Below are 117,500 nucleotides of genomic sequence, written 5' to 3'. Positions count from 1 at the left end.
CCATCCCCTGAAATATCATAATTACCATGATTACTAAAATATTACATCTGCCAAAGGTTATGTTTTCACCCAGAAAACTGCTCAGTATTATTTGACGGCGGTATGCACTCTACACATTCTGTTATAGTCTAATCGAGTCGAGTAGAGTAGAGTAGAGTAGAGTAGAGTACAGTATTTATATTATCATATTATATTATGCAATGACAATGTAAAGGACAAAATGAGTTGGAAATACATTACTACTACAACTACAGAGGGAAATGACGGTGAGAGGAGAAAGAGTGTGACACATCACATTACAAGACACCACACCACACCACACCACACCACACCACACCACACCACACCACGCCACACCACACCTGACCACAACACACCACACCACACCACACCACACCACACCACAACACAACACAACACAACACAACACAACACAACACAACACAACACAACACACAACACAACACAACACAACACAACACACCACACCACACCACACCACACCACAACACAACACAACACAACACAACACAACACAACACAACACAACACAACACAATATACCAGATGATATCATTCACATAACTTTAGTTTTCCAAGTGATACAGTCCAGTTATGATCAATTGATATAAATAAGTAATCAGTATTAGTAACAGTCTTGGATACCTGGCCTGGTTGTGTGTGGACCACCTGTTCCTTGACATCTCTTCCGGACATTAATAGTTATGACATGATCAAAGCAAAATCAATATCACTTTACGGGAGATGAGTAAATAGTTGTGTCAATTCATGAATTACTTATTCAAATTTAAGTATTGTCAGAATAATAGTTTCATCACTTTGTTTGTAACTAAGTTCATCCGCTGTGTCTGTAAAATAATGGTTGCGTAATTTTGTCTGATTTTTTAATTTAATTAATTTTTATTAATGAATAAATATTTAGAGATGAATATATTTTTGTCGGAGAGATAGTTGTTCAAAATGATGTAAATGCGATAATCAACACATGGTATCACATACTTCCTACACACACTTTGTCTAAACGACAAAATAGCCAAGTGACATTACATTAATAGATAAGGCACGGTATCTGAAACAGCATAGATATGTATCGGAAAACATGATAGCGGAAATTCGATGCGACAGTCAACACATCGTTTCAGATACATTGTAATGGCATAACACTTTCTGACATTTTCCGTCGCTATCACTTCGTTGTGTTGTTTTTTTGTTTTGTTCACAGCCTCCAATGTCAGCAGTAAGAATCGACGCCGTGGATGCCGTGTTCCATAAGCTCGATCAGACCGGTGATGGCGTTATCACCATTGAAGATTTACGAAGGACTTACAACTTGAAATCTATTCTATCATCACATAGTACTAACCTGACAGAAGATGAAATCTTCCAACGATTCTTGGACAGTTTCGATACACCGAATGACAGGGACGGTCGGGTTAGTCATATACTGTATTACATAATTATCAATTACATGTACTTATAATTAGATATTACATCCCCAGAAAAATACGAGTGGCCAACAGGACCTTTTTGTCACTTCCATTCGAAGACGAGGTCATGACTATTAAGGTGTAAAATATGACGTAATCATACCTGTAAAAACAAACATATTATGCAAAAGCGGAAAGAGAAATGGCGACTTTCATGAACGTTTGACGCATGTTTCGAATACAGCTGAATCAGTGACGTAGTAACGCGCATTGTCGTAACGACCAGGGTATAAATCCCATTTTTTATCCGAACGCGTTCAACTTGGCTTGCGTGTGGTGAGGGGCTTTAGGTCATGAGTACTTTCCATCTTAATGGAGAAAAAAATATCTGGGAATGTCATATATCCTATTAAATTATACCTCCTCAAGATTAATTTATTTTTAAAACCGGGAAAATAATGTAACGTTTTGACTCAAGTCATATTTCGAGTACCACAGAACAAGTTAAACGTATGTAGACACGGGTTGAAATGTAGATATGGGTTGTTGTGACGTAGAACGACTGGGGTATATAATCCATATTTTATGTTCAACGACAATAACCTAATTAGCTTGTGCATAGTTTAGTAATTTGCCTGTGTATCTGAAACGTTTCTCACAGACATAGTAAGAAATTCATGTTCTATTTATACCATAAACAACGCAACTGGCTGTAGTTTCTTAGATAAAAAATACTGAGCATAAATTATCAACAGACAAAGTCTAACGCTTTCATCTCGCACGACTCGATTGTGACCTTTGTTTCAAATCATTGTATTGTTACCCTGATGTTATTTTTTGTTGTCTTTCCTTGAGAATAGGTTAGAGTTTTCTTAAAGTGGTACAAGCTGAGTTTATAAGTTTTTTACTGACGTGACAAAACTTACATAAAACCACATTCAAATATAATGTTATGACTTCTGAATTTTTAAAAAAAATACGTACTATCATAAATTACGTCATCGGATCGTTTATGGGATATATCTTAAAATGGCCATATGGATGAGAATTTGGTATTTATTTTGGATTTTTTTGATAAAACAGCTTCACCATGTTTTTCTACTTGAAAAAATAATGCAAAATAACATATACCAAGTCCATGTTCACATCTCAATAAACGGCAAAACATTAAACAATGTGTAAAATGTTTGTTATTGTACGTACAATACCAAACTTCTTACACTTTTTTTGCATCTTTTTGCAATGTATTGAGTTATGAACATGGACTTGGTATATGTTATTTTGCATTATTTTTTCAAGTAGAAAAACATGGTGAAGCTGTTTTATCAAATAAAAATCCAAAATAAATACCAAATTCTCATCCATATGGCCACTTTAATACCAGGTTTGAGTTCAGTCACAGACAAAGTAGAAACATGTTTCTTCCTTGTCTGTGATTCGGTCAATTGCAAGTGGTAGTTCGTATGCCACAGTAAGTACAATACTACGAATACGTTTTAAATATGTAGTAAAAACTACACCAAAATTCGTATAAACTCACTTTGTGCCCCTTTAAACAAAGTAAGAGCAAACTATTGATATTGTTACTTCCAAGGTGCACACTACGCTAAGACGAAACCATTATAAGAACATTGGCCATTTATGTCTGTACGTGGCTAGCACCATTTTCTCTGAACGCATGAACGGACAGAAAAAATGACATGTACTCAGATTCAGTTGATAAGACTGCACCAGCACTGCCTTAGAGAGTATAACCATCATTACAATTTCACCCACTAGTCTAATTCCTAATCATATTAATAGATAACAAGAGAGGAGTTCCTGAATTACTACAGTGGTGTGAGTGCATCTATCGACGACGATTCCTACTTTGTCCTAAAGATGAAAGGAGTTTGGAATCTGGATTGACACGTCATGTACAGTCCGGAGAAGCTCGGTGGCCTATATATTGTTTCACCCTCATTGAACACCTAACATATCATTTTTTCTAACTGTCGTCATTTTCCAATCCTGGTACATGGTTGAGAATATTGTATTTTTACCAATCCTATGAATTATTTGTAATAACTGGATAATATGAATTAGATTAGCTGAATATTTTGAGCAGAATATTTTGAGACCAAAGTCGTTCGCAAGAAGTTAAGAAAATATAACTTAAAGTAATACATACATTGTTTGATGATCTGCTGTGAAGTACATGTATGTATACCTACTAATGTAAAAGCACTCCTAGGTTGTGTAAGATAGGGCACTGTTTGTTAATTCGTTATTATCTGGTCACAAGGGCACTAGAAAACGTATATTATGTCGTTATTTATAACTTTTATTTTCCAAGGCTGAAAGCTTGATGTGGCTGCTGAAGGCAGACTCGGAAGCAGAAAGTTGCACGAGGGATCATATGTCATGTTATAGTGCTGCCCGAATACCTCATTGTTTTATCAAATAAGTGTAACATCACATTCCCAGGTACCTTGTACTTAAGATAATTGATCGTCTCTAGTCCAGTAGTCTGGATGCAAACTGTGATGCAGACTACTAGTCCAGAGCTCCTGCGTAGATATATTTTTGATGACTGAACAAAGATCTATGTCAGAAGTCTTATCGGTGGTGTCTGCGAGTGTTATAGCAAGGCTTACCACTTTCTTTACGAAAAGTTGAAAACACTCCTTTCGGAGAACCCAAGTACGTGTTTTGTTTCTATTGCTGCATCCTCGCCGTCATTATTTTTTAAAAGGTTATTCTCTTTGTGAGCGCAAAATCTTGCCATTTTATGTGGCAGCTCTGAGCAGACTACAGACTATATAGTAAATCAACATCGTGCTTCTCTGCTAGTGCCCTAGGGCCAATTGAAAACGACTCATGCTTCCTGTATGCAAGTTTAGATCAACATTTCAAAGTAGTCAATATCACGTTGCATGATCTAATATCAAGATCTACATAAGGCTGTTACACATGTACATGTCTTATGGTAAGTGATAGAATGACGGGCATTGGGGGGGGGGGGGGCAGAATGGACGGCACTTTCCTTTTTTTTCTGATAAGAAACGAGATGTTGTTTATTGTGTCCTCGAATATATGTCTTGTAAGAAAGCCAATTTGAATATCGTCATGTTGAATGAGGAATACATTGATTTATTTCACAACTACACAGCTCTAGCTTTCGGTATCTAAAGATCCCAATGGGTTACCATAGAGATAGGACACGAGACATTTCAAAGAGGTGTTACACAGAATGTATGCGATCTAATAAACGTCAAATTTCACACCACAGCGTCGATTGGTTGATTTTTTTTACACGGCGTTGTTCGTTTGTTCATAGAATTGCCACAATGGAAGTGAATTGGATTACGTATCTTTTGTAAATGGGAAATGAAGAGACGAGAATGGGGGTGCTCTAATTTCATCTTCACTTCCCCTCTCTCCTCGCCTCTCTATCGCCACCTCCTCCTTTCTCACTCTCGCTTCCTCATACTCCATCTCGCCTCCCTCTTGCGCGCGCTCCCTCTCTCTCTCTCTCTCTCTCTCTCTCTCTCTCTCTCTCTCTCTCTCTCTCTCTCTCTCTCTCTCTCTCTCTCTCTCTCTCTCTCTCTCTCTCTCTCTCTCTCTCTCTCTCTCTAGAATTCAGTCTCTCTCTAGAATTCAGTCTGACTGTCAACCCTACCGTCCCATATTAATGATCTGAATGTTTATTTGAGGTTTCTATTAATTTCAAATCATCGCAAACTGAATCCAAACTTTGACATATCAGATATGTGAAGTATGATTATTGTAATTGTAGGTACTACAATTCTATTGGATATGCAATATAAAACTGGTTAAGATATAGATGGTAAATCAACCTAAATATTTTAAACTAAGCCATATATCCTGATACAATTCAATTCTATCAGACAATATGCGATGAGACATGAGGCCTGGAAAGTTTGGATTTATCGACTGTATTGCAATCATTACGTCAACAATACAACGTTTTCAGGTAATGTTTAGAAATATGATTTACAGCTCAAATGTGTAATAAAGTGACTATGAGAAATGTTATAATAAGATATATTGTACTCAGAAATTGACCTTTTCTCATATTCAATTGCTTACAACCTATTTCCCGAGATATCAAGTTTATACTGCGTCTATCAACGATAGTTACATAGATGTATGCACAGATAGATAGATAGATAGATAGACATACAGACAGACAGACAGACAGACAGACAGACAGACAGACAGACATACATACATACATACATACATACATACATACATACATGTACATACATACATACATACATACATACATACATACATACATACATACATACATACATACATACAGACATACAGACAGACAGACAGACAGACAGACAGACACACGTACACACACATTCCTCATCAATAAAACCATCAATAAACCCATGTAGGAATATCATACAATCGAAATAAAAACAAAATCATCTACTTTCTGCCATGAAATGATACACCAAAGGCATCACCATAAAAGTAAATAAACTGTCACTACCTCTGTCGATGATAAGTTTGGAATGTCTAATATGTAGTCATAATAAATTTCTACATCAAGTGAAAGTATAGAACTTAAGATAATTATCATATATAATTATGGTATTAGCCATCAATCACCTTCTCTTTCTAATATCGTTATTTGTCATGATAAACCTACAGTGTCAATTATTACAAATAGAAGCAAACTAGGCGATAATGTGTAGTTCATACTGGCAAAGTGCAGATCGACGCAAGGTAACCATTGAGGAGGCACGCGGTGTACATGTACTGTGGCCGGTGAGGTCAGACTTTTGGTCACATTTTTTTACAGCGGGCATTATCGTATACAAGTGTTTGTGACAACTCGTGAGGTCAGCAGTCAACCCTGCACGTAATATGACTCATAACATCCTATGAAATACTTGGTGCTGAAACAAGTTGAACTGGGTACAGGCAGAGGACTAGTATAGTACCGAATAGTCAGACCTGTTAGAACAATCATTCTACCGTTTTCGTTTACACAAATTAAGGTAAGTTTTCCAATATCCTGTAAGTTCAAACTCATTTCGATGTTTACACGTGGTGCATATAAGGGAAGGGCTGTGTTGTGTATCTAATATATGTATTTTCTATCGTTTGCTTCCTGAAACGTTTGTCTGGTTCCTTTTAGGATCTGAAGTAATGACTGAACGATTACAGAGCTCAAATAATTTATCTTTATTGCGACCGATATTTCAACATGTGGTGATAACTGCATTTATGTATAATTTTAGCCATAATTTTGATCTACATCTGTAGGTACCTGCATGGGGTTACGGTACATAATATGTAATGTATGTACCTGCATGGGGTACATAATATGTAATGTAGGTACCTGCATGGAGTTACGGTACATAATATGTAATGTATGTACCTGCATGGGGTACATAATATGTAGACTTTTACCCAGTAACTTCCAAATATTCAAATAAGATTCAAGCCTCGTTTTTTTTTTCACTTTGTGTCCATCAGATTTTATATCTTGTTGAAAGAAAAACAATAATTCAAAATGGCAGATTCGGAGCTTATACCAACGCCACGATCACCATATATGTCCGTACATGTACAATAAATGCACGTTCATGCTCAGAGTTTAACTGAAAAAAGGACCTATAAATACATGATCTTATCAATCAATATGTTGCATGTCAGTTTTATAACAGAAACTGACACCGTAGGTCTTATCTAGCAATACATGATATAAAAAAGATTGCTGCAATGAACATTACTGTAGCTGGGGACTGTGGACTACAACACAACTATGCTGTTCAAAACTTCTCAAGCATCACAATTTTACTAGTTTTTGGTACATGAGTCTAGTCAACCCCGCATAATTATATATCAGGAAAATAGTGTATCGACATCGGTAACACATACACAATAACCACGCACAGAAATCTGATTGGTTCTCGCACTCAGATTTTGATACCGCACGCCATAAGGAAGCCTGTATGTGTGTTTTTAATAGATAGCTAGATTTCTTTTTAGTAACTAAATACAACCGAAACCTAAAAATTAATTATTGAAAGGATAGCGTTGCTATGCCAACTCGTGACCTGGAAGTTCAACACATAAAAAGACAAGCAACTATAAACCTTTGATCATGTTTATAGACAATTGTTACCTGTTGACCTTTTGAAGTTCCCCAAATAAAATGTTCAGTTAATTTGAATATGAGGGGTGTAAGGAGCTCATCAACCTCATTCCATCTGAGTTCATCTGTGCAGCTATCGATTTGTCTTTTCTCTATACTAGCATAGTGTTATTGAAACTAAAGGTCATACCTTTGGTGAGGTCACCAATATCCCTCGTGGTCATAGCAACTATGCCACACCTGTTGCAACTAACCGTCCTGAATTCAAAAAATAATCTGTTAGAACTGTTCATATAAATCCATCATTTACACAGATGGCGGTTATTGATAGTAACGCGATAACCACGAGTACAGTAGACTGTTAATCGTCCATTCCAGACTTTTAGACGAAATATTCAGTAAAGCAAATTTGAATCGCGTCAGACACACCGATGAGTAGCAGTTACACACCTGTAAAACCAGTGAACGTAGTTTCCGCTGAAAGTAACTCGAACAAACTCTCTGTCATTATTATATCACTCTTGCAGACTGTGACGATCCAAGATGTCTGACGCTAATCATGACAAAAATATTCAAATGGAGGCAAATAAGAAGTTGCATTCTACCACAGATCCAATAGAAAGACTTCGATATAAGTGTTTGACGCGTGGTTGCAGTGGAATCAAGGGATTAGGCAGGTATGTCGGTTTGTCGTCTGTACTGTGTAGTCTGTAGTTTGTTTGTTTGTTTGTTTGTTTGTTTTGTTTGTCGGTCTGTCTGTCTGTCTGTCTGTCTGTCTGTCTGTCTGTTTGAACTATGGGGTGATGAATTTAACAGACTGAGATATACAGGTGTGGATTTTTGCTGTCTCCGCAGAGTTTAATTTTGTATAAATAATGTAAAATTGTTCTCGGTGTTATATGGGTTTCAAAAGTGTACATACCCTTCAAACTATGATTTTCCAACCCACACTATCAATTAAAATTCATATTAAAAATTATTTAATATATGCATTCTTTTTTCTTTTCTTTTTTTATCAGAGCTTTTAAAATAATGGACGATGACGGCAACAAAAAAATAGACTATTCGGAATTCGAAAAGGGAATTAGTGATTTTGGTTTGTCGATGAAACCCGACGAAGTCCAAACAGTGTTCGCCGCTTTTGATCGAGATGGTAATGGAACTGTAGATTTTGATGAATTCCTAATCTCCCTTCGGGTAAGGAGAGAGAACTGTCGTATTATGTATGACAACTAATTCTCTATTTATAGCAAAGCTATTTTGACGACATCTGTTGAAATTAAATATCTTGATTCATTCTATTCAAAGGTTTCCTATTTTCCCGTCATTACTCTGCGGCTTTATTACAACCGCGTACCGACGAACAAGATGAAATAACTTAAAGATCGGGATAGGTGTACGTGTTCAATAAAACCGGGTGGACATAGTACGTACACGTTCTGTATTGTTTTATAATTAGCATGTCATTGTATGGTATATATAATTTATGGGGAAACAGACTTTCTTCCATCAAGCGTTAACGACACCATAATTGTAAAATATGAAAAGAATGAAAAAAAAAGGTTATTATAAATTATATCAAAAATATATAAAAAGTTTAAATCTAAAACATTGATCCCACCGATGAATACTAATTTTAATAGTAATGTATTTATGTTAATTCGGTCTTGAAACAACTGTTTGTGCATTTTCTCTACGATTTTGACGTCAGTGGCAATTTTTGGGTACACCCAAAAAATATGTCAACAGATCATTTATTTTTGCCACAAAATGCGTAACAGCAGATCTCATGATTACGAGTGATACCTGTTTCAGTAAGAACAATAACGTGCAATTCTCCACGTGGAACAAAAAAAAACGAATATTTTTTTCACAACTGGTCAATGTCTCTTTAATACAAAGGAATGGTAGTTATTAGATAGAGACTGTCGATCAGTAAACATATATACATCGGTATTTTAATAACATGTCCTTTGGGGTTGTGTTCGCATATGATATATTAGTCACCGCATTCCTGTCTTAATAACGTTTAAATCGATGAACTCAAATTATCTGTGAAGAAAATTTCCATGCAAATATTTCTTTTTCGATAATTCAGACCTAGCAGTCCATATATAGTAGTACGGTCATATCACAATTTAATGATAAACATGTTGGGATAATCTCAACACGTTTGTCATTAAAACGGTTACGTATTTGTTATGGTTGTCATGGAGACACATGTACACAAACGAAATCGTTGTAGGTGTGTGCCAACTGAGTCATGGCGCACCGATATTTACAACCATCTGTGTAGTTGCTATCTCGTGGGGAGCCATAAATATGATATTTATTAGTCACATTACTGCACACTCTTTCCAAAACACGGAATGTGTTTAAGAGGACGGCCGTTGTCAGATTCACGTGCCAAAAACAAATTAAATGAAATTAAACGATGAACAGCAGTAACGACGGTAGCTTACAGACGTCTCTGGTCTGTACTAGCATGAACTACAGTATATAAGGTTATACTTCCATGGTACTGTGACAATGGCCACGTCTATCGGCAATAACGACGCGACAACACTACATCACTAACAACATAATGTTACTTTACACCACCATTTCGCCTTCTTCAGCGTCACCGCCCCCTCTCCAACACACACCACCACCCACGCCACTACTCCGATCAAAATAATAACGGTAGAGAGCATACCATGTACCATTGGCTGTAGGTAGTTCTCCCGATAAGGCAGGTATAGTATTCAAAAATCTAAAGAAGTGCGCCTTCAAGTGTTTGAACACGGTGGCTGATGCTCGGTATGCTATGCATGGCATCGCCAAAGTCTTCATGAAATCCAGCTTTGGCATCTGACCTCCATCAAAATTTAAGTTATGGGTCATTGCCTCATTATAAACAATCTTTCGATAAAAGTTTCTTCAAAATCCATGCATAGTTATTTTTAGATATGCTGCTAACTAAGAGACAGACAGACAGACAGACAGACAGACAGACAGACAGACAGACAGACAGACAGACAGACAGACAGACGTCGACAAACAAACACACACACACACACACACACACACACACACATAACTACCGTCTCACTGTCATTGACGAAGATAATACATGTATCAATAAACAGGACATTAAACCACCGATAAGCAGACATTTTCGGTTTCATGTAGCTGAATTGATCAGAACGAAATTTAGGACGATTGTTTTGTCTAAAATATCATTTGTAAATGATTAACAGTGTCATAAATAAACCGCCCGTGCAGTCTTAGATCACGCCATAATTTGAAACCATTGAATTGCACTCTAGTTATGAATAAATAATGAGTTCAAAGTATTAGTATTATGTACCAGGATTACCTGCTGCCGTAAACGATTTTAGATTTAGTGTATATAATAAATAATACACGTACATTTTCTAACTGTCTCGTAAAATCTATACATGCAACGTTTGCTTTTAATATTTCGATTTTTATATGATTGTTGGGAAAAAACTCTTAAATTTAATACGTTGCTAATATTGTTATTTTTAAAAACTCCCAACTGATTCAATGTGGCTATGTTGATAAGGATTTGGTATTTATTTATGATTTTTAATTTATAAAAAAAATATTATCAAGACTTGTCTTCGTCAGTCAATGTAAAACAACTTGAATATAAGTTCTAATTTGCAATAAATGTATAAAATGTTTGTTATTGTACAAATGACAATTTTTTTACACTAATTTGTTTTTGTAGCCTTTTGCAATGTATTGAGACAAGCACATACTCATTGATTTTTCAAGTACTGAGAAGCCATGATAAAATTGTTTTATAATTTAAAAATCCAAAATAATTAAACCAAAAAGAACCGCGGCGGTCAAAATCGGATCGGATGTCATTTTAGAATCCAAAATGGCCGCTGAATGTAGTGTGTAAACTATACAGAATAAAGTAAAGGATTATCCGTTCCCCCGAAACCCCCCCCCCCCCAAATTTGGACTAAGGACCAGGAACAAGCTTTCATAGTTTAAGATGATTCAAATGGTCTAAGGTGATTTGAGCTTCTTCGATTTTCAAACAAATTTGTCCCCAATATTAACATTAGGCCGCCTTTGTAATAATGATACGACAGCCATATTCAAAAATAGCTATATAGCGTACTATGCATTTACTTACTATCTCCATAATGATTCTAAATTCTCGTGAGTGCCAAATTTTGAAGCTAGGATATTTGCCGAATAAAATGGTTAGATAACGCATCTCAGTTGTTTGTCCATTTGTAATCATATACTTTCAAAGAATTACAGTATAGGAAATCTTACCCGAAACCTTGGCATCAAGATATATTTTTTTTTATCAAAAAGTGCTCAAGATATAATATGTAATTGTGAGTAGGTACTAATTCCGAGAAGGACAGTGTGAGGATCAAAACTGCCACAGGGGAAAGTATACAATTGCTTGTACATAAATCGCCAGGGAATAATCGAAGTACTGAAACGAAGATCGAGGTAGTCAGACAGTCCCTGGATGATTCTGAGATGATAACACTATAATATTTACAAATCATTGGAAAATCCCTCTGGATGTACAGAATCCAATAAAGTATTGCATTTTATCTGCGTCACGTCTTCGCGTTGTACCGAAGATTCTTTTTTTTTCATAAAATATATCGAACTGTCATACCTCAACGTTTCTACACGACATTTAGAACACCGTACTTCCACTCTTCTCTAACATTGGGTATCGATCCAGGTCCGATCGACTGCATCGATCACGTCAGCAAAACCAACAAGCCAATACACGATTCAAAACAAACGCTTTATGGGTTTCAAACATTGATTTTCAAAAGGAAACGGTTTTTATTCATATATACTAAAGGCATGCAATTCGTTGATGAATAATCTTCTGAAGTCAAAGTTCAGAATCTGGCATTTCAGTGCTAATCTTAACGTCTAACAGACTTCGAAATATGAGATTATTTTACATCCTTAGGACGAGATGACAACGGTCACAATAGTACGCGTACTTCTGATTTAGTAAAGTCAGAAAATGAGTACAAACACCAGCTTAAATGTTTTAGTATTAAAATTCATCAACTATAGTTGGAATATTGCCAGATTTGATTTTAAAATACTGACTTTGTGTAATATATTTTTAAATTGTCAGCCACCTATGTCCCCCACCAGAGTGAAAATGATCGATGCGGCTTTCCATAAAATGGATAAAACAGGGGATGGAGTTATCACAATTGAAGATCTACGTGGCGTGTATGACGTCACCAAACACCCAAAGTATCTCAATGGTGAATGGAGTGAGGATCACATTTTCAGAAAGTTCCTAGACAGTTTTGATTCCCCCTATGACAAGGATGGTGAGGTAAGTCACGTCACGTGGTAATCACGTGAATAGGAATTCAGCTTTGAACTTCAAGAGTCTTTGAATGTTGGTAATATAATTCCTAGAAAGTAGATTTTGGATATCGTCGTAAAAATGCGTGCCTCTTAAAATTACGGCACTGTAAAAGACGCCATCTTGTATAGTCTCGGTTACCCAGACTCTTCTCGTTGGAGCTACATTCACCTTGCGAGAAGCTGGGGGCAGAGTCTGGGTAAACTGTCTAGTCAGTTTAATTGTTGTCAGTTTGCCATGGTTTGAGCGAATGATCTAGTAGAAGTACTTGTCGACAAACTTATCTCTACCCTTGAGATTCAATCCAGTATTACCAGGGAACGTGAGATGAAATTACTTAGAACTATAAGAGCAATTTGAATTTACTTGTCAATGACTTTCAGTTTTCTCTGAACGACATTCCGATAACTTGGACTATAGGGAATACATATTACGTTGGGAGAATGGACTTTTAAATTACTTTCTTCACTGCAATAATTTCATCAGTGATAAATCTGAACTATCCATTCTGTATTTTCTGGTTGGATTTACAGGTGACGAAGGACGAGTTTTTGAACTACTACAGTGGTGTTAGTGCTTCCATCGACCATGATTCGTATTTTGTTTTGATGATGAAGAATGCGTGGAAATTGTAGACATTATGTATACACTACTCCAGTTAATGCATTCCATTCAAAGTTTTCAAATGCATCTGTTTCTTTATTTTATTATTATTGAAATTTCACGTCAGGGCAAAATAAAACCTTCTGTGTGGTTCTGATATAAATATGCTATATTTAGGATAGGTATACTAAGTATATGGATAGTCTTTCTTCACGGGTGCTGCTGGTGGAGATTAGCGTGAGAAAATGACTAAAAAGGATCACATAAAAAATATTGATAATTTCAAATGCGAAAATGATGACTTGATTATTGTATACTGGGACAAAAAACGTGGAAAATGCCAAATACTGTCATATTGATGAATTGATATTTTACGCGTGTGAAAACGTGTGGGTTGAGTCAAGGATATGATGGACTTCAAAGACCGCAATTAGCTATTGGTTTGTCATGACATTTCAATTGTGCGAATTGTTGAAAGAGATTTCTTTTATAATTCATTGTATTTAGTTATCTGTTCACACACGCAAGCTTATCAGCTATATACTGTAGGCACGAGGCATTAACCACCCGTCAAGCACATATGGTTAACTAATTACAATAGTAAATCATCATTTTCACGTTCGAAATTCAATCTTTTTTGTTCTTTGTGATCATTATATTCTCACACCTATCTCCACCGATATTTTTGCAAAAATCATCCCGTTGGTAGATTAAATTAGTGATATTTTGCTTTAGTTAAAAACACACCAAATAACATCAGCAATTTATTTTATATCAATACACAGAAATTGTAACATTAGACAATTTTTCAATGGAGTGCATAATTTTGAAAAAAACCTCCCCATCATCAATATTAATATCACCCCCACCCCCACTCGCCAAATAATTAGCTATGCAAAGAGTAGGTTCTTATGGAAACTAACACTGGATTTAATTATTAGAATAACACATACATGGTCTATCCTTTGACCTTTGCACTCCTATTTCCATGAAAACACTAAGGTATAAACTGGATTATTCTGTGGTCATCGCCGGCCACGTTCAAATTTATGCAAAAACCTGACTTCCTAATGTTATTTGATTTTTTATATCTGTATTGTTTTTATGACCGTCATGTCAATAAATATGTTCATTACACAATTGCTATTCCGTGTTTTAAACCAACAAAAGGAGAAATAAACGTTCGAACACTTCATGGGTACGTCATCGTCGTAAACCATAGCCTCTTTTACGGCATTGCGACATCCAAGGCGAACCGCCAAGAGGCTCCAGTAGAATCTGGAAGTATGTGCTTTGGCCGGATATTCACGTGTGGTTCACAGTCACTTTAGATTTTCATTTTAGTCTGAGGCTATCCGAGTCCGTGGTTTCGAATCTCAATTCCATGCCACGGATAGCCTCTAGACTATTATATACAGTTACTTGTACTTGTGAGCTAATATAAAGAGTTAATTCGTGGACACCCTCGTACCAAATATAATTGCATCATTGGATTGCATTTTTTAGCATTCGTAAAACTAGTCTTGATTCCAACTGTGGTCTACTGTGGTAGTAGACCACAGTTGGAATCCAGACTGTCGTAAGTCGTCATACATATATAAACCCCAGAATACATAGGTAGAAGAGAAAGCAGAGAGACTCAGATGAATCAGAAGTACTTCTTCTGTGAGCAAATGGATGGAGTAGGTGTACTTATCTGCTTACATATATGGTTTGGGTTGGATGGGGGGGTGGGGGTGGAGGTGATAGAGCCATCATGTGCTTATAGCATAGGTTTAAAACTAAATTATGGTTTTGTATATTTACAATGATGATGGACAACATGTGGTGAAGATGGTCCACGTAGATGATCACGTACCATACATTGCTTTGGTGCCTCTCCTCGGTGAATACGCAATTTTCAGAAAGACAAAAGTTTGTATAGTTTGGCCACTGAGAGCGCTGTTCAGAAACAGCTTTCAGACCTGAAGCAAAGGCCATGATACATTGCTATAATCTCTTTTGGACAGTTTTGATAATTTCTCAATGTTCAACAAAGTTGGTGGCATTTTTCACCAGTTAAAACATTCTTCTAACCTTTTTCCTGACACATTATTTTTAGGAAGTTAATTACATTAGTTAGTTCTTTTAACCACATTTTGTTGATGGCTTTATGTACTTACTGCCACTGATTTGAGCCCTCATTTTTCCACATGTGGGGCACCCTCTTGTGGCCATTCTTTCAAAATTGACTGAAAAGTGTGAAGTGTAATTAAGTGAGACACGTCCTCTGCATACTTCATCAACGCTTCAAAGGTTCAATGGTAAGGACATTTGTGTGAATTAGCAGGCATATAATACACAATGTTGACACTATTTCTATACATTTAAATCTTTAACACACACACACACACACATTACTGTCAAATTGCAAATGATTTCATAACATAGACTCCATCATCAATGGTAGAATGTTTTTACACATAAATCCAGGACACGGTCAGGTGACAACCATCCCTTAAAGTAGACCATACAAAACCCCCTGGATGTCATACAGATAATGCATGGTGTTGTATAGGTGTTCACTGCAATTGGAACTGACATGTCCAAATGAATATATCCGTGTACATCTATTGGAAATCTTATTGTATGTGCATGAAGCTCACAGAAATACTATTACCTGGAAGTACATACTTCAGACTAATGCTAGCCCATAGTTTGGTAGAGTTTGATACCAGTTGCACACTTACATCAATAGGGAACTTGCAATCCAGACTGAGCATGCTCAGATACAAAGGACTATGGGATTATCTGTGGTTATCATAATATCTAATCTGGAGCTACCGATAAAATAAACCTCCCACAATTGTAAGGGTAACTATGAATTGATTATTTGTGGTTGCAAACAATGGAACATTATTGTTTACAATACTAATTGATTAGTATTTATTATCGCAATTCCCATGATGCAACATTCAACATGGCGGGTTTGCAAGTTCCCTATTCTGTGGACTTCACAGGTACTGCAAGGTTCACACATGCAATGGTGTCCGATGTGTGTTGAGTAGTGTAGAACTCACAATTTATAGTGTCATAAAATATACACAATCACAAATAGAAAATTTAAAATTTGAATTTTATTATTATGATCTGAAATCTGCTACCAATGCAATATCTTGGGTAATCACAAGACTGAAAATAAATTATGCCGCCTACTTGACTACTATATACAATATTGTCTCCATTTCTTTCTGATTGGCTGTGACTTTTATTTAAAACTTAAAATTTTACAATAATGTGATTCATTCTAAATTGAGATCACTGACAGTTAGGATGGTAAAAGATGTACAATGGCACAGCATACAGTAGGTGTATGATTCGAATTTAACAAATACTTTTAAAACCCACAGTTAAAACCATGTGTCAATGATGTTTGAAACTCTCTCTCTGTTGAAGGACATAACAACATGTACAGTGTGTGGTGCACCTCTCCATAGTTGCCAAGTACTACCCTGGTATATTCAAAGTGGCTGTAGTCTAAGTTTGGAGTTTGTCTGCCACTATTAAATGTGAGAGTTTGACTATGAAAAACTGTACAAGAGGGGCTGTTACCATTCATTATTTCCCATGTGTGCCATTGGTGAGAATTCTGTCCCCACCCCACCACGAACTGTGTTTCTGTACAAGCGCCCCTCTGCACAATATCAACAATTGTGTAAAAATTGTGAATAGTGGAACAAGAAACTCTTCTCACAATTATAAGTGTCGGAACAAATGTGACTCAATCAAAAAAAAAAAAAATCAGCATAAAAGTAATAATTGGCAATCTTTCATTTCTCTTCTTCATTTACAATCGATCACATATTTATATTACATCATGTCAATCAAGATATATGCATGGATATGTTTGTTAATTTCAATGATCAGGGTATTACATGTATGTATAAAGTTTTGGTAAAACTTTTTGAAAGTTAAACTCTATGTTAAAATAGACTACATAGATACCGACTCCTGTCTCAACTCAGAACATACCGAGTGAGTAAAACGGTAAGTCAGTATTTGAAACCTCCCCCCCCAAAAAAAAGTACTGAATTATATCTAGTCTACCTACCTTCACCTAAATTGATAGAACTAAGATTAGTCTAATAATTTGATATTATGGTCGAAATGGTGTTTCTATAGCAACCATATCAGTGGTAATTCAGTACAAAAATGATTTGAATCTTTTGACTAGTTTCGCACTTTAGCATTTTTTTCCTATAACAATCATATTACATCCCCAATCATAGTTTGCCCATACCTTCACATCATATTTTCCTCATACCTTCCCACCAACTTCAGTTCTAGTCCTCATAACTATACATTAGCCATTATTCAAATTATATTCATATTATGCATCACTTACGCCAACAATTCATGTTTAATCAGAATCAGACTAAAGACCATTCCATCATTTGACTTTGGCGAAGTACTTGAAGTTAAAATAAGTATTCAAAAGTTAAAAGATAAAAAAAAATTGTGTATTTGACAAACTACTGAATAAACATAATTACGGATTTCAATTAAAAAAAAATGAATATACAAGGTAGAGTTGACTCCTGGTTGGTGAGATATATAAGACATTCATTTCTTTGTCTTCTTTCTACCAGGGAGTACTTGCTTGTAGATAAAAGTACAAGTTGGGAAAAGTAGAGTCACAGGGATTGTGCCGATCAGAGATTTCTATTTTCTTTGATCAATATCTACGTTTAACTTACTTGATAGAAGAAAAAATACCTAAGATGGCAGAGTCACAAATTAAGCAACACCACTGTCTTAAATTGTAATCTGCCAAATAAATGTAGCACTAAAGAAACTATGTTTTGTACATGGGATCTGGTTTTTTTAAATACTGGAGTTGTAGTGTGTGGAATTGTGAATTCAATATAAGGGATATATATATGCCAAAAATTTGCTTAATTCTCTTACATTTGTACTCTTCATTGGTTGGAGAGGCACTTCATTACTTGTTATACCTCTCCAAGTAGGTTACTTCACAGCAAACATATGTACACAAAACAATACACAAAGCTATAGTTTATATGGTATGTATGTCTTTCAAAGGGTTCGTCTCCAAGACTTTCTATTCTGGATTTTAATGTACATATTACTGAGGGTTACCTCCAAGACTTCTTATTTCATACTGAATGCATGTAGTTAGTATAGAGTTTCAGCTATCCTTACTAAGTTTTTCTATCCCCTGTCAAGTTTACACATAACAGGAGCTTACCTCCAAGTTCTGATACATACCGTACACTATTGAAAGGCTGTTACCTGACATATACATCACTGAATCCTGCTTTACTCACACACACACATGACAGTACATATTTTAAGTAAAAAGAAAGACAAAGATTTTTTCAGTGAGTGAAATAGTCTTGTTCTGTGTTAAGCTACATGATTATGTCAAGGGAATACATATGATCAGACATATATAGATAGATCTAAAACTAAGTAGTTTGTTATTTTTTATATTTTACATCCTTCTGACTGTCTATGGTAGGTTCTCCATGACTACAGGTATCTAGCAAACTGATTTTATGTGACCTATGAACTTCTGTAGTCCAACCTTTGAACTTTCGTTGTCCTAATGCCGTACAAAGTTAGCACAAGATATGATAACATTGCATAAATCAAATACAAGCACTACACTCGTATCTATAGTAGCCTAGAATCCAGAATCTAGATTTTTTGTATTTTGATTTTCCCGTGATGGGGAAATAATGAATTCAAAAACGCCATTCGCATGAATTACTGGCTCGATACACAGTGGAAAGCTTTCTTTATGTGATCTTCCTTGTTGCAGAGAACATACAAATTTTTGCAAGATATATTCTGTTATTCACTCATGGCCAATGCAACTGCTCAACAGTATAAATTTGAGGGGTTTGTACTTCTAACTTTCTTGGTTGGCCAAATTGTTAAAGCTAGGATGTAAATCTCCAAAAATCATCTATGTTCACATGAGTGTTTTTCTCCCACGTAAATACCATAATTTATGTGGATGGAAATCATGAAAGCAATTTTTGGGGGGGCAAAATTTGTAACACTAGAGTTGTTCAGGATGAATTTCAACAATTTTTACCTGTAGATTAATACCCAAAAACAAGGAATGAAAATTAGATATGAATATACACTGTTATATTTTCAACTTGGGAATGAATGGAGAACCTACCTATAAATCTAAATCAAGGCAAGTGATATATATATCATACGTGGTGATAACATGTACAGTCATTTAAAATAAATTTACATTCCACTGTCATCATCATCATCATCATCATCATCAGAATAAAGATGTACTACAACTAACGAAGATAGTATTTAAATATTACAAAAAAAGACTAGAAAAATGTGTTTTTAAAGTAGTTAAAAAAAATGTGAATTCTTCAATCAAGTTTCCAAGCATTCTTCATCATGAGCACAAAGTATACATCTTTATCTATGGATGCACTCACACCACAGTAATAATTGATAAACTCTTCTTTCGTGACCTGTGAATAATTACAAAAAACTTCACATTAGAATCAAATATAAAATGAGAAATCCAACCCACTTTAAATCTTCACCCCTAGTATAAATATAGCAGTTTGATCAAAATCATTTGATTGGACAAATGTTACGGGTTAAACCATTTTTGACAGGAAACAGGGGTGAAGATCATTTATAGGTTGTCCAGGACCTGTTTTTTTTTTTAACTAAATAGCAAGACTGTTAGATATGTTTGCTACTGATGCACACCCCTCCACCCCTTTCAAATTGAGTCATATGATTTTACACATACAACCGTAACAGTATATGTAATAGTCAATTATGAATTTCAGCCATGCTGTTGAAAATTGATTGCATGATACTACAGACTTTGCTAAATATGATGAGACTACATGATAGGCAGCAATAAAGCAATGTATACCGGAGTATATAGATATGTGTGTATGTGTGAAACGTTTGCCATTTCTCAGGTATGGTTTCACCAGGCTTGTGACACCAGCTTCAATTGCTGACAAAGTACCCCTACTGTCAGCTGTGAAAATGATTGATATGTCACCAGATAGGAGTCCATGGTACACAGGAAAACATTCACAGAAATGCTGGTGGATGTCAAGACATTCACAGAAAAATGTTGGTGGTGTACGTCAAGACGTTCACAGAAATGTTGGTGTATGTCAAGACATTCCAAGAAATGATGGTGGATGTCAAGACATTCCAAGAAATGATGGTGGATGTTAAGACATTCACAGAAGTTATCGTGTTACATCAAGACATTCACAGAAACGTTGGTTTATGTCAAGACATTCCAAGAAATGTTGGTGTACATGTATATATACAGGATGACTTTGATTCACTGTCAACAACCACGTGGGCTTATAATGCATTGCAATGGACACATCCCATACTTCACGATAATCAATGAATTTACCTAACAATGTCTTTCATTTCTCTGTATGTAGAAAAAGATGACAACAGATTCTGAATTTATCATTGGTATGGCTGTGTTTATTAAATCTTCAACCTTCTCATGGTTTATTGATATTGAACCCATGTGTAGGCTGAACGAAATGAAGTATTATAAATCATAAAGTTTGATAATGGGTCATTATTGTAGTGTGAAATCTTTCACAGTATACATGTAAGCCCATATGTATTTGATGTCAGTGTGATGTAATGAGAAGTCAACCTTGTCTTTACTGGGGCTTCTTTGTTTGAGATAGCTCAAGTTAGCGGTGCAAAACTAGTCACTGGATGTTCACCTGAAGCCCAAGGAAGGAAACAGCTGGAACTTCTATCTAGAGACCTCGAACGAGGTATCCACATGTATATGTGTTTGAAAAATACATGTAAGTATGTATGTATGAGTGATGTGAAATGCAGGCAGGCAGGCAGTCAGCAGGTTGATTAGAGAGAAATTAGTTTACGTTAGATTCTGTTCAGTGGTGTTATCCTGTTATTACAGTTTCCATGCACTCTGCATCATAGTGACAAAGTAGGCGTCAGAGTCAATGGACGCACTAACTCCGCAATAGTAGTTTTCAAACTCTTCAAGAGTAACCTAGAAATTAGAAGAGTAGTAACTACCGCTTCAGATTACAAGATGTGGAAGCTAGAATAAAGGCCAGGAGATAGGATGTTGAGATCATGACCAGAATAATGTGTAGCTAAGCTGGAAAGGAATAAGTTAGAAAACAGAAGGTACATGTAGAATTAAAAGTAATACAGCCATTAAGAAAAAAGGTTACATCACTTTCAACTTTAATTAATACACAAGATGCTCCTCTCATGATTTACCATACTCATCAAATCACTACGAACTAGAAATCAGGTAGGTGTGACAAGTAACTCAGTAGAACACAGAGAAAATGAAAACCTAGTAGAAGAAGGTCCAAACAGAAGGACATAGGATGGTAATATGGCTTTAAAAATATACATAATTTGTCTACAGGTTAGTCAGTTTGTGTGTATGTCAACATAATTAGTATGCATCAGGAATATGTTTAAAAAAACAGTGTGTACACAATGGTAACAGCTTATATCAATAAAGTTATGTAACATGTCATGTGACAGTCTCTGTCGAAGAACATCGTAACGTAGCCTTGTACAGGGATTTAAACTGCAATAATACAGGACTTTATTGTACATGAGTACCTGAGGTCTGTTATTTGTACCTCTACTGTCATGTTACTTCAAGCAACCATCCTCATATGTACATATAAACTCAGCGATATTTGTACTTGATGTTGTACATGTCACTTACCACGCCATCTTTATCATCTGGTGAATCAAAACTATCAAGGAAAGATCTGAAAACTTGATCCTCTGTCCATTCACCATTCATATATTTAGGATGTTTATTAACTTGGTAGACACCTTTCAAGTCTTCAATTGTTATTACGCCATCTCCGGTCTTGTCTAGTTTTTGAAATGCTTTGTGGATTATATTAACCCTGGTACTTGACATCGGTGGCTAAGAAAGATACAAGTAAAGAACAGGTCCAGTTAGACTTATTTCTGCCTTTAGTACACTTGTATTGATTACTTCCATGATCAAATCAAAGGAAAGTCCAGTAAAACTTATTTCTGACACTTGTATAGTTGGAAAGGTCCAGACATTGGTCTGCTTACGTAATCACTCACTTCAAATTATTGAAAGCACATAAGTGGAAGGAATGTCTGGATTTTTTCAGACTATACACTTGTACTGATTACTTCTATCAGGAGAAGGCTAGTCAGGCTTACATTTGCCTGTGGTATGCATGCATGCATTGATTGATTACTTCTATCACTAACACACATGAATTAAATTTTGAGTGATAAAATAACACCTGGGTAACTTAAATTACTGTACTACATTTGACATATATTTCACCATTTGGGTTATTTCATACAAGGGTTTATGGGAAAACTTCTTGTGATGACATCACTACTAGGGTAGTCTACCCTAATCAAATACAAAGAATGAATGAGATTATGTGCATACATAGTCCTGTCACGTATTCCTTGATGTTTTTGAAGTCAGAATTTTTTCACTTACCCTTAGATTAACCAGGAATTCATCAAAATCAATGGTTCCACTGCCATCTTTGTCAAAAGCTGTGAACATTTCTTTCAACTCCTCGTTGGTAGTGATGACATTATAATCATGAATACCCTTCTTAAATTCTTTGAAGTCAAGTGACCTATTGCCATCATCATCCATGATTTTGAAAACTCTGTAATAAAGTAATAGAAAACATGATCAATCTTTATGTCAAGAGTAGTATGCCTATAAAATGTACATACGTACACTAGGTACATACATGTTGTTACCCCCCCCCCCCCCCCCAAAGTTATGGTACAAGTTACGGAAATCTATGTACGCTTCACCTGATTTCCGTACCAGTGTTTTTGATATTAAATGTGGTACTGTTAAGTTGATAAAATTTACCTGTGTTCAGGTTTTCTACAGAGGTTCTCACCAAAAGTAGGTAAGGTACAAGGCTTTGAAATACATGCAAGTTTTACTTGATGTACTAGCTGTTACCAGAGTTCCAAGACACTGGCAATAAATCTGGTATGGGATGACCCTCCATCTGCATGACTTTTCACTATGAGCTACAACTAACACCTGTCTTGTCATTACAGACAGTGACAGGGCAGTTGATCATTTACTGTACATGTACTATATAAATATACACATCATATTGTTATTTTCCATTTGTAATAGGATGTTCCCCACATCATTAACTAAAATTTGCGTGCCAGTGATATAATTGTGAGCAATATCCATGAATACAACCTCTATACATGTGTGTAAGGCATTACCTGAGCATGGCACCAAAAAATGGGCAATTTATCATATTGTAAATAACCCTAACATATTAACCTAAAGTAGCTAAATACACACATTTATATGTATTATTCATGACACCCACTATGCTTACTGCAATTTTAATGTTATAATTTACAAGAATGAAAGATGCTAGAAATACTACATCAACAAATTACAGTACGCCTTTTTGCACAGGAAACATGTACAAATATATATGGGTAGTTACAAGTTCAGTTTTTCTTCTTTAATTTTTCACCCCCCCCCCCCCCCCCCATGACAATGATGAAAATTTACAATGCATATATTAATTGCACATACACACACACACACACACACACACACACACATATATATATAGTTATACAAAATAACAGTAAAGCGCAGCGCTATATGTACATTGAGAAAACCTTCATCTTATATACCCTGGCAGCTATTTTTTATACCTTTTATGTAACAAATGAAGTAGTTTTAACTTAGTATGATTTTACACATACAACCTTAACAGTATATGTAATAGTCAATCATGAATTTCAGCCATGCTGTTGAAAATTGATTGCATGATACTACAGACTTTGCTAAATATGATGAGACTGCATGATAGGCAGCAATAAAGCAATGTATACCGGAGTATATAGAAATATGTGTATGTGTGAAACGTTTGCCATTTCTCAGGTATGGTTTCACCAGGCTTGTGACACCAGCTTCAATTGCTGACAAAGTACCCCTACTGTCAGCTGTGAAAATGATTGATATGTCACCAGATAGGAGTCCATGGTACAGAGAGGAAAACATTCACAGAAATGTTGGTGTACATCAAGACATTCACAGAAATGATGGTGTACATCAAGACATTCACAGAAAATGTTGGTCTATGTCAAGACATTCACAGAAACGATGGTGTATGTCAAGACATTCCAAGAAATGTTGGTGTACATGTATATATAATACAGGATGACTTTGATTCACTGTCAACATCCGAGTGGGCTTATAATGCATTGCAATGGACACATCCCATAATTTACCTAAGAACGTCTTTCATTTCTCTGTATGTAGAAAAAATGACAACAGATTCTGACTTAGTCATTGGAATCTTCAACCTTCTCATGGTTTATTGATATTGAACCCGTCCTAAAATAAGTGTAGACTGAATGAAATTATTATAAATTCTAAGTTTGATAATGGGTCATTGCAGTGTTAAATCTTTCACAGTATAAGCCCATATGTATTTGATGTCAGTGATGCAGTGTGATGTAATGAGAAGTCAAATGAGAAGTATGCTTGCTGCAATTTTAATGTTTTCATTTACAAGAATGAAAGATGCTAGAAATAGGTACATCAACAAATTACAGTATGCCTTTTTGCACAGGAAACGTGTACAAATTTCAATTTTTCTTCTTTAATTTTTCACCCCCCCCCCCACCCCCCAATGACAATGATGAAAATTTACAATGCATATATTAATTGCATGCACACACACACACACACACAGACACACATATATATATATATAGTTATACAAAATAACAGTAAAGCGCAGCGCTACATGTACATTGAGAAAACCTTCATCTTATATACCCTGGCAGCTATTTTTTATACCTTTTATGTAACAAATGAAGTAGTTTTATCTTAGTATTTCTTTCATTTTCAAGTGGGTGCTCAAAAAAGACACGAGAGGCTTTACAGTGTCCTTGTTTAGGGTGAAAACACTGTCAAGTATGTGCACATGACATGGAATGTACAAATGATGTAACAGTACATGTAACAACAGTGAGGACATCATTCTTACTAGTATGTCTGACTTCCATAGTGTGGTTATTTCTGGTGGCATATAACAGAATAGAAGGATTCCTTGTCAGACAATGCATGTAGCCTTATGATGGGGTGGTAGATTGTAATTTATGACAACGAGACTAGGGTGATAGTGTAACTCTGGTGTTTTCAACAGCGATGTGTGAGATCAATTCATTGTGTTCGTCCCAGAGAACGACCACAAAGCGTAAAAATAATTTGGAACTGCAATTAATCACCATGGTAACTTCAAAGTTACAATACCATTGTACTTTACAACTGTGTGTTTGATCAAAGAACTACTCAAGGTCATAACCTCATGACATCCCTGAACTGGCGAGGGTTGATGTGCACTGTAAAGAGTGGTCATACATGTCTACATGTACTTCACACCGGGAACTGAGGGTGCCCACCACAGCATATCTTACAGGCTACTAGTATCTGGTTATGTGATAACTTAGCTGCTGTAGAATAGTTGATAATTAGTAAATGGATTTATTTTACAGGAGAACTTGAATAACATTACAAACACTGTGCTACACAATGGATCTATCATTAAATCATTATTGAAATAACTAAAGTTATTAGCAGTGTCTGACCAGAAAATATGGGGAATCCAAAACTGCCACATAACAAAAAATATTACTCGTAGTAGGCAGCTGCCTTTTCTTTATATCCTTGACGTCACTTATACTAGTAGCATGTAAATGTAATTATGTTTCAAGTCTTAGAAGACCCCTTCCATCACAACAACACCATGCATGTGTAATAGAAATCATCAAATCCTGGTTTGTGCTAGTAGACAGTAAAACTGTTGTGTGATAATGTCCTTTCTAGATCTGTGGGGACTATCAGAGCTACATCCTAAATTATACTTTGCAGGCTAGGATCCATGTATGCATGATCATCAACAGAAAGAGGAAGATAGAGAGAAGTGGTGAGAGAGAAGAGGCAAGAAGAAGCTTTAATGAATCAAGTACTAGTCCTGCTTGCAAACGGTGTAAGTCGTTCCTTTCTGTTGAGTGAAACGTGTGCACCGTTTGCAAGCAGAACTAATCAACTACATGCTAAGTTCATATTATTTTTAATAGCACATGCATGGTATACACCTGCAAAGAACAAGAAAACAAGCAACTCTAGGCTTCCTTTGACTACTCTGTCTTCCAGCTGAACAAGTATTAACAGTGGTATACATGATAATCATATCCACAATCTAATATAAGTGGATGTTGCTTTAAACAGGATTACTTTATGATGCTGGTCTTAAAATACAATAGTCACCAGAGTAGAAATTTAATGACAGGCATACCCTTAATCCTCACTTGACTAGTTTAGTTGCTAGTGGTGAATAGTACAAAAATAGTGTATGTGGTGACAGTTGCTAGTGAATGGTTGACCCGCATTCATGTGCTAGTAGCTGATACCAAGATGTCAACATTACTACTAGTACTAGTAGGAAATATTTATCAATTAAAAAATACAAGCAAAGGGAAACTGTGAAAGAAATACTGAAATACAAAACCATGGCTATTTTCACATAATTATAACTACTTTTAATATGTAACTAGGGACATCATGGTGTCATGCAACCTCACCCGACCTTTCGTTTCGCAGTTTTCAGGTATTTGACCTAGGTATGAGATTGACTGTTGTCTTCAAAACAGAGTGTCGTAGTTGCATATGAGTCACGTTTGAAGCGACAAAACGTACCTGCCAAGTCCCTTGATACCACTAGAACCCCTCGACAAACATTGCAGCCGAAGTCTTTCCACAGGATCTTTAGTTTCACCCGACCGCAATTTCTTCTCTGCGTTCATCTTCATTTCTTTATCGTGCCTCGCTGTGCCAGCCATTGTCGAAAATTAGGTTACGACTTTACGTTCAATTGTCTAGCTTCTTGGTATTCACTCACGCAAACGTTGCTACAACAGAAACTAGCTACTGTGAGATACGTTGTGATCGTAATTTCACAATAACTACGTATGTTCAAATGCAAAGCAAAACGTTTATAAATGTATACACCAACAGACTAGACGTTCCCGATCTTTCTGTTTCAAAAATGGCTGCCAGTAGATGTGACGTCACACTGTTTTGATGTCATGGTAATCAGTGATGTTTACTGCTATTAGATCTCGGATGAATTGTAACGAGGTCTTAAAGACGTAACTAAAAGTACTAAAATTATCATAATACTATCTATTTTGATTCAAAATATAATTTATAGTTTAATATTGGCCTTTTAAAAAGTCATTTATATACTGCCGTCGATATACTGTCATGCATGTGATTACTTCTTTTTAAAATTGGCGTACGAGGTTGTTAGGGTATCTCGCCCTTTCTCTGGTTCTCAGCGCTAGAGGGCGGACTCATCTTCAACAGCAAAACGAGCAGCAAACGTGAAACGGCAACGGAACAGCTATGGCGTTTCAAAATACTAGACAACATTTTTAATAAAGTAAATTTTAAAGTTCGTTATTTATTCTGCCTTCAAACTCGGAGCAATAAAAATCTACTTCCGTCTGTGGAAAATGAGATGACATACCCACAGGCAGACTAATTAATTTTTCTGTCAAGAATTTTCCGAATTTTCGTAATTCTGTATATACTTTTTAAAAAAAATGATAGAACATGTTAGTTTTTTAACGCCACTTACAACATTAACATTATTCTGTAAAGTAATAAATAATTTTCCTATGCTTTCCTCTATTTTCATTTTTCATCTGTAAACTTGAAGTGAATACCTGTTGACGGCGTTGATGAATAAAGAAAATGTTGAAAGGCTCTATGTCTCTCCAGTTATTGGGATTCTGCAAGGTAAGGTGGTCGTCCGAGGTGGACACAAAAGAGAATGTGAAAAATAAGTATAGTAGACGTGATATATGGTAAATAAAGTCAATCGAACCCTCTTCCTGATCAGATATTAATGAGATGATTTGTTGTTGTTGTTGTTGTTGTTGTTGTTGGCATTGTCATTGTTGTTGTTGTTGTTGTTGTTGTTGTTGTTGACGTTTAGACACAAACAAAAGTGTATCACTAGGATTAGGGCAAGGATGATAAGTTTTCGAAACTGACTTGTGCGCCATTTCTGAACATTTCTTAAGAAGTTCAAAATTAGTTAATTTTTGAAATCAACTAATTTTGAACTTCTTAAGAAATGTTCAGAAATGGTGCACAAACAAGTTAGACCACAGTGGGCTAGAGCGAACTGAAACCAGCGGGCAAGTGCTAACAAAAACTGACAGAGAGGACAGACGAGGCCCGTCAACAACAAAATAATTCAATATCAAGTATCTGTTTTCAAAGGAACTAGAGGAACCAGTATGTTATAAACAAGGATACAAATAAAAAAAGAAGCAAATAAATAAAAATAGCATATAGACAAACAACAAGTGTGCATGTATAGATAGCGATTCATCTGTTTAAAATGGATTCATTCATTCATTCATTCATTCATTCATTCATTCCATCATGTGATGATTCTACATCAACGCCAAGAATATGTCCTTCTAAGTTGAAAGCACAGAAAACTATTGAATTTGAATTTAGAATTGGAAGTGAGTTGCTTTTTACAAATTGGTTGTCGGAGGAAAATCGAAAACAAATGACAAGATGCGAAGGAAATAGAGGTAGATAAAGCAATCGAGACATGATTCCCTCTGATTATTCCTATATCAAATCATGGAGGATCAGTCACTACGCCCAAACAGTATTACACCCGTTTCAAGTAACAGTCGTTGGTGGCGCACTCGGTTACACGTATTTGGGCGGTATTTGGGTTTCGAAACGAATATGAACTTTGAGGGCGTCAGCATATGCCGGTGCCGTGCCGATCTTATCCCTTGCCGATTTCGTCCCCGCACATGCGCAGACTATCCAACATGGTTTCTATTCATAAAACGGCCCACCGGACGTAGACTTCTCTAACCCCCGATTTCCAAGCCACTTTCTTCTATCATATGTCAGTCGTTTCGACTTTTTGTAGAGAAGCAATCTGATCGTAGCATGGCAAATCGTATACTTGTACCGAAATTCCTAAAGATTAAACAGCACCGGTCGATAATGAGGTGCATTTAGACAATAATGCACACCCTCTCTCTCTCTCTCTCTCTCTCTCTCTCTCTCTCTCTCTCTCTCTCTCTCAATACATTTTATACGAACTTAGACACTTTAACAGTGATCACCGGATAGATTATACGAAAGAAATTTTAGCATGAACTTGATTTTTGAGTCGAGGGTCGAAATCGGCAACGGAACCGAAATCGGCAGCTTTAGCTGCCGTTCTGATCCCGCGAAGCCCTGTTGGATAATATGCGCATGCGTGGGGGACGAAATCGGCAAGGGATAAGATCGGCACGGCACCGGAACACATGTGCAGCACCGCATGTGCAGAGAGCAGAAGAGTCACCGGAAGGTACATACAAGCCACTCTCAGCTCTCGATCACACAATTACGGAACGAACCAATCTATAGGGCATCGTATAAAATGGCCTCCAAAAAAGTGAAGGTAGGATGACATTAACGGCGCGAAAGATTACATCAACCGATTGTTAATAATGTCTTATGATTGATAAAGCAGTTCAATTTTATCGTAACAACATGTACAACGCCGACGATAAATGTGACTCTGAGTCTAACGCTAACCATGGATGTATTTGTCTAACCATGGTCTCAGACCCCCGGCTCAGACCACGGGTCTGAGCTGCAGCCCTTTGAGAGAGACTCTCGGTCCAGGCTACTGATACCTAATATTATTTATAGGAGCAATATCCCCGTCTACTACTCTGGCAATCGAGGTCTCGGTTAGATCATAGCCCCTCCATTCAGTAGCTTATTAAATCATGTTACAAGTTATACAACAGCAGTTTTAATTTGTCTTTATCTTAGTAAACCGAGACACCGACTGCCAGAGTAGTACTAGTAGTAGTAGTAGTAGTAGTAGTAGTAGTAGTACTAGTACTAGTACTAGTAGTGTGAGCTGCAGTGACATGGGATGAATTCACCCAATTACAACCTTCCCATACACATAACATGTTTTTTTACTGTACATATTGTACGTAGTCCTGCCTACAGACGGTGTAAATTTGGTCTTGATTGGGATATTCTCGTCTTCCTTCCCATACTTCGTCTTCAAGCAGACAGGAGTAGGTGGATCACACCACTGCAATACAGCATTGAACTGGATTTAAAAAAAAAATACTAGTCCTGTGTTAGTTTTCTTTCATCTCCTGTTTTCTTTCATATTCAATATTTGTTTTCACTTTAGAACATCTCCTGCGATCTTGGATCATAACCTTAGATTTCATACCCTCTCCCCCTCCCCTCCATAATTAAATCATGACATTTGTCATGTAAATTTTTACTCAGGTGATATGTGCTTTTTTAGCAGAAGAAAGTGTTATTTTTGGGGGGATTTGACCAGAGATGGACAACATGAATTCAATCATATCAATTTCACTAGATTTCCTGCTTCCTATACATAGATTCTGAGATCTTAGGTATAAAAAAAATCTTGTCATTTTTTCTCTGACTGATAACATTTGTCTGGATATCTTTCAGATTGGTATAATTGGAGGATCAGGTGTAGACAATCCAGATATTCTACATGAAAGACAGGAAAAGTTTGTTGAAACACCGTACGGCAAAGTAAGTACAATGTCTTGCTAAGGTCTAATGGAAAAAAATTGTGTGCTTCCAATTACACTCAATTTTAGAATAGGTGGGGTAGGTAGATTTTTTATTTTATTTTATTATCTTTTTTCTGTGTGAGTGTCTAGTTCAGGTTTTCCATTGTTTTCCAAATGGTTTCTGTGTTGTTGGTTTCTTCCCATCAGATGTATAGCCATTACAGATTAGAAGAACAGTTTTATTTTGTCTTTTTAAGTTGATGTCAGTTTCCACAACCTCTATTACTCATAAAACCACAATTTGCGATTTTTTTTTTCGAATACATAAAAAGAAGTTTGGTTTGGTAGTGAAAAGCAAGGTGGGGTCAGGTAACCGGAACCAAACAATAATTTTCTTTAGGTCCAATTAACCTTCCCGCCTGTCTCTAAATAATAAATATGGGTTTTATGGACTGTTAACAATTGCATACTAACCACACTCAAAATACTCAAGTTTAGCAATCTTCAAATTTAGAAATCCATTTTTGTTCGGTATGCTTTTATGTGAAACAAACATTTTTGCACCTCTCTCTGTGGTTCGTTTCTGATTGTTTAACAGTAATAATCTAACTATTGTATATATTAGCAAATATTTCAAGTGAGATTGGATGTCTCAGGTGAAGATAATCCAAGATGAAAAAGGGTTTTAAAAAAATTGATGCATATTTATAAACCGTGCTCTTACAAAAGAGGATATCTATCCCCGATTGCTTGAATTCAGACTCCATTCTGTGCTGGCATGTTTTAATATGTGTTTACAACAGTATGCTCTCTAATGATAGCCATATTTTGTTGTTGCGAGTCAAATTGATAAAAACTGACATTTTTAGGTGCGTCACTAGAAATTGTGTATGTCAGTAGCGCATCAAATTGGCTTAGAGGACACACTGGTGTACAACATAAGTCTGACCTTAGGTGGATCACAAAGATTCCAAAAATCCATATTCAAGTCATAATCTTGTGAAGGAAAGGTTATTGTCGTCAATAATTTTCTTTGTTTGGCGAAGGAATTTATGAGTGACCTCTTGGGGACCTTGTCACTGAGTCAGGAGGTGACTGACAAAACCCTTAGGTCACAAATAACTTCCGCTAAGTGAAGAAAATTATTTGGGAATACATTCATTTAATACAATTATACCAGTAACGTGCATAAGCATAATTTTTTTTGAAAAAAGGGAAGAGTTATGGCAATTTTGAATGTTTTGAGCCATGTACAATAAAAGACAATGGATGTATTATCCTGTTGTAGAACAGTCAAGGTATAATCTCATGTTTGTGTGTTTGAACGTGTTCAACTTGCTTTGCATTGGTATAATGTTGTATGTTATTTCTTTAGTAAACTTTTACAAGGAATAATTGCTGCTTTCATTTCTGAGGTGAAAAAGGGTCACTAAACTCACTATATGTAGGGTGTAGTAGTCTGTGAAAGTGGATTGAGATAATGAGAACAGGTCACCATAAATCATGTATCCCTCAGAATTTGGATGTCACATGATTGTGTAACCTTTGACCTTTTGTGGATTGAGATAATGAGAACAAACTCGCCATAAATCATGTATCCCTCAGAATTTGGATGTCACATGATTGTGTAACCTTTGACCCTTTGTGTCAATGGACAGTAGAAGTGATATACTGTATCTAGGTTTTGAACATTGCAAAAGTTTAAAGTGGTATGTAGGCATTTTGTAGGTAATTTGATAATAATAATAATAATGTTGGTTTCTTATATAGCGCTTTCCCACTCCGTGCTCAAAGCGCTTTACAATTATTACCCCTGGCTCGGATCAGAACAGCACAACGGCCCTTTAGTCTTCCTCAACTCCCCGGGGAGCATACAATCCATTGCAGCCATTTAAGCGCATAGGATTAAAGCCTTCACATTGCAACCTACATCCTACCAGGTGCCCAGTTATACAGCTGGGTTGACTGAGGCACAGTCGTGGTTCAAATCTTGCCCAAGGACTTTAGCCACTCAGAAACAAACAGCAGGCAGCGACGGGGCTCGAACCTGCAACCTGTAGATTTCAAGCCGGTCACGCTAACCATTCACCCATCATGACTCCACATGATAGTGGGTTGGCCGGGATATTTTCTGTGAAAGTAAAAATCTGTAGAGTTTAGTTTTGTTTAGTTTATCCAGGTTTCAGTATATGCATTTTACTTTCAAACTGATAATGTTTTTGCCATGGAACATACATAATGATTTATTGTATGTATATCAGGAAGTGTTTAAAATATTTAATTTTTGATAAAGTTGTTGTTACAGCATACAGTCTTATTCATATTATGCATACTTCTCTTTCCTTGCCAGCCATCAGATGCCTTAATTCTTGGCAAGATAGGAGATGTAGACTGTGTCCTATTGGCAAGGTAAATATTATCATTTTATCTTATAACATGCATATCATTAGTCTGTTAACTGGTATTAACATAGACTCACAGATTTGGTGTATTTGACACTCCTGTCTGCCATTAGCTATAGCCTATATTTATACTCATGAGGGACAGCTGATGTTGTTTCAGTGATCATAACTTACATTTTCAATTTTTTTGAATTGCACACACCATCCTCAAAGACTGTGAAGAGAGTAATGAGCATTCAGTATTCACATGAAATCCCTACTGAGGACCTGATTGGTCAAATACATAATTAGATAATTATACATTCAAATCTCAGTCAAGATGCATCATGAATATATAATTAGGTATTGTTGCCAAGGGACTCAGTGTTCTTCCCATGTTAGATTGCAAGGATGGTGGCTAATTTGCATAGTAATTTACATATAAATAACATTAATTTACATAATGATTGCATAATGATCAGCATTTTGCATGTTTTGAACATTGAAACATACTCTAACACTGTATATTTTAACACATTAACACATGGACATTGGGATCAGCCATTTCTCTTCATGTGAAAGTATTATAATAATGTTGTCATTCAAAGATTACTAAAGCTCAAGGAAGGTAGAACACTTTTGTAACAGGACAGAAACATGGCATGGTGGTCTGGATGGCAAGAATGGTGTTAGCACCATTGTTTCTCTATTGTGAGAAGAACACTGCTAGTATAGCACTTAGATGTTCCTCTATACAGACTTGTTAGTTGCTTGTCTAGGATTGTTCTAGGATTCATTCCAATGCTACAGACCTCACTTTTATCAGTGATTCACAAGATATAACCCCTACTGAGTGTTGTCAGGGACTTCCCACCCCAGCTTCCCACCCATTATGGTTAGCAAGTTATTGTGTCTTTTTTGTACTTTGTGTGGGGTTTCAACAAGTCATCGACCAGCATCTACATTGAAATGTACATCATGCTGACAGTTTCACCATTGAGGTCACTGAAGGTCACATAAACATACATGTTGCGTGTTAATTGAAGAATCCCCTGGAGTCGGGTATACATTTGATGAGGAGGTTTTATATGAATGGAAAAAGTCCTTGCATCTTGGCGGGAAGCGAGGGGATCAATAAGGAGAAAGGACAAGTTGGAAATCGTAACAAAAAAAACAAAATAGTGACAAAGACACAGATAAAATTCTCAGGTGAAAGATTGTGTTATAATGAATGCACATTTTTATCTAGTGGGTTCCCTCAATTGAAATAGCTCACATTCACCAAGTGGTGCACAATTATTACTGTATAGACATAGACTATAAGGAGAAGTAGAATAAGAGATTTGTTGTTGTAGGTAGGCTGCTTAAACTAAGTGACAGCAATTACTTGAGTCCCCACAATGACAAATCCTAAAGTCTATAATGGTACAAGTATTATAATACTTCAATACTTCTGGGAGCATCCATACAATCTATGCTACCACTAGGCAGGGCTCTAAGTTAACTTTTTTCTTTGGTCGTCCTAGTTGGCTACCAATTTCAGAAATTTCAGAAATTGGTAGCCCAAGGATTGTGACCTGTAGTCCCATATTCCTGAACTGAAAACTGATTTCCAGTATTGGAAATATGTGTATTATTAAAATACATTTATGTCCATAAATCTTCCATCTTCATCATATAATCAGTGGTAGCCTGAGTGGGCTACCAGCTACAAATTATGGTAGTAGCCCCATGACAAGAATTGGTAGTCTGTGGGCATGGGACTACTGTTAATTTGAAGCCCTGCTAGGTGCATGAGATTTGATCCTTCACTTAATGATCCCTGTCCTACAGGTCCCCATTTATACAGTAGACTGCAACACAGTGATGGCTCAAATCTTGAACAAAGACTGTATTAATTGAAATTATGATTTTTTTAGAAGGATATATTCAGACAACTATGTTTATTGTTTATGTCATTAATGTGTTTGTACGTGTTTTTTTCTATAGACATGGTCGCCATCATACCATCATGCCAACCAATATAAACTTCCGTGCTAATATCCATGCCTTAAAAGCTGAAGGTTGCACTCATCTCCTTGTAACCACAGCGTGTGGTTCACTCAGGGAAGAGATCAGACCAGGAGATGTTGTGGTCATTGATCAGTTTATTGACCGTACCACAAAACGACCTCAGACGTTCTATGATGGAGCATATAGTAGTCCAAGAGGAGTCTGTCATATTCCTATGCATACACCGTTTTGTGAAGATGCAAGACAGGTTAGTTGAGATGATATGATACAGATTTTGTAGGAAACAGATTCAGTCGGATTTCACATTGTTTTTGTTCTTTACTAGCTTTGTTGAGGTTGATTTTGAAAGAGTATTGCAACCCTGAATTCTCATTTACCAAACAAAACAAAAAATGAATTGTTTCTATTCAGTGCATGCATCATAGATACCCCTATGTTGATTTTTTTTACTTGTTTTTGTCCAGCTCATGCAGTCTGCAGATCCAAGGGAAAACACAGAAATAATCCTCCCTACATTAAGTGCTGTTTCAGTGAAGATAGCTACAGAGCTAATCCTGAACAAGCAAATTGCATCTGCCCTGACATGCACACTTGCTCTAAAGTACTTAATGAAAAGAACAGTAACTGCCATAAATGGTAGATTGAGTGACATTAAATAAATCTTCTTTTTTTTTTTAAATCACACCATCGCACCACTTTAGACAGAATGACCTGACCAGAAACAATTCTTCTGGGTTTTTTTTTTGCCTTATTAGGACAACAGTTTATCAGTGGAATGGCTAATTAGGCCACAAAATAATCCATTGTAATATTTGATACATTGTATTTACATGTGCTGCACACTGACAGACTTGGCAAGGGGTAATACATGTACAATGTATCTAGCGTAATCAAAAAAGTTTGGTTCACCTTTCATTCCCGAGTTGTTGATACACAAACTTTATGTCTAATAATTTGATGTTGTTTGTTGTCGTTGTTTTGTTTACTGTAGATGTTAATTGAATCTATAAAAGAGATTGGTATAAGACACCATCCTAAAGGTACAATTATTACTATTGAAGGACCAAGGTTCTCCACCAAAGCTGAGAGTCTCATGTTCCGTACGTGGGGTGCAGATCTCATCAATATGACAACTGTGCCAGAAGTAGCACTGGCCAAGGAAGCAGGACTTTGTTATGCCAGTATTGCCATGGCAACAGATTACGATTGCTGGAAAGACAATGGTGAAATGGTAAGGCTTTATCTTTAAAAGTATCTTCCACAGAGTTGTAACCATAGAGACAGTTATGTAAACAAGCTTAAAATGTTTAGGTATTTACCAAGAAATATCGTAAGGTAATTAATGGTAATGATACTGCTGTATACTCTAAGCAATTATTTTTATCGACCAAAAAGTGAAGCCTAGGTTTGTACAATTGTTCTTCTGCTATATTTTTTAGAGGAAAAATAAACATATTTACAGTATAAACTAAAATATGATATCACACGCCGGGCTAAACGTTATATCTATAGTGTTCACCCTTTTACAGCCATTGATTCGTAATAGGTTTACATGGATGTATCTTTCTACAGATTTATAACTCTAGGATGTATAAAAATAATCAAAGTATTCTAAAATTCAGCAAACAGGATATAACCCAAATGACAAAATTTTGTTTATGACGTATGAGAGCCATATCGTAAATATTATTTCACTGTACTGTGTTGTATTGTTTATTATGCTCTATTTCACAAAACTGTTATTTTGTTTATGGTTTATGGAGCCATATTGTGGCCGTTTGTCAAAATTATTCGGTCATATTGTGTCATATTATTTATTACTATCTGTTTGTATTGTGATTTATACAACAGGTCAGTGTTGAAGCTGTCTTGAAAACTTTTAAAGACAACGCAGAAAAAGCCAGGAAGATTCTACTGCATGTTATTCCCAAGGTTGGGAAGAAAGATTGGAGTGACATCATTCAAGCTCATAATGTAAGTAACTATGTACTGATTTGACGCTGGCTTAGATGCGGGCGCTTAACTTACTTTTTAGATGATATTATCCGATAAAAAGCAATCTTTGCTTGCAAAGTCTAATCGAGTCAAGATTTTAGTTTGATTTTATCTGATAAGAAGTACCTCTGTGGGTGCGTACAACATGCAACATCTAATATTAGAGTATAATATGAGACATTAGACAATATTATCAGATAACGCATATATGTGCAATGTCGTGCTGTCCTCGGTCAGTCAGAGCTTTCCATAACTACAGTAGCTATATATATTATCTTATTTTGATTATACTGTAGTCTGCTTTTTTTCATTCACCAGTGTTACCTGTATATATTGTACACTGACTGTAGTGACTTGTAAGCCCATTGGGCTGGGTAATTCCTTGTTTTGACTTGTTTTGTTACTATTATGTTATGTGATTACATGTCACTCAAATAAAGATACTGCTACCACTACCACTATACTCCCCATTGTCAAACTGTAGGTTATATTTTAATGAATACATTTGTATGCTGGTTGTTATATGTAACGATAACACGTGTCTACGACACTGGTTCTGCAGTGTTTGAAATATGAGTCAAAACAATCCAAATTGCCATTAGTTTTCCTGATTTTAGATAAATTATGCTTGAGAGGGTATAATGATATTATTCCCCAATATTTTTCTTCATTCTGCTGTAAAATACTCCTGACCAAACAAGGATTTTGTTGCTGCAAGTAGCTAGACAAGTGTTGACAAACCCTTAGGTCAGGAGTATTTTTTTTTGGCTGAACAAATGAAAGTATATACTGTGCTGTACTGTGCTGTGCTGTGCTGTCCTGTGCAGTGCTGTCCTGTGCTGTCCTGTGCAGTGCTGTGCTGTGTATTGCTGGGCTGGGCTGGGCAGGGCTGCACTGCTGGGCTGCACACTAAAATTGTAAAGTACGTCCTTTATGCCTTTATCACGAAATACAATGTGCCATAGAACATATGATACAAATTGATAATATTTAGGCAGTAGATTAGAGCTGGAATGGGGTCATTTGTGATGAGTTATAAATGGCTGCTAACTAGTTACCATGGTGACGGAATGGTTTATGGTGGTTGTAATTCTAAACAGAATGAAATGGCAGAATGAAATTATTTATGCATACACATGTTGTAATATAATGTAAATATGCTGTTTTGTTGTTTTGTTGCTAGGATACAGCCAAGGAGTCTGTCATGTTACCACCACCAAGTGTACAAGCAAATCAGTAGCTGGAGCAAGTTGCTATGGTAACCACCATCACCGTAAAACAAGAAGCATATGTGTAGTTGTTGAGAAAGCTGGATGGGAACAAAAGATTGATATGCACTGTAGTAATTTGTTAAACCATGGTTTGTCTTTCATGATAACACCATCAAATGCCTTCTTTTATCTTAGACCTGGTTTAAGCAAAGTAGCCATATTGGATTCCTAGGTCTTGCATTTCTGTTTTCTTTTTAGATGTACAAATCAACATTTGATTACAGTTTATGTCAAATATTCAGGACAGTGATATTTTTAGACTGGGTGCTGCCTGGTGAAATGTTTTGATGAAAGCGTCATGTACTTTAGTGAACACTTGTTTGGTACACTTAGAATAGTGTGAGGTTAAAACGAAGAATATTTTATACTCTAAACACAGACATCGATGTCAAGGGTCATGGAGGTCAAGGGTCATGAGTCATCAGAAAAAAGGGGTAGACCACAGTTTGTTTTCTTTTTAGTTTGCAGCCTGAAATTGTTTGAGGTTCACAATGGAATTGAATAATGAACAAATGTTATTGTATACATCGATAACCAGTGTGCCTTCAAGTCAGTTCTAAACATAGCACACCATTTGACACATCGCTATTTCCTGTGCCATACCAAAAAAAAGGGTAGGGTCCTGTCATAACAGTTACATACGTTGATACACATATAACCTTTTAAGGATAGCAACTCCTAATAACTGCTATTGTGTCTATTCATCCCTCTACATTTTATTTATACAACTTAAGGGAATATTTGTGTAGACATATTTGCATACAGAACAATACCACAATAGGAAGGATTCCATCATGATTCAATCAATTTCAAAGAAAATTTGAGAATGGATTGAGGCACATTGTAGTCAAAACAACGCCCTTAAACCATACAATGTATATAGTCAGTAATCATTGATACCAGTAAAACTTTATGAAAATTTGGCACTCAAAGTTACCGAAAAATGTACCACACTAAGACTAAACTACCGTAAACAAAAAAGTGCAAATGAATGGTGGTAATATATTTTATTGCAATTTTGGCTCTCAAGATTATACGAGAGTATAAAAGTGTATTTCACTAATTATACTAATTGTAATGACTAATTAACAAAGCATTAAAATGTCCAGACAGGGTAGTATGTATGTACTACTGTGAACAAAGCCAGTAAACCATGTTCTGGTTGTCAGAGAGATAAAAGATTTCATGGTTTGGCCACTAGGAGTGCTGTTCACTATCTGTTTGGGAGCAGGAAGTGAAGGCCTTTGTAGTTGAGCATTGTAGTGTGAAGACACTCATTTGTTGGTGTTGTTTTTGCTATCCTTTTTAATTAGTGACTATCAGTAATTAAAGTTTGCCTAACCACCACAGTTACGCTCCACACACACACACACACACACACACACACACACACACTCACACACACACACACACACACACACACACACACACACACACACAAACACACACATGCACACACACTTCTTTTGTGCATATTTTGTTCATGGCTTCATGCATGGATATGGCCATGGCCAAATTTTAACCCTCACTTTGCCAAATTTGGCATGTAGGCTGGCCAACTGTGATAACTTTTCCATGCATGAGTAAGCTTTTTAAAAACTTTTTTAAAGGCCAAGTTCTCAATCCCAGGTCAGCATTTGTTAGCAATGGAGCCACAAGGATTACATAGCTGCATTATTCTTTTGATAGGGACCAACTTTTTTCTGTCTGCTCCCCCAGACAACTGTTTTTCACTTGTAGATTTTAATTCTAAGCAGCTGAACGGGGGGTGGGGTGGGGTGGGTGTTAACCATACCGCAGGAAGATCCCTAAATGTAACAGTACATTGAAGTATCTATGAAACCCAATAATCACATAAAACACCCTCTAAGTAGAGTTTTCCCCCTTAAAGAATTTAGGGCATTCCCAACCATGTGGACCCTCTTCAGGAATTCATTCCCTAGATTTTCTCAGGAAACCAAGTTTAATAGTTATTTCTTCTTACATGGATAAATACATCTCAGAACTGCATACATTACATCATATCCAGTATAACAACTCGCTGATTCAGTAGAAACCTGACTAATGATTACTGCTATGTGGTTGCTATGGTTACAATATTGTATTATAATTTAGTCACGAGAAAAATAATATTTTAAAAATGTGTGAATTAAATGTATATTTGAGAACAATGTAACACATAGATCATAAGTGTAGAATTCGTTTTCTTTCTGGAATATATCAGCTTTCATTTGAATAGTTTTATGTAATTATTGTATGTGAAAATATCATGAATATAGATGAAGTATACTTTATGTGGGGAATAGCAGTCACTCTCGGAACAACAAATTTGAAAACGAAGGACAATATATCAAGAAAATAAGAGTTAGATAAAGCAATTGTGTCTATTCCTACATGAGATTTGAATCAGATTGTATAATTTACTTACTTTTATGATACGTCATATGAAACATGTATTTGTTGATTCAGTGGTTGCATCTTTGACAGGAAGGTTTGTCATTGAGGGCGCTCTTTATAACTACTAGTAAGTTGCTTATTGGGAGTGACTGGTTGCTATGGGGCACACAGAACAACAAACCTTTCAGTCTATCAATGCTTGTGTTCACCTCAGTTACTTTTTGATAGATGTGTGCTGTACATGTATTGGCATTTGGAATGTTACAATTACTCTTTTTCTCTGAAATATGCCTACTTTGTTATATAACTATGCCAGTAATAACTATGCCAGTATATAACTATGCCAGTTATGCACTGTCACTGCCTAACTCTAACTTGAGATGCTTCTCTATGTCCACAACAGTGGTTGGAGCATATATGCAGATCTTAAATCTTATGAACACTCATTCTTGAAGTCTAACGTTTTGTTATCCCTTAAAATTAAATTAATAACTTTTAGAATATGGTTTGTATTTTAGTACATTTCACATATAACCACAGGGGCAGCAATCATGTGGATGATTGATTGATTGATTGATTGAATGATTGATTGAATGATTGATTGATTGATTGATTGATTGATTGATTGATTGGTTGAATGATTGATTGAATGATTGATTGATTGATTGATTGATTGATTGATTACTTACTTGTGATTACAGCATATGAATAAATAAATGTTCATAACTGTTGTCCTCTTCCTGTCTTTTCTCATTTTGTATTGACTGAATAAAGACACCTTGTCTAATTCTTGTCATTATCGAAATGTAAACTTCTCTACTGTGGTATCAATTACACTGTATATTGGCTGAAAGCTTCTGGGGTTTATCTCGCTGAGTCAACACCCAATCACTACTGATAAGGTGGAAAGAGAATACTAGTATTCAGTGTAATTGACATTGTACTAGAGATGTTTACATTAGATAAGGATAAAAATTCTGTCTGTTATTCAGTTAATATACAAAGTCAGAAGAGATGGGATGAGAACAAAAGTTTATTTATATCTGTTTCAATCACATTCAGTCAGTTAATCAAATCAGTCAATACTTAAAGTTAAGGATTTGACAAGATGTCTTTATTTGTTGACACAAAATAAAAAGAGACAGGAAAAGAACAAAATTGTATTCTTTGTTTAAATCATAATCAATCAATCAATTATATGATCGCTGCCCCCTGACATTCCTAATTATGTGGTATACATGACAGTCACAAACCATTAGCGGTCCAAGTGCAACAAACCTGCGGGCTTGCCTGGCGAAAACGGGTGTCATAAAAGTTGTTTGCATCTCTAAAGCTGTTTGTAGCGTTACTTATAATAGCCTAATAAATTGATAACAACTGATATAAGGCGGAGATAAGGTTTGCCTCAATTGCAGTCCATGCAGACGGAAACAGAAAAATGTTTCTGGCCAAGATTTTTTACTCAAGACTTAGTTGAGCTGCCTTAGTGTCAACATATAACAGATATTACAGCCAATGACCATAAAGTTATACAGACTGTGCCCCCTCTAACCTGTGGTATGTAGTATAAAGAGTGATGAAATGTTTGTGTTTTTCAGGGTACTTATCTGTCTGCTGGATGTTATATACGTTAGTGTAGTCCTATACTTTACTCAGTTTTTACAATTCTAGCAGTGTTATAATGTATTTATCTTCTAGTTTTTTTCAAAATGTCTTTCAGCTTGGTTTCTGTATACTATAGAAAGTTTTGAATATCACGTATATGTATATTTGTTGCTGAAAAAGCTCTGAGATGGCTTAGTTGTTTGATATTTGTTTCCTCCTCATTATCACTATAGTGATACTTCATGTGTGTGTTCAGATACTGCTATCGTTGAAACTGTTAGGGTAAAAATGTTATCATTGTTGTATTTCAACCATGAAAGGAATATTTAGACTGTAAGATACGTTGTGTCGTTCCGACCTCCGCAGACTGATGTGTGAGAGCGCCCTGTCACAGATTACCGTGCAGACTAGGAAGTCTTGTGCCTAATATAATTACTAAACTTTCAATTTATTCTATAATATACTTGATGTACACATTCAGAGGTTGTGCCTTAAACAGCCATATTGTAATTAACACATGAAAAAGAAATTAATAAAACTATGTGAAATATCGTCTAACCAAATTTATTGAATTTTGTCGTAAGTATAGGATTTGTATTTTTATTTCCCAACGGGTGAAGCCTGATGTGACAGGTCAAATGACCCAAAATAGTCAACTTGTACATGTATACGTCTAAAATGCATGGACCGATTTCAACCAAACTTGGCACAATTGTCAGATACTGTTGTCCAGTATGCACCTCACTTTACATCCGTAGGTGTCACAATGGTGGCCATATTTGTTGAAAAATTCTGAATATGAATTAGCAAGTTGAAAACGTTGGGGGAGTATGTTTTTAATGAAGACTTGTCTATATTATTGAAATGTCCCCATGCAAGCATGTGGAAGCGACAGATTGGATGTAGTGATTACTTGAATTTACTTGGTTTCTTTACGAATCACTACCTTTAAATACTATAACAAACCATTTAGTACATTTTTTATGCCGTTTCTTGAATCACAATGACAGACATGATCTATATTGTTTCACTTTGTGTCTTGTTCATAGTATAAAAACAAAGTAAAGTTGTTTTATTAATCCAAAATTAATACCCTGTCTCACCCATCTGGCCTCTTTAAGTTTTATAAATTGCCAAGTTGATGACAATGAAATGATATATAGCCTATGTGTACTTTTTCTCATTCCAGAATGATATTTTATCACATTTCCATTTTAAAAAGAACCTCATGGAATTATGACTATCTCCCTCAATATTTGCATTTCTATGATGTTGGTTTTTAGCACCAATTATGAATAAATGCAAAGTATGGTTCTCAAAAATAAAAAATAATACATTAATCAGAGGTGACATGTAATACTGGGAACTCTCTCTCTCTCTCTCTCTCTCTCTCTCTCTCTCTCTCTCTCTCCTCTCTCTCTCTCTCTCTCTCTCTCTCTCTCTCTCTCTCTCTCTCTCTCTCTCTCTCTCTCTCTCTCTCTCTCTCTCTCTCTCTCTCTCTCTCTCTCTCTCTCTCTCTCTCTCTCTCTCTCTCTCTCTCTCTCTCTCTCTCTCTCTCTCTCTCTCTCTCTCTCTCTCTCTCTCTCTCTCTCTCTCTCTCTCTCTCTCTCTCTCTCTCTCTCTCTCTCTCTCTCTCTCTCTCTCTCTCTCTCTCTCTCTCTCTCTCTCTCTCTCTCTCTCTCTCTCTCTCTCTCTCTCTCTCTCTCTCTCTCTCTCTCTCTCTCTCTCTCTCTCTCTCTCTCTCTCTCTCTCTCTCTCTCTCTCTCTCTCTCTCTCTCTCTCTCTCTCTCTCTCTCTCTTCTCTCTCTCTCTCTGTCATAAGTCAATACAAATAGAAATACATTGAAACAGAGTACAGTTTCTTATACAGACCCATAGTAATTTACTATACATGAATATAATGGAAGAAAAAGTTATTCATCTGTTTATAGTATTTTCATTTTAATTTGCACATTTTTGTTTATTTTTGTTACTTACTTACTTACTTACTTACTTACTTACTTACTTACTTACTTACTTACTTACTTAGGGAGTGTACATTTTTAATTTCCAGGGGGAGGCCGGAGGATTTCTAATGAAGCAATGGATTTTTATTGGTGGCCCCCCTACAAAAACTGGTATAAATTATCTGGCCCCCCCTAAGACTTCTTGTTTTTATTTCATGGCCCCCCCCTGAAACCACTAACAAAAATACGCATAGATGAAACACAGATACAGCAACACATAGATTTGCCAGCAGTTGCTACATGTATTAACTTATTCCATATTTATACTTACTTCAGAATTGAACCAGTGCACAAAGTTGTTGAATCATGGACACTCATAAAATCACAAATAAAGACTATTATTAGTTAAATTGGCTGACAGTATGTCTACTTACAACTGAGGGGTGACAGAATAGACTACTGGTCTGGCTACACTTTTTCTTGGATTTTTAGCCCATCACTGACATAAATAAATTAGCAAATAAATGAACAAGTAAATATATATATATATATTACTTATTTATCACAGGTTTGGAAAAAATAGTGCAAAATTGCACCATGAGGAAACTTTTTTCCATGTGAACATATTCAAATTTTAGGATTAATTTGCAGTGGTTGGTCACACAATCATTTATTATTAATTTAAACACTTCATAAATTACACATTTTAGAAACATTTTTAATTGCAGTGCAAATGGAAAACATGTTATTTAAGATTGAAATAGATATTAAGACCCTTCCTATACTTGAACCCTACCATGGTGATAGAATGAAAATTTATTGAAACCCATTACAATATTGGTGAGCTCTATGTGGAATTTATTAGGGATTCATGTATACAAAATGGCTCAAAGTGCAGTTACTGTTCCACTACAGATTGGGTATCGCCATCTATGAACAGAATACCACATCCTATGCCAGATATGCACAACCCAGGTCATTATATATGGATGTGTTTGAAACACCAAACACAAATCGAACTGTTGATGACTACCAACCACGTGCTAACTTAAAAAAGCTCTATGTTTCAAAACAATTAAATGATGAAGCTGCTATTTCTCGTTTTGCTGAGAAATATATTGTCAGTGTGAACAGTGTTAAAAACTACATTGAACATTTGAGAAATTTGGAGAGGATGAAAAACATTAGATCCAGACATCGGTTAGAGGTACAGAAGAAAAGAGAAAACAAGAATTATAATGACTATGACTGGTTGCAGTTATTCATAAGTGGAACTCTAGAAAAACTGAGCGTAAAAGAGCTAGATAAATATCTAGACAAGCATAAATTGCCAAAATATAGAAAATTAAAAGGAGAAAAAGTAGACATAGTATCAACGCACATACTTGGAACACCTGAATTTAGGTCAAGAAAAGTGACTGCAAATGAACTTCAAACTACAACTACAGACATCTGATCAGTGATACAAACAGTAGTGACTCTGAAAGTGAAAATGCTATAATAGGTGTTATAGACAGTGATGATTGTTTTTCTGATAACTCTGAAACTTCAAGCACGGCTGATATCTCAGACAGTGATTGTGATGAAACAAGTCCTACACAATTTCATGGGAACGTTACCTTGAGAAGTGGCAGAGTCGCCGGTCAATTTTTGTTTCACTGAATACAAATATTGTGATTTAATAGGTTTGTGCACTGTTTTATCATCAATCCATGTTAAATGCTACTTCTGTAGGACATTGTGCACAGTCAAGTGTTGGGTTTTGCCTATATTTTATTTTATATACATATCTGGCACTTGTCCATCCTGACATTCAGGTTTAGGTTGTTTTTTATGTGGCCCCCCCCTAACAGATAGTGAAATTTTTGTTTAGCCCCCCCTAATTTTTCTTGAGAAAAATTGGTGGCCCCCCCTGAAAATCCTCCGCCCCCCCCCCCCCTGGAAGTTAAAACTGTACACTCCCTTACTTACTTGTTTGTTTGTTTGTTGTTTGTCTGTTACACGATTTATGAGCTCCCTTGATTTGTTGTCATCAGTAAAGGTACATACAAATATTATCACTAACACTCTTCTAGCAACAAACAAGACTCTGCCATGTGTTGTTTATGTTAATATTTATATATGCTAATATCGTTGACCATGTGGGTTGCACATGCGTACATATAGGCTTGAATCTCGTGATGGCCAAATACGAGTGATACATGGGCATCGATATTAGCAATGAAAAATCAAATACCCTGATTCCTGACTGCTTACACATTCATTTTTAAAAGTACTGATCTACGGGGCTTTCATAGTTTGATTTGGTTTCATTCTGTTTATTTAGTCGCGAAAAGAAAAGGAGAAACATGATCCACGCGTCGCAAGGTAAGTCTATGTTCTGCATGTTCAGACAACCATGGATCTGTTATTGAGACAACACAATCAAATGTGTACAGTGTACGATGCGATGTGTACATGATTTTTCAATTGACTGTACTATGTTCTCTAAGAATTAAGATAATAAATGAAACTAAATAGATGCAGTTGTTTTAAAGCATATTGTGTAATATAATATAATCAAATACTGTCCGGTTTACCACCCTTTACTTTTTCCGCGATCGAACGTGCAAGCATTGTCGCGGTGTGAAGGCCAAACGCCATACCCAGGAAGCGGAAGTCGAGTTGCCGTTTGGAATTCACGCGTCAACCCTATCATTACAATCGATTGCTTTAACATGTTATATTGAAATTCTCATACTTTACAAGTTATACAGTCGTGTCAGGAAAGTTTATTCCAATTGACAAATTCAGATATACAAATATGGTGATGACAAATTAACCGATTTATTAAAATTAGTGCAGATTGATTGATTGATTGATTGATTGATTGATTGATTGATTGATTGATTGATTGATTGATTGATTGATTTGTCCAACAGTGACATTATTAATGGCATTAAAACAATGTTTGTCAGTACAAATGGAATAGTAAACATTACATTATTTTAATAAATATATGGTGTGTTTTTCTTTCAGGCGAATATCGCTTCATCATCTTATTTTTCAACTGTATGTTGACATTTGGTTCTTACTTCTGTTTTGATATGCCAAGTGTCTTACAAGATGTTTTCCAAGGGGTAAGTAATCAATAAATCACACAGCAAAAGAAATAAGACATCAAACCACCACCCACTCATCCCACCAACCCCCATCACCCCCGGCTTATTACATGTACATGGAGATCCAATAGTACTTTCTATAAACTATCATGTATATATTGATATAGTTCACAGGACATGTCATACCCATTAGCCAAAAGTGCAGTTCCTTGCCATGGAAAATTGAAGAATATTCACTTCTAGATATATGCATTGAATTAGAGCCACCTTGGATTAATAGGATTAAAATTTGGCATTAACAACTAATTATCTGGGAGAGCTGTTGAAAAAAAGTTGGCCCTGAACAAAAGAACAATCCTATCTAATCCTCAATGCTCGACTGATAACTAAGCACTAAATGTGGCACCCTGGGATTGAATTTCTGGCCTTTAAAAAAATGATTACAGCGAATTTCACAATACCTATATGGTATACCGCTGAGCTCTTCAGTTTGATACAACCACGCAGAAACCAATTGAGAAACTGGACATGCTACACTTTAAGATAGCAAGATTGAATGAGTACAGTTTCTTGCTACATTTTGTCTAAGTGAAATGAACTACACATGCCACCATACAGTCATCAAATAAACACCACAAAGGACATTTTATGTGCCCTTCATCAGGTGTTTGATACTAAGAAAAACATTGACATCTGAATGTCTGCACGGAGTTGCAATGTATTAATAAATTATTTCTCTTTTTGACTATGTGTAGCAAAAAATGTGATTTTACTATTGAAGTGTGGCATATATTTATGCAGTTTCATATTGGTTTATAGTATAGTTTCTTCCTACATGATTTTGTCTAAGTGAAATGAACTACACATGCCACCATACAGACATCAAATGAAACCCCAAAGAAAATTTTATGTGCCTGTCATTGGGTGTTTGATGCTAAGAAAAACATTTAGTCCAGTTACCAGATGGTATTGGCACCCAATTGTCTGCATGGAGTTGCAATACATTTATTAGTAAATCGTTTATTTCATTTAGACTAAATGTAGCAAAAAAGTGCGATCTTGCTATTGAAGTGTGGTATATGCAGTTTCTTGTTGGTTTTTGTGTGGTTGTATCAAACGGAAAAACTGAATGGTGTGAAATTCACTGTTGTAAATGACTTAACATTGATAAATGTTATGAATCACTGGAAACTAAAGAAGATTTCTCATTTTGCTAGACATGTGGGACAATACAGATCTGGCCAAACTAATCACTTGCATGATTATTTGTGGTTTATTAAATATTCTTGTGATAATGTTACACTGTCAGTCAGTGGTTATTGTATCTCATTTCTGAAACTGACTTTTACAGCCACTTACCTTTACTGCAATTTCTCAAATCCAGCCAGTAAATGTTCTCTGACAAAACTCCATACTTGGTCTTTTTTTAACAGAATCTATCCTGTCCTAATACAACACACCATCACAGCAATAGCAGTAGTGGCAATAGTAGCAATATTAGTAGTGACTGTGTGGAAGGTTTGGGAATGACCCCAGATGAATACAACTTACTGTATGCCATTTATGCCTGGACGTAAGTATAACCCCAGATATGCCATTTATGCCTGGACGTAAGTATAACCCCAGATATGTCGTTTATGCCTGGATGTAAGTATAACCCCAGATATGCCATTTATGCCTGGACATAAGTATGACCCCAGATATGCCATTTATGCCTGGACGTAAGTATAACCCCAGATGAATACAACTTACTGTATGCCATTTATGCCTGGACGTAAGTATACATACAATACAATATAATACATAATACATTAATACACACATAAATAACTGTCACAATAGTATATATATACTCTTTGACACTTATGTTTGATCTTTACAGCCAATCCTGTACGAATTTCATGTTCTTTCACCGTGTGTCTCAGAAAAGAGGAATCTCCAAATTGTCATTCTGAAATCTAGCTAGTCTAAAATTCCCCATCAGTAATAAACACCCATTTTCATTTTTAAGAAATCTTCAATTGCCAGTCAGTGACCTATGTCTATTTCTGTGCATAAATCAGTGTTGGAAATGCTTTTGATTTGACATAAGTCAACAAGCGTCAGTTTTTTACAAAGGTTAAAGTCCCTGTTACAGAGAAGGATATTACAATCTTGTAAAATTTGCATACATGTACCACAATTATGGTTATGAGTTCCACTACTTGGAACACTAATTGACAAGTAGAAAACACTGATTAACATATTCATCAAGTCATGTATCAAACTTATTTCTGTACACAGACTGTTTCTACATGTAATTCAAACCTTAGAAATAATCAAAATTGCCCTTAAAGGCCCATTTTGGATTTGCTAGCCCAGAGACTTACCATGGTGACAGGTCACACTGTAGCCTCAGTCTGTTAGAGTTGGCCATGACAAGACTACGTACTGTAAGCTACCCCAGACAATTACCATTGTGACATTGTCCACCATTATGTAAACTAAACTGCAGCCTCAGTCTGTGGGGCCTGACCATGACAAGACTACGTACTGTAAGCTACCCCAGACAATTACCATTGTGACATTGTCCACTATTATGTAAACTAAACTGCAGCCTCAGTCTGTGGGGCCTGACCATGACAAGACTACGTACTGTAAGCTACCCCAGACAATTACCATTGTGACATTGTCCACCATTATGTAAACTAAACTGTAGCCTCAGTCTGTGAGACCTGACCATGACAAGTCTGTAGTTACTGAATAGCTGGTAATAGCTACAAGATGAAGGCAATGGTTGTGCATAAGAATTAACACAATTTCTTAATTGTTTGTCTTCAAACAGTAATGCTGTGGTGGTTTTAGGAGCTGGCTATCTGATTGACAAGCTAGGCAATAGAAGTAAGTATATGTATGGATTGTTTATTCATATAGAGTGCAAAAGTTACAGATAAGACAGTCCCTAACCAAGTAAATTCACCAACATTGCCAGTAATTATACATAAGTAGAGGTAATGTGTGTGTGTGTGTGTGTGTGTGTGTGTGTGCGTGCGCGCGTGCGTGCATGTGTGTGGGTGTGTGGGTGTGTGGGTTCATGCATGTATATGCGTGCACGCATACATGTATACACATAACACAGTTATAATAATATAATAATATAATAATAAACATTTATATAGCGCCATATATCCACGACAGTGCTCATAGACGCTTCACATTTGAAATAAATCAAAAAGCTACTGCAATTACAAGTAAGTAGAATAGTTTTGAGTTTTGTATATGTAGTTGTTCATAACGTATTTGACTTAAAATTCCAATATCTTCGTAATAAAAAGGATGGTTATTAGGTAAGTAAATAATCATTTTCAAACACATCTGTGCCTAGTGACCACTATACCATACCCATAGTAACAGCCAAATTGTGGTCAGTATTTTTTTTTTTTTGCAAAAATAACAATATATGAACTGACATGTAAATATGCATTCTGGTAAAAGAATGTAAATGATTATGAGACTTACATTGTTTTGTTGAAGATGTCAGAAATAAGTCTGACCAGGGGCATGAGGCAACAATTCTGGTGAAACCCAAAAATGATAATGATATCCAGGTAATAAAGGCCCAAGTTAGCTATGAGTCACATTTACATACTTACTTCTTTATTTGTAGTTTATTTTAATAAACTCATTATACACGTCTACACATATTTGTTATTTTGGGTATATATTTGTACACTTTCCGGTCTTTTAAAAAATGAAACATTTTTAATAATCGCAGAAAAAAGTTTATATAAATATGGAAGACTCCAAAAGAGAATAAAGGAAAAGAAACTATACGGATAGATCTTGTCTGTAATGATTTAAATGGAACATGATCATGGTGCATGCAAAATCGACGCTTAGTTCGCTCGCGACAGCTGACGCTTCGATGTGTGACGCGCTGCTTGCCGTGCTCAAGCTCGAGCTCAAACGCATTCCTTGCTTAAACTTGTAATACAGAGGGGTAGGACATGGCATCGAATACACCAATCAGGACGCTTCAATTCGAACATGTGACCCATGAATTTTCGCTCGAAGCTTGATACCACCTGCTGCCCTCTTGTGGTGAGGTATATATTTCGCATGTTTCAGTACATTGTGGCGTTTGCGGGACAGTAAAACAGATTGCCGAAAACAGCATATTATATGAACTGAAGCTCCGAAACGGTGCATCTTTTGCGAGGGATATAAACAAAAACACAATTGATAATATCTTGGTGTAATCAATATTTGATGCTGTAGAGTTACGGTAGGCTCGAACACACAGTCGATTCCGGTCTATATTATTTTCATAAAATTACGTTAAAATAATCATTAAACATTACTCGTCATATCTGTGTCTCTTCAAAATATACCTTTGAATGAAAGAGAAAACGTAACAACATCATTTGACTGAGTAAACAAAAACGCGTAAGTTTGCCCGAAACAGAAAGCGTCCGTGAACGAGGGCGATGTGGTTTCAATCTTACGACGAAAAAGAACACCAGAGTGTCCTACCCTTCCTTTTTTAGCAATTGAGCAAATTGAGCAAATTGAGCAAATGTCGAGTTCGTGCATATGGAATTTTCAAAATCCAGTACTTTTATGGACGGTTGCAAAGATTCGAATCATTCGAGCTCGCGATCGCGCGCGCGCGACAAGACAGATAATTTATATGACCGTTGGGGGCGCTACACAATCGGTACACTCCACACACGTTAGACTAGACATGCATTACGCATGGTACGTCCCAGTCCGCCGTATTCTATTTATATTTCAGCGCGTTTCAAGTTACTGTATATATTTTTCTGTGTATTTTAATTAGATATTAATTATTGATTCAAGATAATGAAGTAATTATAAACTTGACGGAACTTTTTGATATTGTCTTTATTCATGTTATTCAATTGTTGATAGACACCAGAATTGTTGCCTCATGCCCTTGGTCTGACTGGACTTTTCATTTAAGTTGATAGCAGTAATTAATACAAGTGTACTACAGACAGAAATAAGACTGACTAGACTTTTCCTTTAAGTTGATAACAGTAATCAATACAAGTGTACTAAAGGTAGAAATAAGTCAGACTGGACTTTTCCTGTAAGTTGATAACAGTAATCAATACAAGTGTTCTAAAGACAGAAATAAGTCAGACTGGACTTTTCCTTTAAGTTGATAGCAGTAATCAATACAAGTATACTAAAGATAGAAATAAGTCACGGTCGTAGTATACGTCATGATGTATAAACTAACATGGATGAACTTTTTCTACTTTCATCACAACTTTCTTGAATGAATAATAACTATTCTTCCAGTTGTACCATAGAACACCCTTTCTTGAGGTATCACCATCTTGGAAGTACATGCCATTTAAATTTGAAAAGGCACAGCTTTTAAACCACCATCCATCATCACCATTTCCACTACCAGTACAAGCACAGCAATCGGAATAGCCATCATTATCCTGGTCTTTGGTACTAAATTTCATACCGTTATGATAACTAAGTGAGTCTGAGGCATTTCCAGAATAATCTCCCACCAGTAGTGTATACTTGGAGTCCTCATTACCAATCTGAAAGAAGTCATACTCAGCATACGCAGTGTTATTGTCCCAGTCTTGCAGATCAACTCGTAACTTATAGCGCCCTCTACGAAGCAGATAGAAAATCTTTTCATTTCCCAACCAGTGTTCACCAGTAACATAACCAAAACCATATTTGTATGTTGTCCATTCGTTATCAAAATGTACCGATCCATCTTGACGTCGCTGTATGACGTTCCAGATACCGTCATCAATAACTTCACAGTAGACAGCAAATGGTTCTGGATAATCTTCAGGTTGTATGAAGTGAATTCCTTCAACAAGATGGCTGCCATTTAGAATGTATGCATGGTGACAGTCTGTGAAGGCAATATGATTATTTTTTAGAACACTGACATCCAAATAGCTACTTGCTACATCAATCCCTTGTGTGGTAATTGTAATAGAACAGAAATGAAAGCTTTTATGTCTTCTCAATAAAACATTTTTTGGTACACAATTTTGTTCAATCAGCTGCAGGTCATAAATGTGATAAAGACTAACTGTCTCTGATATGCAAATGTTGTTTCATTGGTAATCATTGCGTGCATACCACAATGATAGTTGATGTTTCTTTACTCCTTACCTTCTGGATAGATCTTCTCTGTATGTCCATTTAGTTGAATACTTGATTCTACATTCAAACTGACTTACCTACTGGATAGATCTTATCTGTATGTCCATTCAGTGGAATACTTGATTCTACATTCAAACTGACTTACCCTCTGGATAGATCTTCTCTGTATGTCCATTCAGTTGAATACTTGATTCTACATTCAAATTGACTTGAAGCTGGTGTAGGTTGATTTGTATGTTTTCCAATTTCTCCGAGATCTCTGACAAATGTGAATGTGAACCATGGGAATGAGATGGTAGCTTTTCTTGTGGTACTATAAACGTATAGGCGCACCCACCATCTTGTGTTGTTTCAGTTGCTGGACCAACTTCTCCTTTCACCCTGTCATGGGTTTGTTGTGAGGCAGTGAGGCCAATAAACAGAAGAAGAGCTACCACAACAGTGTCCATACTTGTTTACTAGACTGGTAGTGTATTAGAGTAATATGTGAGACAGATTTAGCGTATGAGGCCTTGGAGGAAATATAAGGAGATCATTTGTTGGTACAAAGGTCTTGCCAACTGACTGACTGGTGTTTGCGATATGATGTGTAATATGGTGTAAAGTAATCCAATGACAAGGACGTGACATGGCACAGATCCAGACTGCAATGCTCAGATTGATAAGATACCAATTATGATAGTAACGCAATATTTCATATCAGATGGCACACATGCCTTTAGATAACCCTATTGTAGCATATCTGCCTTGAGGTCATTATTGTTGAATTTTTACAAGAAGAAGCAGAAATGTATTAACCGAAAGGTCCAGCCATCCAATATTATAACTTCTAACAGATAATTACGTACATTGTTCAACTTTTTATAAAAAATATATATTATCAATAAGCATATAATTTTTAGTACAACATTAATTTTTGGCCATGTATTTGGCCATATTGGTCTAATGAAAGTGCCCCTCTAGTGTCCATTTGGAATATGATTTGTAGTCAAGTGAACAACATTGATGCAAATATGCCTGGCAACAAGGACAACACCCATAGTAACAGCAAAATGACTAGCTATTCCAAATATGGCAGAAGTGATAGATATTCAAGTGATTGAACTTTAAAATGATTATTTTTTGTATCACTTTTCTTTTCTAGTTGGATTATTTTTGTTCTCTGGTCTGTGTTTGTTGGGATCCTCAGTTTTTGCCCTTGGTGCCATGTTCAAGGGCACATCAGCCATGTTACCTATCATGTTAGTTGGAAGGTTGCTGTTTGGCTCAGGCAATGGTTCATTAACAAGTAAGTGACCTTTACTTGACCTGTTCATCAGTGTTTCGTTACGATTGGCGAGCCTAAGTAACTGAAAGCGAACTCGTACAAAGTGGTATAATTTCCGCATATTGAACCTGGATATTTTAGCAAATGTTGTGATTTTGCAGTCTTGCAACTAGTTCAAAAAGACTAGTTAATACATATTTCTAAGCCTCGGTGCACTGCGTTTATGTATAAGATGGCATTTTAGTCACTACTTATTTTCACATTTTTGTTTTCAAGCGAAATAAGCAAAAAATAAGTCTTCAGCGAAAGTTTCTAAGTTTACAGTATTGTACTTTAAAAACGAGATTTTGTTGTGGAATGTGGTGATGTGACTTTGGAACTAAGGTACTTATGGTTGTGGTATCAGAACTCAAATATGGTAGGATTTATTGACCTCTTGAACCTTGAACACATACACATAAAGTTTTATATGACATAAAGTTATTGACAATCATGTCGTTTATCTGTATCTACAGTTGTACAGAATCGTATCACTGCGTATTGGTTCAGGAACAAGGAATTGGCATTTGCATTTGGAGTGACGTTAACGCTGTCAAGAGCTGTAAGTATAACGTATCAAATTGTTAAAATAGCATATCTGCTCATTAATTACATTTATTTGTATTCCTTATATTAGCTTAGCCTTTAGAATTTTAGTATGAAGCATTTAGAATTTTTAATTTTAGATGGGAGGGGGGGGGGGGGCTGTGGGGGGGGGGGGGATGGAGTTCAATTGCGATATCATCATGACTGAACCATCATGCTCCTCTCTCTCTGTGTTATATTTTTTAATCATGCCACAGTCTACATTTGCATGTATGATGTATGTATATCATTTGTTATAGTACAGGGGAACACCACTCCAGGAAATAGAGAAACATAAATTATGGGTTCTAGAGAGTAATTTCATGATTTTATATCACCTAGTCCTATAATTAATTGTAATTTCAGAGAAACATCAAGTTGATCTTGTGCCTTTATAGGATATTTTTGGTATGGGCCATTGCATGATGGGAGTCAGCAGACATAATGTATTCAAAGGTTGCACAATGAATATTCATGATATGTTTTACACTGAAGGCTTCTGCAATATGCACTAAGGAGTCATTAAACTACTTTTTGATTTGTTATTATAGCCTGAGTTTCTTAAATCCAGTCGAAGTTTCACTGTATATCTTCTTATACATACAATGTATATACAATGTATAATAGTGTGTATATGTCTCCAAGTAATGCTACATTTGAGCAATAATGCCACACGTATATTTTCATATTTCAGGGCAGTGTATTAAACTTTTTTCTAACACCAAACTTTGAGAAGGAATATGGCTTAAAGTGGACATTATGGGGAGGTGCAATGCTCTGTGGCATAGGCTTCATATCAGCTTTCATTCTTAGCATTCTTGATATAGTGGGAATTAGGCAGCTTGGTCAGGTATGTTACTGTGATGTGATAGTTTAGATAGTGAATAATTCCAAGGTATTGAAGTGCCAGTTAGGATATTTGCATGAGTGCTTTTGGTATTATCTGTAGCAGTAAAAAGTGAAACAAATGCTCCAAACGCTCACTGGCACTCTTAATCATGAAGTTCTGTTAAGCCCAAAAAAAAAAAAATTGTTTCTGGTCAGGACAGTTTGTCTAACATGGTGCGATGATGTGATTTTTTTTTTTTAATTCTCAACAAATGTGTCACTCAGTCTACTATTTATGGCAGTTACTGTTCTTTTTTATTTAGTACTTTACAGCAAGTGTGTATGTGGGGGTAGATTTCATTTGCTTGTTCATGATTGGTTCTGCAGTTGTCTTCACTGAAATAGGGAGGGTTAATATATTTGTGTTTCTCCACGGATCTGCAGACTGCATGGGCTGGATAAACACACACACAAAAACTGACACAGGGTATTTAAGTGACCAGAAACAATTCTCTCTTTTTTTGGCCTTAGCATACATTTAGCCAAAACTGCCAGATTTCATTCACATATAAATGACTGTGTGTTCACATGATTTTGTGTTTATGGAATGGTGGCACACTCATTTGCATACAGTTACATAATAATAGTTTTTGGTACTGTACTGCGGTGGAAAGCTAGCCTGTCAGTGTTTCTCTCTCACCTCTCCTAACTATTTTGGCTTTTTATTTGCTTACAGGAAGGACATGTAGCCAGCCAATCCAAGAAACTTCGACTACGAGATATTAAATACATGTCTCTACAATTCTGGTTGTTGGCATTGACTATTATGTTCTTTTACAATGGTGTTTTCCCATTTGTAGCTGATGCCAGGTAAAATTTATTGTCAGCTGTACTTGAAGTTAGACAGACAACAAGTATCATATTAGCAGAACAAGCATGTGTGCTGCAATGTAGTATAAAAAGTAGTCAAGTCTTACCCATATGTTTGACTGAATTGTAATTCTTTAATATGTAGTTATCACTTCTTATCTTCTGATCCTGTCTTATTTTCTCCTTCTCTGTGCAGTAAATTTATTTCATACAAATATGATTACTCGGACACAGTGTCATCTTATATGGCAGGTTCAGTCTATGATGTCTCCTTAGTGATGTCATCAGTACTTGGATTGACAATTGTAAGTATACAACTTTTTTAATGTCATCAGTACTTGGGTTGACAATTGTAACTATGCAACTTAGTGATGTCATCAGTACTTGGGTTGACAATTGAAAGTATGCAACTTTGTGATGTCATCACATCAGTACTTAGGTTGACAATATTTTGTAAGTATACAACTTTGTGATGTCATCAGTACTTGGGTTGACAATTGTAACTGCAACTTTGTGATGTCATCAGTACTTGAGTTGACAATTGTAAGTATGCAAATTAGTGATATCATGAGTATTTGGGCCATATGCAACTTTGTGATGTCATCAGTACTTGGGTTGTATGCAGCTTAGTGATGTCATCAGTGTTTGGGTTGTATGCAGCTTAGTGATGTCATCAGTACTTGGGTTGTATGCAGCTTAGTGATGTCATCAGTACTTGGGTTGTATGCAGCTTAGTGATGTCATCAGTATTTGGGTTGTATGCAGCTTAGTGATGTCATCAGTACTTGGGTTGTATGCAGCTTAGTGATGTCATCACCACTTGGGTTGTATGCAGCTTAGTGATGTCATCCGTGTTTGGGTTGTATGCAGCTTAGTGATATCATCAGTACTTGGGTTGTATGCAGCTTAGTGATGTCATCAGTACTTGGGTTGTATGCAGCTTAGTGATGTCATCAGTATTTGGGTTGTATGCAGCTTAGTGATGTCGTCAGTACTTGGGTTGTATGCAGCTTAGTGATGTCATCAGTACTTGGATTGTATGCAGCTCAGTAATGTCATCATTACTTGGGTTGTATGCAGCTTAGTGATATCATCAGTACTTGGGTTGTATGCAGCTTAGTGATGTCATCAGTGCTATATTTTGGAAAGTAGCACTTCAGGACTTTTGAGCCTGTCTGTGGACATTTACATGGGCATGTTTTATTTTCTAGCCTTCAGTAATTCCTCTTGGAACTATTGCAAATGAATGTGTTCCAAATAAATCTACAAATATTATGGACCGTGTATTTCATTGCCACCGACTCGAGATAGTGAAATTAAACCCAGTGTATACATTTAAAATTTAAACTTTTGAACAGTTTCAATATTAATATAATGTATAATACTAATAGCAACCTGTTGAATTCATAATTGTCTTTCTCTTGCAGGATTATTTTGGAATGCGTGGTATCTTAGCTTTTGTGTGTGCCATCTTAACAATCCCTGTCTTTGGTTTATTAGCATTCACACATGTGCATCCATTAGTCTCAACTATATGGCTTGGTGTCATGTATTCCATAGCTGCTGTAAGTTGTACACCATTATTACCGTCATTCTATTTCTTCCAACCTAACATGAAGGTCTAAAAAGCAGTTATGCCAGTGCTTTTGCTAAGTTCTTTTTCAAGAAATTGGTAACAGTAAGCCATGATTAGCAAAATTAGTTTTTTTAACAAACAAACAACTGAAATCAGCATCCAAAGTTGGATCTTTCTAACTTTGCGGTTTTAAGCACAACTGAAATGAGGTTCAGCAGTCGTGTAGGCATGTTGAAATGTGTGTGTGTGTGTGTGTGTGTGTGTGTGTGTGTGTGTGTGTGTGTGTGTGTGTGCGTGTGCGTGTGCGTGCGTGTGCGTGTGCGTGTGTGTGTGCGTGTGCATGTGTGCGTGCCTGCATGCCTGTGCGTGCATGCCTGCCTGCCTGTGTGCATGTGTGTGTGCATGCGTGTGCAGGTGTGTTAGGGTTAGGGTTATAATTTTCAGCAGCAAATGAGTACAAACAATATCCTTGAATCTAGTTTTGTACTGCAGTGAATTTTTTCAAGAACTTTAAATTGAATTGAATAGAACGATTCTAAAAATAACAACCAGGAAACAAACATAATTTTAATCAAAATGATAAACACATCATACTTGCCTCACTAGGGATCCTAACAATGTTGATGGAATATTTCAAATAGTGACAATCTGCCCCCCAAAACTACAGTCTGTTATCTTATGAAATCTTATAGAACATTGTCTGTGCATTCTACAACGTATGTCAGTTGTCATTGCTGTAATGGTATAATGGAAATCTGTCATATTTCTCTCTTACAGGCGAGCATGTGGCCATCCATTCCCTTGGTGGTCTCCCAGGCAACAGTTGGTACGGCAATGGGAATAACTACATCTATTCAAATGATTGGCATAGGTGTATCCAATGTCATTGTAGGAGAAATTCTAAGGTATGTATCGGGGTGGAAATCAAAGTTCATTTCTTTGTACCAAATGTAAGACCTCACATGCTGTGTTTAAATTTCTTTTTTAAAAATTTGCTCAGAAAAAGTTGTCTGGCAGAGCTATAAAAAAAAGAAGTCAAGTATAGACATATCACACTGTTTGATTTACAACCTTGAGTTGTGTAACCATGGTAATATACAATGTATGCAGGGAAATACTACTATTCCACAGTCCAATGGTAAACTCAAGTTGGTAGATAGTCTTGCTGCCAGTGCTAGACGTTTGAGCTTTCTTCCGATACGCTAAACGAATGAAGTTTGCAGTGAAGGCTTGCCTCGATAGCTATCATCACTTATCATATTGTTTCGGAAGAACACCCGAGGTCTAGCAGCTCGACTAGCTGGTAGACTGACTGTGGAACTGAGGTAGTTCTTCCACGTCACTGGTTGTAATCTGTAGTGTCAATAAGTTATACCCACACAAGCCAAATTGTACACATTCAAACAGAAAATATGGGCTTTATACCCTAGTTCTACATCATGACGGTACATATGGACATCATTTGTTATGTGAGGCTTGAGATACAAGTAAAATATTCAAAATCATTCGTACAGGTTTATTTATATACTTAATAAGTCCTTGTTCTCATTCAGCCCAAAAAATATACTTCATGAAATAAGGGTTTTGTCACAACACAAAATGCAAACCAGCAGCAGGCAAGCATTTACAAACAGAGCTTGTTCCATCCTGGGAAAATAAATGAACAAATTGGATTAATATCATGCGGTACAACATGTTGGAAGTACAGACACTTGTATTAGTACATTTCTATTGATTCGATAAATAGCCTATGGCCTCTTTACACAACAGCTCACATTTGCAATTGAATTTCAAGTTCCCCTGGCATTTCACGTACATATAAAGAGGCCATAAAACTGTTCTTATGAAGCCATGAAATGTGATACAAGTCTCTCTTTTCTAACATGTTGAGCCAAGACGTGTTGTGTAATCCATCTCATTTATTTACTTTCCCCTCATTTGCAACAATTTGTAAAATGCTCCTGTCACTGGTTGTAATCATCAAAATGCTATAGGTTACTTAACAGGTATTATTCCTGTACAAGTAAGGGATGATCGTTGTCCTAAATGTACGATGTTCCTTTATTGAGCTTGTGCAACATTAACATTGTGCGATCATCCCAAAGTTGTAGTTTCTTACATGCAGAATCTGATTATATTGATACTGTGCTGTATCTTGAATACCCATGACAGATCATTCGTATATATATGTATGTATGTATATATGTATGTATGTATGTATGTATGTATGTATGTATGTATGTATGTATGTATGTATGTATGTATGTATGTATGTATGTATGTATGTATGTATGTATGTATGTATGTATGTATGTATGTATGTATGTATGTATGTATGTATGTATGTATGTATGTATGTATGTATGTATGTATGTATGTATGTATGTATGTATGTATGTATGTATGTATGTATGTATGTATGTATATATATATATATATATATATATATATATATATATATATATATATATCAACTCATTCTTTACTTATTACAAGTAAAATTGCACTTTTTGTTGTTCTTTTAACTTTGTAGTATCCGTTCTCTGGAGGAGTTACTGCGGTGGAAGTATGTCATGATATTTCTCCTTGCTAACGCTCTAGCTTGTGTAGCCACAACTGTTATCTTGAATATTGTAGACAAGAAGAGGGTAAGTTTGATTATTAGAAAAACAGAAAATGAACATGTAGATTTGATTGTATTGAATGATGAGTGTATTACCCAGATATATGAGCTGCAGGACAAAAGACTACATTTGTATGCTTTCAAGAAATTATGGGATGGAACATGTCACTGTATAAAGGGCCTGGGGTATTCCCTACATCAACCCTTACAGTGGATTCTGACTTACGATCTTACCTGGTTATAAGGATTCTCCCTACACTGTTGGATAGGGATTTCTTACCCATGATTTCACCTAATTATCAGGGTTCTCCGTACACCATTGTAGAGGAGTGGGTTCATCGTATGATTTCACCTAAAAATCAGGGTTGTCACTAGGCATATTAAGTTGTGGGTTCCAGCCCATGATTTCCCAAAATAAATCTTTAGGGTCCTCCCCAGAGCTTGATACAGTAGTGGGATCCAACCTATGATGTCATTTAAGTATTTATACCCATTAATGAGTTTAAACTTTTAAATCTGGTCGAATCTCCTGCAATGGGAAAATAATGTTACTGTTACTGGTACATGTGTACTAGGATCCCAGCTTGGCATTCAAAATGTTATCAGTACGCATTTGTCCAAATAGCGCCCTCTGTGGTAATCACCATCATTCAACTAGTTAACTGGATAGCAGGCAAGTCTCTTCATAAACTAGAAACCAGATAATGTCATATTCTAAGGTACCAAAATCACGAGACACATACATCATAATCTAACAATGAAAATGGATGTTGGAGCAATGATCAGTGTTTGTGCATCATCAATTAATACTGATCACCACTAGAGGGCGCTATGCTTTTGCTAGGCCTTCGTCATTTCATTTCCCAGGATCAGCCTTATGATTTCACTAGCAATGTCTATAGAGTGTCAAATACAATCTCATTCGATCATATGCCCATTATTTCAGTAACTTCAGGTTACATCAAATAGATTCAGTTACCATGGCAATATTATTTTCTTTGACCATCAGGGAGGATCTTTGAATATGAGTCGGTTTGAGATGACATCGAGAAGAGAACTTGATAGACGGGCAGACTATCCATTACCAGAGGAAGATGACAGTGAACCAACAGAAAAAGACCGGTTATTACCAGACAAGGCATCAGAAGGCAGTATAAATTGATCATGATAACCTCAACTATTTACTTTCAGTAAATGTTACTGATTTTCAAAACAAATACATACTGCTGACTGTATGTGTACTTTGTCCAGGGTTTGTATGTTCCCGGAAACCCTTTAAAAATCCTGGAATTTGAAACTATTTTGGGGAAGTTCTAGAATTCAGAGCCAATCATAAAACGTCCTTGAATTTCAAACCATTACTGGAAAGTCCTGAATTAACCTGGAATATCAAACCTGGAATGCCCTTGGAAGTCCTTAAAAATGTGATTCACTCAGTAAAGCTCAGTAAATAACTCCAAGTAATGTATGTGATTGATACTGACTGTATGAACTCTGTCTGCCATATACTTAAAGTGATGCAGTCTGAAACTGTGACCTCAGTGTCATCTGAAATCAGTATACAATATACACATACATGAAACACACACACTAACACCTTTTGGGGAGTCAATCAGCATTGACCCAGCTCGACAACAGTGGTTGTGTATTCTCTAAAGAGATCTAGTAACCAAGACTTACTGGCAGTGTTTTTTTCAAATTTTCTGGTACTGCACAAATTATGTCATAATGTAATTTTGATATCTAAACCTAGTGAGAGCTCTTCCATCTGCTAGACCTGAATTCATGTGTTTAGTTGTTGGAAACACATATCAGGATGCAAAATTAACAAAAAGAAGCATCAAGTTAAAGACTTTAACCCTTGTTTTGAATTTGAAGCGTGCATTCTTGATATATAGCCTAATTACCAAAAACCACTAATTACACAAATTGCTCATTAGTATTGATGGAATGTTTACCAACACCTTTAAGTTTATGTTATGTTATCATTGACAAAACTAAAACTTAAAAAAATGGATTATCTCAATAAAACTAAACGCTAAAGAATTCAAACATTTTGATTAACCTTTTCCCTGTTTATAGCAAGGCAAAATTGGGTTTGATCTTTGTGGATAACCAACCACCTTAGAAGCTGCGTCAATGCTGGTTTGTTCCTAACTTAGGGCTATTCACAAAAAAGTACACATCTAATATTTAAATACACAACAGTATTGAATACACCCATGCAAAATTTGATTTTTGCACTCTTCTGTGTTATATATTATGTTAAGTCTTCTGGAAACTGTCTTCAATCTTAGCTTACAAAGCCAAAACTTTCATGTAATGATGATAAGAAAGTCTAAGTAAATCTTTGAGATGGCTGAATTGTCAAAAAATTGTATGTTGTATGAAAAATAATGTCTACAAACTCCAAATAATGTTCCTGCTAATAACTGAAGATTTCACTCTTCTTCCACTTGAAGTGGCTAATTTTAAAAACTCCTACTTTTCTAGAATTAGTAGTTATAACAATGTATCTCAGTTACAGTGGTGAGTCAAAATACTTTGTCACTGAAATTAGAATCTGTAGAAAAAAGTACTTTGTTCACAATTCCATTGAAGTTGGCTTATTATGTAATTATTCGTCCAACATTTAAAAATGTGTGTATAGAAAATACTCATTAGAATTAAAATTTGTAAAAAAGGAAAAAATGCACTCTGTTTTCAGTTCCCTTGAAGTATGCTAATTTAAAGTACTTTTTGTCCAATAGCAGTATGTGTATGAAAAATGCTTTTCTTGAAATGAATACCTCTGAAAAATATAGCATTATTCTCTTTACTGGAAACCCAAATTGTGTTAAATTTTAATGAATCGAAACTGCCTATGTATATTTATATGGTCGTTCAAAGCAATATCCCATGGTATACAGCCTTAATATTACAATAGAGTAAAATTTCGTCATAAACCACTAGCTTCCTTACGGCAGTGCATTCAAGGTGGTCTGGCATGTGAGAATGAAGTTAACCAACCACATCAAATCATAGATTACAAATAAAAACCTACAGCATTCATTCAAGTATGACAGGTTTTAAAGAAAATGTGATGTGACACTTTGATTGGTATTTTGTCATCGACTTATCTTACCATTATATACGTTAATTGATATACATGTTTCGTCTCATTTTGAAATGTCATCGTACTTGAGGTTTAGATGTGATTAGACCTAACATGTAAGTGATATATTCTATATCAAAATATAAATATCTCAACTATCACATGCATACTCAAAGTTATTTGAAAAATGTGATCGGATAGTGAAATGTTTGTAAAAATAACCAACGTTTTATCTGACTATGCATGAACATATCATGGTAATGCTGAGATCATTATTATTATTTATTTTTTTTTGCAAATACACCAGTTTTGTCAACTTCTGAATGAATTATGTTTAACAGAAAATCACAAATTTAATGTGTGATCAACCAACATTGGTGATAGGTGTAGCTCTGTGATTAGAATAGCACTCTCAACAACTTAGTGTATCAGTCAACTTCAGTCCCTGCCCTACTAGAGATGTGAATGAACCAGCCCCTCGATTCAAATTTAAAGAGCATTACAGTATTGTAAGTGATCTTTGATCTAAACTCCCATGAATTGAAGAATCACAACTATACAGTGTACGACTCCATTATAGCATTATGTTGAACTTTGGTCAAAAGTACAAAAAGACTCCATTTACAGTACTGTGTTTTTGGCAGAAAATTAATGGCACCCAAATATTTAAAAAGTAAAATATCATTGTAATTTGAGGCTTCTACATTTTGTGAGAACAGTATTGATGCGTAAAGGGATTTTGTATCAATTGTTCTAGAGAGTGCTTTCATAAAGTGTACATAGGCAGAGTTGACATGTTATTGTCCATAGTAGTAGCATCTTTTGCTTATAAACTGAAAACTTCATCAGTGTGCACATTCCGTGAATCACTCGTTAGCTAATGACTAACTGGAGTGGCAACAATGATGAATCACCAAGTGTACTTTTACACAGCTGTATGCCAGGAACAAGCTTCATTTTCAAAGTGTATTTACAGTAAATTTCAACACAGGGTCGTTGCTGTACCAGTATACCTCAGTCTCAAATTAGATTGTCTAGTATTAGTAAATACTTGCAGTGTTAGTCATTTAGTATTCATGTATTATGGTAATTTTGATGTCACTTTTGATAATTTCAAATTCCATGTAGTCTGTAGGAATCCTAGGTTTGACTCAAGAGGCTGAAAAAAATGAATTTGGAAGAGTAATAATTACCTGTTTGTTATGCAATGAAATTGTATCTTTAATCTTATGATCAGCCATTGAAAATTCTGCACAATTTAAATCTATTTTGCCACCAAACTATACAAAGTAGTGTCCTGGATTCTGTGTTCTTTGAGTTTTGCAGAAAGTTATATGAAAGTTACAATAAATGAAACAAAACAGGACTACACAACTGAGTTACTGAGAGTTTTTTTTTGACATTTCAAATATTGCACTCACATCAAACATAGCTACACCATGGCTAAGCTAGGCTATCACACTCAGAATTGTTTTTCAGTGGCATGACTGCCACCAAAGAACTGAAGATTTGTTTATTACAACACATTGCTAAACTGCAATACAATACAGAACAATACAATATAGTATAATATGATACAATACGATACAATATTGTAATACAATACAATACAGCACAATACAATACATCACAATATGATGATACAATAGAACACAATATGATATGATACAATAGAACACAATATAATACAATACAACACTATAATACAATACAACACAATATGATATGATACAATACAACAATATATGATACAATACAACACAATATAATACAATATGATACAATATAATACAATACAATACAACAATATGATATGATGCAATACAATAATACAATACAATACAATACAATACAACAATATAATACAGCACAATATGATATGATACAATACAACACAATATAATACAATACAACACAATATTTAAAAGGTAAATTGACAAAATTGATGTTTTCACTTTCAATACTTTTCCTTACATACCTTTTCATGTAATTTTTCTACATCATAATCCCTTTACAAAATTGGTATTGGTGGACAATGTTCACAATATATAGTGCATACCTTTTATAATACTATGCATGCGTAAACAGGTATTTGTGTAAATTTCGAATGACCAGGTATATATGATTGACTGAGAAGAAGGCACTAATGGTCAAGTTGGATGGATGCTTTGAAGGCATCAACAGATACAGCTATGCTATCTTCAAGATTCTTTGTGGGAAGAATTGAGTTTTTGAAGGTATTTGTATTACAGTTGGTACATGGTAGCAGCAAGAATTGTTTGTAGCATATTTTTCCATAGGGTTTGTACTGGTAAATCACTCAAATTTGCTTGGTTTTATTAATCTCTTTGGTGTCAGCATGAATAATGAATACCCCCCCCCCCCCCCCTGCAGTAGCAAACTTATATATAATAGAAGCTGGGGTTCCCTTCTGTGACCATGTTGAGGTTTGATGTTGCATTGCACTTATCAAATGTTTTTCTATTTTATGTATGCATACTGCAATTTTTGCTTTCATGGCCGCATATTTTATGATTTTATTCAGCCAATATAAATTATGTATTTTTTATATATTAAAAGCACAAAAAACAATGATGGCTACATCATAAGATAATTTGTTTTGTATTTTCTTGATCATCAGTTCATTAATGTTGTTTCGCAAACTATATTCTTCATTTTGTACATTTTATTTCGTCAAGTGTGTTGACATATCATTTACAATAAACGGTTCAGAAATGTCATCAATGGAAACCCCTAATCGCCACATGTGTTGATTTCCCGCCATGCATAAGTAGGTCAGAGGTCGCGAACTATTGTGCTACACATGCGTAACGCCTGTCATCCGGGAAATTTTTTATCGACGTGAACGGTATTCATATTTAGTGAACGATAACTATATCATGTTTCTGTAAAAATTACTTCTGTAATTTTGACTAAAATAAGTTCCGTGGGCAAGTGATATTGTTTGGAACTCTAGAGTCTAAGAAGTTTGTGAAGAAACGAAAGTTGCGGTTGGAAATTTCTCAGGTAAATATCGAACAGGACAGTTTATCACACGTTGATAGTGTACACATTGCATTGTAGTAGCGGAGTTGATTGAATTAGTACTTGTGTCTGTGGCAGACTCGTGACTGGGTGAGTACGAGTATATCGCGCCAAAATAGACATGCTATGTTTTCATGGGTATGCCGGCGTTGTATGACAACAAACGGTTAGCATACTTCTACATTGTTCACCTTCAGTATGTAGTGATCACTGTGTCACAGATATGTTGCTACCGTGTACATACACGATAAAATCTACACTATACATATACAGTACATGTACGTACGTGTAATTTTCATAACAATTCCATACCTATCACACAACAATTCAACACATATTTTGTCTCAGTCTATTGCGCTCTTGGTATGTGGCTTGCGTTGTCGCTTTTGTACCGAATTTTTAGCAGGTGGACGCCTTACCCAATCATGGTCTCCGGCATCGATCAAGTGTTTGTTTTTTAACCCGTGCGATATGTTAAAACTTATAATATAAAAAAAAATATTTTAATCGAACCTGCATGCATACAGCAAAAAAAATGTAGGCTTGTGTCTACACTTCAATTCAACACCTTCCGGATATGGACGATCATATCATACCGACTGCGGGCTTCCTCGGTATTGAATATTAAAATTGCAACTACCGGTAGATAAAACTTAACAATACCACAATACGTCCACTAACTTAGAGTTTCCCTATCACAATGTCAAACTGTGTAGGTATGAAAAACAGGAAAGGGCGACAGTTGCAAACAAACTTTTTTCCCTTCTTTCTTTCTTTCATTTTTTCCTAGAAATTACACATGGTGTAAATTTTTAACAGAAAAGTATACACACAGTGTCAGAATGAATAATGGCCTAATTAATTGACCTTGCAATGACCTACTCACTAGCCATGAAAGGCTGTCAGTTGCATGTACAAACAGAAGGTCAAGGGCACAAAAAACTTTAAACTGCCACCTCCCAAAGAAAATCCTAAATTGTCAGGCTTTGTAACATCACAATGCACACATGGGTATGATATCACACACCATCATTTATATAGACAATGTCTATGCATAATGTCTACTTACCCTTATTTATTTGTTATAATTTAGTTCATAATTATTCCATTATTGGATCAGAGTTATCAGATTTGTGTCAGCAAGGCAGACATCGACAGATATTTATGTTTAGTCAAAATATCGATGGAGGATAAACAAGCGAATTCCTTTAGTTTTGCCTTTATAGATCATAGACCCTCAAGTTCATGCTTAGATCGATCCTCCAACTTGATATTTTTTTTGGACATCATTAACAATATTTCACCTTCAAAATTGTTTTACTATGTCTAATGAAAACAGGAGACTGCTAAGGAAAAAAAAATATTACTGAAAACGGTGGTTACCAATATTTTTTCCAGGTGATAGATGTTTTTCCACCATTTTCATTTTTTCCATCTTTTGCATTTCATAAATGTATGCAGAATTAAAAATTAAGCCAAAATTTCCCAAATTCGAAAATTTGGCTTTGATAAATCTAAAATCATTGTATTGAGATGAAATGCAGTGGTTGAAACATTCCACATCCAAACTAAAGGAATTATATGTAACTTAGATATTTTGATGCCCCCCCCCCCCCCCGATATCACCATATTATAAAACCCTGGTTTTATGTGCTAGAAACATGAGTGGGAAAGAAGGTGAATGGGTAAATTGCTTTTGAAATGTATTGAGAAGAGCTTGAAATTGTTGAAAGTATTCTCATTCTTGAAATATTGCTTCCAAGACAATGAAGGAGATTCAAGAGGGGAGGCGTGTTGGTGTATCCTTGTTGATGTGTATAAGATTAGAATTATGCAAATAGATGGTAGAACAAAGCAAGAACTTTGTAAGGGATATACAACGAAAATCATAAATGCTGAAACAAAATTTTGCTCGGCTTGACAAAAATCTCATTAACATTGTTTCATTCTATCAACTGGCTAGACAAAAAACTTAACAACAGCGTTTCATCAATCGTCTGGCGTGACAAACATCTTTACCGATATTGTTACACTTTCTTTACGTGAGCTACTATTATCTTTGGAGATCATTGCCAAATTTATATGTCCCTGCCTGGTAAACCTAAGGTTGGCACTTTCTTTGATATTTTTTAGACAGTCAATTGACTAAAATGAATTTGTAATTCAGTTATAGAATTAGATTTTCGTCGAGTCCATACGACAGGCGGCATTTTGTTTCAGGGTTTATGATTTTCATTGTACATCATTTAGGAATTGTTCGAACTAGCTGGTTGTATCACAAATTTCAGAATCTGAAAAAATTTAAAAGAAAGTTGTATGTTTAATTTGTCCCTTGTGAGTCATCAGTAGTCAGTATTTCTGTAGCAGTTTGTTTCTCATTCTGTGTAGTTATCACCCATTAATTAATGTAACCATAAAATGCCACAATAAAAGTTGTAGTTTGTCAGTGTCTTTGAGAATAGCTTGTCGAAGCTAAACTTTTATTTTTAAAGGGCACTGCAGAATGGCTTGTCGAAACTAAACTGTAGTATTATTAATGGTTTTATAGTGTTTGTATTAACATATGCGCGTGCGTGTGTGTGTGTGTGTGTGTGTGTGTGTGTGTGTGTGTGTGCGTGTGTGTGTGCGTGCATGTGTGTGTTTTGAGTCAGTGAAACTGAGTCATCATCACCAAAGGTTTTACATGAAAACAACATATTTGATGATTCATGAAATCTGAGCTCATGTGTAAAGGCGACAAATCTATATTGATAGCAGCAGACAACTTGTGTGTGACCCCTGACCCCATCATTTTAGCCTCATCATTATGTGATCCATTCTTGATTTTATCAACATTTCCTTTGCCTTATGTCATTATCATCAATCTTCTATTTAAAGCCAATGTTCAGTTGAAGCCAATATTATTACATTATTGTTTAGTTCATTGAATTTGAGTCGTCTGGCAATTGCCATGGTAAACCATTAGCGTGGCCTTCTAATCGCATCTACATCATTTCAAATGGATAATGGGTTATGGAAAGTAAATTTTTGGCAGAAAACTCAGTCATGCCGGAAACTCAGTCAGACACAAGAACATGTAGTTTGCAATTTAAAGGAGACTAGAATAACGATAATGTGGATTTTTACTATGAAATGAGGTCAGAGTATGGTAAGACTATTTTTAGAAAGCCAATTAGTTGAAACAAAGTTCCTGTCAGGCATACAAAAGGAAGCGGTCACAAGTGACAGGTTTTCCAGGATACCCTAGAGCCTGGTTTCCATATAATCCCAGTGCAAGCAGTAAGTTTTCCGATTTATGCCATGATATATAATCTGATTGTGGTTGAGTATAGAGTGTTATTTAACATCAGCAGTATTCCTGAAATATGATATGAGCACCCGTATTCAATTTATCTATTGCCTTCTGGCATATGTCGGCTCTTACGTGTAAAAGATGTAACTTGAAATTCGTCAATGCAATATCTCAGCTGCAATCTCTTGAACTGCCATCTCTCTGTCAAATACATCAAAGATTAGTTTCAGAGCTACTGTACATCCGTGCTGTCATGTTCTCATGGAGACAGATTTTTAAGAGATCTGAGATCTGACTTGTGATAAACAGGCTACTTACAAACAAATGAAATTTGATGCTTTTGGGTGACTTTTGAGCTTGATGACATCTAACTTGTAGTTCTTCATTTCAGCTTCTAGTTCGTCTGAAAGCATGTATAAACATGGATGCATTAAGGTCTCCCCTAAGAGTAATACATCCATGGTATAACTTATAAGTGACTCTATCTAGATAGAGTTAGTGTACATCCCAGTTACATTATATAGAGATTTTTTTATGTAATTATGATTTTAAGAAATTTGAATTGTAAACATTTAGCTAACACCTGAAATTTTCCCACTGTTATGTTTCAGTATAGAATTAATCAGGCCTTGAATTTAACTTTTGGGCTGAGTATGTAGTCAAATTTCTCCAAGTCAACTGTTTGAGCTACAATTTTCCATTGATTTCCATTGGTCTAACAGACTCTACCACATTGTAAATTTGGTAGTCAAGAATGAAGATACAGTGTTTGGTTGGCTATATATGTCCTTGACTACTGCTAATTTGAAGCCATTGAATACATATATATCATACATATCAAGAATATTTGGTTGTCAGATTTTGCCAGGTGAACTGTTTCATCTAACAGATGTACCACATTATAAATTTGGTAGTCAAGATATAATGTTCTGGTAGTCTATATGCCCAAGGCTAATTTCAAGCACTGGAGTAGCTGTAAAACATTATTACCTTTATATACATCTGAAATGAATTTCTGGTCATTTTTTTCTCCATTATTAATTACTCAACAAAATTCCAGCTACTATGGCAATAGAACCAGTATTCTTAACGTATGCTGTACATGTAAGCTGTGCCAAGGTCAGAGTGAATTAATGAATCAGTGACTCATTTTGAATACTTTTATTTGGACCTTCTTCCTCCACTGACAATGGTATTGAAACATCCAAGCTGTCATTGTTATTCAGACTAGGCCTTCAACAGCAGACACTCATGCTTTTCAAAACAGGAAGTCTCTAATTTTGGCAGCAGTATGTGAAAGGAGATTTCAATATTGGTCAAGATTCATGGACAGCAGATTTGGCTGTATAATGACGTTGGGCATCAGATGTAGACTTTTAAGAATGTTCCATTAGTCTGGATGAGTAGGCCGGATAGTCGCTAAATTTTACATGGTTTTTAAGAAAAAATATAATGTTTTCTTCTTTTTTATTGTAAAATTTATCCTGTGATATCAATGAAGTAAAAAATTTGAAATTTTATTTGGGAATATCTTATTTTATGATTTTGCTTTCTTTGAAGTATAAAACCGTAAATATTTTTAAAAAAACCTGATCTATGTGCAAACAGTGTATGACATACACAGACATTATGTATTATAGATGAGGTGCATGTACTTGTACAAATAGGAAAAAGTGTGATATGAACTTCTCTACCCCCACTCACCCACCCACCAGCCACCCACCCTTCTTTGTAGTCTTATGTCTTCAAAACATGTTCAACTGCAATTCACAAGCTGTCTGAGATTCATTAACTACCGGTACCCATGATGAGATTATCGTGTACTGGTGATCTATTTTTAGTCTAGCATTCACATGACACCAACACCTGCTCCACTGACATTTGTAAAAATCTATTCATGTACTCAAGTTGATTCATCATTTATTGCATCATACTTTATGAAGACAAAACAAGAATTTCTAATTTTTATGAAGACTTTTATGTCTGTTATATTGTTATCGTGATTTATATTGCTTTGTACCTGTTTACTGTCTTGTTACTTGTTTTGATATTTTTAACAACACCAAGGCACACTCCAGATTCTTATTCGCAGTTACAGTTGTTTTGGTCAATGGTATAATCTAGTCTAATCTAATATACCTCTAATCTAATTTAATCTAATCTAACCTAATCTAATCCTAGTTTGATATGTTAGCAGATACTTGATACTGTTTTTTATTTTTTGCCATTTCTCACTTTTACCATGAGAAATGGAAATTCCGTCATTAATTTGAACTAGAAAGGTGATTTAGAATATTTAATTTATATTATTATGAAATATATATAGATAGTACTCATAAATTTAATAATAAGATATTTGAGTTAATTTCATATCAATTAATTTGTTTAATTTTTGTACATTTAAAAAATTTATACTTTCTGTAATGACAATATGAAACACCATCCATGACTGAGACAATATTTTGGTTAATTTACGTCTGGTGAATCTCACATGAGCATGATGAGGAAGTTGTTTGAACTAGTACATGCATAGGAGATCACAATAGTGTCTACTGGCATGTTTACACAAAGCGTCTAGTCTATTTATATTCAGTGTAAGTACCACCAGTCTGGCACGTCTGTGGCATTCAGTAACAATTCAGTATGAATGCGCATACAGAGGATAACCTTTTCAAAAGTTCACTACACTAGTGTATTTTGACAGTTTGATCAGCAGAGTTCTTGTCTTCAACACTGCTACATGCATGTGCCACTGTCTGGGTCAATAAGGTCGGTTGTCTCTTATTTTCCGTACCTTGTGTTTTGACTTGAAATGAAATTTCAAAAAAAAAATTCAACGTCTCAGAGAAAATTTAATTTCATAGGCCCAGTATACTGACAAGGATTAGAATTTAGGTGTGGGAAACAGTTGTCTTGCAGAAAAAGAACAAAAGAATGACTATGTTTTCTATTTTGTTATCAATGATAAGCTAGCACAGATGTGAGAACCTGTGACCAAATCATAGTACCAATGGTACATAGACCCTACACCAGGGTCTGTGCGATGGTAGTAGGGTCTGTGCGATGGTAGTAGTAGTAGTAGTAGTAGTAGTAGTATTCAGTATTTTGTGGTATTTCAACTTTAGTTTCTGTCTTATAAATAATGTCATCACGAACCATACAATACAATTCAGTTGTGCAGTGTTCTCCCCCCCCCCATAGATTGCAATGGAGATGGCTAATTTGCATACTGATTTACATACCAAACATACTCTGACAAACATAGACATTGAGGATCAGCCATGCCAATTCTATTCATGTGAAAGTATTAATATAACATTATCATTCAAAGATTAATAAAGCTCATATCAAGGATGGTAGAACTCTCTTGAAACATGGCAGAAACCTGATAAGCAAGGTGGCCTAGGTTGCAAGGACGGTGTTAGCACAGTGCTTTCCCTAAAGCACTGTTGTGGTGATACCATATTTCATTGCCTTTGTTCAAAGGGTTTTAAATGTATAATTTGATCCTTGACTTCAGACATTAGCAGCATTATGTATGGTAATGATTCTATTGTTTAAAAGTTTCATGTTTCCTCGCAAATTGCCTGTATACAGGCTGTATACATTGAACGTAATCCTGTCATCAAATTTGATTTTTGCATTCTGACAAATTACTATAGATTGAAAAGTTATGATGAATGTTTATTGAAGGTAAGAATGGGTTTGTGTGTAGGTTTTGATTTTGTTCTGAAGTCTGTACGTTTGAATTGAATAATTTGCACTTAGTTCATGAAGAGGCACCATGATTATTCTCAGTGGGTTAAAGTGTGCCCTCTACTGATCAACAGTGATCTAGCGAATGTAAATATTGTGTTTTCCAAGGAGTCAATTTGTATGCAATTCACCTTGTGTTTCATTGATTATTTTCCCAAGGAGTACTGTATCATCATGGGATGTTTTTCGTATTCAGACATAAAGGAAAGCAACAGGGCTCTTTGATTAACCGAGTAACATACCATGTATACCCCCAAGGTACATACAGACAGGAAGTATAGTGCCATGATGGCAAATTTTGGAAAGGCCTATTGAAAGAACTCTGTTATGTATTCCTGCTTTGGTTCTGTTGCATTGAATTCTATCTTGTCTAACGCTCCAGTATTTCTTAATGTCTGGATTTGATATTGTCTTAGTACCATCAAGATTTGCTGACACTCTCTGCATCTACTGAAGTATTCAAAGAGCAAGTATCTGAACACATTAACTCTTTTCACCATTACTAGTGTTGTCCACACACTTACATATTCACAAGTATCAGAACACATTATTTTCACCATTACTAGTGATGTCCACACACTTACATATTCACAAGTATCAGAACACATTATTTTCACCATTACTAGTGATGTCCACACACGTACATATTCACAAGTATCAGAACACATTAACTCTTTTCACCATTACTAGTGTTGTCCACACACTTACATATTCACAACAAGTATCAGAACACATTATTTTCACCATTACTAGTGATGTCCACACACGTATATATTCACAAGTATCAGAACACATTATTTTCACCATTACTAGTGATGTCCACACACGTATATATTCACAGCAATCACAACACATGAACTCTTTTCACCATTACTAGTGATGTCCATACACGTACATATTCACAACACATATCAGAACACATAGACTCTTTTCACCATTACTAGTGTTGTCCACACACGTACATATTCACAACAAGTATCAGAACACATAGACTCTTTTCACCATTACTAGTGATATCCACACACGTATATATTCACAACAAGTATCAGAACACATGAACTCTTTTCACCATTACTAGTGATGTCCACACACTTACATATTCACAAGTATCAGAACACATTAACTCTTTTCACCATTACTAGTGTTGTCCACACACTTACATATTCACAAGTATCAGAACACATTATTTTCACCATTACTAGTGATGTCCACACATGTACATATTCACAACAAGTATCACAACACATGAACTCTTTTCACCATTACTAGTGTTGTCCACACACTTACATATTCACAAGTATCAGAACACATTATTTTCACCATTACTAGTGATGTCCACACACTTACATATTCACAAGTATCAGAACACATTATTTTCACCATTACTAGTGATGTCCACACACGTACATATTCACAAGTATCAGAACACATTAACTCTTTTCACCATTACTAGTGTTGTCCACACACTTACATATTCACAACAAGTATCAGAACACATTATTTTCACCATTACTAGTGATGTCCACACACGTATATATTCACAACAAGTATCAGAACACATTATTTTCACCATTACTAGTGATGTCCACACACGTATATATTCACAGCAATCACAACACATGAACTCTTTTCACCATTACTAGTGATGTCCATACACGTACATATTCACAACACATATCAGAACACATAGACTCTTTTCACCATTACTAGTGTTGTCCACACACGTACATATTCACAACAAGTATCAGAACACATAGACTCTTTTCACCATTACTAGTGATGTCCACACGTATATATTCACAACAAGTATCAGAACACATGAACTCTTTTCACCATTACTAGTGATGTCCACACACTTACATATTCACAAGTATCAGAACACATTAACTCTTTTCACCATTACTAGTGTTGTCCACACACTTACATATTCACAAGTATCAGAACACATTATTTTCACCATTACTAGTGATGTCCACACATGTACATATTCACAACAAGTATCACAACACATGAACTCTTTTCACCATTACTAGTGTTGTCCACACACTTACATATTCACAAGTATCAGAACACATTATTTTCACCATTACTAGTGATGTCCACACACTTACATATTCACAAGTATCAGAACACATTATTTTCACCATTACTAGTGATGTCCACACACGTACATATTCACAAGTATCAGAACACATTAACTCTTTTCACCATTACTAGTGTTGTCCACACACTTACATATTCACAACAAGTATCAGAACACATTATTTTCACCATTACTAGTGATGTCCACACACGTATATATTCACAACAAGTATCAGAACACATTATTTTCACCATTACTAGTGATGTCCACACACGTATATATTCACAGCAATCACAACACATGAACTCTTTTCACCATTACTAGTGATGTCCATACACGTACATATTCACAACACATATCAGAACACATAGACTCTTTTCACCATTACTAGTGTTGTCCACACACGTACATATTCACAACAAGTATCAGAACACATAGACTCTTTTCACCATTACTAGTGATGTCCACACGTATATATTCACAACAAGTATCAGAACACATGAACTCTTTTCACCATTACTAGTGATGTCCACACACTTACATATTCACAAGTATCAGAACACATTATTTTCACCATTACTAGTGATGTCCACACATGTACATATTCACAACAAGTATCACAACACATGAACTCTTTTCACCATTACTAGTGTTGTCCACACACTTACATATTCACAAGTATCAGAACACATTATTTTCACCATTACTAGTGATGTCCACACACGTATATATTCACAGCAATCACAACACATGAACTCTTTTCACCATTACTAGTGATGTCCATACACGTACATATTCACAACACATATCAGAACACATTAACTCTTTTCACCATTACTAGTGTTGTCCACACACTTACATATTCACAACAAGTATCAGAACACATTAACTCTTCACCATTACTAGTGATGTCCACACATGTACATATTCACAACAAGTATCAGAACACATGAACTCTTTTCACCATTACTAGTGATGTCCACACATGTACATATTCACAACAAGTATCAGAACACATGAACTCTTTTCACCATTACTAGTCAGTTGTCCATACACTTACATATTCAAAACCGAGTAAACAGAAACAGAAACAAGCTTAGACTGTAAGATACGTCATGTCATTCTGCCCTTGCTGGCCACCTCACGAGGTTGACTGATGTGTGAGGGCGCCCCATCACATCGTACCTTACAGACTAACAAAAGCTCTCCAAAAACTGAACACTAATTATTGTGTCTTGCGAGAATAAATTTGCAAGAAGGAGAATTTAAAATTAGCATACATAAACTGTAAAGACCTTAACATGAAATATGTGATGATAAGTTACAACATCTTGAGATGATAAAAACACTGAATGATTGTGGACATATCATCACTTTGGTCACCAGCGATTACCAGGAGTGCCAACAATGACACACTTTTATAGTACAAATGCTCCCACCATGCACCAGTGCTAATGCTATACATGATGTATATCATATTACATACATTTATGAAGCAATCAGCTCACAATTCATCAGAAACACTAAATTTTGTATAATGTTAGACAGCTTGTAGAGTCACTGCATTCATACATTATCTACACCTGGTATGATGTTCAAATATGTCATGAGACATTTATACCGACAGCAATCATATGATGTTGAAATGTATCGTTTGGGAAGTACAAAATGTATGTCATTATCAGACACAATTCTTCACACACACTCAATTTTGGATAACATTATGCAGCATGTAGATATCGTCATTGCATCCGTACATTATGAACAGCTGTTATGGATTTTACGTGTGTAAAATTTGTACCCACAGATGTATTTGCTATTATAATACATTGTTATTGAAAATATATCCACATCTTGTATTTGAAGAATGCAAATGAATTATAGCAGCACTGTTTGAAATTCAGATTCTGCCTCTCTTCAAAATAACACATTTACATTTCAGTGTACGTGTGTATACATATGTATACATAATTTACAATCATCAAATGCACGTTTTATCACAGTTTTGAGTGGCAATAGAACATACACAAATGTATATTTCATTTTACACCAAGAAACACTAATACTAGTTATAGCTCAACAAAGCTTTCACCAGGTACACTACAAAATATAATGCATACATACTTAGTGGCGCAAGATGAATTTAAAGTTTTTAGCATGAATGTAAATACATAAAGCCTTTCAAGTGTAATGTAAATGTCAATGCATGTTTGTAAAGGCATTAATTAAACAATCATATTCTGGTGTTACCACAGTTGGTGGCATAGAAAGGGTTTCCTCAGTATATAAATGAATAAATTATATTTTACCAGGCCTGGCAGGCGTAACTTCTACCTTACTATCAAAGTAAAACACAACAAGTACACATACCTATAAATCTACTCCTGCTACATCCATTATCTTTTACATGAACTTGACAATATGCAGTAAGCAGTACTCGTCAAAAGACAAGGCTTCTTTTATGCTCCTTTGGGGACAAACGCACAATGTCACACAAGCTCAACAAGCTAACTTTGTTCATTTTAATAGAAGGGGAGTGGGGGGGGGGGGGGGGTCAAGCGTCAATGTGATTACTGAACTTCATTTTCACACTTCTAACCAAGTTTGGAAAACTTTCACGCCTTCAGTGATAAAACCTTCCTTATTTACTATGTTGAGATGTTGATATGGTGATAAAAATCTACTTCTAATGTGAGATGCAGTGCTTGATTTATAGTAGTGTTTTGAAGTGTTTACCATCATCTCATTCTCAGTATACAGGTTCATAAGGTTGAAACTTCATGTTTACCATCATGTTTTTACATTGCATTGATAGTAGTGGTGTGACTGCTACAATTTTCCGAATGGTTTACATCATATATACAAACATGTGATATCGCACTTGTGAATGTTCGTTTAGGGGGAGGGGAGGGGATTTTGTCCTTTTAGGAACAAAGTGTGTTGTTTATTGAGTTTGTGTGACATTGTGGAACCATTCCTTAATGTACACCAAAGCTGAGTAAAAGTCGTTTCAAAATGCATTCTTCCACAAGAGTATTTTGTATTTGTTTTATACTTTCCTTTCATACACTTGTTCATCCTTTAGTGTGTGCCGAGGTAGTTTATTTCACACATATTATATACTAAAAAATAGACAAATTGTAACAATAATGGTTTATTTTACCATCCTATGATGACCCAAGTGGTGTACACAGCTTAAAAATAAACACTTTATGAGGACAATATTTCCTTTTTAAAATGCAGAGGTGAAAAAGGACAATAAAATCAATATGCAGACACAAATGGAATAATAAAAAGTACAGACATGTCAAGAATGATAAAAAAAAACCAGGACAACAGAGACTTGTAAAATGAAACAAAGACACTCCAGCTCATTATACTAATCTGACACTGTCTACCAACCACCAAACTATTTTCTTTTCATTTGGCGCTGAATGCAAACTTCACTTGCTAACTCCCACAGGTTTGAGATTTATGGCATTGTACATTAGGAAATATTTTTATAATGACGCTTGTGGTCAGTGTGTACAATACTTGTGGCAGAATTAATGAAAGAAAAAAGAGTAATTTACATTTAATATATTTATTGAATTTCAAATGTACTTACAAATGTTATATGATGTAAACATGCAGTAAAGGTTATATTTTATGTAAATTCCTTGACTTCTTCTATTTGTTAATAGGAAATATTGTTCTTAAGCTTGTTATTTTTCGCCCATCAGAGGTTTGGATTATTGAGTATATTGGAACGATATAGAGTGTACATTGGGGATAAATTTTACTGCAAATCAAAGTTTTTAAAATCTCTCCAAACTTTGCCATATGAAAGTTTGATTTTGATCATTTAGAAATAATAAAAAGAAATTTGGGGTCCCCATCTTGTTCTCAAGGAATACGACAATCTGTTATTTTCCATAGAGTTAACACAGTGTTCAGCAGCCATTTTGGATTCTAAAATTTATATAATTTTGATAACATTTTGACCTCTATATAAAAAATTTGTATGGTGACCCCTGATTTTTTTCCTTGATTTTAACTGAGAATATGTTTGAGTTTTCTTGAACAAAGTCACAGCAAAAGTTTGAACTGTTTATTTTCATGTTAAATTTGTGTGATGCTACAATATTTTTCTACCAGCTAATTATGATGCAACATATTTGATGATATCATTACAAAGGATACTATTGTTAGTCAGTATTTATAAGGACAATAGTCATGTCAACAAACTCTTCTTTTAATTGTTTCTAGATATCTATTCTATATTACGGTTTAACCTGAATCTTTTTGGCACTGTACTTTTATAATTGTAGTGAAAGTGTTGCAATTTTCTGAAAGGAAAAGTAGTTCTAAAATGCTGAGATTTAGTTTTGAATTTAACAAAATTGTACGAACAACAGATTTTGTACTTTGACTGGTGCAAGGAGTGGTCTGTTAAACATCAATTTATCTTACACCAGTGGCCTTGCTCTAATCTCTTGTGGGAGAAAAAAATATGATTTCGCTGAATACTGTGATAGACTATGTCTGTGTTAGTATTTCTGTATTGGTCATATGTGAAGCTGGTCAGTTGATGAGGTGGTATGGAGTAATATGTTTATATAATTAGTTTATTCTAGTGTTATCCTGTTTGGTATTTTTATTGTGTTGTATGGATGTCACTGTAATGGGATGTATAAAGTGACCAGCAGGTATCAATTAACTAATAACAGTTACATATTACCTGTAGGTACCTTTATCTTCACAGCTAAAACTTTTACAGATTGTATTTGTGTGTCAATTAGAACATGAACATCACAGACAATTTTAAAACTTGTGTATGTGTATGTATGGTACATGTATGTCTGTGTGTGTGTGTGTACATGGAACATATGTATATGTACGTTACATGTATGTACAAATGTATGTATGTAATAATGTATGTATGTATGTATGTATGTATGTATGTATGTATGTATGTATGTATGTATGTATGTATGCATGTGTATATGTATGTATGTTTGTATGTACCGGTATGTATGTATGTATGTATGTATGTATGTATGTGTGTGTGTGTGTGTGTGTGTGTGTGTGTGTGTCTGTGTGTGTGTGTGTGTGTGTGTGTGTGTATATGTACATGTAGGTGTGTGTAGATATGTCAGTGTGTATGTTGTGTATTGTATGACTGGGGAAATGTGTGTAAACTATGTGCTAGGGTAGTCATGCTTGGAACATGTGCAGCCACTGAACATATTTGTATTTAACTGTTGACTGTATTACACGTCTTTGACACATACCAAATATTCAAATGTTTTTATCATGGTAATTGTCTTGGTTTTGATGTGCAAACACACCAGCTAACAACATTATTAGAGAATTAACAAGTTGTGAAATATTTCATCATATATCGATACTTTTGACACCCACTATCATGTTGGTTCTGAGGTTAGATAATACATGTCCTTATCACCAACTTCCAAGGGCAAAAAAGCCAAAAATGTTACTAAGAGAATCAAGTCTTGCACTGATATGACACAAATGATATTCAGGGCATATTATAGTACCACATTGACATATATTGGGAGACACATATTCAATTACTATACTACCATGACTGTACATTGCATGCATCACAGACTTCTGGGTATGTATATATACTGTATACACACTGACATATGGCAATCTTTAACTCAGTCCATAATCTAGCAAGATAGGGGGTGTGGTTTTCTATTTTGAACGTTTGTTGTGAAGTCTACTTAACTAATCAAAGGTCATTTTGTTGCAGGCTTTCTTTCTGTTGACTGACACCTAGTTAGCCACAGGTGACGGAGCCTCCCTCTGCATGCTTCAGCATGTAAGTTTGCACTAGCTTTCCTTTATTTTCCCTTTATTTAGTTTTAATTAATTTCAAATCTGTTTACTTTATGTGTGTTACTGTTCTCCTGACTTCCATCTCACCCTTGTAATGATCTTTAAATGCGTCCGTTTCAGCATTATGCATTCACCTGTATAACAGCCTATCTGTTTAATCTTTGGCAGCTATGTCGATTTATCACTCTTTTTATCTACCCATTTCTTTTTGTTCTTTGCTCCCTCGCATTAATATGTGATATTAAGACCTACTAATTTTGCATTTTAGTTTATGTTGTATGTTTTCTTGATCTCTTCTTTCATTTCTAAGTTGATGGTAAGTACGATAGTGTAGGCAAGTTTTGGTGTGGTTAAGGGGGTGGATATATGGTCACACCTCCTTGGAGAGATGGTACAGGCAAATCTATAGCCCATGTATATATCACATGTTTGTCCAAGGTTGATGTCTGTCTTGGACTGTACTGATACTATGTCATGTGAAGAAGTTTTGATTTCACACAGCTGGAGGGTCAAGGCATGCTTTGAAATGTGGGCAACATGGATAATTTTCAACTAGATCCGCCCACATTTATTTTGTAGTGGTTCTCTGAAGAGTCCGAGTCAACAGTATGGTAGCTGTTTATGCCTGATATATAGACCAGTATAATTACAATTGTGAAGAGATACATTTCCCAAAAGATTATATTTGCAGTAAAAAAATGTCAGATTTTGTTCTCACAAGTCATTTGAATTTATTAGCTGCATATAAACAAACACACATGCATGTACACAAACTCATGCACACCCACACACACACACACACATACATACATACATACATACATACATACATACATACATACATACATACATACATACATACATACATACTTACACACATACACACATACACACATACACACACATACACACATACATACATACATACATACATACATACATACACACACACACACACACATACATACATACATACATACATACATACACACACACACACATACATACACACATACATACATACATACATACATACATACATATATACATACATACATACATACATACATACATACATACATACATACATACATACATACATACATACATACATACATACATACAGGTACATATAATGTCAATGTACATATGATGCTGTGCAAATATTGACAACTGAAGACCTGATTTAATTAGCAGGGTAGAGATCAAGACTATATTGTGATTTAAAGAAACATTTCACTACTTTAACATTATTTGACTTCCTTATCAGTTATAATAACATTTTCATAAAAAAAATAATACTAGTTTGTAAAAATGGATCAATATCATCAAGTGCATTTCTGAATACAAATGTATCACTTGGAGACTGACAAATTGATTGAATGAAAAGTCTTGAAAGTCTTGCTCTTATACCTGTTTTGTGAATCTGATGTTGGTTTTTACTTGCCACGTGTAAAGAGTAGTTCCATCAGATGCCTGCAATGCATACAAACCCATACATCATCATGTATGCATACCCCAACCCCACAAAAGCAAAGAAACACTTCAGATGTACAATACAGTTATTTGCAAATGAGTCCAGAACAATTTATCTTCCATGAATACCTCAAGATATGAGATATGCATGTTGTTGCCTTAAAGTTCAACTTCTGCACATAGATCTTGAGATCCCCTCCAAGATCAATATTCGGCATCACAATCTGATTTATGTTAAAAATTACTTGTGCAAAGTTGATTATTCATGGATCAGCAGGTGTGATATCTTTGCTAAGTAAGTTTGTATTTGCCCCCCCCCCCCCCCCCCCCAAAAAAAAAAAAAAAAAAAATTAAAAAAATTAAAAAAAATGTATAACTTGTATGTTATAGCTATATAATTATACATAATTATAGTAAGTAACAACAACAGTAGCTTGGTATCTAGTCATGTGGGTGTATTGACTTTTGTCTTCCAAGGTGAAACTGATAGTCAAAATCCTCACATGAATCGCCACATGAATCTCCACACGATTCCCCACACGATTCCCCACATGACTAGATTCTATAGGATACAACAGCAGTGCAGGTATTCACACAAATACACAAGTATTGTTTGAAATAGTAAACAGTTTTATGATTTATAAGTGTGCATACTAGATGACAGAAACATTGGACATGACCTAGAAGATAGAAATAAGAACTCAATATCATTTATTACTGCCATAGTATAGTTGTTAGAATAGAAGACTAGAAAGTAACACTCCACCCAAACCCTCAACCCCTCAAATGAGTGGGAAAATTGTATTTTAATGTAAAATACTTAGTTGAAATTCATATTATTGTAATAGGAAGTGAAATGGTACAAATGCAGTGTGCATATTAGGTTCCAGGCACATTTGAATGCTATACAATGTATTCAGGTATATATACTATAGGTACATAAAGTATACCCCTCTCAGATTACCGTTGACCAGGAAGTAAAAGTTCTAATTCACCTTTCACTAATACTGTAAGTAAGTGTAAGATATGTCAAGTTGTTCAGCCATATACCATGCAGTCTTCTGTTCCTGCTGGCTGCAGGGTTCATACACTTCTGGATAGGCCGTGAAATTCAAAGGACTCCTGGAAACTCCTGGAGAGTGCGATTAACTCATTGAAACTCTTGGAAAATAGATCAACTGAACAATCCATGTTACAGTCGTAAGTATACGATTATGAATGATGAAAAACTCTTGGAAAGTCCTGGAATTTTTTAAGTGTATAAACCCTATGGCTGATGTGGTAGCACAACACGTTGTGTCTTACAAAGTAACCATTCACTGGTAACTTCCGATTTCAAATCACATTTAATACTTCTACTGATTTCAATCTGACATATCACATGTGTGCAGCAGTTGATGGGGTGTAGGGTGTAGCGTATTGACAGAAACATGGGTGTAGCTAACCATTCCTGACATCGAGACATCTCGGTTGCTGAACAAGTAGTAATTGAAATTGAAACACGTACGTCATCATTTCATACATAGAGATTAATACAGGTTGTCTTTTTAACCCTTTAGCATTACTTAGTGTATATCATAAACACGAAATCAAAGTGTTGGTGACAGTACCACAGTTAATCATACAGTTTACTATGGACATATTTTGACACACTTAAATGTTAGCAGCAAATCAATTTTCCAAATTTTGTTTCCATTCTAATTTTAGTGAATTAAATTTTGTTGGCTTCAGTGTGCTGTATCGCTTTTTGTCAGTGAATGTCTTATTCACATGTACTTCAATCTGCCTGTAATATCTGTGGTAAAAATTTCAAATTTTTCGTTTCCCGCTGGTTGATATAGTGCAAAAATTGTCTCGGCCATAGTTTAGTTCAGTGTGTTGGTCCAACTGTTGTCTGTCAGCTCAGTCAATTGATTGGTTATTAGGTGGTAATTTCAATTTCTTTCTTTCTCTGTCTTGTACTATCTACACTCCCATAATTTGAATTTGAGCTTGAAAGTAAACTTCAAATTCCAAATAAGGGAAGTTTCAAACTTCCCCTATTTTAAATTTTAAATTTCTAAACTCCCCTTATTTTGAATTTGAAGTTTACTTTCAAGCTCAAGTTCAAATTAAGGGAGTTTTTTAGACAGTACAAGACAGAGAAAGAAAGGAATTACCACCTACTAACCAACCAATTGATTGACATATCTACCAACATATAATTACCCCCTATGTGTTCTAAAGACAAGTTTTGGAACATAAATGTTTCATTTTGATGGCGGGATGAATAGTTTAATAACACAATTCCAGACTTTGATGTTTGAACATGAAAGCATTCCTTGCTTATATGTTGTGAAAAAAGGTGGACTCACCTCAATAATAGTGCTAATTAATCTCAGTATGTTTTGATTCTTATTTGTGTAATGAAAGAAACATAACAACTTGCACTCGTTATGTAAGATTAGTTAACAAGTATTGATTGGTACATACAGTTAACAATAGTCAGTTCACAGTTACATCACTGTGTGTTCATTTGTGTTCACTTGAAATTATTCCCTTTATTACTCCCCTGTTGTGTTACATTTGAGAGTAGACAGCATGGTGCCCTTATCACAGTGCCCTTTGGAGAGTTGACATCATCGTGCCCATATATCTGTGACAGTGCCCTTAGAGTGGACATCGTAGTGCCCTTATCTGTGACAGTGCCCTTAGAGTGGACATCGTAGTGCCCTTATCTGTGACAGTGCCCTCAGAGTGGACATCGTAGTGCCCTTATCTGTGACAGTGCCCTCAGAGTGGACATCATAGCGCCCTTATCTGTGACAGTGCCCTTAGAGTGGACATCGTAGTGCCCTTATCTGTGACAGTGCCCTTAGAGTTGACATCATAGCGCCCTTATCTGTGACAGTGCCCTCAGAGTGGACATCATAGCACCCTTATCTGTGACGGTGCCCTTAGAGTGGACATCGTAGTGCCCTTATCTGTGACAGTGCCCTCAGAGTGGACATCATAGCACCCTTATCTGTGACGGTGCCCTTAAAGTGGACATCGTAGTGCCCTTAGGGTGGACAACATACTAGTAGTGACCTAACTATTATACAAGTGGACAGGGGTCACGTACAGCAGGGGAACACAGTGCCCTCGGATAATGAAGATATGTCCTTCACCCCAATGATCAATTTAGGTAATGTAGCATGTAAAACAGGTACATCTCTACTGTGTGTTTATTTGTAATTAGTCCCTTGACTGTTTCTGTGTTGTGCTAAAATTGAGAAGGGACATACATAGTGCCCTTTATAATAAAATTGTTATTCATTGGGGTGTTGATTTTTGGATGCAGATTCAAAACTCAGTTTGATTGGATACATTATGCGTACTGCTAATTACAGACACCAGGGTGTACTATATTAAAGTCGTTTATTTAAACAAAAAAAGATTCCAAAAAATGTTCCAGTTGTAACGAGTACAGCTTTAACCATGATGATAGAAAAAATACTTTATTTGACTCGGGGAAAAAATGCATTGCTTTGTTATTATTGATGTAAACTCATTTGTATAGGTTACTTGATATAGAAATTTAAACTATTGAAACACTACACACAATTGATAGTTAGTGAAAGCAAAAACTTTCAAAGCTTTCACTTGAACCACACCTGTGGACTTGTTGACTGGTCTGATATTCTGGGTTGGTCACATGACTTGTCATTGGAGTCATGTGACACCAAAGGAATCTTGAATTGTGAAAGCATTCCCTTATTGGTATATAGCAACACATTTTTGTGTAGTTATGCGTCATGGAGATCATTAATGATTATTCTTTTCAAGAGAGGGTCAATTTTTCCCAGACAGTCAGTCAGACAGACAAATTATAATACAAAAAAAATGTGGATTGATTGAAATAGATGGGTTTCTGCAAGTAATACATACGATGTAGTACATTCCTAATTTGACTAATTAAATAGTAGCTGTTATAAGAATATTTTGAATATGGCACACACTGAGATCATAAGATTTTTAACACGGATGAAAATACTACAGAATATTTAAAACCATGAGCATTAAAATTTAATGTTGACGTTTGCTTCAAAAGTCATCTTCTGGCATTGTTAGCACAGTTTATTGACATGACAGGGTTTCATACATACATGTTATTGGATCACTATATTTTGTCTCAATACTATGCTGTGCCAATAGTAAGTAATGTTAAGTACTCTTCTGTAAGTAGTATGATACAGGTACCTTTTAATATGCAGCAGAATTTAACCCTTAAAATATATTGAATACCACTCAGTTGTACACAACACACTTTTCCACCAATACAAAATATATTAATGATATCGACCGTACCCAGCATATATGGAATATTTTAAAATGTTGACATTACTTGTTCCATGGACGTACAGTACATTATTTCTGAATACAAACTTTTATACAACAGTTTCACTAATGATAAGGCCCAAAAAAATTGTTTGGTTCTGGTTAACTGACCCCCACCTAGTTTTCACTACGGACCCTAAACTTTTTTTTTTACATAGTTGAGAAAAAAATGATAAAATCGCGAAAATTGAGAAGTCTTGCAAGATATAGTGCATGCAGAAATTGACATCAACTTAAAAAGACAATGTAATAAAACTGTTCTTCTAATCTGTAATGGCTGTACATCTGATGGGAAGAAACCAATAACACAGAGACCATATGGAAAACCATTGGGAAACATGACTACCAGAACTAGACACTAACACATGAAAAAAAAAATACAAATAAAAAAAAAATCTACCTACCCCACCTATTCTAAAATTGAGCATAATCGGAACCACATTTTTTTTTTGTTAGGCCTAAGGTGACAATGAATCCTAAGATGCTATAAAGTGGTCAATATTCAAGTATTAAAATGTTCAGGACTCCTAGACAGTAGAGATATTCTTTCTTTCAATAGTTACAGTGTACATGTTGTCCTGAAACACTGATGTTCCCATGGTAACATTGCAAGTAGGATGTTTTGAATGAACTCTGTCATTTGATCTGATGTTCCCATGGTAATAGTACAATTAGGGTGTTTTAAATGAACTCTGTCATTTGACCTGATGTTCCCATGGTAGCATTGCAAGTAGGATGTTTTGAATGAACTCTGTCATTTTGCTCTGTGTGGTGTACATAATGTATAAAGTATAAGAACTCAGTAATTAGTATTCACAGACATGTATAGTTGTCATTGTAGCATTTGTACCTTACAATCAGAGTAAAAGTTTGACTTAGTGTGCTAACAGTCCATGACAAGATAAAACCAATGTTTCTGATAAAACATGTCTCTTGTTAATTAGAGTTGAGAATTTATCACACATACTATGGCCAGTGACTAGATAGAAATGTAGGAACAACATTTACAGATGGTTCAAGCCTCTCGTTAATTGGACATAAATATTTGACCTGATTATACTTCAGATAATGACAAGATAGAAATACACAACAACATATTTCAGCTACATTGACTTGTTTTTTAATTAGACTTCAGTATTTGACCTAAATATGTGACAGGGAGGGGACAAAGTATGAGAAATGTTTATATTCAGGTATTTCAAATAGATCTTCAGACCTGTATCTTTTTAATTAGAATTTAATATTTGCCCTGTAAATGTGCCACAGGGAGGGACAAAGTATGAGAAATGTTTATATTCAGGTATTTCAAATAGATCTTCAGACCTGTATCTTTTTAATTAGAGTTTAATATTTGCCCTGTAAATGTGCCACAGGGAGGGACAAAGTACAAGAAAGATATACGTTCAAGTGTTTCAAACAGATTCCGTATCTCTTGAATTAGAGTTGAATCTTTGACCTGAACATCTGGCTAGGTAACGTGTAATTAACATGTATTTCAAATAGTTCATGTGTTAAATCAAGTAATTTGTGATATTTTCTCCACAGGAAATTAATTTTTCATCGCAATTATTCTGTCATCACCCATGTATGTCTGTAGGAGTATACTTACTGTACAGGTTGTTTGGTAAGCTCACTGTCACGTTGCCATGGTGACTGATATTTTCTATGTTGTTGTTTTTTTCACCGCAGGCAGGTTTCCAGTTAAAGTCAATGCTGGATGTTGAATGTCAAACAGTTGGAAAACAAGATTATGCACAGTCCTGACGACAAGACTGCCAAAAAGATGTCGTCCAAAAAAGGCAAAAAAGGTAAACATACATGAAGTGTGATGTGTGGAGTGACAATGATCATTGCATGTAACAGCACTGTGTAATTTTAGATGTAGAAGCAGATACAGATGTTATTCCCCCAATATTTTTTTCTTCATTCGGTCAAGAAAATATGAGTGAGTTAAGAGTCTTTGTCACTATATGAGTCAAAGACAAATACTGGCTAACACTCATGTCACAAGTATTTTCCAGAAGAATGAAGAAAAAATATTGGGGAATGATTCAAGCTATTCTCATGGAGGTTGAAAATAATATATTGAAGGAAAGAACACCTGAAAAATTCAAGATCAGACATAAACTTTAATACAGGATGTAAAACTAAACCATTCTAATTTCGGTTGGAAAAGAAATATGTTGAAATGAGAACATTCTGAACATCAAAAGTGATTGACAAAGGGTTTAGACCATACTCTGTGGTTGGGAAAGAAGATATAGAAAAAATAGAACATTTTGAATGTTCTAAGTTGGGAGACTGCTATGTTTGCATTCATGAAACTAAAGATGCTACTATAAAATTATTAAGATTATACTCCTGTGAAATACAACAACCAGAGACATGCATGCCAGCTGACTTATGTCAGATCTTGGTTTTGATCCATTTTGCTGTCAAGTTTAGCAGAGTTTGTTTAAAGTTGTAAACGTACTCAATTGTACAATTCATGTCTTTAGTTCTGGAGTTTACAGAATACCTCCAATATGACTTTTCTATTAACTATTTGTATAGTATGTGTATTTTAGACCAGCTTTATTGTACAAATTGTTTGATGTTTTTGTTTTTCAATGTGATGTTTCAGCATGCAGAACTATATTCTGTCGGTCTGTCTGCCTGTCTGTCTGCCTGTCTGTCTGTCTGTCTGTCTGTCTGTCTGTCTGTCTGTCTGTCTGTCTGTCTTTGTTTATCTGTCTTGTTAAAATGCATTCAATTTTAGTAAGTTATAAAACTTAGAGGAGACCAAGTAATTATTTCTGTGTAAAAACCATTCTGTTGATTAATATAATCTCACTTGATTGGTATTGATGCCTGCATTAGAATAACCAGACTTCAGCATAACATGTAGACTTTATGAAAGTTCATCTCAAATTATTACTAGGATTTGTAATTCTGTAACAGATGTAGAACCATTCAATGAACTTGCCAGTTTTTCATGTATATTTCCCACCCACACCCCCACATGGGTAGAAATCGACAGGATATTGCCCAAAAGTGTGGTTCGTCATTTGAGCTTAGACATAGAGTTGTCTGGATCTGGAGTCTGTAAAGCATGGCTTATCCATGAAAGAAGCTCTCTGATTGGCCAATAAGTTGAATAAAATTATGGCCTTATGAGGGTGTGCTACATACATGAAAAGCTGCAACTTCATTCAAGGGTTGTCATGGAGATTACAAAATTACAAACACTTAATAATTCAAGGTGATCGAACTTCAGCATGAGTGCCTGTCTTTGCCAGCATTGTAATGTTTTGTAACATGGCTGTAATATTGTATCATTTACTGCTTATTTATCTTGTAAAGTAAACTAACCCACAGTGCTAATTTGTTCTTTGCATGGTTGCAGCTAGTCTGACAAATCTCACTAAAGGTAAGACTTCCTAATTACGTGATTTAGAAAAAATGGAATGATAGAAACAATAGACCACTATGAGTACATGCATTTGATGAACACCTAAGTCCATTGTATTTCAATCCATTTTGGCCATCCACTAGAAGGACAATGGAGTGTACACCCTCAAACCATCAATCATTAGATACATGTAGTGCAAGTTTTATCCAGAATGTTACAAGTTTTACGGCCAGGGCTCAAAATTAGTACTAGTAGTCCCATGTCCACAGGCTATCAATTCTTGTCATGGCGCTACCATAATTTGCAGCGTTTAGCCCACGCAGGCTACCACTGATTATGTCATCATTTAAAAGATGGAAGATTTACGGGTATAAAAGTGTTTCAATAACACATATATTTCCAATCGGGGAACTATGTTTTCAATTCAGGAATATGGAACTACTGTTCACTATCCTCGGTTACCACTTTCTGAAATTGGTAGCCCATCAAAAAAAAAGTTAATTTCAAGCTGTGACAGTCCTGTCAGTAGTTAGTCCCCAGTTGGCTTCACATAATACTAATTTAAGGTTACAGTCTTCAGTTATCCCGTAAATAAAGACATAGTTTTGTTGTGGGTGAAAACAATACAAAAAATGACATATGTTGTGAGTCACCTTGTAGTAAGAGGGATGGGGAATAGTAAATTATGATGTATCACAAGAAATTGCACATCAAATTGACTTAAAGGACACACTTGCCAATTACTCAAGGCATGGAAATATAACAGCATTATTCAAATTCAGGCGTAAGTAAAAGAACAAGTGATTTTTCAAAACAAAAATTATGAACGTAATGACATTCATTTCTCCTTGATAATTCATTATAACATAGTTTTCAGTATATTTCCTTTCTTACTAGCATCAGATTTGTATGAAAGTCCCGAAAAAATATGAAAATTATGTTATTTGTGCCTCTAGCATATTACCCATTCTATTTGATGCATTAGCTCTAAAGATATAAGTAGTGGTCTGTTGTTGGCTCAAATGCCTTCCTACAAATTTCACATTTCCTTAGTTTGTCTTCAAATCTAAATCTACTACCAATAGTATTGTGCCTTCTAAGTTTCTATATTTTTTTAGTTTTCTTGTAATTTCTTTCAACTCTTTCACTCTTGTTCTCTTCAGCAGTTGTATTTATTTAGTTGAATAGTTGTTAAAACTGTGGACTCTGGAGATCCAGGGTTGGAACAGGGAACTTGCAAACCCACCATGTTGAATGTTGCATCATGGGCATTGTGATAATAAATACAAATGAATCGATATTTTTAACAATACTGTAACATTGTTTGCAACCATGAATGATCAATTCATAGTTACCCTGACAATTGTGGGAGGGCTTTTTTAGCTCCAGATTAGGTATTATGATAACCACAGATAATCCCATAGTCCTTTGTGTCTGAGCATGCTCAGTCTGGATTGCAAGTTCCCTATTGAAACTCTCAGACGTTGACTTCTTGACATTTCAAAGAATGGATTTATGTACAATATTATTTTACCTTTAGTAAATATGTATTTTTGCCATTTTTCCCAGAACTACCTAAATGAAAAACTGCACAATTAGTTTACAGTTATTCTTCCGAACTTTGATATAAAAAATATGACATTTAATAGAAGAAAAATTACAAAAACTTAACATTTATTTATTTATTTATTTATTTACAATTACGTGTTGACTGCCATTTTGAGATAGCATTGTCTGATACAGAACGCGTGGGTTGCTTTGAATCCTGTGACTATGAATGATGCTGTGCATCATAAATACACGCATCTAAACCTCTCTAATATCACACTTTTGGTTTCGAATCCTGAGAACTTGGGTAGATTTTTGCACAACTCACTGACCCTGTCACTAAGACTGCAAAACTGACATCAAGTCTGTAACTTTATAGAGCAAAAAGACTACCTAAGACAACAGAAGTTTAAAGGAGATGGTGTCCTTTTCAAAGCTAAAATGATTGGTATTGAAGATGTTTCTGAAGCTAGAGGAGACCGAATGTGTCAAGAATCTATGCAGAGGTTAAAGGTCAGTGGTCTCTAGCAATGGGGTCTACAATGTTGTGTACAAATGAATGATATGTACTCCATGAAAAGTTTAAATAAACGATAACATATGCACAGAAATACAGCTTACATACATACATACATACATACATACATACAGACAGACAGACAGACAGACAGACAGACAGACAGACAGACAGACAGACAGACACAGACAGACAGACAGACATACATACATACATACATACATACATACATACATATTACATACATACATACATACATACATACATACATACATACATACATACATACATACATACATACATATTACATACATACATTACACACACACACACACACACACATACATACATACATACATACATACATACATACATACATACTATGATACACACACCCACTACCATGGACACACATGCACGTACACTGTACTTCCAAGCAGACTGAGACACATACCATGCACAGCACACAGATATAAATAAGCAATGCCATGTTGTTTTGGACTCAAGTGTGGAAAGATTATAGTTGGTAATACATTCTGTTCAGAACTAGTGTTATGACGTTATTGACCTGTGATGTAAACTTTCAAAACAACAAAGATAAATAAGAGACATGGAAACTGTGTTCAAGGTTACAACAGAGAGCTATGCCACTTCCCTAATCACACCCATTGTTCTGTGACATCCTGAGCAAGTACTGATGTACACACTCCTCATAAATCAGCCAAGTAAAGGAAGTACTACTATCTCATGAGCGATAACAACAAAATATTTATAACTTATTCATTGGTGTTTGCCTAAAGGAAAAGTGATATGAATGATTCATAAATGTCAACATATCCAACGGAACTGGACTTTCCCACTGAAAAATCAAAGACAAAATATCACATGTCGGAGGGCTCCTTAAGTTTGTGTAATATCTGACATAATGGAGATTGAGGTGTTGTCATGGTAACATGCTCCCTAGTAATGCAAACTTTCATCTTTGTCTTGCAGGCTGCAGCAAAAAGTGCTGGTGAGCACAAACAAAGGATCACACTCAGTATAACATTAACAGGCATTAGAATTATAGACGAGAGGTCAGGGGTAGGTCACATTTTATCTTGATCTATTTGTGTGTGTATCTGTAAGTATAGATAATGAACAGTAATGTGCTTTATTACTAACAGAAAGTTACAGTTGAGTTAGCCAGTTAAACAGATTTTACACATGAGTTGTTCTGTATAAAAAAAACAAGTACTGCTTTGATATATTTTTGATATTCCCATTATCCAAATTGAAGTATAGTCTTGCAAACAGATAAATATACAGTGTTCTCCCTGATGTAATTTCAATGGTCATGGTAGATTTTTGTGTCTCATTCCTTTGTACGACATAAGTTTCCAAATTTTTTACCCAATGCACTCATTTTATTTTGTTTCCATCATATTTTGCATCTAATTTGCATATGTAGGTCACTTTGTATATTTGGGTTACAGTCTTAGTAAGTTGATTAACAATATGGATTTAGTCTTGCTTATTGTTGGAACCAATAAGTTCTGACTCGTGCAATTCCTGTCTCACAGATAGTAGAACATACTCATCCAGTACACCAGATTTCATTCATATCCCGAGACCCGTCAGACAACAGAGCATTTGGTTATGTGTTTGGTGCAGAAGGAAGCCACAAATTCTTTGCAATTAAAACAGAAAAAGCTGTAAGTACAAATGTGAAATGCTGTTTTATAAAAGTCATATTTTTTTACTGTCATATAACAGCAGTTTGTAAATCTACACTTCACACACTGACAAGATTATGATAGCGCCACCAATCACTAATTTAGAAAATTCTGAGAAAAATTTGAACGTTGTCACAGAGGGCGCTATTAATGCCATGGTTTTGACCTCAATCAAAGGTAAAAAAAAGAAAAATTTAAGGTGGCCCCAACTCTACCTGTCACTCCCTTTGCACAAGTATTGAGGTATAAACCTGTAATTAAATCTTGTTATTTTTTGCCTGTTTTTTTGGGGGTCGCAGTCTGAAAATGTTGTCCTGACACTGAAAGATTTATTCCAAGCTGTGTTTGATATGAAAACCAAGGAGATGGAGGATGCTAAGAAACAACAAAATCCTGATGTTCTTTATTTGAAACCTATGTATGGTGATGACGAAAACACTACAGAAGCTGAAGAATCTACTGATCCCTCCACTGGTGAGCCTACATACTCTGTAAGTATTTACTCACCTAGCATCTCCCTAAGTTCTTGTTTTTACATGAAACTTACAAATAATTCATTCAGAGCATACCCTGCATCATTAAAGGTGATACAAAACGTTTCTCCGTAAATTTTGATCGTTCGTAAATGTATTTTATGGCTATCTTGAGAATGAACCAACAGATATTGCCTATTTAAGCATGTATGATCATAGAGTGAATGGCTTAAAGGACCATGTTTCAATCCCGGGTCTCCACATTAGTCTTAAAAAGGATTACATGGGATTATTCTTTTATTCTGGACCAACCTTTTGTAAAGCTCTGTCATTGAATGATATCTCAGTGTTCCATATCATCATAGAAGTGATTTTTTTTTTTTTTGAAATTTTGATTACTGGAATTTCGGGGAAATGAATAAGCCCGATATGGCTTGTTGTCCCCACCAAAGAAAGTCAAATACTATAATATAAGAATTACGATCATGTTAATACTGTGCAACCAATGATTGTTACCCCACAGTAATTTGAGTGTTTATTACAATGTATGCTAGCTATCAGTACAAAGATTTCTAAAGGCCTATGAGTCAGTGTTATCGAAGTGGAGCCGTGAGGATTACATGGGATCATTGTTTTGTTCTGGACCAAATTCTTCCATAGCTCTTCCAGACAACTGTTTTACACTTTAAAGTGGACATAGGCTGCAACGTGTCAGTATTTTTTTTGTCGCTTTTGTTTCCAAATAAAAGGTTCCTTATGTTTTACGCATCACTGTCACTTGTTTAATGACTAGTATAGTCACTGGCAAAACTCCCATGGTATTAACTGTTGTGATACTGTATTCTCATATACTCTATGAATAAAATGACATCATTTTATTCGTATACATTAGACTACAGTATATGAAACAGCAGTTTATACAGTTGGAGTTTTGCCATTGTTGCTGGTTTTTAGACGTGATAGGAATGGTAAAATATAAGTAAACATTAATTGGATACAAAAATAACGAAAAATATTTACAAGTAAGAGACCATGGCCCTGTAATTTTAATCCTTATCTAAACTGGATCTTTAATGAATCCCAATATCACTTTTCATACTTAGGTACCTTCATCGGAACCCAGACCTCTTGAGAACGGTATCAACCTTGGACAAGGTAATATTTATGCTGATCCTGCAGAATTGGTACCACCTCCAGAGTCAGAACCACAGGTACATATTTAGATGTTATTTCCCAAAGTTTTTCTTCGTTCAGCCAAGGAAAATATGAGTGACCTAAGGGCCTTTGTCACTACTCGTCTAGCGACTTGTATTTTCCGGCTAAATGAAGACAAATATTGAAGAATATAACATAATTATACCAACGCCAGTAATATCAAAGAAAAATTGGGAATGGTAATTTTGAACATTTTAATTCATATTTCAAACTCAGCAGAACCAGTGATGTAGACACACATTGTCGTAATGTAGAATGACCAGGGTATACATTCCATATTGTTTTGTTCAAATTGGCTTGTGCCTGGCGTAATATTGTTTATCATTCAAGAAACCTACTTCTCAAAGCCCTCATAGCTGTAACAGGAACTATAAAAAAATTTTTTTAAATTTTACTTGTTTATGATGTTGCATTTGCCTATTTAAGCATGTATGATCGTAGAGTGAATGTCTTAAAGGACCATGTTTCAATCCCGGGTCATGGGATCATTCCTTTGTTCTGGACCAACATTTTGTAAAGCTCTGTCAAACAACTGATTTTCACACCTAGATTTCACTTCTAACCCAAAAGTGGACCTTCAATAAGTTTCACCTGACATGAGTTTGTGTATAGCATTATGCTAGCTCCATGGTTACCATTCCTTGTCTAGATTGATAACACCGTTCTTTGGTTATGTTTTAATTTTGCAGACACAGGCTGCTGGTAATCTTGTGGACTTGGAGAATGAACTGAAACACATACAGATGGTAAGTCTGAATTGTGGAATTGGTACAGATGAATTGACATAAACTGTACTCAAACTTTAGACATTTTAAGAACAGAATAGAGTCCATGATAACAATGACATATTAAGAATAGAATAGAGGTCATGATGAAAATGGTAGCAGTATAGCAAAATTGTAGATGACTGCTGATAACAGAAGCATACCGCAAAGAGATGATGAATATTTAGTACTCGGTATTGTGGTCTGCTACATTTCTGTATAGTATGGTATTGTTGAACTTGCAACAACCTGTGACCAGGCAGGTATGATTTGAGCTTGTGTGCCCTACATCCTCAGTAATAATTCATGTCATGTGGGGAGACATGACCACCAACTCTCCCTTCCCACTACTGTCATGCGGAGCATTTGACACTTACTAAATTTAGTATAGAATACCAAAATAAACTGTATGTATTACTGCTGATATAATGACTGCAAGACACATGTGCTTGGTATTTCGGAATTAAATTGTAGAGTAAAAGAATTAAAAGCATGTCAGCAGCATACTGAGTATATCAGTCTGTGGTCCTCCAGTTAATGTAATGATATCTGAAATTAACTACAAACAAATTCTGACTTTTACAAGTTATGTTTGAACACTTCATATAATATATGCCTCAGAATTAATAGCCTTAAATTTTTGCTGTTAATACTGTGGTCAAGAAAACACCTACCCATTCTCAGTTCAACTCAAGAAGATACAGTTCGTTTATTTTGTATAGATAATAAAGTGATCTGTAAACACACCCATAATGTACTCCAAAATGGCCAACAAACACCAATAGTGCCAAAACAAGCATCAGATGATTCAAACCAGTTTGTCCCTGATTTTCATTCTCTATGAACCTGTCAGAGCACCTATGTTGTCTGAAAAAGCTTGTTGGTTGAAAAGACAGTAATATCAGTGTATCGTCAGAGTAATATTGATTACATCCATCGAGTATTACAGTAAAAAAAACTTGAATGTTAAGATGGAATATTCCCAGCCCAACAAAGTGAAAAATTGCTGACATTCAAGAGTAACCCTTCCAAGAGAAAAAAACGTCTCATTTGATCAATATTGTTAGAGTAGGTTATTTTCACCTCATCAGTTTTCCATTTCCTGTAGGTTTTAACTGTAAGTGTCTGTTTTCTTTACAGGGTATAGATGCTATGGAGGCATTTGGTGATCCATTTTCAGCTGGGACAACGTCACCAGTTGAGTCTCCATCAGGAAACAAAACACCCAATCCATTTGAACCAGCTGATCCATTTAACATGAGTACTGGCAGTACTACTCCGACAAGTAGTGATCTGTTCTCACCAAACTCAGTAAGTTATATCAATCATACAGATGGGGTATTACACATGGAATTAGATCTGGTGTTCATATCGACCTCAAATGTCACGCCTTTACTAAGTTCATTACAATTATGCCAATTCTAATCAAGGGAAAATTACACAATTTCTTGATTAATTTGGAAAATAGGTTTATAATTATGCAGATGTACACCAGCAATTCAGTATTACTAACATATCCTCATAGAAACTAAGGACTGAATTTCTTTGAAATCTAGTCAATGGTTCCTGAGATATTGATGAAACAAACACAGACAAACAAACAGACAGACAAACAGACAGCCAGACGAACTAGACTAACTATAAGTTCCCTTGTGTGGGAACTGAAAATAGAATTGCTATTCAACTTATGGATTTTTATGCTTCTTCATTCCAGTACCTTAGTTATCTTTGACACATTTTACTGAGACAGTCCCTTATTTCTGTGTTTTTTTCAGAGTAGCTCCATGGGTTCGCCACCAATCAGTCAACCTGCTGGTATGTCAGGTGGGCAGTTATTTGATCCATTTCAGTCTCAACCTGGAACAGCGCCAACAACAGCAGCAGCAGCATCATCAACAGGGTTTGCAAGCTTCGGTGAACCAAATCAACCACTAGGGGGAGCTTTTCAACAACCACAACCAGCATTTGGACAGACATCAACGATGATGACTCAACCAGCATCCCAAAGCTCTATGCAAATGGGAGGTCAAAGTTCAATGCAAATGGGAGGTATGTTCCAAAGCAGTGCACCAGCTGGAAATATGATGGGAACTACTCCGTTTGGTCCTGCACCTGTAATGAACACTATGGCAGCAAATATGAACCTAGCATTTAACAGCCCAAGCCCATCCATGCCTATGTCTACATCTTCATATATAAGTAGTGCACCACCACCACCACAGAAACCACCACCAAAACCAGATCCATTCGGTGACTTAGATATACTGGGGAAATCCAACACCACTAACAACAACACGGAAAACAAGCCTATGCTTGGGGCACCCCCATCAAGAGCACCCCCACCAGTACCAATGACAGGCGGTGCTCCACCTCTACCAACGCCCAGGACTAATATCGGACAGCCCCCACCCCCACCCACTGCTGCTGTGACTGGAACTACATCTCCAATGGGTGATCTCTTTGGTTCGGATATCAGCAGTCTTGGTAATACAAGTGATAGTGATTTTAATTTACCATCACCAGATGTGCCACCACCTCCATTACCACCACGGAAACCTGTAACGGATGACAATATATCATTAGTTAATGGACCAGATAAAAGTAATACGCCACCACTCCCACCTAGATCATTTGTTGTAAAGGGAAATAAGGAGATTCTAAGTAACCCCATCCCCATTCCACCAAGGACAGCAACTCCACAATCTGCTTCATCATCATCACCGTCAAGTTTGTTGAGTAGCCCTCAACTAGAACGCCAGGCCAGGACTGTCAAACACACAACACCACAACCTTCAAACACCAATACAAACTCAGACCTTTTCAGCACCAAAGACAATTTCAGTTCAGTTTCTAGTGCACTTTCTAATAGCGTTTCTTCTTCTGTTTCCTCTAGTGCATGTGATATCTCAAGCGGAAAGACAGTCTCACCTAGTAATAATACTAACACAACCCTAAGCACACCTACACACACAACCCAGAACACAACACAGAACACATCAGCATATTCTAGCTCTATGCCTATGAATAACCCGTTTAATCAGCATGATTTATTTTCCAGTATGAACAGCATGTCAAGTAGTGTACCAACTAATGCTGCACCTACGGAACCCTCTTTATTTCCACAAGATGATCTTTTTAGTGGTTTTAACACATCTACCTCACTGCACTCACAACAAACACTCACAGACACAGGGCTACCCATCCATGACGATCCGTTCGCTGACGATCCTTTCAGTGCGGAGTCACCCACTGCCAGTAAAGTTTTTGTCATCGGTACAACTAAAGATACATACAGTTTATCATCTCCATCTGTGCCATCATCCTCATCAGTCGGTAATCCATTTGCAACATCAGATAGCAGCTCTAAAAATGATCCATTTTCTATAGGAGGAAGCGTCAACACAGCTGGAACTACCAACAACAATTTGTTTGGAAATAACGATGCATTTGGCGCATTTGACTTTGGAAGCAGTCCAACAGCGGTAAGTTCAGCTACTGGTTATGCCAGTAATTTGAGAAGTATCATATTATTGGGTATATGCATCATTGTGTTTGTTGCTAATAACTTAGAATGTAAAAACAAGTCACAGAAAAGTGTTTTATGGAGGTTTAATTGTACAGCCGTGATCTAATGTTTGAAAGATGAGTTACCCTTTCTGGCATATCATACAGTAAGCAGAATATCCCATATTTCTCTCCGATTTGTAATCTCTCAGTCTGACACTATCTCCTTGAATTCATATAAATCTCACCAGTGTACAGGGTTTTGTTGAAATATTTTCGACACTCTCCAGATATTTGCTCCATGTTCAGGCAAAGGTATTGCTGTTTAATGTTGATCTTTCTTTTCCATGTCTTGTAAACACACTTTGTATGATACAATACTGTATATACATACAGTATAGTGTAATATTATGGTGTAACTTACAGTAAATTGAATTCTTGGTTGCATGTATGATGATGTAATGCATGTTTTCAGCTGCCAAGTGGGTTGACTTTTACATGACGAAGCCAACACAAATCTCTATACAATCCTAGTTTGACTCAGACTGAGATGGTAGTGTCTTCTTTGGATCTACGATGTTATACCAAAAGCTTTTGGAGATGTAGCACAGCTATGTATTGCCATGACACTGTTATTGTTCAGTACCAGAGTCTGAGATGAGATTTAAATTGCTATGCCATGCAGCATCATAACTGTAAAAGGTGGATGTGAACATGGTATTATTAGGACTGCATGTGTAAGGAGATGCTTGTCAACGAGTTTAAATCATAGAGTGTCTAAGGGAAACAGCACTGCAGCAGAACTACTTAGCACAAATTATATGCTGTAGTTGACAAAAGATACTCGATACATAGTTCCAGTTTGTCATATTCAAGTAGAGAAATGTTTGATAATGAGGCTGTCCAGTCTGTAAGATATGACATGTCGTCTTAGCTGATAGGGTATCTGTATCGTACACAGAATATAAGGCTTATGAGTTATAGCTGTATATATGTAATGATATAACAGATGATACCATGCGGTATTTATACAGCATTCATACTCTCCAGAATTTGGCTATGCCTTTAGGATATGATATACATGTAATATAGAAGCTTAAATTTTGAAATGAAATTATGTGAATGGTGAATAAATTGACACAATTTCAAAGAACTTCAGTCCCCCCTACAGTGTATTGGTAGGCTAACATCGCATTCTGTATGTTTGTTTCGATATTTACTCATGATAATAATCACTTTAAAAAAACAGGTCTTACAACCAAAATATAAATAAGGACAAGTAAATACATACAAGTAAATCGTTCTTCCTAAGCTAAAAGACACTTGATAGTGATGAAAATTACTTTATGAAAGCAAGTATACTTCCTTTTTCCTGCCCTGTATCAGGACTGCATTAACTACTGGCAATCACACATTCTGAAAAAAACACCATGGAGGAACACAAGTCTCCAACATCATGGAGTGTAAGAGACTGAATTGAAATGTATACGCAAGCACTGTGCCCTCTGAAAGACAAACATATTTTGTGCTTGTCAAAACAATGATATCTTGGTTTTCATGTGAGTCACCACATAGTCAGGGATATGAAACACCAAAGTTTGGTGGTTGACAAGCAATGACTGTGTGTCAGAGGCACCTCATATGGACTATAACACTGCACACAAGTACTGGCCTAGGGACAGTATTAAGTTAGATTGCAAGGGGTTAATTGTCATTCACTCTATTGTATGTGTTGCTTCCTTGACAGGCACCAGCCCAGCCAGCCAGTAATACCAATGCATTTGGAGGAGATGCATTTGATCCATTCGGAGGCCTCAATGAGGTAAAGAAGTCCTATCTGTACAATCCCCCTGAAACCTGTAGTCCGTTTGCTTATGCATGATCGGGTTCAAGGTATGGTGTTGGACCTCACCACAGTACCATGAAAACGCAAATTAAAACAAATTAACAATACGAAAGATATATATATATAGACTATGGCGATGGGAACGACCCCAATGTGATACATAATGGTATGTTACATTACTTGTAACTAAAAACACACAGGAAATGTGTCACTGCCAGAAAACGTCAGAACATGCGTGGAAAACGTGCACACTATTAAACCTAGTGCAAAAACAGAAAAAGTTGGTAAATAGAAAACAAAAAAATTGATGTACAAGGACCGTGAACTGTGCAGCTCGTAGGTCTGTCTAGAAGTGTTCACTCAATACAAGCACAAGCACATGGTATCCACCACCCTCATAAATCACAACTGATGGGACTGTCTGCCTTTCCCTGTCCAATAAGAAAACATCGCAACATGCGCCCCGCCTGGAAAACTGTGAAAACACGTGACATCAAGACAGTGATTTCGATACTATACTGACGAAACGTGCGAAATCATATTTCCATGCAGCAAGTCAGCTATGAGTTGATTTACCACATAAACTAATTTTGATAAACCATTTGATCAATGAAATATTGGATGTCTCTATAAAGATATGCCATAATAAAATAGATATGGTATTATAAAAATTTAAGAAAAATCTTGAAAGAATTGAATAATTGTAGACAGTTACCTGACAGTAGTTGCAATCTAAAAATTAAATCTTTTAATCTTGTCTCCTCAGGTATGTGTATTTTTGAGTTCACAGTGACTTTCAGATCTCCCCAGCGATGTATTTACATAGTACAGCGCCACCAGTGGTCAGGGTGTGAAACATATCATTCATCAACCTTATAAAGGCCATCACATTAGTGTCATCTTTTTAAAAAAAAGACCTGAGTGAGTGATTGCGAAACAGTGGAGTGAATGCATATATCCTTGGGAGACTACTAAAGTACTAATAACTGAGAAAATGTAATAAAAAAATTTAGGGCATTTTTCCTTTGCAAAACTACAGATGAATATAAAAAAATCAAAACAAGTGAAAATTATAAGGCCAAAAAAAATCTCTCACAAGGGACTGACACCAGTCTATCATTTCAGCTGACTTTTTTTGAATTCTGCATCATACCAGATAGTCTACCTGAATAGTGTATGTACCTATATATGTGATCAGTATGTCAAGTTCAAAGCTGACACAAATTCCAGGAAATTAAAATAATCACCCTAGTTATTTTCTGTTTTCTTTTCGTAGGAGCCATTGTATGCCACAGTTAATAAACCAAAGAAATAGATTGGAGAAGACAAGACCATTGGAGATCAGAAGAGACAGGCTACTTACATGCACTCATTGTAGTAATAATCTATAATATTTTGGCATGCTGGCTTTGTATATTTCTCCATTTCTTCTCGTTTTACATTTGCAGCCAACTAGGTTTACAGTGTACAGTTGAAGAATACTTGGAATTCTAATTTGTATTTTACTATGAAAGGAAATGACTCTCTTTTTGAAAAATATTTTTACTGTATTATAGCAAGTATTGCATTTGATTGCTTACGTAATCAGAGCCAATGTGTGTGTGATCATGAAGGATGGAATACTGTTGTGTATGGCCTTGCAGGATGATGTACTGTCTTATATATCGGTGTTGTGCTGTGCATGGCCATGTATTGCCATGCAAGCTGACGTACAGTCATGCATGGTGGTGTAGTGTCATGCAGAGCGAAATGCTGATGTATGTGGCAGTGCATGACCATGCATGACTTCACCCTGCACGACAGTATATGGCCATGGCCATGTATTGTCATCCTGGGTGAAATGTATGAAAGTGTATGAAAGTGAAGTGTATGGAAGTACATGGCAAGGCATGGCAGTATGTCACCCTGCATAACAGTGTATGACCATGTACTGTTGTGCAGGGCTGTGTACTGTCATACATGGCTATGTAGTGTCCTGCAGGGTTGTGTACTGTCATGATCGAAGGGTGATGTAGAGTCATGTTTGGCTATATTACAAGTTCAATCTTTCAAGGCTTAGAAATTATGTTGGTAATTTTAAAACCTGCCTTTGTTGGTGAGAAATAGAGGCGATATTTGCATATGTATGTAAAATGTATATTCTGTAATGATGAGAATTTACACTTTGATATTTTCGTATACCTGGGACTAGTTTAACTATCATAACATCACTTTCTAATATACATTTCCACACTCTGCCATACAAAACTCAATGTACATTTCCACACTCCGCCATACAAAATGAGATTGTACACACATTTTCACTCTCTGCCATACAAAACTATACTGTACATTTCCACGCTCTGCCATACAAAACTAGATTGTATATTTCAGTGCTCTGCCATACAGAAAACAGCTAAGTGGCTAAAATCACAATTTTTCCAACATGGTAATATACAGTTAATTATGCTGTAAATCAATAATTTAGGGAGAGGAGAGGGTTAAGGTAATTTTTAAAAAAGAGTTAGGTTTATAAAGGATAGACAGAATGTAGTAAAACCCTATCAATATGTCAATTAATTTATCAAAGTGTTATCGTATGAATGCTTTGTAGATTTCATTTTGAAGAGGAATAGATGAAATCCAGTTGTACAAACCAGGGAAAGTTTTTCAGTTTCAAATGAAAAGCTTGTCAGTTTCAAATGAAATAGTGAAATAGACAAGTGAAATAGTGAAATAGACATAATTTACCCACAGGAAGTCCAAAGTGAAATTTTTTTTAAAGATGAACTTTGTCCTATGGATATCCAAATGAGACTAATCACATGCAGTTAATTAGCTGTAAATTTATAACGAGGTGACCCAAAATAAATACTTTTCCTTCAACTTGTTGAGATATGCAATCTCAATCAGTCAAGATGAAAAGTGAGCCTGTGTAAAGGATGGAAACTACACCCATTCCCAGTTCAGAATCTAATTCATGTGTCAGTTACTTCATTTATCTGTTGATAAAAAAACTATACTTTCCCTCTAGGATGGTAGTGTACTCTGGTAGGGCATTGGGAGGGAGTTAATGTAACATTTATTCAGACTTTTTCTTTCTGTTTGTAAATTTAGTGATGCAGTATAAATGGATTCTACTGCAGATTTTAAGAATTTAGGCTGTCATCTATAATGAATCACTATAACAGCTTCAAATTTGACTTTCACATCTTTTAACCCAGCAAGCTTTTACATATCATTTGTGGGTTCTTTCCTTTTTTTGGGGGGGGGGGGGGGGGAGCAAAGGAGGGGGTCAATAAACCCTCAACTTAAAACAATAAACAACTTTTATATCTTAATCTTCAGGTCTCTATACTTGATTATCCTCCCAAATATTGACAAATTTTTTAATTTACTGTTCACCACAGTGACAGCGATTTTGCTTAGCCAATTTTTATTATTGATATGTTTTTAGATAAAAAAACAGCTTGGTTTTATTTGTAAATTTCTTTGCTCAGCAGATGTATTTCCGTTCTCCAAAAATTTAGTTTCTTTCATGCAGGGGTCAAAATATGACAAATTTTCTGACAGTACTAAAATGCCTGCTTTCTTTGATTTTGTAACTGCTAATATTTGGACATTTTATTTTTGCCTTTGACTCTAAAATCATCGATGGAAAGATCTAAATATTTGAGCAAAATGGTTGTATGTTTTCCTTTAGTATACATGCTATATCAGGTAGTTTGGGTGTAGATATACTTTGAGCAGAAGACCTGAAAAGGTTATGAATCAGCTGTGATGAACAGAAAACAATAATGTCGTAATGTGATTGATAGAGGAATGGCTGACAAGTGACTTTTATGATAATGTATTGATTTAAATTTTTTTTTTTTTTTTTTTTGGGGGGGGGGGGGGGGCAGGAACTATTGTGTGAACTTAAAATGTATACAGTGGAAATATCCATTTGTGAATAGAAACAAGTATTTTACTTGAGGACTATTGCACAATGTCGTACAAGCTCAACAACAAACAACGTTCGTTTAGGTCAAAACCCCCTCCGTTCACAAGTGTGGCAGTAAATGTTTATATATGATGTAAACTATGATGAAAATTGTAGTGGTCACATGATTGATATAGTGTAAAAACATGATTGTAAACACATTAATATACTACCGGAAACCCAGCACCATATCTCATATTAGAAGTAAATTTTTTATCAATATCTCAGTAGTATAAATACAAAAGCTGTTAGCATTGAAGGAGTGAAAGTTTTCCATCAAAATTTGGTTAGAAGTGTGAAAATGAAGTTCAGCAATCGCATTAATGCCAGACCCCCTAAATAAATGAAGTTTGCATATCATTGAGCTTGTTTGAAATTGTGCAATCGTCCCTTATTACAGTGATGAAAGACATGCTGCTAAACAGAGATCCCATTCAAATAACAGTCATAATACTCTATGAACAGGAGAATTTCAACATATTGTACATTCATACATTGGAAATTGAACTCGTGCTGTGTCTATGCAGTATCTACAAATTGTACATTAAGTGATCCACTGTCATCATCAAATTTTCTAAAATCAAATATTTTAAAATATGCCTTGGCGTGAAACTGCATAACTTCATATAAAGACTATTTTTGAAATGCCTTCAAACAGTAAGAATTGAAGAGATATTAATTTGACCAGGCTACAGTACCTCCTATTGTATGGGGTGGGGGTGGGGGTGGGGGTTCAATAGTTAGGTGACAGATTACTATTAAACTAGTACCAATACTTTCACTCTTCAAGTCTTGACCTGTAACTTGTGCTTCCAATGTGCCATGTCAGTTACGACGACAATTTAGAATGTAGGTACCATAGTGATTGGGTTTGAATGAATAAATAAATGAAATTTATTGTATTCATGTTTGATATGCTTTGTTGTAGATTCTTTATATGTATGTATGTATGTATGTATGTATGTATGTATGTATGTATGTACACACATGTATGTATGTATATGTGTGTGTGTGTGTTTGTACACATGCATGTACAGGTATGCGTGCACAGTATGTATGTATGTATGTATGTATGTATGTATGTATGTATGTATGTATGTATTTATGCATGTATGTATGTATGTATGTATGTATGTATGTATGCCTATATGTATATATATAATTATGTATGTATGTATGTATGGACGTATCACCCATATGCCTCCACAGTACATGCATGTGGATAAATAAAATAATCCTGCCATAGAAAATTTTGACACATTACAGTTGTTCAGGAGCCATTTCATGGCACCAAAATGACACTTATTTTGTCATTTTCCTGTGACCCCCCCCCCCCACTTCACGTGGTATTTTCAAAATGCATACAAAATAGATTTAATATAAGGCTAACTTTGAAATATTCTTATTATTACACACAATGTTTCTCTATTGTTAAATTTAGCCAAGCCAAATTCGTACATTCTTGTCCTAAACATATTGCAATAGTATTTTATTTTAGTTGAGTGTGCAAATCGTGCTGTGTTACAAATAAATACTGAAACTGCACGGAATGTGACTACTTTCCCATAGGAATATCTGCCATCTTTTTTAAATTTGTGTTTCATGTGCAACATTTTATAGAAGTGCCTGCAGTTGACAAAACGTTTTTACTCTTGAATGCACTCAGTACGTACAAGAATGAGTCTATGTGAAAAATGTAATTCCTAGAACAGAAGACACTAATTGCATGGCGATTTTGAAAACAAACATAACTGATGGCGAATTGCTGAGAAAAAATAACCTGACAACTAATCGAAAATTTACACCAAATATAATGATGGATTCACATCTTTGGATCTGAATGTGAATCCAAAAAAATATTCAGTTGATACCTGGCCTGGCCTGTACCTGGAATGTACCTGAGTTTTGTAATGACCAGATTTTTTGCCATCTATAACGGAGTCGTCTCAGATCATGATTTTTCGTTAACTGAGACTGGTCTCAGATTGACATTTTTTGCCATCTGAGACTGGTCTCAGATCACAATTTTTTACGAACTGAGACTAGTCTCAGCTCGACTTTTTTCACCATTTGAGACAAACTCAGACTGGTCTCAGATGGCTATTTTTTGCAAACTGAAACCCTCAGTCCATAGTCTCATGAGTTTAACGTTGTAGGTATGTATGTATATGTTTTGATAGCAAGGATGGTAGCATACACAAATTTAGAATGAACTCAGTGCCCATATGGATGAGAATTTAGTATTTATTTGGATGTTTAATTTATAAAACAATTTTATCATGGCTTGCTACTCGAAAAATCAATGTGAATCAGCATTGACAAAGTCTGTGTTTGAAACTCAAAACATTGCAAAAAGCTCAAACTTGTGTGTAAAAAGTTTGCTATTGTACTAACAATACAATGATTTTACACATTTGTTAAGCTTTTGTACATTATTGGGTTACAAACAAGGATTTGGCATATGTTGTTTCACATTGAATGTTCAAGTAGGAAGCCATGATAAAATTGTTTTATCGAAAATAAATACTGAATTCTCATCCATATGGCCACTTGAAACTATAGACCACTACACGTGTAGGGTCTATCATGAAACTCTTTAATATTATCAAGGAATTATTTTGTCATCAAGATGCAATAAACCATGAAAATGAAATATTTGGACAGTCAGGGGTATGCTATTTTCCATCAATGCTTACACTGCATGGAACATTTCGAACAGGGACACCATGATTCGGGTCCTAAGTGTTTTTTTTTTCAATATAGACAATTTACCATTGTATATTAATCAATCTGATTAAAATCTGATGTTAGATAGGCTGGTTTTCCTGTATTTACCTTTATTCCATCGTTATTGCGTCTTTTACGTGAGTTTTTTTTTCACGTAAAAGACGCAATAACGATGGAATAAAGGTAAATACAGGAAAACCAGCCTATCTAACATCAGATTTTAATCAGATTGTATATTAATAAGAAAACAACTTTATTGAAAAAAAACCAACCACATAAGACAGTCACGACGTTCCATATATATGATGTAAACTGTGATGAAAATTGTATAGGGATACTGGGTAGTTGGCCATGGGTTGGTTGATATCTACGTCATATTTGTTGGGAGCACGTACGGATACCGATGAATATAGTTTTGTCTGGATATTGCCTGTGCTTATTCGCTACCAGCTGTGCTACTGAACGACAGGATGTGACAATGTAGGTAGGCCTAAATCTGTGAAATCATATGATATCACAAGCTCCCACCTCGGGCTCCCTACTATTATAATAATGAATGTGTGATCACTGAACGTTTGACACCTAATATGTACCAAGTGCTCTTTCACTTTACGGACACTGGTTCCTTTCCCATGGCATGCATGATGGAGGCGGCGGCGGCGGATTTTTAACACTACATGTAATTTTATTGGGGGGAAAACATACACGTATAGGAAGTCGTATACGTATATGACGAAGGTGCAGTCATAGAGAGACACGTGGACACATCTACATACCATATAGAATGCACTGAAGGACGGACACTCAGCTGCATATGCTGGTCTCGAATCACCCAGATATGTATAGTATTGATACGGTGATAGGCATGTATTTGAATATAATAACAATCATTAGCGACGTGACGTCACCATTATTGTTTCACTTGTGCATATTATTACCGATTAATTAGTGTAGAAATGTTGGTCAAAAAAAGTAATCGAACTATATAATACTGGTGACAACTTGATCATCATTTATGAAATTGTCATACTTTATTTTTGTCATTGATTCTGTATATTTTTTTCTTTTTTGAAAGACATTTAAATTTGTCAATGTTCTACCACAGAGTGACGTGTCCAACGTTTATGGTTCTATACCGGATAAATCGTTGTAAAAAGTATACCATCATATAACCTTATGGTAAAAGTAAATAACGATTGAAACAATACTGTATGATAAAACGATAAAAACTATTGAAATAAAATATGTGTCTATGCATAGCGAGAGGATGGATGGATGCGGCCTTTGAAATTCGTTGTTTGGGTTGTGTGGTAATATGGGCTCCGCTTCTAACAACAATATACGCGTACACATTGCGAAGTCGAAGATACACCCGATTCTTTTGGCCTAAATCTATTCGGCCACATAAACATTAATTATATTATATTATATTATATTATATTATGTGAAGGTTTAGATTTTATGACTTTTGTTTTAAATATGGATATCGTTATGGATATGATGGAACTGAATATGGCTATTGACAAACATCAACCGATTTGTGGGTATGATTTTGCGGACCCAGTCTCGAGAACGCCAGTTTTCAACAACAAAAATGACAGTAAATAATACAAAATTTCAGATTATATACCACCAGCTCGATAGGTCTTCACAGGAAAGACAAAGTGTACGTGCTGTTAACTAATTATTCATATCGACGTAGTAAGTAGCATTTGTATAATTGATTTACATTGAATTTAGGGCCATAGTAAATTATCATTTGCTGTAAATAGGCCACACGCTATCACGGCACTAATATGCTTCAGAAGCGTTACTAATTTTCTCGCTAAACTAAGAAGAAACGAAACCACGCACGTGGGCTATAAACTTACCCATTTTTTTTTCAAATTACTCTTTCTGTTGTATATGTTACCAAATAATTGTTTAATATTTTCTACAGAGTTTCTCCTCTAAGCTTAGTTGTTGATTATTATCCGTTTGTTGATATGTTTTAAAGAAATTATTTATTAATATTTCGATATTTCGATCACAACTACAAGTTTTAATAGGCCTATTTTACTGCGACGTGAGACAATTTGCGCCATTTTAAATTTAAAAAACTAGTATATGCTCTCAATTTGGGAACTTCTAGAATAAAACGTGTGATTTCGGTGTCAGAGTCACCGTGGTGTCCCGAGTGGCGCACACGTACCAGCTCGTTTGAGATCAACGATAATGATCGCAAACGATAGGTAAACATAATTGACTGGTTGTCACAAGTTGGCGCACTACCAATTACCCTGACGCGTGGTCGGCTGTGATTGGTCCATTACTAATACTTGCCGGTGATTCCTCCAATCAACTGTAGACATTTGGCTGGGGCCTCACGTGTATGCTACTATATAGCTTAGCAGTGTAGGGTTGTATAGGTTACACCAGAAACTAGAAAGATTTGCCAAAAACGTCCACAAAATGAGACTCTTAGCGGTGTTTGTCGCCCTGCTTGGGTGCTCAGTTATAGAAGCAACTGTACATCTGCGAGAACCCTTCGACGGTAAGTGCAACCTCTTTCTATTTTCACCTCACACACAATCTGCCCACCACACAGATTATTACTAGATTTATATTTGTTCAGTTCAGGACTGGATGTACTATATTACTATCGAGGAGCCCTTTAAAATACATGCAACCTACGATCAAAAACGTGTATTTATTTATGTACACTCTGTTCGTCAGTTGTATTCTGTAAAATTCAAATCACACATTTTTATAGCGAACCAAACGCTCGGGGTGGCAAAGATATGAAGCCCCGGGTGTGAAGCACGAATGTAGAAATTGATTTTAAAGACGTGGACGACCTCTCCCAAAATAAATGTACACTACAATAACATTTTCACTTTGTAGGAACATTTAACTCTGTATCGAAGCGTATAGAATAAGTGAAAACATGCTAAATACTGATAGTATTCGAATTTGTACGCCACAGCCGGTCTGTTGGAGCTTACAGTTGGAAGACCGCGTGAAATCTCATCCTCAACGTACAGCCTTGAAGTCAAATTCCACTGCATAGGTTAGCCAAGCCACACCATGCCGTGGCAGTCATTTGAATTGAGAGGTTTTCACCCGGAAGTTACAATGTTATACAAACCCTTGCTGAAATATCGAAGAAATAGTAAAATAGTTGATAGTATACAATGTGGATCATTCTGTTTTTAAGTTTGGTAAGAGAGAACTAAACATGAAAACAAAACTAGGGTGGAGTGGAGTGTAATGTTATGTTAATTTTCAATTTTGCTTTCCTGAATACGTTCAAACATTCATTAAAAATAAATTTCAAACTCAATCATCAGATACTTGAGTTCAAACAATCACATTCCAATAATGTTAATTATGCCCCTTTTTGCAGAGATTTGTGTTACAGCTGTTCTGTATAGAAGAACAATGAGAGTAACCATAAATTGACTTTAAATCTATGAATATTAATTTTGTAGACAAAGTCCACAATAGCTCTTTCCCCAAGTCAAGCTGAAACAAGTTACAGTAGATTGGACTAGTTTTTAGAGTAATATACTTTAATTTCCTAATTCACCAACCAGAGTATTTTGTGCAGATTATTATTCAGATCCCCCCAAAATTCTCAAGCATGTAGCAATTACACTGTGGGACCTCCATCACCCAAATGGCAAGCCCTGATTGGCTGCTAGTTTAATCACATGATCATAACAGTTCACCTTATGGTAAAGGTAACTGTACTGGTACATCCCTCACCGGAAGAGATCAGTGGAACTCTCGTCAATTTTACATATGCTGGTAGCTTTTTCTATCTATACCCAGCACTATCACTTTTTCAGGAAGCCATGCATGTATTATATACTGTATAATGTATTTTATTAAACATAATTCACTGAGTTGTAAAATGTCACAGAAGACTTAGGATTATGGACACTCTGCATAACTGCTCTGACCCTAACTAGCCATTTACGGTGAATGAGGACTGCAGGTCATTTACATACCTGTACTTGACCCTTACTAGCCATCTTGCCTAGAGCGTCTTAGGAAAAGAGGCTGTATGCTTTACAAGAGCCAACATACTTTTTCTAATAGAGTGAGTGAAACTTAGAAGTGTGACTATGCCGTTTTACTCCCTGAATTTCAGTCTTCCTTTTAACATATTTTTCAAACCAAGGGTTTACGAAATCCATCACAGGGGTTGCTAAGTCAGTGATTGACAGTTTTTGCAGCACTATAGATGATTGCATGCATGCAGTCTGCCTGACCAGTGTCTTCTATAAATATCTGTACATTTTACTTCATGGAAGTTTTCAGTGTGACCGTCGTGTCAGTAGTCTCTGCTTTCGGTTCCATAGTACGTTAACACAGAAGTAGTTTATGTCCACTTATCACCATGCAGCACTCTTTTTTTTTTACATCTACTGTTTTGTGTGGTATAGCCAGGTCCCTACTTCAACAGTGAAGTAATCATGTTTGAATGTTGTTTGTGTTTCAGCTGGCTGGGAAGATAGATGGGTGGAGTCAACACACAAAGGAGCAGAAGCGGGTAAATTTAAATGGACTGCTGGGAACTTCTACAATGATGAAGAATTGGATAAAGGTAAAGAGAAACAATCTACAAAAAATGAACATTCTCACAGACCAGTGCATATTTTTCAGCCGACACAACAAAAGGACACAAGTTTAATAGATAGCTATGCTAGTTAGCATTGCTTACCTTGGTTAACAACTACATGTATGCAAACTGAATACTACGAACTTTCAGAATTTGATATGTGGAGCTGCTTTCCTGTCTACACTGAATTGCGAGATACATGTTTTATATACTCCAACACTTGTCTGGTTATTATAAATTGCTGTGCTAGAACGTGCATACTGTGAACCGCGAAATTTTCACTAAAAGACTTATTTTCAATTGCTTTGCTTGAAAACCAACATGCAAAAATAAGTAGTGACTAAAATGCCTTCTTAGACATGAACACATACTTACCAGACTGGTAAATTAATTAGTAAAAAATTAGACTTTGAGAAGACTGCAAAAACACGAACATTTTTTATATCAAGGAATTATGTCCTTTTAGCCATTTAGCCACTGTAGTCTTATGGAAGTGCAGCATCCTATATCACGCGTTTATGTTGATACTGTAGTTGTTACTAGAACTGCTTCTACTCTGTTGTTTAGTTATTACATTACAAGTAATATTGGGTGAGATGAGGATAATAGATCACTGATATAAATGATGTTTTTTTTAAGATAAGTGAAAAACTGATCACCCAATTATTTAGTGCAGAGACTTGGCTATCAGGTTTGACTATTAAGATGGCAGCCTGTGGCAGTGAATAAGCCAAGGCCTTCGGCTACCAATTATCTGTATTTCATAGAAATTTTCATACATTCTTTTATTCACAATGTCGATACTCTTGCTTGTTGCCATAGCAACATTCTTCCTCAAGGACATATTTGTGAAATCCAAGATGTCGCTTTTTAGAAGTTCTGCTACCCAAAATCTGTACTACAGTAAAGATACTATATAATGTTGCCATTAAAACCAAATGGGCTATTTAGCTACAATGGCATTAATTGGCCATAAGAAGGGATGATTTTCACAAATTTGTTTTCAACATCATGTAAATGTTTTTTGATTTCTAGGTCTTCAAACATCTCAAGATGCCAGATTTTACGGAATTTCTACTAAATTTGAACCATTCAGCAATGAAGGCAAAGATTTAGTTATACAGTTCACAGTGAAACACGAACAGAAAATCGACTGTGGTGGTGGTTACGTAAAAGTATTCGGCAGCGAGGTCGAACAAGTAGATCTCCATGGTGATAGCCCTTACCATATTATGTTTGGTAAGTGAGATTTCAGGGATCTTCTGATTTCATGCTTAAGATGTTAGAATTCATCTTCTGGATGATCCTACTTAAATAAGTACTGCAACTGTACTGTTTGATTCATTCACCAATGAAAATAAGGCGTAGCTACTCAGTTCACACAAAAAACCACGAATAGAAAATACATTTGTAGATTGATTGCGATGTGTGGTTTTGTCCAAATGTTTGGCAGTCATTTTGTCTTTCTTATCTCTAGGTAAGACGATGTACTTGAATAAGTCAAGTGCAGATGAAAGATGCATTACACGCATTTCCTGTTCATTCTTGGTTTAGAGGCACTGGCTTTACTCTGAAACATCTGTGTACCACTGACATACAGTCTAAAATAACAAATATGTGCAATTTATATATGAAGAAAGAAATCACCAACGCTTAGTTTTTTGTGTCATCAAGATTGTCTAGAGGTGAACAGACACTGTTGTGAATATTCACTAAAACTAGCTGGAAACGAAATTTGCATTTCGTGGTTGCAGAGAATCAAACCAGCGTCTGCCAAGTTTGATAGATACTATAAATGATAAGGGTCTGTCAATTGAATGATGAAAAACTTTCATTATTAACCATCTTTCGGGGCTGATGTCCATGATGTTAGATTTAATCTGACTACGACAGACTTTTAGTTTTTGAAAAGAAATTCTCGATAATGTCTCCTGTAAACCATGCTTTATAATGTGTTATTTTTATCTTTTCACAGGTCCTGACATTTGTGGACCAGGTACCAAGAAAGTTCATGTCATCTTTAATTATCCCCCAAAGAAAGATAACCTTTTAGTCAAAAAAGAAATCAGATGTAAAGTAAGTTGATTCAATTTTTGAATTATTTAAAACTGTTTTTGAGTGTGTTCGATTCTCTACAGGCATCTTGTATGTATTTGTTTCCCAGACCTATAGCAAATATGGGTTTGTCCAGACTGTGCGTGTGCGGTGACCTTTGAACTTACATTTTCCATTTAACACTTTCTGTTCTTGGATATCTTGGCAGAAATTTGTTGCTGTTGAAAAATCATGATATGCATGAGGTATATAAGGCATTGTTGTGTGTTGGCATGA

The 117,500-nt window shown here is 35.6% G+C and overlaps 7 protein-coding genes across 11 annotated transcripts in view; 6 read left to right on the top strand and 1 right to left on the bottom strand.

The window, feature by feature from the left end:
• The window catches only part of LOC144436687 (calcyphosin-like protein), an 8,424-nt gene extending 3,959 nt beyond the window's left edge, over positions 1–4,465 (top strand). Inside the window, exons 3-4 of the mRNA XM_078125534.1 lie at positions 1,244–1,453; positions 3,252–4,465. Coding sequence (XP_077981660.1) covers positions 1,244–1,453; positions 3,252–3,356 — 315 coding nt within the window. The 3' untranslated portion in view covers positions 3,357–4,465. The remainder of the gene's footprint in view (positions 1–1,243; positions 1,454–3,251) is intronic.
• Positions 4,466–6,332: 1,867 nt separating this feature from the next.
• Positions 6,333–14,773, top strand: LOC144436304 (calcyphosin-like protein). 2 transcript variants are annotated; one of them, XM_078125056.1, is made up of 5 exons: positions 6,333–6,472; positions 8,103–8,252; positions 8,595–8,772; positions 12,722–12,931; positions 13,498–14,773. In XM_078125056.1, exons 2-5 carry the CDS (start codon positions 8,119–8,121, stop codon positions 13,597–13,599), a joined length of 624 nt encoding a protein of 207 aa, XP_077981182.1. In that variant the 5' UTR covers positions 6,333–6,472; positions 8,103–8,118; the 3' UTR covers positions 13,600–14,773. The 2 variants fall into 2 exon arrangements, with proteins under 2 accessions (XP_077981182.1, XP_077981183.1); XM_078125057.1 differs by lacking the exon at positions 6,333–6,472 and having other exon boundaries at positions 7,900–8,252.
• A 1,922-nt stretch (positions 14,774–16,695) lies between these two features.
• LOC144436746 (calcyphosin-like protein) lies at positions 16,696–27,753 on the bottom strand. Its single transcript, XM_078125603.1, has 4 exons — positions 27,390–27,753; positions 23,115–23,292; positions 22,338–22,547; positions 16,696–20,079 (listed from the first exon to the last, which is right to left on the bottom strand). Exons 1-4 carry the CDS (start codon positions 27,530–27,532, stop codon positions 19,975–19,977), a joined length of 636 nt encoding a protein of 211 aa, XP_077981729.1. The 5' UTR covers positions 27,533–27,753; the 3' UTR covers positions 16,696–19,974.
• Positions 27,754–30,085: 2,332 nt separating this feature from the next.
• On the top strand, positions 30,086–40,241 carry LOC144436317 (S-methyl-5'-thioadenosine phosphorylase-like). The gene is made up of 7 exons (XM_078125071.1): positions 30,086–30,183; positions 31,236–31,322; positions 33,654–33,712; positions 35,674–35,944; positions 36,689–36,928; positions 37,549–37,671; positions 38,876–40,241. Exons 1-7 carry the CDS (start codon positions 30,163–30,165, stop codon positions 38,930–38,932), a joined length of 858 nt encoding a protein of 285 aa, XP_077981197.1. The 5' UTR covers positions 30,086–30,162; the 3' UTR covers positions 38,933–40,241.
• A 6,857-nt stretch (positions 40,242–47,098) lies between these two features.
• LOC144436121 (lysosomal dipeptide transporter MFSD1-like) lies at positions 47,099–66,399 on the top strand. 2 transcript variants are annotated; one of them, XM_078124820.1, is made up of 13 exons: positions 47,099–47,278; positions 47,930–48,030; positions 49,446–49,585; positions 50,837–50,892; positions 55,307–55,450; positions 55,945–56,030; positions 56,748–56,903; positions 57,618–57,751; positions 57,948–58,056; positions 59,179–59,316; positions 60,105–60,232; positions 61,861–61,975; positions 62,960–66,399. In XM_078124820.1, the coding sequence occupies exons 1-13, from the start codon at positions 47,260–47,262 to the stop codon at positions 63,110–63,112; spliced, it is 1,479 nt and encodes a 492-aa protein (XP_077980946.1). In that variant the 5' UTR covers positions 47,099–47,259; the 3' UTR covers positions 63,113–66,399. The 2 variants fall into 2 exon arrangements, with proteins under 2 accessions (XP_077980946.1, XP_077980947.1); XM_078124821.1 differs by lacking the exon at positions 59,179–59,316.
• Positions 66,400–67,901: 1,502 nt separating this feature from the next.
• Positions 67,902–105,219, top strand: LOC144436300 (uncharacterized). 3 transcript variants are annotated; one of them, XM_078125052.1, is made up of 14 exons: positions 67,902–68,071; positions 82,982–83,050; positions 90,592–90,710; positions 94,221–94,354; positions 95,352–95,441; positions 95,921–96,052; positions 96,373–96,564; positions 97,650–97,757; positions 98,451–98,507; positions 99,666–99,836; positions 100,301–101,009; positions 101,913–102,007; positions 103,777–103,851; positions 105,152–105,219. In XM_078125052.1, exons 3-14 carry the CDS (start codon positions 90,620–90,622, stop codon positions 105,188–105,190), a joined length of 1,893 nt encoding a protein of 630 aa, XP_077981178.1. In that variant the 5' UTR covers positions 67,902–68,071; positions 82,982–83,050; positions 90,592–90,619; the 3' UTR covers positions 105,191–105,219. The 3 variants fall into 3 exon arrangements, with proteins under 3 accessions (XP_077981178.1, XP_077981175.1, XP_077981177.1); XM_078125049.1 differs by having other exon boundaries at positions 100,301–102,007; XM_078125051.1 differs by lacking the exon at positions 82,982–83,050 and having other exon boundaries at positions 100,301–102,007.
• Positions 105,220–112,917: 7,698 nt separating this feature from the next.
• LOC144436130 (calreticulin-like) overlaps positions 112,918–117,500 on the top strand; it is an 8,743-nt gene continuing 4,160 nt past the window's right edge. Inside the window, exons 1-4 of the mRNA XM_078124830.1 lie at positions 112,918–113,096; positions 115,050–115,154; positions 116,205–116,408; positions 117,145–117,245. Of these exons, the coding sequence (XP_077980956.1) occupies positions 113,015–113,096; positions 115,050–115,154; positions 116,205–116,408; positions 117,145–117,245 (492 nt within the window). The 5' untranslated portion in view covers positions 112,918–113,014. The remainder of the gene's footprint in view (positions 113,097–115,049; positions 115,155–116,204; positions 116,409–117,144; positions 117,246–117,500) is intronic.

Source organism: Glandiceps talaboti, chromosome 6 (genome assembly GCF_964340395.1).
Source record: "Glandiceps talaboti chromosome 6, keGlaTala1.1, whole genome shotgun sequence".
Taxonomy (NCBI): domain Eukaryota; kingdom Metazoa; phylum Hemichordata; class Enteropneusta; family Spengelidae; genus Glandiceps; species Glandiceps talaboti.
The sequence above is the reverse complement of the archived record's forward strand: the minus strand, read 5'-3'. Positions and strand labels throughout refer to the sequence as shown.

Coding starts and splice junctions, on each gene's coding strand:
- LOC144436304 (XM_078125056.1), top strand. CDS start 8,119: ATGTCTGACGCTAATCATGACAAAAATATTCAAATGGAGGCAAATAAG. Junction 8,773..12,721: donor AATTCCTAATCTCCCTTCGG/GTAAGGAGAGAG, acceptor TTAAATTGTCAG/CCACCTATGTCCCCCACCAG. Junction 12,932..13,497: donor CCTATGACAAGGATGGTGAG/GTAAGTCACGTC, acceptor TTGGATTTACAG/GTGACGAAGGACGAGTTTTT.
- LOC144436746 (XM_078125603.1), bottom strand. CDS start 27,532: ATGGCTGGCACAGCGAGGCACGATAAAGAAATGAAGATGAACGCAGAG. Junction 23,293..27,389: donor GGTATCAAGGGACTTGGCAG/GTACGTTTTGTC, acceptor ACTTTATTACAG/AGTTTTCAAAATCATGGATG. Junction 20,080..22,337: donor CAGATGATAAAGATGGCGTG/GTAAGTGACATG, acceptor AATTATTCACAG/GTCACGAAAGAAGAGTTTAT.
- LOC144436317 (XM_078125071.1), top strand. CDS start 30,163: ATGGCCTCCAAAAAAGTGAAG. Junction 30,184..31,235: donor TGGCCTCCAAAAAAGTGAAG/GTAGGATGACAT, acceptor GATATCTTTCAG/ATTGGTATAATTGGAGGATC. Junction 35,945..36,688: donor TTTGTGAAGATGCAAGACAG/GTTAGTTGAGAT, acceptor TGTTTACTGTAG/ATGTTAATTGAATCTATAAA.
- LOC144436300 (XM_078125051.1), top strand. CDS start 90,620: ATGTTGAATGTCAAACAGTTGGAAAACAAGATTATGCACAGTCCTGAC. Junction 96,565..97,649: donor CTGGTGAGCCTACATACTCT/GTAAGTATTTAC, acceptor TTTCATACTTAG/GTACCTTCATCGGAACCCAG. Junction 98,508..99,665: donor AACTGAAACACATACAGATG/GTAAGTCTGAAT, acceptor TTTTCTTTACAG/GGTATAGATGCTATGGAGGC.
- LOC144436121 (XM_078124820.1), top strand. Junction 50,893..55,306: donor TGACAAGCTAGGCAATAGAA/GTAAGTATATGT, acceptor TTTCTTTTCTAG/TTGGATTATTTTTGTTCTCT. Junction 55,451..55,944: donor AGGCAATGGTTCATTAACAA/GTAAGTGACCTT, acceptor CTGTATCTACAG/TTGTACAGAATCGTATCACT.